The 121,896-nt window shown below is 42.4% G+C and overlaps 15 protein-coding genes across 19 annotated transcripts; 8 read left to right on the top strand and 7 right to left on the bottom strand.

The window, feature by feature from the left end:
* The first annotated feature begins 1,519 nt into the window (after positions 1-1,519).
* LOC143431301 (uncharacterized) lies at positions 1,520-13,370 on the top strand. Its single transcript, XM_076907928.1, has 6 exons — positions 1,520-1,706; positions 2,707-2,833; positions 10,072-10,204; positions 11,579-11,723; positions 11,788-11,951; positions 12,699-13,370. The coding sequence occupies exons 1-6, from the start codon at positions 1,520-1,522 to the stop codon at positions 13,368-13,370; spliced, it is 1,428 nt and encodes a 475-aa protein (XP_076764043.1).
* A 158-nt stretch (positions 13,371-13,528) lies between these two features.
* LOC143431316 (MAPK regulated corepressor interacting protein 2) lies at positions 13,529-16,468 on the bottom strand. 5 transcript variants are annotated; one of them, XM_076907949.1, is made up of 4 exons: positions 16,235-16,468; positions 15,378-15,490; positions 15,173-15,298; positions 14,878-15,103 (listed from the first exon to the last, which is right to left on the bottom strand). In XM_076907949.1, exons 1-4 carry the CDS (start codon positions 16,237-16,239, stop codon positions 15,027-15,029), a joined length of 321 nt encoding a protein of 106 aa, XP_076764064.1. In that variant the 5' UTR covers positions 16,240-16,468; the 3' UTR covers positions 14,878-15,026. The 5 variants fall into 5 exon arrangements, with proteins under 5 accessions (XP_076764063.1, XP_076764062.1, XP_076764064.1 ...); XM_076907951.1 differs by lacking the exon at positions 16,235-16,468 and adding an exon at positions 15,987-16,113; XM_076907950.1 differs by lacking the exon at positions 16,235-16,468 and adding an exon at positions 15,754-15,808.
* Positions 16,469-17,073: 605 nt separating this feature from the next.
* Positions 17,074-27,073, top strand: LOC143431382 (fatty acid synthase-like). Its single transcript, XM_076908079.1, has 20 exons — positions 17,074-17,099; positions 18,498-18,686; positions 18,748-18,998; positions 19,100-19,331; positions 19,438-19,856; positions 19,950-20,243; positions 20,308-20,515; positions 20,581-20,741; positions 20,804-21,121; positions 21,201-21,706; positions 21,778-22,082; positions 22,144-22,542; positions 22,613-23,643; positions 23,720-23,958; positions 24,034-24,727; positions 24,853-25,684; positions 25,765-26,243; positions 26,322-26,564; positions 26,638-26,889; positions 26,960-27,073. Exons 2-20 carry the CDS (start codon positions 18,503-18,505, stop codon positions 27,065-27,067), a joined length of 7,155 nt encoding a protein of 2,384 aa, XP_076764194.1. The 5' UTR covers positions 17,074-17,099; positions 18,498-18,502; the 3' UTR covers positions 27,068-27,073.
* A 649-nt stretch (positions 27,074-27,722) lies between these two features.
* Positions 27,723-30,426, top strand: Nup75 (nuclear pore complex protein Nup75). Its single transcript, XM_076907813.1, has 8 exons — positions 27,723-27,875; positions 27,995-28,421; positions 28,512-28,891; positions 28,977-29,296; positions 29,376-29,593; positions 29,671-29,889; positions 29,976-30,075; positions 30,146-30,426. Exons 1-8 carry the CDS (start codon positions 27,831-27,833, stop codon positions 30,354-30,356), a joined length of 1,920 nt encoding a protein of 639 aa, XP_076763928.1. The 5' UTR covers positions 27,723-27,830; the 3' UTR covers positions 30,357-30,426.
* Positions 30,427-31,981: 1,555 nt separating this feature from the next.
* Lrrk (Leucine-rich repeat kinase) lies at positions 31,982-39,919 on the top strand. The gene is made up of 2 exons (XM_076907895.1): positions 31,982-32,112; positions 32,187-39,919. The coding sequence occupies exon 2, from the start codon at positions 32,195-32,197 to the stop codon at positions 39,578-39,580; it is 7,386 nt and encodes a 2,461-aa protein (XP_076764010.1). The 5' UTR covers positions 31,982-32,112; positions 32,187-32,194; the 3' UTR covers positions 39,581-39,919.
* LOC143431313 (oxidized purine nucleoside triphosphate hydrolase) lies at positions 38,842-42,034 on the bottom strand. The gene is made up of 3 exons (XM_076907944.1): positions 41,689-42,034; positions 40,942-41,087; positions 38,842-40,541 (listed from the first exon to the last, which is right to left on the bottom strand). The coding sequence occupies exons 1-3, from the start codon at positions 41,838-41,840 to the stop codon at positions 40,348-40,350; spliced, it is 492 nt and encodes a 163-aa protein (XP_076764059.1). The 5' UTR covers positions 41,841-42,034; the 3' UTR covers positions 38,842-40,347.
* Positions 42,035-43,269: 1,235 nt separating this feature from the next.
* Positions 43,270-44,425, top strand: Nero (deoxyhypusine hydroxylase nero). The gene is made up of 3 exons (XM_076907870.1): positions 43,270-43,594; positions 43,662-43,982; positions 44,074-44,425. Exons 1-3 carry the CDS (start codon positions 43,315-43,317, stop codon positions 44,382-44,384), a joined length of 912 nt encoding a protein of 303 aa, XP_076763985.1. The 5' UTR covers positions 43,270-43,314; the 3' UTR covers positions 44,385-44,425.
* Positions 44,426-44,632: 207 nt separating this feature from the next.
* On the top strand, positions 44,633-46,072 carry LOC143431184 (uncharacterized). The gene is made up of 5 exons (XM_076907741.1): positions 44,633-44,784; positions 44,857-45,076; positions 45,173-45,352; positions 45,409-45,685; positions 46,062-46,072. The coding sequence occupies exons 1-5, from the start codon at positions 44,633-44,635 to the stop codon at positions 46,070-46,072; spliced, it is 840 nt and encodes a 279-aa protein (XP_076763856.1).
* Positions 46,073-46,383: 311 nt separating this feature from the next.
* LOC143431183 (facilitated trehalose transporter Tret1) lies at positions 46,384-48,252 on the bottom strand (the record flags this gene model as incomplete). The annotated part of the gene is made up of 3 exons (XM_076907739.1): positions 46,384-47,304; positions 47,434-47,879; positions 48,201-48,252. Coding segments are annotated over 3 exons (1,419 nt in total), but the record flags the coding sequence as incomplete, so codon positions are not given.
* Positions 48,253-49,682: 1,430 nt separating this feature from the next.
* Glob1 (globin 1) lies at positions 49,683-51,939 on the top strand. Its single transcript, XM_076907872.1, has 3 exons — positions 49,683-49,884; positions 50,468-50,693; positions 51,007-51,939. Exons 1-3 carry the CDS (start codon positions 49,730-49,732, stop codon positions 51,136-51,138), a joined length of 513 nt encoding a protein of 170 aa, XP_076763987.1. The 5' UTR covers positions 49,683-49,729; the 3' UTR covers positions 51,139-51,939.
* A 3,352-nt stretch (positions 51,940-55,291) lies between these two features.
* LOC143431182 (uncharacterized) lies at positions 55,292-56,690 on the bottom strand. Its single transcript, XM_076907738.1, has 3 exons — positions 56,487-56,690; positions 55,622-55,856; positions 55,292-55,517 (listed from the first exon to the last, which is right to left on the bottom strand). Exons 1-3 carry the CDS (start codon positions 56,686-56,688, stop codon positions 55,292-55,294), a joined length of 663 nt encoding a protein of 220 aa, XP_076763853.1. The 5' UTR covers positions 56,689-56,690.
* Positions 56,691-56,858: 168 nt separating this feature from the next.
* On the bottom strand, positions 56,859-57,870 carry LOC143431181 (uncharacterized). Its single transcript, XM_076907737.1, has 4 exons — positions 57,643-57,870; positions 57,436-57,551; positions 57,213-57,354; positions 56,859-57,134 (listed from the first exon to the last, which is right to left on the bottom strand). Exons 1-4 carry the CDS (start codon positions 57,699-57,701, stop codon positions 56,912-56,914), a joined length of 540 nt encoding a protein of 179 aa, XP_076763852.1. The 5' UTR covers positions 57,702-57,870; the 3' UTR covers positions 56,859-56,911.
* Positions 57,871-58,424: 554 nt separating this feature from the next.
* Positions 58,425-60,694, top strand: LOC143431180 (uncharacterized). The gene is made up of 7 exons (XM_076907735.1): positions 58,425-58,856; positions 58,921-59,152; positions 59,239-59,508; positions 59,581-59,818; positions 59,934-60,239; positions 60,390-60,469; positions 60,537-60,694. Exons 1-7 carry the CDS (start codon positions 58,803-58,805, stop codon positions 60,686-60,688), a joined length of 1,332 nt encoding a protein of 443 aa, XP_076763850.1. The 5' UTR covers positions 58,425-58,802; the 3' UTR covers positions 60,689-60,694.
* Positions 60,695-61,560: 866 nt separating this feature from the next.
* LOC143431202 (uncharacterized) lies at positions 61,561-63,732 on the bottom strand. The gene is made up of 4 exons (XM_076907767.1): positions 62,329-63,732; positions 62,010-62,197; positions 61,856-61,935; positions 61,561-61,772 (listed from the first exon to the last, which is right to left on the bottom strand). The coding sequence occupies exons 1-4, from the start codon at positions 63,670-63,672 to the stop codon at positions 61,591-61,593; spliced, it is 1,794 nt and encodes a 597-aa protein (XP_076763882.1). The 5' UTR covers positions 63,673-63,732; the 3' UTR covers positions 61,561-61,590.
* A 4,618-nt stretch (positions 63,733-68,350) lies between these two features.
* On the bottom strand, positions 68,351-83,916 carry LOC143431312 (uncharacterized). Its single transcript, XM_076907943.1, has 5 exons — positions 83,812-83,916; positions 75,038-75,196; positions 72,580-72,765; positions 71,782-71,918; positions 68,351-68,595 (listed from the first exon to the last, which is right to left on the bottom strand). Exons 2-5 carry the CDS (start codon positions 75,164-75,166, stop codon positions 68,439-68,441), a joined length of 609 nt encoding a protein of 202 aa, XP_076764058.1. The 5' UTR covers positions 75,167-75,196; positions 83,812-83,916; the 3' UTR covers positions 68,351-68,438.
* Positions 83,917-121,896: the final 37,980 nt, after the last annotated feature.

Here is a 121,896-nt window from a genome sequence, read left to right as displayed (position 1 = left end):
AGCGCGTTCGCTCTGGGAATAGTCGATCGATCGCGGTGCGACGAATAAAAAGTTGCGTGAGAGTAAATCCCTGTCGAGAGTAGGAATGCCTCTTATTGGTATCGGGGAACATTTAATTGATTCTAACTGTCCCGATAAAATATTGTTCTACGAACGTGCCACCATGGGGCGGTTTGTCGCGAATAAGCCGTTACGAGCTTCCGTTCTTATCGCGTCGGAGGAAGTACTTTTTCACCTGCTGCGGAACGTAAAAAATTGAATACCACAAAGTCAAATTGAGCAAAAATCTTTCTTTACTCTCGAAGGAATTTCAGAATTCTCCTAATGTTCTGTTCGCGAGGAACCGAGGTACACTTTTTTGGGGGATTTATGATTATAGGCAGACTTCGAAGTATTAAGGCTGCGCGTGTTGGGACAGTGTATCGACTCTCTGTTCTTTTTGCGTTGACCGCCTACACGTAACGGGGCTGCATATTTCATAACGAGAACAAGCCCGAGGACGTCGGTCTGACATAGAAAAATGAGAATGGTGCAGTCATTAGCGTGAAACAGAAAAGATCATTTCCGTCCGCGTTCCGTTGCGTCCGCACGGGATATCACGATAACGATGCCGCCTTCTACTTACTGTCTATCTGTCGAATGCTTCCATTCAATTAACGCCTAGTTTTATTTCAACGCAGAAAATATGCAAGCATCCGTGGCTATATCTATTTACTAAATTTAAATCGGATCACAGAGGGAAAGAATTGACATTTTTTTTTTTTAAGTAAATTAATTAAAAGGATGCACGGCGGGAAAAGATTACTGGCATGTACGAAATTAATTTCTCGATGGGGCTCGTTCATGCAAAATCAAACGAGGCGTACGTACGTGGCCTATAATTGGCGAGGAATCGCGCGCATTCGGCCAGAAGGTTTCTTTCCCAGTTAAATGTTGATCGTCGAACTCCTGTTTGGCTCTTTCTAATCGATTACTCGCGTCAATTGGTCCGGCCGAGCGCCTGCGACCAACTTCGAGATGATATCGGGGACCCCTGCCAGCGAATATGACCGAACCTAAGGCCGGGATGTCAACTCGATCGGAAAATCAAGAGTCGCTGTTTTCCTTGGCCAGCCATTACGTCAAACATTCGCGGTCATTCTACGTTTCTACCCAGAAACCAGATTTCGAATTACTGTATGGACTATCGGTAAGAATGACGGTCATTCTGAATCAATCGAATAATTAATGGAAACATTCCATCAACTTTCTTCATACAAAAGACTTCCTCCTTTTGATTAGAAAAAAAGAAAATGTACGATTGATGCTATAAAAAGTTCTGAATTTAAATGAACCTGTTTCATCTCGTGAGAGAGTAATAAAATTACGCTCGATCGGCGTTGATATATAATTTTTTGGAGCAAGAGATACAGAAATTTTCCTCCTTAAAACAGGGAAGACTTTTACCTTGGGCTTGATAGCCTGAAACTGTTTATACGAGATCGAGATCGGTGACTTAATTAAAGTAATTACAGAGGGGATGGACTCGCGGCGACGGTATCTCGAGATGCAATTGCAAAGAAGGGAATCGGAAGCCTCGGAATTGCGTCGAAACCTCCGTGAACTGGGGACCAAGTTTTTCCAGCTCGAGCGAGCTTTCGAAATCAACTTGCAGTCGCAGGCTCGTCAGGAAGTTGAGTTTAATCGCATGAAACTCGAAAGCGAAGGTAAGTCGAATTCCGCTGTTCGAATCGAACGATTTCTCGCCAACTTTCGAATATTTTCACACCGAAAGCCAAATTAAGGGATGATAATTGATATTAAGTTCGATATTAGGTTCCGATCGATGTCCTACAATTGGCGATTCAGAATTATATCGAGCACGCTATTAATAATTATTCATGGCACTCTTGATTCCAATGACTAGCTAGATAGCACCACTGAATTTCGATTAATCATGGTAGAACGTCCTGTTTAGGTATACGATGCCACTAGAATCACATGATCTAATTGTAGCATCGGAATAATAGTGAGATATAATTAGAGAGATAATTGAATGGAGAAATTCGATCATCCGAAGACTCTATTTTCGACAACGCCGAAGTGTGAGACATAATATCGCCAACTTCAAGATTAAAAAGCTTTATAACGAAAACTTTTCACGTAGAACGTGATCACCATAACTTTGTTATAGAATCGAGTTCGGAGCGAGGGTGCGGGGCGACTGATTGATATTTCGTCCACGTTTTACAACGTCAATTTCCTTAAAAACATCTAAAATTGGAACACTGTACTTTAGTCCCGCTATACCACGAATTTTTAGTCAGATTTACTACTTTCGTCCCTTCGATCGTAAATTTAGAAACTTGGCTGCATAACTCTCGTTACGAGTCTCTACCGATGAACAGCTCCTTTCATAAACACAGCAGTACGAAATAATGGTACGCAATAACGTTTCATAGCGCAGTGCCCGTGTTTGTGGTCAGGCAAAACAAAGTCCTGCGATTTAAAGAAGAAACGAGTGTCTCGAGTCGCGCGTTAGGATCTCAAAATTAAATTTGTTCGATGGAAAGACTCGATGAGGAAACACCCTTGAATTAATTCAAGGAGTAGGGATTTACCCTGGAATAGAATGAACGAATAAAGTGCCGATGGTATTCATAAATTGGGTGATAATAAACAGAATATGGTACGGGAAATTCTAACGCCGAGTTCATTTTCTTCCAGGGCTTCAGAAGCTTAACGACGAGATTGTACGAGCGAGAACAGAACTAAACTCGAGATTAATGAATGCAATAACTGAGCGGGATCATTGGAAAAACGCTTTCCTCCAACAAAGCGAAGTTATTAAAAGGTACGTTACAAGCAATCGCTTGCAAGTTTGAATAATATTTTTTTGCACGTAAAAGTCCATTTCCTGGAAACATTATAAACGTAATTAAACCCGCAAAGGCTATTCGATCGGATAAAAGCACAAAAATCGAATCAAATCGGGCAATTTTTATAATTTCCACTTTAAAACAAGTGAAACTGTTGAAACTTGAAATTATCAGACGGACCCTTTGAACATTTCTATATTTATCTCCATTAAATCCATTGAACATCGTAATTGTATGGACACCTATGGAGTCGAAGACGAATTTCGAGGCTACAGGAGAACAAGATTAATTAGCATTCAACGTATACCCACGTTTCACGCGGCCAGTGAACTCGTTTACTATTAATCTCGATTAGCAGGCGAATCGAGGGAACGTTTTCCATAGACAAAGAAAAAGGATGCGTTTCGAGATATAACCAACAGACACGATCGATCGGGAATTCGCAGAGTAATGCAATTGCAGATTGAACGATATACCTATACAGATATAGCGCAGTGTACGTCCGTGCGAAAAATGCACGTGGCGATGTTTACCCTCGGCCATTTACCCGGCAAATGAGAAAGGCATCGACGACTCGTCAATTTTATTTCGACCCCCCATTGTTGTAGAAGCTTCGAACGGGATTTGACCGTGAATTCTGATTGGGTCACGTAAAATATTTTACGACAGATCGTTCGCAGCTTTCCCCCCATCCATTTTTTTTTCTATCACCACTTCGGCGACGTGTACCGATTCGCCGAATGCGCGGATTTTAATCGAACGAATTTATTATTCTTACCGTCGACTCTCTGATACGACGTGACAGTGATGTTTCATTTATTCGAGGTGTCCTAGGACGAATATTAATCGGGCCAATCGTGCAAAAAGTACATTTGCATGCGTTCCAGATAAAGCAGCCGCGTTTTCGAACTGGTGCAACGAGTTTACTATTAGCGCAATCATGGGAATTTAATAGCTTATTCACGTGACATAGATATAACTGGCGTCGGTTAATTCGCTATTGGACGATTATTATACACCGGCCGCAGCCTCGAGGAAATTGGATATTTCGAATCCGTCTTCTAAATCCACCCTGTAATTGGAATTTCCCGGAAAACGCGATCTCCATTGTGTGCACCTATTGTGCTATTGATCCAGTTGCAAAGTACTATCAGTTAACTCGTCAAACACCATGATTTCTTCTAACACGGGCACGCTGTCTATTTGTTACTCGCTGCTACGCTTTTTAATTGACTGCACATTGTTGATCGAACCATTCGTTCAGCTACAAAGTATCCTTTTCTTAATTAGAAGGGTATCTCCGCTTTTCTTCCATAGCCCAGATGTCTCGTGAAACGCTTAATTATAAACGTACATAATTAGCAACTGTTGCCAACTTTTCAGTCGATGCAACGCTGGCCAGACCCTCTCTCGCGTCCAAACGAATCCATTCGAGATTTCTTAATTAACAAGCTTATTCCAAGGGGCTCGGGTCCAATGGTATAAACTGGGTGTTCCTCCCCTTTCAGGAACGTAGCTACGTAATTTACATGTCGAGGGCGTGCCCGAATTTACAGGATTACTCGCCAGGAAAACGGTAAAGCGATACCAGAGGCGGTCGATCGTTTCCCTCGACCCCTTTTACCTTCTTTGATCGATTTACGTCCCCCTTGGCCGAATCTAGGACGATATACAGCACCATTCGTCCGCGCGTTCTCGCTGTAAATTGTTGTCAATTATCGGTCGAGCCGGGAGAGTTATGCGATCGATCGATGGTCACGATCTAACGGACATGCTGCAGATTTTCAGGACGCTGCGAAACTGGGTCGAGTTGTGATACAGCTTGTAACGAACAGTGTCGCGGAAAGTTGGGGATTAATGAAAGACTTGTAAATTGCATATTCATTACGCGTTAATTGCCGGTTGACGAATCTGACGTGTAGGAGGAATTTGTGGCTGAAGACGGTGGCGAGGCGAGAAATAAAAAGACGAGGGAGCAGTCGGTATGAATATTAATGAGGAACGTTAACCAACGGTACCGCGGTTTTGTTTCACGAGAGGATTTTCATTCTAAAATCATACACCCATGTATGTGGCGTCCATTTCCTCGCCGCAGTGTCTCCATGCGAAATTGAAGGTGCTGAAGAATTATTTGTATAGAGGTTATTTTGCGTGGAAAGCGAGAGAGCGGAATGAAATAACCTTTTGATGCATCCCAATATATCCTGTTTCCATACGCTGAAACATGCCATCGCGAACCTCCTAATTTTTATTGCAATTTTTTATTGAGTCTCTCTTTTATTGTAACTAACAATTTGCGGTACTGTGCAGTCAGTAGATATCACTTCGATCGTTTATAGAGAAACCATCAAAATTTTTGCACACGCCCGATTCATCGTTGGTACTATTTTTCTTTTTTTTCCGATTTGAATAGAATCTGATACTCAAACTTTTGTCCCGCAATTTCAGTACTACAATCAATCACTAGAACGCGAGCCACCGTGTGAAATCGATTGAAAATTAAAGTTGCAAGCACGATGACACCATTTAAGTCCCAAAGCACCTTAATATTAAGGATAACGACCGTAATCAAGAGAAAGTGTAGGGGAGACAGTAGAAAGCCTGGGAAAAATGTGTTTGAACGTGCTCCAGAGGACACGAAATACCGGATAGTCTGCATTACCCAACACTATGTCCCCCATTCGAACGTAATGGCGAGCTTGGAAACAAATTACACGAATCTATCGAGCTATTTCTGTCCTCGACGTAGTCGAGAAACAAATGGCGAACTGTATACACACACGTACGCGTGACCATCGAATTTTCAAGAAAGTACGACCAATTTCTCTCTCTCTCTCTCTCCCTTTCTGATACCCTCGTCTTTTTATTATTTATCCTGTCGATTTGTATGGCATCCTTTCGGGGCGAGTAATCGAGATTTCTCATGCGGAACACCGTAAACCTATTATTCCTGCAAAGAACGCGCGATAAAAACGAATTTTGCGCCGCCATTGAAGAATCCTGTTGTACCTCCGATCGAATCAAAGATTCTTTCCGGCGTCCGTCACACGGAAGAAATGCCTTTCATTGGATCGTAACAAGAAACATAACTACGTTTGATTCGAAACAATAAAATGCGCTGTCACGTGGTCGCGTGGATGAAACTGAAATAAAATCGCACGACCGATGTTCCTCCACGATCAGGGGTGGTCACCATTTCGATTCGCAGCCAGATATTGTTTCGACGTCGCGGAATTAATATAAATTTGGATTTTTTGAAGCACTTTTCCTGAAACAGACCACTCGACTCTTGACCTAGCCCAAAAGCTATCGAATAATAGAAAAAATCTTCCTTAACCCTTTCTAGCCCCTATTAGTCGCCTCTTACGACAAGCAGGGGATACTGCGGGTGTATTCTGATCCCCACCGCGCAGGGATATTTGAAAATATTTGCTCAAACGTCGAAGAACACCTTTCAACGCTGTTAGCATCGAACAGTTCCGCGTAAAGCATCCGCAGACGCAGTGAGCAAGCGATTCACGTTAATCGCTTTTAAGCATTGCACGTAGTCAAAGGGTTAACGCTCGAATTCGATTTGAAACCAGAGAATTAATCCGTGAACGATTTGCATTCGAAACGGGGATTAACATTTCCAATACGTCGACCGTGTGACTATTAAAGTCCCGCGGGGTCACCAGTCGAGATGCACAATCATTTCTCTCGCCTCTCTATTAGCATAAGAGGCGAAAATGCCGTGGACTCGGTGAGATTCGACGGAAAAGCCGGAAGATTTATAGAATCGTTCGCGACGACGGAACTTTAAAAACGACCCTGTAACCTGCTCTCTCTTCCGCCATTGTTCGCGCTACCTTCCACTTTCTTCGGCAGTTTTATTCCCGAAACTTTCCCCGTGTACCTCCTTTGCCCTCTTTCCATCGTTCTTACGCTCGTTTTCCGGCTTGTCTCTCCGAATATATCGCTCCAGAGGCGAGCCCGAAAAAACTTTACGATGTTGTAATTTTTACAGCTCTCGTAGAGACCGGAATAATAAGGCCAGGCAAAGTTATTGAATCGAAAAATTAGCATAATTGCCAGCTTTCGTGATCCAATATTCGAATGCCGCTGTAACCGATCGTCAACGGCAGCTGGAGGAAATATAAGACCGAGCGATGTTTTAAACGGAAATGAAACAGCCAAACATAACGGGCGTATTGTGGAAACAACGTCCGCCACTATTCATCCAGGAACACAATGTTCGCACGTATGAATACACTATCAGCAGCTCTCGCATAGTCGAGTAGATAGTGGCGTTGTTCCATCGTTCATCTCAGTCGCGATAAATTAATTCGATTATCCGTTCTAGCGCGGCTCGCTGCAGGAAAACTCGCACTCGTAACGTTCGCGTGGAAAAGTTAGGGGAGGATGTAACAGTTATACGTTTAACGTATATCGTCGTCGGTTTCGTAAACGACACGACAGGGGGAAACGTGAATTCTGAGCGACTCCGTTTCGACGTTTTCAAATGCAAACGTAAAGGCTACTTTAGACATCTAAATTGAAACAGTTGCAAAGAAAATGAGAATGATCGTTTACATGATAATATTAATTAAAACGACCGAGTTTCGAAGAGCGTCGTTTGCGCTCGATGCTCATTACCGAACTATGATTCCGTCTACCTCCGGCTCCAGCGTTTGACAGAAATCAACGAACATTTCTGCGAAATTGCAAACTAGCTACGGATATGTCAGATTCTTTTTTTTTTAGTGGTACGTGATATTCAACTAGGAACATGACCGACGTCGATATCGATTATATGTTGCTTTCCGTTCGCTAAACGTGGCTATTGTTACGGAAATCCATCTATCGATGAACCAGCCGATCTGGCGGAATGAACGAAACAATAAATGAAATTTAACAAATGGTTCGTCAACTACACGTTTCCGGTTTTACTTCGAATCAAGTCGAGCCGTTGAATTTTCGTACACGACAAATACTATGATCGCTAAAGAGAAAGGTGAACAAAAATTCATCGAAAACCGAGCGATTTTACGCGCCCGGTTTTATTTATTTTTGCTATGAAAAACGTTCTGGAAATTGAAGTTCACCCACTGAAAAAAAACCCTGAGTATAGAATATTCATTGGGAGGCGAGTTTGCAAAAGTTAAACAACTTATACGACTTTTCAATCGTATTCAATCGTCGTTAACTCGCTGCACGAGTGCAAGCGAATCTTTAAAATGTAGGAAGCATCGGTATAATATCACGTTAAAAGGTTCGTATAACGATAAATCGATTGGCATGGGAAACTGCACGTCGACGACAGTCGTATTGGTGAATCGTCACCGATGATAGGTAAATCATCCGATTTTTCCACTGGCAACGTGACAATTGGACCGATATATCACCGTGGATGAAAAACCACATTTATAAAACTGGTTATTCGCGTAAATAATGAAATGAAGCGTGTGAGGGCCACGTAGATTGATATAAACTGTTTACAATCGCTTGTTTAACAAAAAAATATCCATTGAATGAGCAATGGACAATGAAGACCTCTGAATATTATCAAATATTCGTTTTAAACTTTATACCGTTTGAGTTTTAAAACTGGCGAAATTTATACGATACATAATTTTCAATATTTCATGCGAGTTTCAAATAGCATTATGTCATTAGTTGTTAACTTGGATGAACCGTTACATTATTAAACTTTAGCGATTGTCATAAACTGGAATATTTTCATTCGTTTAGCGTCATTGGTCTTTATAGTGTGCACTCGTTAACAGATCTGTTTACTTGTTTTATTCGCTTTTAGTTTTTAAACAAATAAACTGGTAAACACGCGTAACAAGCTAAAGAGGCGGTTAATTGGAATGGTGTAGGCGGATCAGGCGCCCTATTAAGTGATTTTACACATTAGCACTTTCAAATATACTGTACTGTATTGTGTTCAAATGCACTATACTGTGATTAATTCTATAATGAAATTCAGACGTTAAATATCAGATATTGAAACAGGGCCGTCTAGAAAATACGTAAATGCAAAGCGCACAGGAATAATTTGAATGATGATATGAAAAACCTGATGAAATTACACGTCATTAAAGTAATACCGTGTAAAACTTGCTTTTGCAGCGTGTTTTCAAATTACGTCCCTGTCATGTACTCCACTGTTTCAGTTAAAATTAACATGTTTCCGCCGGAATAGGAGTAAAATTGGATTGTTGTTAACGAAATATGAAAACTCCAAGTGATCCCAACGTCATCGGAGTACCGTGAAATGGAAGACGGATATGAATAGCTCGTCGTGTGACCCGCTTCAAACTGCACCCTTTCCATCCGTGACCATTACTGAATCAATTCAATATTTATGGGATTACACGGACAGTTGCAATTACGGTACCTACACGCGTACGCGTACAAATACGAGGGCGTTTGTTCTCTCGCTCGTGGAAAGTACAATCGCGCTGATGAACGCGCTTCCGGTGTTGATTTACAAATTACGGATAAAATCAAATTACTTTCTCGTCGAGACAGAACACGAACACGATGGGACAAAGCGACGATGTAATTGAACAATAATTCATGCTCGATAAGGGCTCGTCCTACGCTAAATTGGAAACCAGATCCATTCTGTGGAACCGGAAGTAATCGAAGACCTTTATGGAACGTTTATTCTGGCCTCAGTAGGCACTAGATATCTTTTTCAGTCATAATTATGAAATATGGACGGACATCATTTTGAAACAACGATGTACAGTCGCTCTAATTAATAGTTGTTTGATGTACACGCATACGACTGTTCACGATTGAACACTGACTGTACCACCTGGCGTTTATTGTAGTACAAATCAGATAGCGGAACTTCCAATGGGTTTAATCGTGAGTATCCCATATCAATGACGTATCGATGGACTATTGGCTAAAGTTCTTCTGTAACAGCAGTAATGCGTTATCGAATCGCAGCGAGCTGATAACCTATCCTCGGAGTTATAACTGAGATTGCAGTGCCCTTTGAATTCTGATACCTGATCGCGACGATCCGATCCGGCAGTTGCGAGCAATCGCGCGTTACGATTCGACGAGAATCGCAATCAAATGTTCGGATTGAAATTGAAGTTTATCCGTGAGAACGTATTCTTTCATTGCAATTTCCCTTCAATATACTAACTCCTAGCTATCATCATTATTATTTGTTATTATCTGCGTAACGATTTAATTGATTTGTTTTCAGGAACAAGAAAGAATTCGACCACGTAGTTGTGCTAGTTAAAAGTGAATGCGAGGGCGTTTTGAAGATAACTCGAGAAACTGCGGAGAAACAATTTCAGGAAATAGCCGGGCTGTACCATGAAGCCAAGGAGAAAGTATTTTAAAAAGGAAACTTTTATTAAAACTTTCATTTCGATTACCGCGAAAATAGATTTTTTTTGACACGAAATGAAGACAAATTCTATGAAATTGTTTGTAGTTAAACAAAATATTTCCCTTCTATAAACAATTTATGCAACGCGAAATTGCTTTTCACGATTGAGTTGGTTTCTATGATTATTTTTAAATACACAGGGTATCCAAATTTTTCTTTCCAGTTTGAACAGTAGTTCAAAAGTTCCGGATGCAATAGCGATGCTACATGCACCGTAAACCAACATCAAAGCAGTTGTTTAATTGATATGCATTCAGTCCGGCGTTGTAGCCGACCTTTTTACAGCCAGTGCATCGTAAAAAAGTGCGCCCTTTGAAACGGCGCCTTTTTGGTACGCGAAATCGAAGTTGTCACCTTTTCGTTGCCTCTTGAATATGCAGTAACCTAGCACGCCTCGAATTTCAACCGGAATATATCTACATCCACGTATAGAGACATTTCTATATCCCTAAACCGCGTTTTTTATTCCTATTAATTTCCTCGCCGTCGATATTGTCGATTAATAAAAATCAATTGTTCCTATTCTGTGTAAAAAAGAAGCAGCAGTAGATGAAATAATCATTTATACGGTCTTAATTAGATATTAAATATTTCTAAGAACGTTTGAAAAAGACCCGATACTCGTTGATTACTTTCCGTTTAAGCGCGCAAGCTGCTCGAGCATCCTTGAAGAGAATCTCCCAGCTGTAAAGAGAATTTTGTTGACAAGAATTTCGGGAAATTTCATAGCATATTTTCTTTCCCGTCGAAAGCGTGTCGGCGGAAGGTCTTTCGTAATTTCTTGTAGGAAGCACGTCAGATGCAATAAACTTAATCTCTGACACAGTTAGAATGGCTATGGAAGGAATTACATTTGAGCATCTATATTATGGACTTAAATAAAACTTGGAACGAGCCTTATAAATAGAATTAGACACTGTACAATTAAAATTAACGCTTATATTAATACTTCGAGTAATAACGAGTTACAAGAACCATTTAAATTTAAAATAAAAACGTCGAAAGCGTAGCGGGCGTTACTAAATTCTGATAGTGCGCCATTATTACAGCAGCGTCATTAACGAACACGGTTTTAATAGGTGTTGCATTAGCGAATACGTTCGCGCGACACGGTTCAGCTCCGAAAAAATTTCTTTTCCACCCCCTCCCGGTCACTTCCCGAAGGAAAACGGAGAAACCTGCAATTTGTTAGCAATTACGGATCTCTCTGAATCGTAGCAATATTCCCAAGCAAAGTTGGAGTGATAACGAGACGAAAAAACGAGAAACGCTAATAACCGTGGCTTAAGATGACTTCGAATTCTCTTTTTAATAGGTGATCCGGCTAGAGGAGCAAATACGAGCGTATCGAGGTTCTGAACGGGAGTATGAAAATCGAAGTTTCCAGCTGGCAAACCTACTTGAAACTTTAAAACGTTTCGACGTGGATGTCGGCTCTGTCTGTCAACTCACGGCGGAAGGTAAGTATTACCCGCCACTTTCAGATTCCGCCGTCTAAATCGAATGTATCCGTTCCCGGAGTAGCTTTGAAGAACTTGACCGAACGGGGAAACTTATACGAAGAGAGCATGAAGAATCTCAGGCATCTCGCCTGGACCATAAAAGACAGAAAGGATGAACCGCAACTGATTTTATTAAGGGAACAGAATTCCGTTCTGAGAGAGGTCGTAAAGAATCTTAAAAGAAAGGTAGAGGATCTTCGATCCCTATTTCAATAGAAACCTCGATACCACGTTATTGGTTACCAAAGAAATGGCAGTTACTTTGGCAGAGATGTATGAATTCTAACAATTTCTTCCTCCAGAACAACGTTTTCCTCTGACACTACTTTTATAACACCAATTTCGTTTAAACAATTATTCCAACTAGTTAGAACAACGAATGAAAATGGTTCAACAATGGAGACCGTAATTTGATTTGTAATTGACACGCTTTTCGAGTAACAATTGGAAAGTAAGATACGTGAAAAGTAGTAATATACATATAATGTAAGATATTTATATAAATGTGAAGCGATCGTTTCTCTCGATATCATTGTTGTTAGTATCTATAAAATTGTGCTGTCGAAAACGGATCTTCGTTCCTTTTTTATGATCCCTTTGCACATAGAATCCCTTTCGACTATAAACTCTCAATACCATAATATCCTATACGATCGTGCATAATCGTAAATAGACGAGAACCGATACAAGGGAAACGTACGAATACCTAATACATTTACCAACATTGATATCGAGGATGTTCTCGATAAAATTTATGGACAAGCATCAATTTTATTTACCTTGTCGCTGGCGATACTTTCTAAATAGACGCTTCAACTATTTCGTAGTTGCCTCTCGCTTGTAACCCACGTCAGATGCTTTCATCAATTATTTTTGCACAAGTAACTCGCGATAACTTGCTTGATTCAATTTCGTGAATCTTTTTTGCAAAAGTTTCAGACGCTCGAGCGAACGAAAGCGAACAGCGACGAATACACACGTTTAGAAATTGAAACAAACTCACGGGACGTTAACAACGATTTACCAATCGAATCGATGGATATCGAGAACACTGATCCAACGATAGGAAATTCGACGAACGCGTTATTTCGCGAAGAAAACAGTAATTACGACAGAAAGGAATACAAAGAACGCGGCGGGATTGAAACGCGCACCAAACATGGCTCCCTAGAGAACGATAATCGAAACGAGCGATTCGATATCGAGAGCGCGATATTCGATAAAGGCGGTAAAGTACTGTGCATCGAATCACATTCAAATGGTGCACGGTACGAAGAATATGTGTTCAAATTATCGATTGACCGGGAAATGAAGATTAAATATCCAGTTTTACTAAATGACAAGGTAAAGGAAGCGGTGTACTTGGAGTTTGTCGATGACGAAGTGGAATACGAAAAGGCACCGTTGGATAGAATGTTAATATTATTTAAAAACATATGCGCAGTCATTAGTATCAAACAAACTGGTATATCGTGCAGTACGCAGACTATGAGAACGAAGACTATTAATAACTCTACGCAAACAGTATTGACCGGATTAAATTCGTTTTCTCGTTTGAACGTCGGTGCCATGGTGAGTGAACAATTTTCTCGATTTCTACTATGAAAACTGCAAGTTCAACGAGTCTGAATTTTCTAAATTCCTCTACTTCTATGTTCTACGGTAAAGTAAAATAAATTTTTTTTATTTTTAATTCATTAATACAACGTAATCATTGTATACTATTCTAGCTAATTCAATTATAAACGCGTAGTCTGTAATGCCTGTATATATTTCGTACAATATGGTTGAAAAACATACACTGATCCCGCCAAAGCGGCTGGTACAAAATGTAAACTTTGATTCTTAACTACAGATGCTTAACAGCGAGAAACGTGCGATAGAAAAGAATCTTTGTAATTTGGAAGAGACCGTAAAGACTTTGAAGTGCAACGCACTAAACCAAGCTAAAACCATATTCGGCAAGAACTTATATTTGATGGGAAATGATGAGATGTTAGAGTGTATCAAAGTGTTATCTCAATAACACTCGAGTATAAGAATTCCTAACGTGCGACAGTATCAAACTAGATCCTGCTGTCATAATTGTAATAATACTCTTGACATTCAGTTAAACATAAAAGAAATACCGGTAGGAGTAATTGGTAAAGATGTCCATGACTTTAGAAAAACGTTGATCGTTATTCTTACTTATTGTTACAAATTTCATAAGATAAATCTTATAGAATAGCTATACACGTATAGATGTACATTACGTACATATATATATATATATGTAATATATATAATAAATGTACATAATTATCTAGATTTAATTATTTTTAAAATCGAATCAACTATCACACTAGTTTCAATGATAAATACATTTTCTTTTCGTCATAGATAAAGGTGCATTCTACTATGTTTTCGTAAGTGAACAGACTCTGTTAAGAGTCGCGAAACTTATTTATGTTCTTTCCCTTTACATTTAATTACGATTTCGTTATACACGTGTGTAAATGGAAAATTTATTAAAAAATGTGAAATGCAATTCGTGGAAAAATACATATATGCATAAACCTTAAATGGTAGTCCTTCAACTTTCCTCCTCGTATAATTCCTTCAATTTAAATATATAGAATTTATACATGATTCGTGTGCTCTTAATTCAGCATTCCGTATCCATGTTTTAATTACAAAGAGATAAAAAGATGAGTTACTCTAAGATTCTCATTAAGTAACAATAAAAATTTAATTCGTAATAAACTATCTCCTATAATTATATTTGCTCTTTCGGCAAATAAAATAAATACTTTTAGCATGCACTATGATCCTTAATTATTTGTTATGTCAGAAACAGCTTAGTTTCACACACACACAATCTTTCATGTAAAATACTTTTCAAAACACGATGAGTAAAAAGGTCCAGGAAGAAGCGACATTATGTTAAAATACAAGATAAAAGGATTAGAGGAATGTCATTTTCATACTAATTCGTATGTTTCCATAACCCTGCCCTTTCCCTTTCTTTCATTTTCATTTTTTTATCACTGCTTTGATTATTTGCTAATACCCAATCTTTGTTATCAAAAAGATTCAAAATTGATTCCTAGATACCTATTCATACCTATGCTATCTTCCTTGCTTCGCTTATATTCGAGTATATAATAAATTGTTTCTAGAATTGGAAAAAACTTTTCTCCGGCAGCTCTGAATTTAACCTTTCTGTTTCTTATGTCTATTTGAGAATGTTCGATTATAGTCAATATGTCGAGCCTGGCACTAGGAATTTGCATTCCTAGTAATACTTTGAACAACACGTTGCCCCCACCATGCTTCAAGGTTAAATGGTTCAAAGTCTGTAGCAAAAAACAAAATATTAATTAATACGGGTAACAAAGAACAGTATCCAAAATACTATTGTATACCTTTAAGTTGCGGGTTTGGTTCTCGTTCTTGATAGTATGTAACGGATGCTCCATTTCTATAATTAGAAGAATTGCTGTGCGGTTGATTATGACACATATCCAACTCTCTCGATACTGTGTTCCATGCTGTAATAATACAAAAGGATGCACTTGAACAAATTTAGTTAGAAGCGGGAAGTGAAAACAATATACATGATACACTTACAATCATAAATGTATTTAATTAAATCGAAATGTTGAGCTACAGTTTCTGATTGATGTCGCGATGGAATCGAAGATTGTCTCTTCCCATTCATCCCTGTGATTTGTGATCTACCGCTATAAAAGATATCCCACAACAATTGTTTAGACAACAATAATAATTAGAACGGATATAAGTAGTCTGTATAGCGAAAATAAATGGGCACCATTTTGTAATACTTAAACACAAAATCCTACCTTTTATATACTATTATTAAACTATTACTTAATATTTGCTGGACATACATACTAAGCTTAATAAACCAATAAGAATATGTCTAAAACGACCACGAAACTTAAGGAAATAATTCATAACACGACAATAATTGATATATTATAACCTATTAGTTTGTAATACACAATATGTAATCTATGTAGTTGTCAGAAGCCACGTATACATGCCTAGAATTCTCATCTATATTTCCGAGAACATTTTTCTCCCGAAGCTTTAATATACGCGTACAGAGTAAGAGCTTGAAACGATGCTGCGTGGAAACTAAATCGTACAAGTGAACTGTGAAATATCGAATGAGTCAGAAAATATGTCAAACGATGAATAATAGGGAAAGCCTACTTTCAAAGAGAAAACGTCAATGGAAAAGATGGCGACTATTGCATGACAGTTAATGCAATGTTTTCTGGTTCCCGCCTGTTTCTCCCTCTCTCTATTCAACGCTGATTCTTCTGCAATTCTTACGAGAACGAAACGACTGGCAGCTTGCCAGAAATAAACGTGAGATTACTCGTCTCGCACGCGACAAATGTACGACATGATAAAGCGTAAACGCGGGAATGAATAAAGTCATATTTGCGATAAGATACCTCATCTTTTTGTCCTACGATGAGCTGCTACGCCAACGGCAATTCGTGTAGACTGCACTTTATGCGATAAGTTTCCTTCGATTGCTATCTACGAGGGTAATTCTAAATACTCGGAGAAAAATAAACAATCGGAAAGCTGTGACGAGAGAGATCATTTGTTTCTCGCAACAGCTGCAGGAAGCTTTCCCCGAGAACTGTCAACACAATGACGACTTGAATACAAACCTCAAATGGTAACGTAGAACCTAAAGTCAATGTACAAACAAGAAACAGGATAGACCTATCACAGACGAGCATCTCATCAGACGACTTATTACCATAGACGAGATGTAGAGTGGAATTATCATCGAATGTATTTTATTGGACTGCATTTCTGTATCCCCAGAGCCCCCGTGTGACGAAACACGAGAATACATTCGATAGTTTGTCTAATCTGTATTTCGTTCGTGCCTGCCTTTCATCTGTGGCAATATGCGCTTCTTCTACATACCATACGATGAAATTTTCCTTTACTTTTTAGAAATGGGATGAGAAAAACGTTTGCGGCTCGTACGGGCCGTGGAGATTACGAAGTGGTACAATTACATGTGTGCCGCGCCGCGATAAAAACGAAATAAACACATGTTTGATGGTTTCGAGGTACGTCCGTAGGCTTCCTTATCGACTGCATACTATTTCCAAGAAAGACCCGCGTACGAATTTTTTTAAGAATAAATGCACTTTCAGCAATGTTCTGTTCTTTGTACACAAATTCGAGAAAATTGATGGCGAATTCACCAGCGATTATAATGTTGCACTTAAACTGTATATATCTTGTATATCGCACCACCTACGTAAACTTTTCACTTTTGTGAATCCTGAAAATGTGGAATATGCTTCTTATTATATAGAAGATGTAATTAAACAATAAACGTACAAGGTAGAAAAGTAGATGTTGACCCACAATCTCAGTTTGAGTAACCGTAGTTGCTTTATATTTATTTTAACCGTCTTCGGTTGCTAAGAGGTTTCTCTGTGATTTTATAGTTGTATATATTCATTTTGTATTGATGCAGATTTTCTGCAGAATGGAATTCACGTGATTGCAGTGCGTCACAAAACTACGACAAGTAGTTATTTTGAAGTTCCTCAATAAATATGTATGGGTCATTTATATGTGGTGAATAGAATGCATATCATCATTATTAATTAGTCGTGCATACTATTGTACATCCGTATACAATATATCACTCTTGCAATCCGTGACAAATTCTACATTTAATCCTTGTACCATCAAATTTATCATTCTGGGTATTTGTTAGCTACTGATTAAGATTAACTATCTTTTTTTCAAAGTTTAACTTATATTTCAAAACTATTTTATACTAAATACAAGTATCTTAAGATTAAATGGTGCATGGATTGAATGAGTTTGTAGAATGAATGTGATGGGGAAGATCTGTCTGATTATATGGAGTTGGTTGGGGTCATCGGGATTGGTTGGACTGCTGGGAGTGGAAATTGTAGGTCAGTGATTAGCAAGACTTTTGGTCTGAAGGTGTGTCGAGGTAGTGAAATGGATAAATGGAAAGGTAGAGGGTGGTAAAAAGCAGGAAGATGCTGAAAAGTACAGGTGAAAGTCCATTGGAAATCTGTTGGAGGTATCCATATGGCTACTGTCTCTTGGGTGATCCTAAGGGTTGAGGAAGTGATGAGATTTATGACACAGTACATGCTATTGAGAGAAGGTGAAGGCTAGAAACCGGAAAGTATGTGTAAAGTCATGTACCATCTAAATTTGGCACCCAGATGGTAGAAAAAACTAAAGACCTTTCTCATAAATCTCATGATGAAATATAGGATGAGTCTTGAAATCAATGACATCGGGAACCAAACAATCCTGATCGATTGATATTTGATGATTACTCTGGATTAAATTTTTATATTACCATAATCTACAATTATATAGAAAGTGATTGTTTTTTACCATATTGTTTATTAATTTATTTACAACATTAATATAGAATCGAAAACAAATTCGCTTGTGAATAATAATGGATAGATTTCAGAAATATCAAAGTATACCGGATATTGCATTGCTTTGCATAAATAGGTGCCACGTAGTACAAGTTTTGCAATTATAAAATTCTACTATCATAAAAAGAACTATAATCCATCAATTGTATGAGAACTGTGTTCCTTGGTTTTTAATAAATTAGAATAGTATTAACCTTTGACTTTCTTAACGTCGTATATAAGGACTAAGTAACACGAAAATTTTTAGCAAATATGTCTGGTAACATGCGAGTAGACTCTACGAGGGTGAATTACGCCAAAACGGAACCTGGGGAGGAGGTGGTGATTACTGGAATCTCCGGTAAATACCCGGAAAGCAAGAATGTGTTGGAGTTAAAGGACAATTTGATGAACAAAGTGGATGTTATCACAGACAATTCTTCGAGATGGAAATTAGGTAATAAAAATTGTAGTTCGAATTGTGTGGAATAGAGATGACGCTCTCTGAATTTGGGCAGAACAATCGGAAGTTCCGAAGGCCGGTGGCAAAGTAGGCGATTTGGATAAATTCGATGCGGCATTTTTCGATATCCATTATAAGCAGGCTCATGTAATGGATCCCATGTTTCGGAAGTTATTAGAATGCGTTTACGAAACCATCCTTGACGCGGGACTAAATCCCATGCACCTCAAAGGGACCAACACGGGTGTTGTAACAGGATGTAGCATCGTCGAGTCGGAAAGTATATGGATATATGAAAAATTACAAGTAACGTCGTTTAGTACAAATCCTAAACCTTTAATAGTCAACTGAACTTTATAATGTACTTTACTGTAGGTACATTTATCTACTCTAAACACGTATTTCAGGCGGATGGTTATGGTATCACTGGATGTAACAAATCTATGATTTCTAATTGGATCTCCCATTTCCTGGATCTCAAGGGTCCATCGTATGGAGTGGATACAGCTTGCAGTACTAGTATGTTCGCGCTGGACCAGGCTTATAGGATGATTCGAATGGGAATGTGCGAAAACGTAATCGTCACTGCCTGCAATCTTTGTCTTCATCCTTCCATATCTGTTCAATTCAATCGTCTCGGTAAAACATTATTCTTTAATCGAATCGATGCATAAGTGTTTGCTTATATCCTGTTAAAAGTACGAAAACTTTCTTATTATATCTAGTGTATTATTTTAAATATCAGGTGTACTATCTCCTGACTGTCGCAGCAAATCCTTTGACGCTAGTGCTAATGGTTATGCCCGTAGCGAGGTGATCAGTGCGATCCTATTGCAGAAGGCAAAGAATGCTAAACGAATTTACGCTCAAGTGGTCTATACGAAAACTAATTGCGACGGTTACAAAGAGCAGGGTATCACATTTCCTGCCGCTAAAATACAGGAAATACTCATGAGCGACCTCTACAAGGAGTGCCACGTATCGCCATATAATGTGGCGTACTTGGAAGCTCATGCTACTGGAACTGCCGTTGGTGATCCCGAAGAGTTGAACAGTATTAATAACGTCTTTTGCAAAGACAGAGGTACTCCTCTTAAGATTGGTTCGATTAGGTCGAACATAGGGCACCCTGAAGCTGCTAGCGGGCTATCATCGGTGGCTAAGGTATTCCATCGACTTTCTTTCAACATGATAAACGGACACCAGAAATAATCATGTTGTTATTTATTACGTAATTGTTACGAATGTATTTTTAAGATAATAATTGCGATGGAAGGTGGCGTGATTCCACCGAATATCAATTTCAAAAGTCCCTTAAGAGGTGTAAAGTGTATGGACGAGGGGAAGGTCCAGGTAATAACAGAGCCAACCCCATGGGAGGGTGGTTACGCAGCGTTAAACTCGTTTGGTTTCGGTGGCGCCAATGCTCACGCTCTGTTAAAATCCCATACGAAAGAGAAAGTAAATAATGGCGCACCTGAGGATGATTTACCCAGACTAGTAACTGTATCTGGTCGCACGCAAGAAGCGATAGAAACTCTTCTCAATCATGTAACTAAATTATTTCTTACGCTATTTATAATTTCATGAAAGTAAGCGATAATTGATTTTTTAGGTAGAAAGTATACCGATCGACGTGGAATATATTCGACTGTTGCACAATATTTACACCGAACATGTACCAGGGTATCTGTATAGAGGATACACGGTACTTGGGTCTAAGGTATCAGAGAAACCACCGAGAGAGATACGAGCTTGTCCAGAAGCTAAGAGACCGGTTTGGTTCGTTTTTGGTGGAATGGGCTCGCAGTGGGTTGATATAGGTATGTATAGGAACTTTAGGATCAATATCTGTTATCACTGTAATCACGACTTGACGACTTAATAGGCGAGGCATTAATGAGATTACCCATCTTTGCTAAGAGCATCCAGAAATGCGATACAGCGTTGAAACCATACGGCCTGAACGTCAGTAATATCATCACAAACAAAGACAAACAAACTTATGATAACAATCTAAATACCTACGTTGCGATCATTGGTATTCAGGTAATATACTCGTAAATCTTTAAAATAGATTTTTATCATTATCACGAGTGATACTTGTACAGATCGGTCTCGTTGACTTATTAACATCAATGGGCATCGAACCGGACAATATAATTGGTCATTCGGCCGGAGAAATTGGCTGTGCGTATGCTGATCGATGCTTCACAGCGGAGCAAACGATACTTACAGCATATTTTAGAGGTTTGGCATTTATGGAGACTAAAACGGTTTTGGGATCCATGGCCGCAGTTGGTTTAGGATACGAGAAGATGAAAGACTTGTGCCCATCGGATATCTGTATTTCTTGTCATAATGGTCCCGATAGTTGTACCATATGCGGCCCAGTTGAGTCTATGAAGAAATTCGTTTCCCAGTTACAGGTCTGTTGTAAATTATAAAATAACAGCTGTAATACGTTGTATGATTCACTCGATTTCTATGAATTTTTAATTATTTTAGGCCAAGAAAATATTTGTAAAAGAAGTGCTACACATTAACACTCCGTATCATAGTCATTACATAGCGGAAGCAGGACCAAAATATTTGAAGTACTTGAAGAGAGTGATTCCCGAGCCAAAGTTAAGGAGCTCAAAGTGGTTAAGCACTGCTATACCTCAGGACCAATGGCACACACAAGCTGCTAAATATTGTTCCGCCGAATACCATACAAGCAACCTGCTGAACACCGTCTACTTTGCGCAAGTGGTTGCAATGATTCCATCCAACGCGGTAACCATAGAACTCACACCTAATGGTCTCCTACAGTCGATTTTGAAAAGGTCTTTAGATCGAAACACAATGAACGTAACACTGTCCCAAGCAGGCCACAAAGATAACTTGCAGTACTTTTTGGAAGCAATTGGAAAATTATACAACGTTGGTCTGCAACCACAGCTCGCAAATATTTACCCGCACGTAGAGTTCCCCGTTAGTCGTGGCACACCCATGATCTCGCCTTACATTAGGTGAATATAATAAAATATGTAATCAATATCGCAAGTTAACTTAGAATTAGCACTCTATCGAATAATTTCAGATGGGACCACTCTAAAAGCTGGTACGTAACAACTAGCAATAAATGTCAAAAGATACTCGGGTCCCAGAAAATAGTTGCAGTAAATCCTATCGATGATGATTATACGTACATGGTTCATCACGTAATTGATGGCAGAAACCTGATACCAGCTACTGGGTATCTCGTTATGGTCTGGGAAATAGTTAGCCAATTGAATGGCAAAAGGTTGGGGGAATTATCAGTGGTTTTTGAAGATGTCAAATTCAAACGTGCAACCACTGTCCCTGAGAAGGATGATGTCGCATTGACAATCACGGTTCATAAGGGTATGTGTTCTTATTTAAAGTTTCACAGAAACACGTTACTCATGTTGTAGTTTATGCTTAGGAACTGGAAAATTCGAAATATCAGAAAAATCTACATCAGTAGTGACAGGAACGGTCCGTCACACAACGAATCCTTCGGAAGAAAGGATCCCAGCCAATTACTTGAAACAAATCGAGGATGAAGAAGTACTAACTGAAAAGGATATTTACAAGGAGCTGAAACTTCGTGGTTACGAGTACACCGGAATGTTTCGCGCCCTGAAAAGTGCCTCGATCATGGCAACGAGCGGGCGTATCGCTTGGCTAAAAAACTGGGCCGCGTTTATGGATAATATGTTGCAGATAAAAATATTAGGCTTAGACACAAGGACTTTGTTCGTTCCAACTTCGATACAAAAATTAGTGATAGACACGACGCTTCATAATAATATAATTCGGAATCTCGACAACGAAAATAATGGTATTATACATTACTACTAGTATAAACAATATAATAACTTATTAACATTATAATAACTTTAATATTACAGAGGTTCCATTTTTTGCGTACAAAGACTACGATACGGTAATAGCTGGAGGAATCGAAATCCGTGGATTAAAGGCCAACAGCATTCAACGCCGAGACCCAATGTCCGCTCCCGTTTTGGAAGAATACAAATTCGTGGCAAATCGCGACAAAGCACAAGTATCGTTAACAGAGATGATCATATTATCGAGTCACCTTGCGTTAGAAAATCACTTAACAACTACTCCAAAAGTTGTCGAGCTTGTCCATCGCGAAGACAAAGTATCCACCGAAGAAACCCTCGCGCCCATTTTTGCGCAAGTACTGAGTGATTTACCAATAATTCGCCCGACAATAATTCTAGCCACAGAAGTAAAACCTGATGAGAAGTTATCGCTCCCCAACGAAATTCAGATAACAGAACCAAATAAATTGTCGAAAGACGGCAGCGTTTTTATAGTAGCTGCCCATAATATATTATCCAACAAAAGAGTAGATGTTCTGAAACAGATACTGTTCGCAACTGTAGATCATGGATTCATTTTACTCCAGGAGAGCGTCATCGATAAAGACACATTTTCCTACATTGAATCGTACGGTCTAAATGTTGTGCTGGAGAAGAGTTTTAATAATCATAGCCTGTTGCTTCTAAAAAAGAAAGTGCAACCACCGCAAAGGACAGAGATCGTATACGCGAACAACAACGAATTCAGCTGGATTGAGAAGGTGAAAAGTATAATGAAGGACAGGAAAGGCAAGGAAGCTAAGGAAACAGTAAGATTGGTCCTAGTCGCAGAAGGAGATATGGAGAATGGTGTTCTAGGTTTAGTTAAGTGCTTGAGACGAGAGCTTTATGGCGACATCGTGAAGACTGTAATTATTCAAGACGGTAATGCCCCCAAGTTTTCATTGGACAATCCCTTCTATTCCAAACAGCTTGACATAGACATATGTTATAATGTCTTGAGACCGAACAAAGTTTGGGGAACGTATAGACATGTGCCTTATCAAAAACTGAACCCAATTCTAGTTCAGCATGGTTACGTCGACGTAATGGTCAGTAAAAATACTTGAATTACTTTACAAAAATTACTGTTCGTTTTTGCAAAAAATTATGAAGATCATTTAATAGATAAAGGGGAATCTGAGTTCCTTGCAGTGGGTGCAAGGTGCGATTCAGCTTGATAGCGTACCAGAAGACAGTTGTCTTGTAAGAGTGGTTTATTCATCTCTGAATTTCAAAGATGTGATGTTGGCCACTGCAAAAATATCGCCAACTAAAATTACCAGAAATACGGATTGCTTGATCGGTTTTGAGTTCAGTGGAATTGATGTCAATGGGCGTCGACTAATGGGATTTGCCGACGGCAAGTAAGAAATCATCTCTTTCCAATGAATCAGTTATGTAGTTATTTTATTAATTTGTTTGCTCGACCATTTTCTCAGGTGCATATCGAACTTGGTTGTTACTAATAAACACAAAGTATGGCCTGTACCCGATGAATGGTCCTTAGAAGATGCAGCAACCGTTCCGACAGCCTACTTCACAGTGCTCTATGCCTTCTTCTACTTTGGGAAATTAAGAAAGGGCGAGAAGGTGTTGATACACGCTGGAAGCGGTGCCGTGGGACAAGCAGCTATTTACTTAGCTCTTGCAGAAGACTGCGAAGTGTTCACTACGGTGGGCACAGATGAAAAACGGAAGTTCATTAGGGAAACTTTCCCCAGTATAGACGACGATCATATCGGAAACTCTCGAGATACTACTTTCGAACAGATGATAATGAAAATGACACACGGGAAAGGAGTAGACATAGTATTGAATTCCTTGGCTGAAGACAAACTTCAGGCATCGATTCGTTGTTTGGGTCGTCGTGGTCGTTTCTTGGAAATTGGTAAATTCGATATGATGGTTAATAATGAAATCAAAATGGAGATATTCCTGAAAGAAGTTTCATTCCACGGAGTCCTTCTGGATACCCTGCTCAGCGATGACACAGCTGATTTTAAGGAGTTGTATGAACTTATGAGTATACGATTGAAGAGGGGAGTTATTAAGCCTCTGAGGCGGCAGTGTTTCGAAAAGAATCAGGTGGAGGAAGCTTTTAGGTTCATGGCAGCGGGGAAACATATTGGAAAGGTAAACTAAAGTTTCCTTCAAATTCGTTATTTGTTATTTGTATATGTTATTTTCCACTCAGTATTTTCCACTTTCCTGGCAGATGTGCCACGATTACAAATCCAATTATATCGATTATTCCGCAGATTCTGATTAAAATAACCGACCAAGAGGCGCCTATGAATACACCAGTTCTTGCTTATCCTCGCTTTTATCCTATAGAAAACAAGAGCTATGTTCTCATAGGAGGTTTAGGAGGATTGGGATTGGAGTTTGCAGATTGGTTAGTTCTACGTGGGGCTAAGAATCTAGTGATGGTGTCCCGAAACGGCGTCAAAACCGGATACCAGAAATTAAAAACCGAATTATGGAAATCATACGGCGTGAAGATTCTAGTAATTTCTAATGTAGACGCGTCGAAAGCAGATGATTGTGAGTTTATTCTGAGATCAGCAGAGAAGCAGGCGCCTGTGGATGGCATCTTTAATCTGGCGGCCATACTGAAAGATTGTCTGATGGAGAACCAAACCGAGAAATCATTCGAGGAGAGTATGAAGCCGAAAGCTAACATCACTAAGCAACTAGACAAGCTCTCTAGGAAGATTTGTCCAAACCTTCGACACTTTGTGGTATTCTCTTCTTTATCGTGTGGAAGAGGAACCCCTGGTCAGACCAATTATGGTATGGGTAATGCTGTGATGGAGAGAATTTGCGAAAGAAGAGCAGAAGAAGGTCTTCCTGGCATGGCCATTCAATGGGGAGTTGTGGGAGATGTTGGCCTTGCTGCAGATTTGATGGAGAACAATCAACAACTGGCGATCGGTGGAACCTTGCCGCAAAGTATATCGTCGTGTTTAGAGGAATTAGACAAGTTCTTGGTTCAGAGCAGGCCAATTATAGCTAGTATGGTAGTCGCGGAGAAACGGCGTGGCACTAATTCCGCTAACAACATCCTTGAAGCAGTAATGAACATTATGAGTAAGTAACTTGAAACACTATTAGGTATTGGTTGGATTGAAGCTGGGAGATTAATTTCTGAAACTGTTCTTCAATGTTAGACATAAAGGATTTGAAGGCAGTGACCCAAAGTTCATCGTTAGCTGAATTAGGTATGGATTCCATGTTAGCCGTGGAAATAATACAGACATTAGAGAGAGACTTTGAGGTTTCAATAACTCCAAAGGACATTAGAAGTATGACAATAGCCAAACTTATAGAAATGTCGGCTAAGGAAATAAAGAAAGAAACGGAACAAGTTGAAACAACAAAAGCAAAGATAGAAAATTTAACTGGTATACAATTATTTATGAAGACCATAAACCTTGTGGCAATAAACAATGAATATTGCGTAGAACTTCCTACGCAATGTAGTGAGAATAAGGATGAAGTATTCTTTATTCCTGGTATAGAGGGAACCTCAGACGCATTTATGCCATTAGCATCAAAATTAAAATTACGTGCTACTTGTTTGCAACTAGGGGTAAATAATTCCAATGCAATGCAGTCCATAGAGGACATGGCTGCATGTCTATTACCAGTATGTATTTTAAACATAAAGCATATTTCTCAATAATTAAAATAAATTTCAGAATAAAAATAAAAATTTCTTTTTCAGCATGTTTTAACAAGGATTAAAAATCGTAAAGATTTCGTGATTGTTGGTTATTCATTCGGATCGCTAATAGCTATAGAGCTAGTAAGGAAATTAGAAAGTTGTGCACTTAAGGGCCAGCTCATCATAATAGATGGATCTCCTAATTATTTAAAAGTTGCAAAGTCGGAACTCTACAAGACATCTACAGAAGATGAATTTCAAAATATGTTACTAACTGGAATAATGAAATTGATTAATATAGAGGTAAACTATCTTTTGATGATTGCACTTATCGCATAAAACTTGACAACTAATTTGCACAAATTTGATTTTGCAGTGTGATATAAATTTGAGGCAATGTACTAATTGGAATGAAAAATTAGATACGTTTATTAAAAATGTACCTGACAAAATGCTCATTTTCTCGCCAGAAAATATGAAAACAATTATATCTCTAATCTATAAGCGCTTAAATTTGTGTGACACATACAACCCTTCTCCCTTGTTGCCTCTAAAAACACCTATCACATTATTGAAACCAACTCTACCAGTTATTCGACTTTCGGATCCAGCTTATGGTTTACGCGAGGTAATAAATCTTAATATTACTAGCTAATTAAGTTGGCTGTTGATATATTCAGACTACTTTTTGTTTCCAGTTAACCGAAGGGAAAGTAATAGTTCATACTATCAATGGAGATCATATATCCATTTTGGAACACAAAAATGTTGCAGCAATTATTAATGGCGAACCTCTCAGTGATTAGGTTTCTCATGTGGTACATAAGGTTACACTAGTAAGTAATTTGTTGACATTATCAACAAATTGCTATTGTAGCATATACTTATTACATATGTACATAAATTACAAAATAAAACGCTTAAACGGAAACACCTAATATTTCCATTATTTATAGTCCTAGAAAGAAGACTCCTGACCATAAGGTTGTGTTGATGAGATTTTTTCATTTCTGTAGAAATCAACGCCTTCGACAGCTTTTAGGTTAAGAGTTCAAAGATATACGTGTATTTAATGGTATATTTTGTCTACAAGTACGCGTCAGTGAAAATCGGTGCGACAGTGTTGATTATTAGTCAATAATATATAGTCATATAACGCAGTATTTCTTACAATAAAGTTTGGACAAGCTTGAAACCCTCGTGCACTCCAACTTGATCGACTACAATCTAATGTAATAGATCACAAATCGAATTAATTAGAGTATTAATGCATACCTGCACTGAGTTTTAACAATTTTAATGCGATGCAACGTTAACCCACGCATCTTCTTGAACTTGTACTAGTATCGAACACCCGAGTCACGTATTTATTAACACACGCGAGCACACGTATCGACAGATATCGTATAATCGAACTCATTGTTCGATATTCTGCAACGTCACCCTTTAGACTTATTAAAGACAACAACAAAGTTGGAATTGCAGGCATAAAACACGAATGTAAAAATTAATGTAAATATTGTTATAAAATAGTATATAATATACTACGTAGAACAGCTCTTTTTTTTTATGGGAATACCTAACATGAACGAAGACGAGGGCCCGCCAAACGTGGTAAGAAATATAAATTCATTTTGCACATGCTTGAAGCTAAAGCTTAACCTATTCCACAAGTTTTCATTCACTTACTTTGTCCGATATCACAATAAAATACAAATATTTTTGCCTTTCAGGATTTACCAAATATTTCTAAGAATGCACGAATTGCTGGAAGTTGGTTGAACAGTAATAGAATTAGTATATACATCGATCAAAGACTGAATAAGAAAAGCCAAGAGAAATATGATCCAACGGTACACATTTTAAGGCCAGAAGTGATCCTATTTTCTCCATCATTGCGCAAATTAGTGAATGAAAGTAATGGAGTGTTTTTGTCCATTCAAAATCTAAAATCTTCATCCAATGATGTGAGATGCGAAATTCTAAAGCATAGCAAACAATACAGGTCTATTTTAAGAGCCTGCATAGAGAGCTTGCACGATATACGTGGAAAAGTTTTGTCCCATAAAAGAGAATCGTTAGAGAACTTTCTAACTATTTTTTATCACATAGAATGTGTGTGGCACCTAACTGAAATTCTTTATATAGATGTAGTACCGGGTAATGTTATTTTAGTATAACTATGTGCTAATAATAAAAAAAGAATACTTAATAAAGAAATACTAAATACTATTATATCTTTAAATTTAGGGGACGTAATATTACCACAATTGTTAGAATGGATCAGATTTCATTTTCCATCTAGAGAACTTATGGCAGTTAAAATATTAGCCCAGAAAACAATTGGTGCCGATTTGGAACATACAAATTATTGGGAAGCAGTAATTGGTTGTGCATTACATGGAAAATTAGATTTAGTGAGAGCTTTATTAACTCTGCATAGTAAAGCGGACCATCCAGCATTTGTAATAGCAGAAAATATTCTTAAAACAATGCCCATATACAATGTGTACGGCGGTTATTCTATCAATGAGTTTACTATGCGCTGGAAACATTGGCAACATGATTTACGTGCAAATCTAGACAATAAAGCTTTTATTACTGACCCTAATTTGGAAGAGATTATGAAGGTATTCGCAATACATTATATACATATATATATGTACAAATGCAACAAAATAATATTATATCACTTATTAAAAACATTTAATACAGTTAATTGTAGGAGAAGAAGAAGTACTATGGAAATTTGCACAGTACACGGACGAATGGTATGAATTATTGGCAGCAGAATTATTCTATACCTCTCCGTGTTGTAAGCAGCCGGAGCTTTCGCATCACGCGAATATTCTTTTCAAAATATGGCTAGCTAATAAACCTTCAGATAATGCTATACGTGCCTTGATGGAGAGTAATTTGCACGTTGTTATTAGAGAAATACAATACATGGGCGATAACGGATGGTTCGCTGCTCATTTGGTGGATTTGTTATACACTTGTGGAAAGCTTAAAATATTAGATAAAGATCAAATAGAGTAACTATAATTCGTGATTCGTATTATAAGTACAATTATTTGTCAAGGAAACACTAAGCAATATTTTATTTTTTAATAGAGTTAGTAGCCAACTTCATGAATCTCTTATACTAGAATACGGTACCACGCTAATGGGGCATCATTCTTTATGGCAATGTGGTGCAAGTTATCTGATACATTGCCCTATTCAAGGCTTAGCCAGACTAGAGTTACTGTTACAATCATTACCAATGGAATCAGAGGCGAGAGTAAATAAGATTCTAGACATAGCACGAGATAATAAGATGGATCACATAGGTTGATATACTATTTTTCAACATTTAAAATTTCAAGTGAGGGATCATAACTGAATTAAAAATTAAAACTTTTTTTAGCTGCTAGCATATGTAAAATTCAAGGAATGAAATCTATAAAACAAGGGAGATTAGGAAATGCACTTGCATGGGCATTAAAGGCCCAAGATAGTGGTTTTGTAACATACATTGCAGATCAGTTTTTGAAACATTATGCGGAACATGGAAAATTAGAATGTCGTGACTTGTTGGAAAATTTAGGTTTTTGTATGATGGCCAGTGATAGACTCACATTCTTAGGTAAATCAATTTCGAAAAATTAAAAATATAAATAGTCGATCGATATCGATTATATGTATTTAATTATCATTGTGCTTTATAATTAGGAAAATATTGCGAATTTCATCAAATGTATGGTATTGGAGAATTTAAAGAGGCTGCAAGTTTACTAGTATCTCTTTTAGTTTCAAATTTAACGCCGAAATAGTAAGTAAAATACAAACATGTTTCATATTTAAATTAAAAAATGCATTTTTGTAGCAAACGTTTGTTTCAGTTTTTGGTCCATACTTTTATTAGATGCTATTCCATTATTAGAAGCCAAAGACGTAATTTTGTCTTCCAGTGATTGCTTTGAATTGTTGCGTTGTGTAGAAGCGCACGGAGACGATCCGAAATTTCAAGATGAAATTGAAATCTTTCGATTAGCCGTTGCTAGAAACCTGGCTCGAGCGTTAAGCCTTGAAGGCTGTCAGGTGGAACATTAGAAAGTTTACTAACAATTTATTATGTAAAAGTTTTCTAATTTTTTAATTAAAAAAATCTTTACGTACATAAACATTAATGTGTTCCATTGAATCATGCTAAAATTCCTCTATGATCATGAATATTAACTTCAAGAAGATTTTAGCATGATATACCTTTGCAGATAAATAAATATTTTTACATATACGATTTTTGTATATAAAAATCAATTTATAATCAATACTTAAATTTTAAATATCATTTTTCCTAATTGTTCCTATTTTTACATCTTATACTGCTATTAATATGTGTATTTTCAGGTATAAGATTCTGGTGTGAATGTGTTTAAAAATATTGAATAGTTCCATAGAAAAATTCATTGGTTTCCATTCATTCGATATTTGGATCAAGGTCTGTTCTCATATACAATTGATCTACACAACGCACAATTAAAGTTAGATAGAAGCCAATTCGCAACAAGTATTTTAAAATAAATACAATGGTGAACAGTGTTTGATTCTCGATAATGCATATAACCTAAATAAAACTTTTTTATATTTTTAAACAATTTTCAGCAATTTATTATTGATGAACATTTCGAAGCTGGAGCAATAGATTGACATAAGATAAATATAACGTTTTTACACAACTGTCTATAGTATAACATAATTCTATATATAGAAAAAGAGATATACAAAGTATAAAATAAAAGTCAGGATTACATACGTATATATATATATGCTTATATATACACGAATTTAATCCTGATTAAACATTATTGGACAATGAAATATTTATTATGTAATATCTGCAATTAAAATTATGCATTACTTACCATAGTTAACCAAAAACATTGCATTACAATTTGTAGCTGTATTGAAAAATTACATGTATATTATTTTACAGTGGTACATTAGAACATAATGGAAAAGAGAAACAAATTTTATATGCAATGGTAATTAAAACTACCTAAGAGGCTCAAATGACAGCAATAATGACACTATTACCGTAACAATACCCTTTGTATGTAAAAAAATCAATTGATGTAAAAGATCGGTAATATCATTACGTAATATCAAAAGTATTACTATTTATTTAAATCGATCCGACGCTACTGATGCATAACATTGCGACCAGAGGTGTGTACATACAGTCGATAAAGCGAACAGTCAAAATGGCGTTTCGCTAAGTGTTATGTTGTTTAGTAGCACACTGGTATCTCGTTCCAACGCTGTTCTATCACTTAAACCATTGCTACAATTGTCAGTGTAAGACGTTTAAATGAGAATTATGGAAAGGAAATTATGCGTGCACATCGTACAGTAAAAATTTCAAACATATCGATTGAACATGATTCTTTCAATCACACTCCGCGTAATGTACGTAATGTTTTGACACCGATACGCGAGTTTCCGATTCGTATACCGAGGTTTAAATCGTAAACAAGATTATTATTTAATATAATGACGAAACGAAGGTGCAAGGTGTCGAATAAATTCGTAAATTATACTTGAAACTTGTAAAATTTGTTTGTATAAAAATTAGTAAACGAATAGTAGAAAGTTTACAAATGTATGTAAACAGTTTCAAGTATTCAACTTCCACTTCAGACACAGTGGATGTAAAATTGATTTCTTGCGCGTTAGATTGCAATGAGTATAAAACGTTTAGCTTCAATCGAATTGAAAATAAAAAATCTTACGCGAAATATCATAAGAGGAGAGAACATCAATATGGATGTGTAATTAAGCTTCAGAGCGATTTATAGACACACGGTTGGTGAGTACTAAAGAGATAATATTCTCACAAGTATTTTAACAGAAGGTACAAAAATATATTGTAAGAATTTACAGTTTACATAATGGAAGATTATACTCCCATCGATGAAGATTTTCCTGGTCGTCTATTACATCAAGCTGCTCTATGGGATAATGCTGAATTGTTGGAGGATCTTTTGAGAGGGGAGCATGCACAGTATATAAATAGTCAAGACTCGTGGGGCAGGACGCCATTGCATGCTGCAGCTATTACTGAAAATTCAAGATGCTTGGATGTGCTGCTGTCTGCAGGAGCCAATCCAAATATACCATGCGGACCAAGAGGTCACTATCGAACACCGTTACATATCTGCGCCGAACATGGTCACAGTTCGAACATTGAGAAACTTCTGAAGTTCAAAGCCAATCTAATGATCCAGGACAATAACGGTCAAAGACCATTGGACGTAGCTGAAAGTGCTAAACAAGATGTTTGTTCAAATTTGCTCAAATTGGCAGCTGAGAAACATGAATTGGCGAAACTTGCAGTGCACGCTTCTTTACGTGCGATTTGCATTCAAGGAGACACCGTCGCGGCTAAGAATATTATTCAAGGGCATACATCCGATTTGCCATGCATTATTAACATGGCACCTAACGGTGCGAACACTTTGCTTTTTATAGCGTGCGAAATGGGCCACAAGGATATAGTTCGGTTGCTTCTAGATCACGGCGCGGATTGTAGAATGCATCCCGTCACTAAGTACTGTCCATTGTATATAGCCTGTTACAATGGAAAAGTAGAAATAGTAGACTTACTTCTGCGACATTTCCCTAAGCAAGTACAATCGTTAACCGTAGAAAAATGGTTACCGATTCACGCAGCAGCCATAAATGGTCATCATTTAGTTATCGATTTGTTATTGAAATTCGAGTATCCACAACACACGTATCAACGATACAAAGACTCATCCGGTGAATTCGAGTACGAGATGCCATTTGATATAAATACTCAAGACGTTACGGGACAGAACGTTCTTTATATATCTAGTATGCTCGGGAACGTTAAAATCGTAGAGTTATTGCTAAATTACAGGGTAAAGGCGAGGAAAATCAAAGAGGAAGATATGAGCGTGGCGCAGCCGCTTCCTCTGTCGAAAAGAAAAATTTCAAGCGGCATACAACGATTGATGTCCAGTTTGAATTTCAGAAGCAAAGCATTTGAAAAGAAAGATGACAATATGATATGTCCATTGAATTTAGATTTATATTGCAACAATGCCAGTGAGACATGTTTGCACGCAGCAGTAAAAGGCAAGCACACAGAAGTAGTTGCCGCTTTGTTATTGGCCGGCGCGGATCCGAATTTGCCTTTAAAAGTTCCTCACGATCAGAGTGATCCAGAAAATAATTATTCCAGCGCGCTAATCATAGCTTGCCAACAGCGCGACATAAAAATCGCCGATCTTTTACTAAAGCACGGTGCTGTGGATAATACGTGCAAAGCAATCAAAATCGCCGCGCAGAATCAAGACGAACCACTAACTGCAAAACTCTTGTCCATAAAAGCTTATCCGGATTCAGAATACAAGATCAACAAAAAAGCTATGACTGAATGCACTCAAACTTCTCACTTCTCTCCGTTATCCACATTCGGAAACGTTACGTATTCGACACTGTTTCCAAATACACCAACGATGATCAATTGGCACGACCAACAGTGTCGTCTTTCTCAGATACGTGCGCAATGGTTGACCGATGCGGTGTTACACGTGAACAAGAAGCTGAGCGCTAAAACTAACGATACGGTGTACTACGCCATCACAAGGATAGATATTTCTCAGAACTCTATCACTTCTGTACCATCTGTTATATTTTACCTACAAAGTCTACGTTACCTTAATATGGCCCAAAATAAAATAGACACTCTAACAGCCGAACCAAAAAGCCCCAAAGACAAACTGTGCCCGGTTTTAGAAGAGATGTATCTTCAATACAATCGACTCGAACAATTGCCAGAATTCATCATGAATTTACCTGCGCTGGAGATAATGGATGTTTCTAATAACAAGTTGCAGTGTCTTCCAGACAATTTGTGGCGGGCGCCAAAGTTGAAAGAGTTAAACGCATCGTTCAATTTGTTGAAGGATTTACCTAGCCAAGTTTCTCAAAACATCTCTAGGAAACCGCAACGAGAAGACTGTCTGAACAACAGCCCGAGTAGTCGAAGTTTAGCCTCGCAGTTGGCCATTTCGCGCGAGGACTCGTTGGAATTCGAATCGTTCACTAAAATAGCGAACGCCCAAATTATCGAGATGGATCGACCTCACGTGTGGACCAAATCCGTTCAAGTGTCGGAGAAGATCTCGGATGACAACGAAGGCGGGGCAAGATCTGTATTGGCGTCCTTAAACTTGGCTCATAACTTATTCAACAGCATTCCAGTGGCTTTACCATGCTTGGCTGTTAATCTGGTGAGACTAAATATGGCTTACAATTCTCTTCGATCTATGAGTCATATCACCTCGTATCCGGCGAGCTTGAAACAATTAGACTTATCGAATAATCAAATCTCCCGTTGGCCAAGCTTACCGCAAGTGGATGGTGCCGACTTGATGGAACAAGCGAACACAGCATGCTATTGCCCCACAACGAACGTGCAGTCTCCTATTGTTCCAGGCAGTAACAGACAAACGGCAACGTCTTTACGCGATGTGGTGCTTATGTCAGTTTGTACCCACAGACGTCATCTGCGCTTGGAGAATTTAAGAACATTGATCCTAGCCAACAATCTGTTGAGCAGAATTCAATTAACATCCGTAGACGACGGAGAGATGCCAAATTTCGAAGAGGAGAGCGTGGACAAGGATACGAAGATCACTTACTCGGGCTCGAAATTGTACCTTCTATTCCCCAACGTCAGCATGCTCGACGTTAGCAATAATAAATTGAAAGAGATTCCGCAGAATATCTACGAACTGAATAATCTATCAGTACTAAACATAAGCGGTAATCCGGACATCACGGAGCTACCACCACAGATGGGATTGCTCTCCCGTTTGTGGAATTTGAATACTCAAGGTTGCAGATTACAGGAACCATTGAAGACGATGATCGAGTCGAAAAAGTATAAGACAATGGACGTAATCGGTTATTTGAAATCAATTTTAGAGGATGCCAAACCGTACGCTCGGATGAAATTAATGATCGTTGGGATTCAAGGTATCGGTAAAACCAGCCTGTTGGAACAACTGCGACAAGAAGGTGAAGTTCCAAATAAGAAGAAGTCGTCGGAACACTGGGCGAAAAGAATGGGTAATAAAAATATCAACGCGAAGACTGCGAGGGGAACAACGATATCCACTGTGGGCGTTGATATCGGCGATTGGATCTACGAGAAGAAAGTGAGGGGCCAGTCATCCCACGGACCAGTTTATTTTAGAACGTGGGACTTTGGCGGACAAAAGGAATACTACGCGACGCATCAATACTTTTTGTCCAAACGGAGTTTGTACTTAGTTGTATGGAGAATCACGGATGGTTTCAAAGGTGTATCTGAAATATTTCAATGGCTGGTAAATATTCAGAGCAGAGCACCAAATTCCCCGGTGATTATCATTGGCACTCATTACGATATATCGTACGAGCATAGCGAGGCTTTACAGCAGTATATTCGCGACAAATTTATAAACGTGGTTGACGCTGAGAAATGTGGTCTGCCGAAAGTGATGGAGACCATAGAAGTGAGCTGTAAAACAAGGCACAACATAAAAATGCTGTGCAATCTGATATACGACGTTGTCTTTAGCTTAAGGTCGCCGGGAAGCAAAGAATTATTACTCGAACAAAAAGTTCCTGCTAGCTATCTTGCCTTGGAAGACGTGGTGATACAACTAGCGCACGATAGGAAGTTATCCGGTGGGGATCCGGTTTTGAAAGCTGACCAGTATTACACCGCAGTAAATAACGAGCTTCAAAAGTTACACAGATCATTTCGGGATCCCGCTGAGCTGCATCAAGCGACGCTTTTTCTCCATGAGAATGGCATTATTTTACATTACGACGACGCCACTCTGAAAGATTTGTACTTCCTCGACCCGCAATGGCTGTGCGACATGTTAGCGCACGTAGTGACGATACGTGAAATTAATCCGTTCGCTAGATCTGGTATAATGAAGTTGGACGACATTCAACACGTCTTCAAGTCTTCTACGATATCGTCTATCGATACTCAAGGATACATTGTTAGCTTATTAAATAAGTTCGAAGTTGCGTTAACTTGGGATTACCGTACTCTGTTGATCCCCTCTTTGTTGCCGACTGAAGAGGACATATTAAGGAACAATCAAGTGATCAAAATTCCGGTAAAGACGCGGGGCTGGCACGTGCGTTCGAAGAAAATCACGTCTCCGATGATAACGTTTCAGAATTCCACCGGAGACAGTAAATCGAGTACGGAGTGTGTGCTCACGTCGAGATCGCAACCGGATTGTTCCGTTACGCGATTGCTTTTAATGTCTTATTTCCCCAGTGGCTTTTGGTCGAGGCTCATAACTAGGATCCTAGCCGACGACGCAATCGTTGAAATAGTGATGTCATTTCTGGCGCCGTTTAAGGATTTTGTCGACGACAATATCTTTACAAGCTTGTTAGATACGCAAGCGGAATGGATACTTTGGCAAACAGGGATAGAGTTAAGATACACTAACATTACTTTATTGCGGCTTAAGGAAGTCAATTACAATTTGAAGAACTCACCGTATGATTATAGACAATTCAAGTTCAAACTGAAGCAGGATGGGATATGGTGTACGGTCGACTTAAAGAATTCGGCGATTTTAGAGATCTGGTTTCCAGTTGATACTTTAGTCATAAAACAACCCATAATGTCGGATTCGACCGAAGATGAACCAATGGGCTACCAGGCGATTGTAGTGGAACCTCGGCCAGAAAGTATGCCACAATTGTTGGCGTTGATAGTCGATCATATTGATATTTTATTGGAAGATTGGTATCCTACATTAGGAACGCGATTTGTACATACATCAGAGGGTAAATTGTTAGTCACGCGACTGATACCGTGTCCACGGTGTCTGCTAAGTAACGGGGAAAACGAGAATGAAATTAGCGATAACGATCGCTTGGCCGAAGATATTCAAAAATATTACATAAATAAAGAACGACAGAGTCAAGATAGTTATAAGTCTGATGGTGATAGTGGCGTAGGGTATGATAGCCTAACATCGAGTAGAATGCCATCTTTAGAAGGCCATCCAGATTTTGTTAAACAAAATACTCATTCCGAGGGTATCTTAGCGTATTCCTGGATGGTCGAAGAATGCATTCTGTCTGCCTATAGTAACAAACCAATTAGCTGCCCTAAACACTCTGACATTCCATTGTCACACGTAGCGCCAGATATTATATTTATGGATCTCGGTGCGAAACACTTGATAAAATCGGAAGATATTAAATTGGGGAAATTGTTAGGTCGAGGAGCGTTTGGATTCGTATTTAAAGGTGTCTGTCGTTTATCAGGAAGTTATCAAAAAGTCGACGTTGCCATCAAGATGTTGCAACCAGTTCCACCAGGTCCGAACTCGAAGCAATCCGCGGTTCTTGCTTACAAAGCTGCTCAAAGTAAATGGGATCGAGATCCTTTACAGTATGCTTGTAAAGCTTATTGTACCGCGAGGCAAGAGCTAAATATTTTGTTGACGCTCAGGCATACAAATATCGTGCCTCTGATTGGAATAGTTGTCAGTCCATTGGCACTAGTATTAGATTTAGCACCGGAAGGGGCGTTGGATAACGTCTTAAAAAATTATAGACGTTCCGGTGCTAAATTAGACCCGTACACATTGCAAGCTATAATTCTTCAAGTGGCAAAAGCTGTCGAATATCTTCATCAGCAGCACGTGATTTATAGAGATTTGAAATCGGAAAATGTTTTAGTTTGGCAGATGCCTTTGCCGTTTCAAGATCATCCTGAACATCCTGTCCACGTTAAAGTAGCTGATTACGGCATATCCAGGCTAACGTTACCAACTGGAGCTAAAGGATTCGGAGGAACGGAAGGATTTATGGCACCAGAAATTATCAAGTACAACGGTGAAGAAGAGTATACTGAAAAAGTTGACTCGTTTTCATTTGGAATGTTTATATACGAATTAATCACCTTGAGGCAACCATTTGAAGGACACGAGGCAGTTAAAGAATGCATATTAGAAGGCGGTAGGCCGCCATTAACTTATAGAGAAACATTTCATCCTTGTTATGCTCTTGATTTAATGGTCATATGTTGGGCTCAAAATCCAAAAGATCGACCTACAGCTAGTCAGATAGTTTCCATTGCATCAGCGCCTGAATTTACACATCTTATAGACGTTATATTATTAACAGAGAGAACCCAAGTAACCGCTATTACCATGACAAATAGAACTATAGAAGAAAATTTAAACGGCGATGAAATTTGGTTCGGACATAACAATGGTGAAGTTGACATGTTGTTAGGAACACAGAAAGGCTGGTTACAGCACGTTAGGATTGAAACTCCTATAATACCATACGCAATGTGCGGAGTGGATGGATATATATGGATTGGTGATGATACTGGACAAGTACACGTTTACCTAGGCAGTAACTTTGGTTGTGTTGCAAGCTATAATCTCGAACTTGATCATAGCATAGAATCGAAGATAGTAGGTTTAATTTATTTGGAACAAATGAAACAGTTTGCGGTAGCGTTGCATAGCGGGAAAACATTTTTATTGTCGAATTCTTTCACACAAATGAAGAAAATAGAAATTGCGACTGATATTCAAGACAATATAAAAACGTACTCGTTAGCAGCTGTTTATAAAAAGAAACGAATATTGGAATTATGGGTTGGCCAGAGTTTCGGTAGAGTTTCAATTTATATTCTAAAGGACAATAGTCTGATAGATACCATACAAGTTTCTCACGTAACTGGAGAGACGGCTGTTAAAAATTTATTTGCTACGTATTTATTAAGCGCCGAGAACTCCGTTTTATCATACACGTACCCTGGTTGTATCGTATATCAATGGGATGTGGACACGAGGCAGATAATAAATAAATTAGATATGTCTAAATTAGTACCTTGCTCAGAGAGTCTGAAATCCATTTCTATAGAGGAAAATTTATCAACAGAAAAGTGCCAAGTAACAGCCCTCGAGGCTTGTAGAAATCAATTGTACATTGGTACTACTTGGGGATGCATTGTAGTCGCTGAATGTAACTCTCTTAGACCAATCACCGTTTTCAGACCTTTCGAAGGTAAAGTGTGTCAAATAATATCATTTAAATCAACAGATGAAAAGAAATTAGTATTGGCAACCGTTGGTCAGGGTTATAGAAGCTTAATTTCTCGATACACGGATTTTCCAATCGATAGCTTAGACGCGGAAGACCTTAAGCATAGTATGTACACTCTGCTATGGAGATCTGAACATTGGTCAGCTGCTTAAACAATAATTTTTTTATAATAACGTAATGCCAAGAGTGCTTTGTGGTGCAAAGATAAAAAGTGATATAACTGGTTGAGAATTCTATACGTCCATAACAGTCTGTAGACTTTAAGCTTTTTATCTTGCTTCATCTTACATCTTTTGAGCCGAAGATAAAATATTTATCCTTTAATCTGTCCAAGCTATACGGTGCTTGATTAAAACATTCTCTGCAAACACTTTGCGGAATGAGCATAACTAATCTAAGCAGGATATTTTTATCTTTCCGTGATGTAATACACAGCATAGTTTTATAATTATAGTTTTATAACTCACAATAAAAGTACTTAGGGTTGTAAAGTAACGATAATTTGATTTTGATAAAAGAAAATGTAGAAAGTGGATTATTGACCTCGCAACGTATTCGGAAAATTGATTTAATGATCTCTGAAATATCACGAAATATCTGTATCTAAGAATAGTAGAGCACGTGTGCTTTTACTCGATGCATAGTTGCAGGTGTACAATTAATGTAGTACCAATGTAACATACATGCATTTGTACACAATACCTGCTTACAAATTTGTCTGAATATAATCTGAGATTAACGAGTGACAAAAAGTGATGGTAATTTCAAGATAGTGTACTACTAAGTAAAATCACAAAATTAGTGTAAAGTTACATTTGATTACAATTACAGTAATGTGAAAGTAATGTTTTTTAATAACTGAGGTTATTAATAAGAATACGTAAAGAAATATGTGAAAATGATGAATAAAACGTGAGTGTTAAGAGAGATGATCTACGGTTGGTAGTTCTTCCACAGTTTCAATGTTGTGCTTAAGAATTAGGTTCTGACCTCGGTACAAAAAGTATCCCTTGAACAATTCTCCTCGTAACATGTAAGGGAACCAATATTTATCATCCGCCCACATTTGTGTGAAAGGTATATCTTTCAAGTTATACCATTTCGGTCGCATTTCTAAACAGAAGAGTACATATATAATTATACTGTATTTATTTTATCTTTAAGTAGGTAACACACACATTAGATATTATGAAAAATCATGTAAGGGATATATTTTTGAACTTTTTCATTTTGCTTGAACATACTTTCCATCTCTTTCGTGTTTCTAAATTGATCTTTACAATTTACACAATTCAAGAAGCAATGACATGCAATCTGATGCTTGTGATTGGACAAAAACTACTGCTACTTGGTTGAAGTAGACAAATATAAAATTACTGCACTATAAATGAAATTGCACATAGTAAATATAAGTATAAATAATTATATATATAATAATTAGTAAGACTGTAAATACTTGATAGTAATGTAATATTAATTTCAGTTAAAATCTCAGTGTTTAAAAATTAAATACCTTCTGATTCTGTTACTTCCCCGGAATACTTGTATGTTTCAAAAACATGAACTTCTAATAGAACTTTATCTCCTTCAAATTCGAATTCCAAAATTCCAGTTTTTTTTAATTCTTGTGCAGATAAGCCACATTCTTCTCTTAATTCACTGTAAAATTACAAGCTAGTAATTTATGTATTTTTAACTTAGGTACTTTTTCTTAATTATTTTTACTAATTACTGTCACAATTTTAATTTATACATATACAATATTCTTTATTTATTTCATTATTTAAAACTGTACCTATATATACAAGGTAATTCATGAGAAATATCTTCTATATATATCATTACCTTTAAATATGAAAATGAATTTAAAAATTAAACATAATACAAGGTTTGATAATTTAATTATTAAGAGTACTAAATTCAAATTGGGATTATGTGATACCGCAAAGTGTGATATGTTGAAATATAGTGAGAAATCATATACATTATTCTATTGTTTTTCATTTTTAAGTACGAAACACTTTAGCATCGAGGTAAATATCTTAAACAGTATGATCATGAATTATCTTGTATATCACTTAATAAAATGATGAAAACTTTTGTTAAAATTCATTGTTATTCAATGTATCGATTATTACAAAATATAAAATATTGTTAAATATAAAATTCCCAACTTATTACTGATATTAATTTTTTTTAGAGACACATTATTAAGACAGTATTTTATATTTAACATACTTATAATATTTAAAATTATTACCGCATGGCTCCTTGAAGAATGGATTCTCCAGGTTCTACTTTACCACCAAACCCATTCCACTTATCTTTCCCAAAACCTCGTTTCTTTAAACCTAATAAAATTTCCGTTGTTTTCCTGACAAAAACTAAAGAAAATATTTTTCTCTTTGACATTTTTAATGTATTTAACTGTTCACCAAAGTTGAATTAGTAATAAAGGGAATTATATATCGTACAGTTTCATGGTTCCATTAACGAACGTTTAAATGTTCTAAGGTTATGCTATACGAAGGGTGTTAAATGTATTGGGGGTACTGCTTTGAATTTTCTACCCTTCAATACTTCTATCTGTTTACTATATTATTACAAATATAATCATAATACCAGTTTTAATATACATCAGTTTTGGTTTGTACAATTTTATTTAGTTTTTTTCAGTGATAGTATTTGTTGATGTATCTGTTATTGTAGGAGATACTGGAGATGACGATTTTGATATATCAAATTTTTCTTGGCCAAAAATCAGTTTATAACTGTTCAATGCTTTCTTATATGGTTCTTCATCTGTGCTATCAGCCTATAATTATTAAAATAAATTGTAGAACAATTACAATTTAAATATCATACAAAACATAGCTGTTGTATTTCTTGTAAAATTATTGAATTTGTATTGTGTATTACCTGTTGCAAAGTTTCATACAAAGTGAGGAATATTTGGGTATGGCTAACTTTGTGGCTTTTCAAATTTACTATTGGTAGAGTCACATCCTTGTGCAGTTTTCTACAAAGTTGCACATTTCAAATAAAAGTTAAAAATACAAGAGATACCATTAGTTGCACATGCATCGGTTTAACGTTAGGAAGCCATTGATATAGGAATACTTATAAAAGCTATATTTACGCTCTTATCTGATCTTCTGGATAAAAAATTGGTCGTATTTCGTTTTCTGATAGTTTTCTATCAAATTGTGGTGGGCACTTTGGAGGAAATGCTTTATATATGTTATACCATAGTGGTATGTTTTCTTCCTTTAATGCACCCCCCCGTATTAGCGATGTTACTCTAAAATTAGTGTAAAAGTTAAAATTATTCAAAGTTATCGAACATTAAATCCTACGTAACTTCGCAGCATATTTACAATGTATACGGGATACATATTATTGCTATAATTTGCATTTCCATTCAAATAATTCTTGTACATTATATATCAATGACAATTGATTTAACCAGGTGTATAACAGTAAACAATTTATAACCTTCTTTATATTAAGAAATGTATTAAATATGTATCAAATAATTTTACCTCTTGAAAATTGTTCCAATTCTTTCTGGTCTACTTTGAGCCATATTTAATACATAAAATTTTAGTTTCTGCAAATTATACTATGATGTACCTATACATACACAATTAGGTAGAATAATAATAATGCTACAATTAGTTCGCCTTCCGTCTGTATAGTCAAATTGCGCATGCGTGACATCATAGGCGATGATGTCAACAGCGTGGACGCGTAACCTCACACGTTCCCGTATAAAACAATAAGTGGACTGTTTAAACGTGCATAAAAATTGAATAAATTTCGGTGGAAGCTAATATATATGTCCCGCTTTAGTTAAATTGCAAAAGTTCATCAAGAATTCAGAAATATGTCACAAGTAAACGAGAATCAGATCTTAGCAATTGGCCGTGTGTTAAATGATCAGAACCGTCCACTGAAGGAAAGATTTCGTGCTTTATTTACCTTGAAAAATATCGGTGGCCCTACAGCTATCGAACAAATTCATAATTGCTTTAAAGATGATTCAGCCCTGTTGAAACACGAGCTTGCTTATTGTCTTGGTCAAATGCAAGACTCACGTGCTATACCAATTCTTATAGAAACATTAAGGGATGTTACACAAGAGCCAATGGTCCGTCACGAAGCAGGTAGTGCACACATTTGCATAATTCTCTATATTTCTTTGCAATGGTGCAAATTATTTTTTTGTAACAGGTGAAGCTTTAGGTGCAATTGGAGATTTTAGTGTAATACCGATATTAGAGGAGTACAGCAAAGACTCTGTACCAGAAGTTGCGGAAACATGTCAACTAGCGCTATGTTTATTGCAATGGCTAAAATCAAATAACGGTTGTACAAATTTACACAAGAGTCCTTACATGTCAATAGATCCAGCGCCGCCAGCTGATATTGTTGATGTTAAGAGGTTGAGAGAGATCCTTTTGGATGAAAATAGTTCTTTATTTGAAAGATATAGGGCTATGTTTTCTTTGAGGAATATATGTACTCCCGAGAGTATTCTTGCTCTTAGTGAGGGTAAATATGAAGCATTTTATATATATATATATAATTCTACGTTGCACAACTTTGGCACTTAAAAAGAGTGGCTTATCTATTACTTAAATAGGTTTGAAAATAGGCAGCGCATTGTTTAAGCATGAAATAGCTTTTGTTCTTGGGCAATTACAAAAAGAAATCGCTGTCCCTCACTTGGAAGCCTCTTTAAAGGATACGGATGAAAATGAAATGGTGCGACACGAGTGTGCGGAAGCGTTAGGTTCCATTGCTACTCCTGATTGTTTTAATATTTTAAATAAATACATAAACGACAGTAAGAGAGTTGTACGAGAGAGTTGCGTGATTGCATTGGATATGTGCGAATATGAGAATAGTTCAGAGTTTCAGTATGCAGATACTTTGGGCAAAGTTGCAGCTTAAGATTATGTTGTTAAAAATAAATAAAAATCTCCAGTATTAAATTATACTTACAATTATTTAAGATAGAAAACGATAAGTGTTATTATTTAATATATGTAAATATTGACTGTATCAAAATTCGTTGATTGTATTATGTTTCGTTGATTGTATTGTCTCTTCGTCATAGAACTAAACATGTTATTCAATTGTATGATTCATATGGATATACCACAAGATATCTGTGTGCTTCAAATTCTTTAAGTTTCATAATGGGGAATATTCTTAATAGATCGATTTCTCTTCCGAAAGTGAAGATAGATCGCGATGAAACTTCAAGTGAAAAATATTTTATGAAAGTAAAGGAGATCTGGCAGATTATGGAACAGAATACTTCGTATTATGGGTTTTCATTTTGCACTGTGTAACTATAAATATTTTTCGTAAGAATTCAGTTGCGAAAATAGATCATCTTAATGTGGCAACGCTCCCATAGAATTTTTAGGAATCATCCGAAATACGTGAAGTACTTCGAAAACGAATCAATACCTGAATTCGTTCAAGAAGCCAAAATTAAAAAGAAATTCTCCATTATATGCGACATCATGTGTGCCTTATTCATAGATTATTACGATAAACCGTCTAAAAGAGATTATATTCTTGGCTACATTGCGATGGTCCACAAAGATTTGGGACTAGCGTCGAAAGATTACGAAGTTTGTTAATTTTATGTTCCCTTACAATAGTGTATGTAATGTAAATTATACATAAAAGGGTGGTTACTTCTATTCCGAACCTTGGAATATTTGCAGAACTTTCTGTCAGATGTTCTAAAAGCGATAATCATTGAGTTACCGCAAATAATGAATGAGGAATACATTTTGGCTCAGTCAACATATTTTAATAATGTAGCCAAGATTTTAGTGAAACTTATGATTGAACTTAATAGAATGATGACGCAAATGATACGTATAGATACAGGAGTAAAGAAAGTATATAGTTCTTGAATAAGTAAGTAGAACAAAATTAAATGTGTGCTTTTTAGTAGTGTTGTACGTGGAACATTGATCCGGAATCGCAGATTATGTATGGCTATCCGGTGAGATATTGGGTGTATAAAAAACGATATTGGGAATATCGAAGGGCTATTTGGACGTCTATAGAGGCAGATACGTTGGCAACTACAACTGAGTTAAACGTAATCAAGACTAAGAAGAGACATTCACGCAAAAGGTCTGCAGAGATGAGGAGATTGAATCGTAGGAGGCAAATAGAGTCGAAAAGAAATATTAGCTCAGATAGCGATGAAGCGAGTCAATTACAAAGTAATTTAAGTAATACACTATATATTAAGAAATATACAACAAAATATTAAGAAATTTCGATCGTGAAATTCAAGATCAGGCGAGAAGCTTCTTTAACGAATCTTAATATAACATTTTGAAACTTTCTGTACAAGCAGAAAGTCAACGTTAGAAATCGTAGAAAGATTATAGAGAATTTCCTTTTCCTACTATTAATTACCATTAATAGGAGGAAGAACAAGAAATGATAACATTAAGCAATCAACGAGAATTTCGTGGCTGTTAGCAAAGGAAAGAATATTTGGAGGAGGGCAATTTGGAAGGAATTATAAATCTAAATTTTCTCCTATGGAAACCATTGAGGAGGTGAAAAATACAATTCTTATATTTGTTTTAGTTATAAACTAAGTGATACTTTGTTACTTTATGCTGATCAGCATAATCGAAAGTAGTTGTAATACTGCTAATACTTCACTATCTAAGGACGGTATGTCATCTTGTTGTGGTATCCGATTCGATAATGGGATAAGAAAACTGTTAACCAGCCTTATTCATTTCTTCTCGTACTATAATTCTCAGTCATTTTGATTCGCAGAATTCATCCATGTGATTTAATTCTACGGTGTCCAGTTGCAGTTCGTAAAGTAGAGCCACGGGAAGAATGCAAGATGAATAACGTGTGAAAATCTGAATAAATAGGTTGCAAATTAATTCGTTTATTACGTTTCACTTTCTTCGTCTTTTGGGATTTCATTATGTGTCAAGTTGTCCGTGCTCAGGGTGATGGGTAAGTTCGGGTTCAAAATTTGCTGGATCTCCGCGAAAGACTTGCGCGACGTTTCCGGCATGACGATGCTCGCAGCGATGGCTATCACGAACTCAATCACGCCGAAGGCGAGTAATACCGAATACACGCCCACAGCATCGGCTAGAAGCTGATAGCATTTCACCACGATTAGACCAAGCACGGAACCGAAAATGTTCGCGATCATAGTCGCATACGATTTGACGTTCAGAGGGAAGATCTCCGAAGAAATGATCGCCGGTATCTGAGCCAGCCCGAAAGAGAAGAAGGCGATATAGAGTAGAGTCGCGGCGAATGGTACATAGTATAAGTTATCGACTTTGATTCCAAGCTTTTTAACTAAAAGAAAGCCCCCGATTACGAAAAGGCAAAGAGAACTGCCGTACGACGCTATCAAGAAAACAGGCTTTCTGCCAAGTTTGTCGACAATAAAGGCAGCCAATATACTTAACACCAAGGACACTCCAGACATTATAAGAAGGGCAGTGTTCTCGCTAAATGATAAACGCATGTTTGCGAACAACTGTATGCTGTAAGACTGAACACCTAAGTATCCGCACAACTGTTGACCCGATAGCAACAGCAGCAGTATCAATAGCGGTTTCCTATGCATTTTCTTGAACACGTCCTTAATACCGCCGCCCTTCTCAGCTTCTATTAATTGCTTCATTTGATTCATCTCGTCCTGGTTGTCCCTCTTACGTCTCAACCATATTAAGGATAACTCGGCAGATGTCTCCCTATTCTTCTTCAAATAATAGTAAGGTGACTCTGGTATCCACACAGCCGTCAAGAGGATCACTATCGATGGTGCTAAACCGATCAATGCCAACATCTACAACATGAGAGAGAAAGAGAGAGAGAGAGAGAGAGAGAGAGAGAGAGAGAGAGAGATAAAGAGAGAGTACAGTGATAGAAATGATTACAGAAAAATTATAGAAGTTCAATAATTGTTGACAATTACCTTTCTGTCCACCAGCGGACCAATGGCGTACATGGCAATTTGACCCAAATTTAAAAACAGAGCTATCATCGCAGACGAAGCCCCTCTGATCCTTTTCTCGACTAATTCTCCGAGGTATATCGGAGCTATGCTGATAGCGGCCCCTACTGATATGCCAGCGACAAATTTTCCCACGAATAATAAAAGCCAGCTTTGTGCGAGGTAAGTGAGTACCCAACTGACGATGAACGGTATGTTCGTTAAATAGAGAGACCATTTTCTGCCGATGTTATCCAACAGCAACGCGGACATAACTGGTCCGAAGCAAGCACCTATTGGTAGTCCGCTAGCTATCCAGCCTCCTTGGTCGCCGGTCAAAGGCACATCGGATTTTGATCCCTTCAGGATAGGCAGAGAAACGGTTACCCAGCCGTAGCAAAGTCCAGCAGAGAATAGTGATAGATTAACTTGAAGAAAAGAAAAGATAAAGCGTTTTAATATATTCATCGAACATGTCCAAACCGTATTAATTGCTTTTATTTTAAAGAGGAATTTTTAGAGGCATTTTCTGTCCAATCGTACTGCACTTCACGACTTGATGCGAGACATCACGTTTCTTCTCGCATGTCTCGAATCGTTAAATAGCTTTTTTTTATGGGAACTGTTTCGTATGCAAACTGTATTTGTGCTGCGCACGTGCACGCAGGAAACTTGTTACGATTTCTAGATGACAAATTTTTTAACATTAGCAGAGAAAAAATTTGTCACATTATTTTAAATGTTCTTACCTATAGTACTTGATATTAGTTGCAAATAGACATTGCATTTCTCTTGCTTGTTTGCACTCCCTTTTGCCACTTTTTCGTCAGCCATCTTCGCTGGATAGTTTGATGGTTTTGATAATTTCCTTTATCTTCTGCAATATGACACAAACAATTTCATTTGACAATTACCAATGTAGAACAGTACGAATTTAATATTTGACTATTCTGGTTTTCGTTATCCTTTCTGTAACGCGGCGCAATCAGGACACATTGTTCTTTTCGTAGGACGTGAATTTTCTGTAGAGCAATTAAAGCGATGTTGCAATCGTACCACCTGACAGGTGCACATCAAGCCTTACTTGTAACAAGGAAGATACTCATCAATCACGCCGCACGTCCTGTTGTAATTGTATGGTTAACGCAGCTAAGATTTATTGTGTCGTCTAAAGAATCTTTAGATATTTGATGGCATTGGATACGTTGTACCTTAAATCTTCTCTTTTCCATTTTTTATTTATACAATTTGACGAGACAGTTCCGAATTTCTTGACTTAAACGAACTTCTTTACAAGTCCTCGCCATCACGTATAAGTATCAGAGAGCATAAATTTCATTTTTCAGTTACTCCGATTAATTTCACTAACGACAGCAACGGGGAGCACAAAAGGATCGAGAAGAATCGTACGCGACAAGCATCCATTCAACGAACCAAACAGCGCGCGATGTATCATCGACACGTTGCAGTCACGTATCGCGCAAGGTTAATGTGTACCTTAAAAACAGCGAGCCTACCATATCTGGATAGTTTCATAAGAATTTACGAACCGGGCACGAATGCAACGATGGCAGAGCAATCTTCATCGCCGACAGAGCAGTTGCTCTTCGTCGTTTAGCGATCGTTAAGTGGCTCCTCCAGCCAGAGGATCGATCGAGCCAGACGAGATCAGCGTTCAAGGTCTACGCGAACGGAGGAAGGTTCAGCGACCAAAAGGTTCGAACAGTCGCATCGACGGGACAGACTCGACGACAGAGTCGGCGATCGTGCAAAGAGGCATAGATCCTTTGATCGTTTAACTAACCGCGTGGCATTAGCGGCGTTGAACAAGCGGGAGGGGGTGGATTTAAAATAGCATTAGATAGGCACTGGCCGTCAGTCGGGCTCGAAGAACGAGTAGTCGTCGCCGAGCCGTGTCAGCGATTGAGCGAATTGAAACGACAGTACGTGGCACGTGACACATCATACAGAATTACGGTAATTGCGGTGAACTCGGATCGACCCGCTCGCGGTTTGATACAACGGCGATCGTGACTCTGATCCAGACGGGTCGATCTCTGCTCGACGACATTGAACGCCCGAAGGCCCCCGTCCGCGCCGCGTTCCGCCTTTCCTTTTCCTTTCCCACCCATCGATCCCTCGTGCACGATGCCGTACAATCGACGCGCGTGCCTTCGCCCGTCACGGAGAGAAGAAAATCATTCTCCTCTTTCTGCGAAGGGTTTCGAGAGGAACGAGAGGAAGAAGAGGATCCGGCCGACGAGCGAGCGACACGGCGATGGGGACGTTTCTCAGCCTGTTCGGATTGTCGTCGAACGACAACAGAATCGACGAGGCCACTGGATTGACGGAGAGGCAGAAGAAATTGGTGCAGAACACGTGGGCTCAGCTTCGGAAGGACGAAGTGGCCACTGGAGTTGCCGTGATGACCGCGTAAGTAACCGTCCTCCGTCTCCAGTCCTCTTATCTTTCGCGCCCAGCATCTTTATCGTGGACATTGCCAAATGCACGATTTATCGCACCAGCTGCATTATTGTCGTGGTTTATTTGCTACGAACTAATATCTTTTATTGATAACCCTAAGGAGAATACAGTGACGCAATGTTTATCTGAATTGAGATTAAAAAATGCCATCGAGATAAACTATCGTCGATGTCGCGCATCATGGTACTCATTTTTTTTCTTTCCATAACACTGATCAGTAATTATTTTTTATCCTGTTACAATGTTTCAACATTATTTAAAATTATTTCTGTCCCTTCCATTTACTTGGATATTTATCGCGATATTCTCTTATCGTATTGTTATTTTAATTTCTTGTTTTTGCGTTTGGTATGCGTGGAGCGACGCTTAAAAAATAGTTCGCAGTGCTCGTGTAATTGTGCGCAAATTAAAATCTATTATTACGACGGATCGACACGTTTGTTTATGTTTGCGTCAATTAGCGAACTGAGATCTCGATCGATCGATCTTCTTTCACGTAGTTACGATCGTAGTAATGAATGATCGGTTGCAGATTTTTTCAAAAATATCCCGATTATCAGCGTTACTTTACCGCCTTCAAGGACACGCCGTTGAACGAACTGAGAAATAATAAACGGTTTCAAGCTCATTGTGCCAGTATAATTGCGGCCTTAAATACTGTTATCGATTCGTTGCACGACCCAGGATTAATGGAGGCGAGCCTAATCGGCTTGGCGGAGAGGCATAAAAAACGCGGCCAAACGAAAGAGGAATTTGAGGTACGAAAGCGAGAGTGGACGACTTACAGAACATGCTGTTAACGATGTTTAAAAGCGAAAGGAACGATCGATTTTTATTACGTTTCAAGAACGATACGGATTAAAGGGTATTGTCGGTTCGAGTATCGAGTCTCTTAACAATAACTGTTAACACACGCTCGCAAGACAAGTACTCCTGTCGCCCGTATCGAGCTTGGAAAAGCAATTAAGTACGATGAACGTTTTCCAAGAGACGAATCGGTCAAGCATTTCGCGAAAGATTGATAAGAACCCCAAGGGTTTTTATCTGGAAACGTGTGCTTTCAATTTTTAGAATCTGAAGCAAGTTATGTTGGACGTTCTTCGTCAGGCATTGGGAAGACAGTACACGCCGGAAGTGGCCGAGGCGTGGAGCAAAACTCTGAACGCTGCGTTCACTAAAATATACGAGGTGTTAGCTTCTTGAAGAACGCACATCGATGTATTCAAACAGACGATCATGTCATTCCGCTTTAATAGTTGTTAAGAATTATACGTTGTATATAATGTGCGCTATTTTACAAAACGTTTGACAAAAAAGAAGACGAATGTGGCCAAGTTTATTTGGCGCAGACCTGTGTAGGCATATACAGAGCGTTGAAAAAAGGTTCTTGTATTTTTTAAGGCCTTGAAACACTGGTTAAGAGAATAAAAAATGTCCGATTAGTATAGGCAATCCTTTCGATGTAAAACGCAAATTTTTGCACTTGCAAATTTCTTCGCAGATAAGACATTGAATGGACGCACACAGAGGTATCGAGATCGTAGTAAGTACATTAGTGGAAGGTTGTCTATACAAGATTATTAGAAGTATCAACAAAGTGTATTACGACTTAAGTGTATTAGTACAAGAATAACACTTACCGTACTGGATAAATATTGAAGATCGTACTACGTCTATATTCATACATATGATCTAATCGTTGTTGATACTAGCAATAATCCTATGCTAATAACCGTGAATCAATATGTTTTTAAATCAATGGCGCGTCGAACGTTCGTGAATGCAAAGTTTGATTTCACATCGAAAGGATTGCTTCTAGAATCTATACTAAATTTGTCGTTTTTGGATTATTATTGGCTAAATTATTCAGTTAATTTGACGCGACGTTCTTCTGACTCTGTATGTGCCATACATTAAAAGTTTTAATGCATATATCGATTAAAATTATATGTTCGTTTATCAGATGGAGATGCGAATAAATTTTTATATCCATTTTTCGTCGTTCCTTGGTCTTCTGTTTTATAGATTTACGATGGAACTTCGATTCGATTGAAAGGTAATCGAGAATGCGGTGCTCGAGAACGGTAATTAAATAAGCGATCCTGCGATAATACTCGAGACGAGGATGACACCAGCACGAGGCGCGTATTATTCGCGATCGAAAGTACTGAATTCCGGAATAAGTAGAGGGGTCAAGTGTCATCTAGATTTCTATAGAAGACTATTCATACGCGAGCGTCGCAGCTCGTGGAAGACGAAGGAGAAACGCTAGAAACTGTGCCAGAGTTTCATGCATTCGAGCAGGATTCAATAGTCGAGCACTTTCAAATTCGAGGCAAGTAGAGCGAATTACAGGACGGTCGAACGAAACATCACCGACGGAGACACGAGAAACGTTAAACTGGTCCATGCGGTGGCTTTTTGCAATCGAACAAGTTCTGTTCGAGAGATGTGTCTTCACGGACGTTCTACTTTAACAGAAACATTGAAACGACACGTGGGGCTGCAGTCTGTACCACAAGAGCGCGGACGCGATGTTGGAATGCGTCTTCTTGTTATTTCCATCACTGATTATTTAAACATTTCCGGAGCAAACTGTGTCGGACTGGCTACCGCAATCTTTTGCCGTCGATCCAGCGGAAAACGTTCAATTTATCCTGAAGCACGGTTACCTTCGGTTCACCCTCCGTTCGGGAGGAATAGAACTTATTTCGAACCAGTAATCATTCGTCCACGTTCTTGTGTTACAGTATTATATGGCGTTAAAACGTTCGTGTTGAAAATAGTTACTCACGTCCAGGAATAGTATTTGGCAATTACACTCGAGGGTATACGTGCACGATCGAAAGCGCGCAAGACAGTTAGCACTGGAAGCCACGATTCGATTCATTTTATAAACTGTTACTCGATAAGAACACTTTTTTAGAACGACAGCGGCAGTTTTCTGTCTCACCTCGCTCGACGTATCGTTTTGAGCAACGCACAACAGGTAGTGAAAATAAAATTATCAGTCTTTTTTTTTTTAAACCTCAATGATATTGTTCGATGTGGCAGCGCGTACTATCTCGCGACATTATCATAGCTATTAGTCGTACTCTAGATGTTACGCACACCTTTTTAAAGTAATAATCTGCTTTTATCTGTAGATATAATTCTTAGATAAGTTGATTGTGAAAATAAAATTATCAGCCTTCCTTTTTTAAACCTCAATGATATTGTTCGATGTGGCAGCGCGTACTATCTCGCGACATTATCATAGCTATTACTCGAATTCTAGATGTTACGCACACCTTTTCAAAGTAATAATCTGCTTTTATCTTAAACGTACTCTGAAGTTCTATTTGCCGACTCTCCAGTCTCTCCTGGGTGTAAATTATCCAACCGAATTAAATAATACAAGTGAAAGTCCTTTAGTGACGCAGGAATTATTCTTTATTGCCTTCTACATGAATTGCTTTGATTAATCTATTACTACACGGCAATTTTCTCTGATAATTAGAGCTATTTCCAGAGTTCCTTATTATTGCATATCTACGCGCGTCTTTTCTCTAAGGCGTCTGTAAACTTCAGTAAATCATCGGAGAGGCATCTTGCTGTACACTTTCTTTATTTGCGAACAATTTATCGAACTGCGCTCACGTTACAAAATTAATGCAACACGTAATATTTCAATAATCATTAGTTGAAAGTTGAAATGACTTGCTGTTCCAAATCCATCCTGTGCGTTACTGAAACTGTTAAACGTGTACTTTGGTCTTGTTTCAGCTTTTATAATACATTATGAAAATATTTCTTCCAGACACATGATAATTATCTATATAGACGTCCGAGTAGATTAATTGTGCAACCTTTATAGCAATGTTTAGTATTACACAAAATTGACAAGATTCTTGATAAACTATACGTATCGATAAGATTACCAATACCCATATCTATATAATAATTAGCGCATCAGCAAGTAGCACTTCAATCGGTCATATTTTGATTTACCAGTCATGGGATTGCAACAAATTTGTTCATGGCATATTTTTATCTCTCGCTACTGTTCTCCAAGGAGTTTAGCAGTGTCAATTGTTTAAATTATGATAAGCCGTCGAGATTGACTTCCTATTAACAGTTAGATTAGTCGCCGACATTGAAATCAAACGATTATCTACGATCGAATCGCTCAATTTGTACACCGAGCAGTGCAATTCCTAGATGAAATAATTTGATATTAATATCGAATATTAATTGATACAGATCATTTAATATCAACCACTTGAGACCGACACTTTATTCATTTTTCGAGTTCCTTTCAGTGATAAATCGGTGTGTATTCAGTGCAGTATCAGCTGTAAACATTTGTCACACGGGTAGTGAATCACCCTGTATACTAATTTTGTATCGGTATTCATTATTTTTAGGGGAACCGTTATATTTTTTATATAAATATGTCTTTGGCTATTCAATTGCATCGATAGATGAAAGAAACACATTATAACTATTTCTATCGTAATTCATTGTATATTTCAGCAGATTTATTTTAATTTATTAGACATTTTATTAGTTTTATTGCAATTTACTGTGTATTTCCTTAGTTTCATTGCAATTTATTGTATATTTTACTAGTTTTATTGTAAATTCTTGTATATTTCCCGCTTTAGAGGTGAGAGAGAGAGAAAGATATATAAGAAAGCAATAGGAGAGAGTGAGACAGTTGATACCGACCCTGCACTGGAACCCCTGGCGCCATCTCTGTAAAAAGTGCTCAAACTGGTCGCTCAGCGGTACCGACAGCGAAGTAAACTACTGAAAACTACTGGCGCCATCTCTTGGAAGAGTTCTAAAACCAGGTCGGTAATCAGTTTCAGTACTTTCCGCAGAGATGTCGCTAGGAGTCCTGGAGTAGAGTAGGTAACATCTGTCTCACTCTCTCCTACAGTTTTCCTATATATCTTTCTCTTTCTTACCTCTAAAGCGCGAGGTATGATGTGTCTGACTCTTCCTATTCAATAAAAATTAAGGAATTTCTTTATTTAATCAGCAGTACTTTAAAAGTCTGTAATTAAGATGAGAGAGAGAGAGAGAGAAGCAGAGAGAAGGAAAGATGCAGAAACGAAGTCTGGAAGGCAATAGATGTGTAATATACGTGTACTAATATTGTTTTTGTTTCAGGTTTTTCCATCGAAGCAAAGACGACTGTGGAACATAGCAATAAACATTGCTTTTTAATTTATATCCGTATCCGTATCGCTGTCTACATGTACGTGACCAGTCGTTTCGCTGCTGCTTTCATAAATGCGTTCCTCTCTCATTTTTCTCTCCTCGATTTCTCGCTTCTCGTCCTCGCATTCCTGTTTTAGCTTTCTGCGGTTCAAGCCAGAAAAAGTTGATCGTGGAATCGATAATAACTAATCGAATAATGATCGTACTTGTATTTCGATTTACGAAAGTGTTGCCTGATCCTGTGCAACACGGTCACGCATATCAATGTGAACAAAGTTCCTATCAGTCCCAGTAAAGTCGCCATGAGAACGACGTCGACTTGCAGCCAGGGATCCTCCTCGTCGTATCGTGCAGGCTCGAGAGTTATCGGATGACTGTGAAATTTGAAGAAGCAAAAAAATGCTAAGCAGTTTAGCTGGACGCTAAATCGAACGTCTTTGGTTCTCCACGGTTTTAAGTAGAACAGCGGCTGACTTACGGTAATTCCGTTTCCTCCTTGCCAAGCTCGTCGAACGCCTTCACCATCGCCCTGTCTAGATCTTTTCCCAATTGCCTGAACGCGGACTTGCCCAGCCAATCTGCCAGATCGTTTCGATTTATCTGCCGCAGTCTGTGAGTCAAAACCTCGTGGGTATTGCCCTTGCCTTCATCCGGAGAACTGTTCCAGTGCAAAAGGTGTCGTATGCAAGGAATATCGTCGTCCACGTTGCGTTCTTGCTCGCAAGATCAAACATTAGATAGTTCATTATTCTAGATAAACATTTATGGCGTTACTATTGCGATTTCAGTGTCACTGAAAGATGTGCATTGGAGGTAAAAGTGTCGAGAGTTTTCGAGAGTTATCTCTCCCTAGAGTGCAGTCAGATTTTTCAAAGATATTCGATAAACAGTCGACTAATCGGCGAACAATACTGTCAAACGATCAAGCTACAAATGAAGTACAGGCGTTAATAAAAGAGAAGCAATGAGAGGCGCCTTAAGCGTTGGATTAGCGGAGAAGACGTACTTAACACTTTTAATGTACAGTATCTTTGGAATCGACAGTTATCTTGATGTAATAAACGCGTAATAATTCTGATACATGTTGTAATCAATTTATTGAGCGATACAACGCGATGAAATGGTTAAACGTATCCCTCAGGGGCCGTGGTCTTGCTTTAAGACCACGGTACGGGCTTTACGACCCCGAGGTACCCGAGTACAGGGTCCAGCCAGGACTCCCAAACGCGTGCATCGTCTTTCAATGATTCGAGGGTGAATTAGTGGTCTCTGAAGCTCGTATAGTAACTCGAAAATGGTTTAGTTTAATTCTCAGTGCCTTTTTACGGGGTTAGTCTATTTACCAGCACCTGCCAAGCTTTTTGGTAGCTCGTAGCTTGTGTAATGAAGCGCTGCAATCAGCCGTCGACACTCGAAAGGATTGAGACGCGCTGCCAAATATTCCAATTCGTTGAAATTAACATCGATCGTGCCGAGGACCTCGTATCGCGATAGAATAACGACGAGGGTTAGACACGTGGACCATTCGCGCCTTGACAGCTCCATCGTTTCGAAATCAAACGCAGAGACTCCTCGCTTTTTCTTTTTGTTTTGTCAGCGAAATGAACTTTGGCGATATTCAGGGACGATCTTTAAGCGGCGTATCCATGCAATCGATAAACGTCGATTGCATTTCTTTTCGTTGGTCAGTGAAAATCCGTTGAGTAGAGAAACGTTTAATGAGAGCTTTATACAGTTCGTTCTTAACTACTACGTTTAATTACAGGTCTCATCTGTGGGGCCTCTTCGTGCTTTTCTTCCGTTTCTTCCTGTAACACTTGTAGCAAGCCGTTGGCTGCGGTTCTTCCGGTTCCCTCGGCGCAGCCACCGTGTTATTTTGCGTAGCTGTGTGCACTAATTCGTACGACGGCGCCCTTTTCCGTTTTACCCGTGGCTTTCGAACGAGATAGCTTCTGGCTATATCCACGTCGTCTTCGATTGGTATGAATTTACTATTGTCACCAACGAATCGAACAATTACCCTCGTCGTCCGATTAATTTGCAAATGGCAATCGCGACAGTTCAATTACCCTTTTTTCTTCTTCCCTCGTATCTTGTTGAACAGATTGAACAGTCTGTTCCTTATGAACAAAGTACAGCAACAGGTTAAAAGTATGGTCGAGGCAAGAACGATTCCTGCGGTTCTCAGTGATACTTTGAAGGTAGTATGTCCTGCGAACGATCACAATAGATTTGGGTAGCATGCGTTCGATTAAGGGGGAATTATCGTGACTGTGACGTGACATTCATTACCGCTGATCTTCTCGATTGCTTCACTTGGGAACTGGCTGTCGGTTGTTTTATGTTCTGGCTGAGAATCTTTCCCTTTCGTTTGGGTCGGTACCGCTGTTGTGACGCCTTCGTAGTCTCTAAGGAATCGTGAAGTCGTAAGAAGGTTCAGAATCACATGATTCGACTGGATTCAGTAGAGTTCGAATTAAATTTCGACGAGCAACTCACTCCGAATCATCAGCCGCTTGGACGTCGCGTATCACTTTTGGCGGCTTCGAGGATTTCATACTAAGCTCAGCCAAACACGCGACCAAGTCACTTCTCCCGATACGCTCGAGGAAATCGTTCAGAATCGGATACGTGTTCCTCGTGACCGTTCTTAATTGGCAGATCCATTTCACGAGTCTCCGGAAACAGCTTTGCTCTCGAGCCAACTTTCGTATCTCTGCTTCCGACAGCGGAGCGACTACAAATTGCGACGGTGTACTTCTTTTTTTTTACGTCTACACGATTTATTCAGGGTAACGTTAAGTAACGAGTACGATCGGCTCACTATGAGAATCTAAAGACACAAGTTTCACGCACTCCTCAGGCTTCAAGTTCGATGCCAACAGCTGGAGTTCTGGCTCGCCCACCTCTGTCACGATCTTTGGAAGTTGGAATGTTTAATTAGCTATAAATTTCACCGATTTACGCGAAGCGAAACGTACCTCGAGAAAGGAAGGGTTAAGATAGAGCAGGAATAGAAGAGGTGCATTTTTTAATACGTTTCTCAAGTTCATCGAGTGTGTCAATGCCTGCACAAGGTTACATGTCTCGGTAGCTTTTAATGTAGATCACTCCATTAAAATCCTGGAACGAATTACACCGATTTTAAAGTAGCCACAACCGGTCAAATCATCGCAGCAGTCTAGAAAATATCCAATTTATTGGTTAAGCTGACGGAAGATGTCAGAGCGTAAGAAACGAAGCGATACCTATATCTGAACGCGTGTAAAAATGAAATTTCATTCAACGAGTCGTTCGATCTGATCGACAAATCCATTTGCCGAACAAAATTAGACAGAATCGAGTTTAATTCGTTTGGTATACGCGAACGAGGACGCAGATGGGACAGACTATCTTTCTCGATATTGATTACATCCAACTTCGCGTTTTCAGTGTATACATCGCGCGAACGTATCATTTAACGTTAGATGGCTCGTGGAAAGAGAGATCAGACTTCGAGGTGATGTTATATTTGGAATAGACAAGATATCGTAGCTGGTTCTGGACGATAAGATTAAAACGACTGCCGGTTATGAATCTGTCAATGATATATCTCCATGTCTGACGAAAAACTGTGATTTACCGATTCGACAGTGAATTTTACACGTGCTCGTTTTAGCATGAGATTTGTATGCTCGATTTACATTTTGATTGCGCTTTTTGCGGAGAACAAGGTGAGCGACTCGCGAGAGAAATCAGTAATCGGATGGTAAAAACGAAGTTTCTTTACGTTCGAAGGAGAAATGTTCGGTACAATGTGTCGGATGGTTAGAGGAGAACGAGCTCGTGCATCTGTCGCAGAAATTAAACTCTCTGGAATGTTTAAAGCTCGTGCAAGCCATATACGAAGTAACTCCTCCGAGAGCGGAACGTAAAGCGAGGAAGCACGAGGTGCTGGCAGGAAATTTAATGTCACCCGCGTCGAAGGAGTGTCTCGTCGATCTTGAAGAGTGGAACAACGACTCTCCAAGTAGAAATCAGTGTCTGATATTAATCGAGACAACTAAATCGATGGGTTAGACGGGTTTTAATAACAAAATAAACTTTCGATAACAGCAGACGCGATTGCGAACGGTAGAGGAACGATGGAAATGACGTTGAGATGGTTGGGACGACCTGATCTAGCAAAGTACGTGCGAGAAAATCGCAGATCGATTAGATCCGTTGAAACGGAGGATTACAATATAGCCGACACGTTAGAATTTCCAGGACACATAGTGTCGAGGAGGCATACCTCGAATAGGGATAAACATTCACGCACTAACGACAAGAAGAAGACCAAGAAGAAGAAGAAGAAGAAGAAGAGGAAAAGTCTTCATCGCGAAGGTTCTAAAGCTGAAAAAGCAATTGTTGCTGCAGCAGCGACTGCACACGGTGCATCGTAAGAATTTTCTTAAGAAATCACACGCATACGAATCTCTGTATTAATTGAATTGATCGGTTTCGTATATTCCAGTCGTAAGAATCATCATAAATTGAAAAAGAAAGAGAATCGCCATCCGAAGAAGACGAATTCCATTCGACAACGATCGATCTGCTGTTCGATTTTGTTCATTCTGTTCTTCATTGTCGTGTGCCTTGTCGTCGTCTACTTTTACAAGCGATATCGTTCGAAGGCACGTGGTACGCGATTCAAGTAATTATCGTAGAGAGAAAAGTGTAATATCAGTATTTCGCTCACTTTAACGCGATTCTCCTCGTCTTATCTTTTCTAATAAATTTCAAAGAGACGATTCTATTTTCTTCCGTAGACACGATTGGAGCGACAGTAAGAAAGACAAGGATACCTTTACCGATTGTTTGGAATGGGACGATGCTGTTTGTTCTTGCTCGGATGTCGAAGGGGGTTGCACAGGAAAATGTGCGATGTGCAGTAAAATTGATCAAAGACACCACATGGCGAGCCATCGAACTGGTTCTGACAATTCTACCAAACAGTTGAGTGGCGTGCGTAAAGTGAAAAAGAAGAAGGAAAGAAAGAAACAGCGGTTTAATTTCCTGCAGAAGGGTTTTCAGAATAAGAAGAAAGAGAAGGATCAGGAAAATCGGGATAGGAAGTGCGTAAAAAGGAAGCATTCTGGTATGATAGAATTTCGAGTTAAGCAAGATGCATCACGATCATTTATGCGATTAATTTCATTTGAAACAACGTGATGCATCTTGCACCGTGGTTATTAGCAATATAGCAGTTTTTTCCATGAATTAAGGAAAACATTGGAGAAAGTAATCGTAAAGAAACGTGAGAAGGATCAGTGCGCGTGTTGTAGATGTTCTTTGAATTATACAGGTACGTATCGCATCGCTTTATTTAAGTGTCTTACTTAATTAGCGAAGTTACTTTTGCATAGACGTAGATAAAACATTACGCGAGAGAAAAGAAGACGAGAAGAGGGCATTGTACAAATGGAAGGTGAAAAGGAAGAAGGGAGATAAAAGATGGAAAAAAGATGAACCGCGAAAAGTAGAGAAACATGCGAACGTATGTTTCAATGAGACGTGTAAATAAATTATTAATTGAACTTGCAATTCGACCGCTTGGACATTGCCTTTAGACAACTTTAACATTATTTTTTATTGTACAACTTAAAAGCACAACATTCGGATGCGTTTCTCAGCGTACAAGAAACGCGTTGGCACAGTAGTTTCTGAGAGTAGTTTCAAATTTTTGCGCCTACGGAGCGTGGCGCGCGTTCGATTATCGAATCTCGATTCGCATTCGAGTCTGGAATGGCGGCACGCGCAGTCTCGAATAGTTTTCGGTCTAGTCGGTGGTCAGTGAGTTTGTTGAGTGATAAACTTTTATTTCATGTGAAAATTGTACAAAATCATTAAGTTGTGTCGTTATTGTTAAGTGGACTACAACATTTGCAACCTGGCTTTGGAATTACAGGGCTAAATGCTATTGACAAGAGGTAAGCAAAAAATCAGTCTACAATCTTCCGACTATATCTAATTACGGTAATATCACAAATACTTTGCAACAAAATAGTTTGTCGAGGTAAACAAAATTACGCACAAAAATGGCAGTGTAATTGCTATTATGTTTAAACAAATATGCGTACGTTATCGTTTATTTAATACTGACTAATTTTAGTTTCCTATAACTAACCAAATGAATTTTGTGATAGATAAAAAAATCACACACACACACATATATATCCCAATTCTCTGGGTTCTTAGTCATTTTACTATCAGCCTTATTTAGAGTCGAAAATAACTAAAATAATAGGACTAACTGGAAAGCATATATACTATTCCTTGTACTTGATTAGTTTAAAACTATTATCCCTGATTGTATATTTAATTCGCTTAGATTAACACCTATGATTATATTTGTACCTTTCAAGACTCTACTTGACAAATTAATAAATTTCAATTGAACCTTGACGTAGCTTTTCCATAAGAGACTTAGGGGTCTTCGAACTGGCCTTCTTCAAAGTCCTTTGTCCAAACTAGAGTTCCATTTCTCAACATTTCCGTAATACGCGTCATAACTCGAGGTGGATGAGAATCTGCCGGGCAATACTCTTGCTGAAACGGCTTATAAAACGTAAACGGAGGATACATTTGTTTTCTCGGTTCTTTGCACTCTGAAAACATAGATTTCCATGCCATGAATATCTGTGTTAGACTAGCTTTCGATGTCCTTATATGTATAATAGAATTTGTTTACCATGAGGATCAAATTCCTCGGCTGAATCATCTGAGGTGTCCCATCGTTCGTTCATTAATTCGTTATACGTTCCACCTGGTCTAAAAGTACAAGAATAACGTTTGCTATTAGAAAGTTTCACGTCTTGAGGAATTTTGATTTCGCTTCAACTTACATCGTGCTGTAAACACCTCCATCCGATGGATTACTTTTAGACCAGCTGGGCGACGTCGACGATGATAATTCTTCGTTGGTCGATAGCTTCGATCTGCATCCGCAGAGGGATTCATAGCCAAACGAGGGAACCGTCCAATAATTTCTCAATACATCTCTCATATCTTCGTAATTAGGAATCCTAGCAGGCTATTAATTTGATTCATTAATACAATCGTTCCCGGATAATCGTTCGAAAATACGCGAAGTCGACTGTTTGACTATTAGACGAAACTTGACTCGCTTTCAGCCACGAAATCATGCTCCTCTCGTGTCCTTACCGATAAACATTTAGTCGAGAAGTAGTTTTGTTCGAGATCCAGCCCTTTCAAACTTGTTAGGTCCGCTATCATTTCCGGTACCGTTTCGAACTCGTTACCGTACAAGTCGAGGTACTCCAAGTTGCACAACGATTTCATGCTGCCAGGCAATTTATTCAAGTTATTATGCCGTATTTTCAATTCTTTCAACGATATCAAATCGCCAATTTTCTCAGGTAGATTTGTAACGCGGTTGCGGTCCATTATTAATCTGCTCAAATTTTTCAAAGAACATATCTCTTCCGGTAAAACGAAGATATTGTTCGAGCTTAAGTTCATGTCAGACAGATTAACGTATCGGTTAATCGTGTTAGGAATTATTACGAGCCCTGTATCGCGCATGTCGATTTGTTTAAGACTGGATGGATTCATCTTCTTCTTGATCGGCATGTGCGGGAGATAATTTTGGTTGTTAACTTTTCCATTTCCAATTACCAGCTGCTCCAGCATTATCATTCCACTGATTATATTTTCAACCTGTTTCTCTCCAAGGTTCGATTGTTTCATCATCAGCTTCTTAATGTACGATGTCCACGGTTTTTGCCGAAAATTGAACTTTTTAAATCTCGTGTCGTTCAGTACTACGGTTTCGAGTTTTGTGTATTTGCCGTTCAGTACCCACAGTGGAAACGATGGGCACATATAATTTCCTTCCGCGTAGAACGATTTTAAATTGGTACTTTTGGGATAAATGTTCAATTCCATATTCGGATTTTGCGAAACCATAAGGATTTGTAAGTTTCTCATTCCTTTAGCAACACAATGTGGAATCTTTTTAAATTTGTTTACGCTGAGGCAACAAACTTCTAATCGATTCAACTTTGCGCATGAAATTGGAAGATCTGTTAATTGATTCCTACTTAGAGATAAAATCTCTAAATTGGATAGATCTCCCAAATTATTTGGAACTTTTTCTATTCGACTGTTGCTGGCCCACAATTTTTTCAGATTAGTTAATTCACAGATCACGCTTGGTAGAATATAAAAATTATTATTGTCTAGATTTAGACAATTCAATGTCTTCAGCATGTTTAGAGAGTTGGGCAACTGCCTGAGATTACATTTGTACAAGTTGAGATCAACCAAATGCGTTAAGTATCCAACGGATATATTAGAAACATGGTTCAACTTGTTGTCTACTACATTTAACTCTTCTATGATCTGATTCCCTGTTATCTGCTCTGTTTGATTGTCAATTTCTTCTGTCGATATCTTATTCAGATCATTTTGTTCAGTTCTACATGTTACAACTTTCAATGACTCGAATTCATTTGATAAATTTTCCAAATCATATTCTTCGGTCATGACTAATAAATAATTTAAGATAAAGTTGACAGGACTTATATTTACTTATATCACAATTGTTTACTAATTTAATGGTAGCTCTCTTCAATAAAAAAATTGCACAAAGTAAGACTAATATAATATTATTTCATATTAATTGTTGACACATTTCGCACAATAGACAGGTACACTTTTGATAAATAAAAAGTTCTACAATAATGCAGTTCTACAATAAATACTTTGATTTTATTGAAAGTAATGTTATTCATTTATTCAAGCACAGTGTCCAATACAAATTTTTGGGATACATATGTATACTGTCAAGTCAAGATTTCTGTAGTTTCTTGAAGAATACGTAAACATTAATTTGGAAAATTTATGGATGAAAAATGCTACACACTTAACAAAATTATAGGTTAGGAACTTTAGGGAACTGGCAGCAAGTAATACACGTACAACATGCCGGCACTTCCGGCTGAATCCTCCATTTTGAATCACCCTTCGAATTTAAATGTTCCTTTCCTTTTAAAAGGATTTTTTCAAAATTGTTCCATGTTATTTTATAAATGAAACCTTGAATTTAAATGTAATATACACAGGTATTTAAAACGTAGCGGTATAGTTGGTAGCGTCACTTTTAATGTTTGAAAAAAGGCTTTGAAATGAGAAGACACTTTTTACGTAAAACAGGGCATGAAGAGGCCAGCTCATTTTATTTAGGAGGCTTATATTTCTGTTTTGTACACAAATGTATACGTATTATGTATATTTAAAGCGCAGTATACAATCTTTAGAAGGTCCTCACTTTTTTTTTATATGGTATTTTATCGATGCGATTGAGTTTACCGTCATTGATGAGATTTACAGATTTCGTTTCAAAGAAAAGAGATACAGATAGATTCAGATTCGTCCCTTTTCGAATCGCTCACAGATTTCCCTTCCACTTTGTACGTATTCGATTCCATAGAACAGTGTCTATTTCCCGTGAACATTTCAACTGTAAGGTGAACACGTGCCGTAAGAAATTGCACCCTGTTATATTCAGAAATTAAGTACCTTAATAACACTAGCGAACGAGACTGTTTCGCTCGAAAGTTCGTTTTCATACCGTGTTATATCGCAACGAGTATGAGCGTGTATTTTACGCGTGTTGAGATGTTAGATGAATAGTGGCTGGTTCGATCGAGGGACGATTCTCGCCGATTCGAATGTTTTCTCTCTAAAAAAAAAACAAAAAAATTCTCCGAGTGTCTATAATTGTACGACAAACTGTAATGCATAATTTGAATCGATCAATGCCTGTTCTGTCTGCTATCGTGTTCTCAATTTTCCCCCTCGCTCGTGAACGTACGTACGCTAGTAAAATTCTTTAACTTCTTATCAGACCCGGACAAAATAGCATTCGGAATAGAAATAGAAAGAGGCGTCGGCTCAGTGAATGATGATAAATTTGTCGCGAATTCGTTTCGCGATAAATACGATGGTCTAATGAAATTTTCTATTACGCAAATACTACTTTCGCTCAGCTCCTTTTATTGTTAAAGATAAATAATATCATGGATCCGTCCTCGTCGTGAGACAAGAGTCCCCACACTGCGTCGACCGACTCGAAATGACAAGAATTGTACTAACGTGACATTAAACTATAGCAATAAAATATCAATAATATTAAAATAATATTAATAATTAATTAATAATAATAATAATACAAATCGTAGAGTAATCATAGCGATAACAGTAATATAGTGCGCGATATAAACTAATATGTGGCATAGGAATATGTTTCTCTTGATATATGCAATTCTGATCGTGAGTATGAATGTGTAAATGGATGGTAAATGTGTATCACCGTTAGCTTCGATCGTTATATTATTATTCCTCCGATAAGAGTACAATAACATTTAAGAACCATGAAAAATATGGCGTGGAACTTCTCCATACTTTCTAACGTTAAATTCGGTTTAAAGATTGCGCGAATGAGAGCTCTTCCTCCGATACTTTTTTTCTCCTTTTCCGACCACCATAAACGCGCGGCAGGAAAGGAATGAGAAAGAAAAAAAAAAGAAACATAAATCGTATCGACAAGTATCCTAAACGAACGATCAACTCCTAAACGTTTCTAATGTCGCGATAATTTAGTTCCGTTTGTTACACGCTAAAAGGAAGTTCACGCATTTGAGACTCATCATTGCAAGACGATACATTTCCGTTTTTCGTCGCGTTATTCGCGTCTATTTCATATTTAATCCTGTGTCTCTACACGAGCGCACAGAAACGCGTGCGCAGAATATGGTCACTTATATAAAACTCTTTCCGTTTAGAAAATATACCTCTATATATAATTCTGCGTATATGTATACATATACATAATATATACTACATAGAAACATAATTCAAGTATATATACACTCTTCTTAATATTTAGTCGTATCTTAATGGTAATTAGTCGCGTGTATGATCGGGAAACCCTTAGTAATGCGGTATGGACGATGAACGTACACGCGTGCGAATGTTTGAGTGAACAGAATAATTCTGGTGATTAAATACGTAAATTCTGCAGTTCTGTTTTCTGTCGGATGAACAACGGAGCGACGGTGTCAATTACTAAGGGTTTTACGCGCATATCACTTTTTTCCACCCTTAAACGGTAATCGTATGTTACATCAGACAGCTGGAAGCTTCTCACGTAAATGCAACACTCGCTTCTTTTCTATGCACAATTTAGGTATCGCGGTGTATGGTCGGAAGGTATCTCTTTAAACGTTTAGAAGAGCTGCTTGCGTTTCGTAGACAGTTAACGAACATGCATGAACGAAAGGAAGACAGTTGGAGAATTTTCGCGATGAAGAGAAATGTAATTTCGATCCGATTCACTCATCCCGCATTATTAAACGCTGAAAGTCTTTAAATATACGTATCTGAGGCCATCCGCTTCCCCATCGGCTCGCGAATTTAAGGCTAGAAAATGAAAATCGTACGTGTCTAGTCCCGTGCATCTGTCGAGAACACGATCGATTAGAAACGCGTGTCCTCTCTTTTACCGAAGAGAGGCGCGCAGAGCTAACCGATCGCACGAAGCTAGTCGAAATCGTGTATCCCGCCTCTCAGCGAGATTTGGTAACTAAAGTCGATGTCTCTGGTCCCCGTTCTCGAGATAATACAGTAAATAATCGTATTACCACGTTCGCGATTAACATCGATCGCATTAACCGCCAACGTGCTAATACATACGTATATATTAATATATAGATATATGTATATAATATGTATATGTCTAAGGTACGCGTTAATTATCGAAGTCCGTCTCCTCAGATACATTTACGACCGCTTATTTCTACTCGATTGAAACGATAAACGGAGCTACTTGCTTTTTCTGCCTGTCATTTTAAACAAATTTTTGTCGGATTTTTACTGTACATGCATCCATGGGAATCGTTTGACAATTCCCCATATTTCAATCGTGAAACTTTTGAGAGCCAAGAAATGAAGAGCAAAGAAATTCATTATCCAGTGGCAGCAGCAGTTATAGTTTTCGTGTCGAACGTTAGCTTCGTAGCTGTGCGCTCCGTTCGAGGTTTGAATCGCGTTGAACGAACCGCATTTTTGTTCCTTTGACCGCGATCACTTCCACCTTTTTTTGTTTTTCGTTTCGTCGTTGCTCCACAACGTAGGACAGCGATCGTCGCCTCGTTCCGTTTCGATCAGTAGACGCCTCCTACCGATTCCAGCCTGACGGAAGTTCCTATCGGGTCCCTGTCCAACTTCGCAGACCGCAGACAATTACCACAAAAAGTGTCGCACGCGGGACGATGCGCAACGAGGTTCTAATACGAAATTCTATCACAGTTTCTTAACACTTTCTTTTTTTTCCCTTCGCCGCGTCGCACTCTGACCGTTCTCACCGTCGTCGATGCGATCCGACCTTTCGGCGTCAACCTCGAGATCCTCCGAAAAACAGCCAACTAACGACGCGGGGCTCTTCCGGTTCCCCTCCATCTCGATCGTATACGTTCGCGAATCGTTCGAACAGTCGCGAATCTCAGCATTCCACGAATGCCTCGAACCGACTCTGTGCCTTCTCGATGTTCTCGTTTCCGTTCGAACACCTTCGCCACGTGGCTCAAACAACGCTCGAAACGCTTGGAGACGGCGATCGACACGTGTGGAATAATGTCAACCAACTCTACATAGACACCCGTGTCGCCTGTAACCGAAAGATCGAGATGTTTCAAGGTAACGGGCCGCGATATCACCGGGGAAAGGAATGAAAAAATTCGCGACAGAGAGGGAAGGGGAAGAAAAACGACAGGAAGAAAGACGAAGCAGAGAATCCTCGAGCCTAACCGGCCGTGGAGTCAGTCTTTATCTTTCTCTCTTTCTCTCTCTCTCTCTCTCTCTCTCTCTCTCTCTCTCTCTCTCTCTCTCTCTGTCAATCTCGCATCTCGTTGGCCTTCGAGAGATCTCCAGAAGTTGACCTTGGACGGATCATTTCGTAAAAGCCGAATTGCATCTTCTTTGATAAATCACGACCGGCTGCTTTTTAAACAGCCAATTTCGACGACGACTGTTCCCGACGATCCTCCGTTGGCTTTCACGTTTCGTCCCTCCGAGGTTCGATAAAGGCATCCATGGCCGTTCTCGCCAATCGCCGAGTGTCAGCGATCGCCGGCTGTTTCTTTCGCGTTCGATCGTCGTTTCGAGATGGCGATCAGTTTTGGCGAGGCTTGCCTTATCGAACGGAGACTCGCCAACGAGGATCGATCAGTTCTGGACGCTTATTAGGACAGCTACGGTATCCTGCGCTCTAAATCTTCGTGGAGCAGACTGTTGTTGTTGGTCTCGTGCATCGATGCCGGGGACGCTTCCTCCGGTTGTTCGCCGCCGCTTAATTCTAATTGTCCTGTGCTGTCGCCGCTGCTCGAGCCACACTCGCCATCGACGAATCTGAAAATTCAATTGTCCCGCGTTATTTTAATTGCTCCCCACTCGTCCCAATCTCTTGCTCGAAACCTGTGTCCGTTTCGAGTTAGGCTCAATTTTTCGTTCAATCGACCGAGATATCACGTTCATGGTCTGTAGAAATTTTTTAACTGGGTATCGTGCGTGCAGCGTGGCTTATCAGGAACAAAGTGGCAAACGTTGTTTTTATTTTCTTGCTCGAGATATAGGGAAATGTTGAGAGCAATGTTTTATGATTCCGTAGGGTTAACGGGGCACCAAGATTATTTTTAAAAAAGCTAATCTCTTTTCGAGATACTAACCACAGGCACCAAGCATTTTGTTGCGAACCAAATTATTTAGCTTCCTTTGAGAGGAATAACTCTTTCTCGCCTATGTCTCGCAGAGAAGCATGTATCATTGTGATAGCTAGTGTTTAAGGAATTATTTTTTGCGAAATAGGATCGTCCGAGCACAAGAAACGACACTTTGAACTTTATTTAAGATTTAGAATGTTATTTTATTTTAATCTCAAGCATTTATTCGTATCACAAAAATATCTTTCCGTTCCTTATTCAACGTACCGTTGATGAAGCTTGTTTTCGTGAAAAAAAACCGACTGTTGGCTTTACTTCAGATAAGTTGAGTTATCGCGATTTATCGCGAAACTTTCGAGCTTCGGTTTGTTAATTATTTTTGGATCTCAAAATTAATTCGATCTGTGCGCGTAGCTTTAAACAGATTGGTAGCTACGCGAAAGTGCATGCGCCAAAAGCATCGAGACGGATCGCGATTCGAGCGTTCGTTATTGAAATCCATTGAAAGATGCGAAATAAAGTTTGCACATGCTCGGCGACCGAGTTTCGATACCGTTTTAATATTTACAGACCCTGCATTCCAAGCTTAATTACTATGATGCAATTAAGCTGACGCGATGCCACTATCTTACACGTTATCACACGATGTTATCTTACAATTTCGACATTCACGTGATTTTTCCGCCGCGCACACCTTTTAGGTTACACTCATCGTCCAATGGGCGAACGAATGATGCGTTGCACAGAGTCATCGACTCTTTGTACGTCAAACTTTTTTTAAATCACATTTGGAATTAAGACAGACGCTTATCTAGTTTAATTAATAAAAACGGAGAGGCTGAAAATGTCAAGTTATCTAGCAACAATCGATTTACTAAAGAAATATATACTTGGATTAAGAAGAGAGCACGACAGAATTCTTTCAAATAGATAAAGATGAAGATTTTCGTTTGAAGTTGTCTACTTATTCAACAGAAGAGAATTTCTTGATCGAAGTAAATGGTCGATTGAATTTATGAAAGTCATTTCCATCGATTCTAACGAGTTGGTCCATCGTTAATGTCTTCCAACTTGGCGAACGTACACGAGATAAACCATTGCTGTCGATCGATGCGTTTCAGTAAATATCTTATCGAGTTTAGAGCAGCATGCAATGTGCGATAATTTACTTCAATATTCTAATTACAAGACCGACTTCTTTGTAAATAAATGTCAGCCGTTTATCTGCTACACAGTTACACGGTTGTTAATTTTATCTGACAAACTGTTTGCAACGGTTAACCACTGGGGCAATTAACTGTACATCGAGGTTACAGAATTTAGTTGAAATGCATGCAAGTAGAAAGAAAAAAAAAGGAAGGATTCGCGAGATTGGTAGAATTTTCCCTTCGATCGATGGAGTTTCGTCGTGGCTCGAAGTCAAGCGAAATTAGTTTGCTTTCAGCGAAAGATAATGCTAGCCAGAGAAGTATTCCGACAGTGGATAAAGCAAAGGTCGCAGATAAAAGCCTCCACTTTCGAATGCCGATTCGATATCGGCGAATGTTAACATTTAATAAATAACAACGTATAATATTCCGTCTGGAGCCATTCGCGTCTCGCGACGGGACGGACGCTTCGATCCGATAAAAATGATATGTAAAAAAATCGCGGACCCGATGTTAACGAAGCCAGTCCCGATTGCAGTATTTTACGCAGAGTTCGACGAACGCAATCGCCGTGAAACGGCGAGATTTGTGGCGACGATTCGTCCTTAGCCACCGCGGAATATAAATGTTCGCGTAACTAATTTAGTTGGTATGCATGCCTTCCCAACGGTATTAACAGTCGCTGGCCGCCGTTAGTTTTGCAATTAGAAAATAACGTTACAGCCGCGGTTATTTATAACCCACGGTGGAATATCGATAGGAGCCACGGGGAATTGTATAAAATCCTCGCTACTCTTGCGAAACCGGCATTTTTCGGATTCACCTGGAAGAACGACGGGAATAAACGCATTGAACGCCGCGAACGATTTATTAGGCGCAGAGTAACTCGAAATTTCAATCGACTGTTTCGTTAAAAATAGTAGCCAAACTTGAAACAAATATTTGGTTAACTTTAGATATTCACCTTGTTGAATCGAGCAAATATTTTTTTTCGCAGCAAAAATTTCTGATGCTCTCCTCTTAATGTACGTAAATGTTTCTTTAGCGAGGTGGCCTAACAAACGATAAATAACGCGGGGCCAGGATATTTGGATATATGTAAGTATGCGAGTGCAACGGACGTGAAAGCATCGAGGCGTTGAAAGAACGGTGAAAATGTGGAAAAAGCGGTGCATCTTCGGCCGTTTAATGCCAATCGGACATTGTACTCTAACTCGGCTGCGTCTACGTGTACGACATTCGAAACACCGGTTGCAAAACTCGATTATTTAGACGATTTCAGACGGAATTCGTAAATTAAAACCGCGCTTTCGCCATCGGATTGAAATGCGTACGTAATCGAACTGGCTCGTCGTAAATTAACGAGCTCTCAAGGCGTGACGAAGATGGTATTTAAATAATTATCATGTTTTTGCATAACACATTAAACACGAGGTGCCTTGTGTTTTACTTTATACCAAAAAGTGCACGCTTCGAGCGGCGGTTCGGAACGCGAAATTTAAACGCCAGCGGAGGAACGATCGTTGCCGATCGATTAACTTTACTGTCAAAGTGCGTGCGTAACGCGAGAGCAACGGAGTTACGCAGCAATTCCGATGCTAACGACGTGCCCCAGAAATCCTCGCTTTATTCTACCCGAGCAGTCACTCGAGTCCCTGTTCCGTTTCATTCACTAACAGAAACCGCGTACACTTGTTTGTTTTAAACGGCTCGATAAATTTACTTACGTGTACGGTTGCTCCTCGCCGCGCATTTCGCATATGACGTTTGTCAGGGCCATTATGTAATTCTTGGCCAGTGTAAGCGTCTCTATTTTGCTGAGTTTCCTTTCCATTTTTACGTGTGGTATCACTTCGCGCAGTTGCTGAAAATGATAACATTGTTACCGATAACGGCGACACTTCAATTACATTTACACATCATCGATCACGTCCGAAAAATTCAATTTATACACTTGAATACGACCTCGCGAGGTTCGTTCTCTCCAAGTTCGCCGTTTCAGCTCGTTTCATTCGTTTCCCTCGAGCCACTCGCGAACATTTCTCCACGAGACGAGTCAACCAGCTTCCACGCGAACTTCGCGACACTGAATTCCTCTACTTCGCAACCCCTTCGCGTCTCCACCCTTAGACATCGTCTCAAATAGTACACGGATCGCCCACGCGTACCTTGCATTCGAGATTGACAACGTCTGCTAAGATATCGCGCTTCTATTATTGCGTTGAACAGGGTATTGTGCGAAGAAAAGTCATTTCACGAATTCGCGAGATACCAAGATCGTGAAAAGAACTGGATTCTCGAAGGGAAGAGGATACGAGGACGTCGAATACGCGTAGCTATCGTGAAAAATGGAGTTGGATATTGCTGTCGTACGTGCACGTTAAAATTTTCAGACAACGCGACAAATGTTCGTCTAGATTAATTTCACCCGGATTTCTAACGCGTCTTCAAAATCTAGGTGATCGAAGTGAGTCGAGGAAAGCTGGTCGCGAATCGTAGCTAGCTTGTAACGCGTGAAAAATTACCTCGAAAGCGTCATTTAGGGAATGCATTCTCATTCTTTCTCTCTCGTTGCTCTCGAGCCTCCTCAGGTTCCTCTCGCGCGCGGAAATGCCACTTTTTCGTCTCCTGGTCGTCGGTGGTCCACGATTTCTTCTTTTCGCCTGCTTCGGGCTCCTCTCGCTGCCGCTGCTGTCGCTCTCCTCGCCCACCTTTTCAATCGTTTCAAAAAAGATCCCTTAAGTTTTCGGCTTGCCACCATTTCTCGACGATTATTTCGCTAGCCGATAAAAAAGCGTGATGTCTCGAGGTTACCAGAGAAAATTAGGGTCAAGACTTTTAAGTAGGCTCGTTGACTTACTTTACAAGAGTACAAGGAAAATCGTGGACTTATCGTGTCCGTGTCTGTGATAGTGTTACGTCGGGAAAATGACGTGCATGAAAAAAAAACTGATTTTATCCGGAATACTCGGTGATCTCTGCGTGCGTCTATTAACAGACGCAGATTACAATGTTTACTTTAGAGAGGCCTCGTTCTGTTCGCGACACAAACGCGATTTTTCATTATGCACGATATAATCGTGGTGTTACGCAACCGATCGTATTCTAATATCCACTAGAAACGCAGGTTTCCCGTAGCATGACAGATAAGATTAACATTGCCACCGATATTTGTAATTCTTTTGTACGTACACCCTCGATGTCTGTCGAGGTAATTAGAATAACGTGGCAATCGTTTCCAGAAAGATGGCGACCGGCGATCTACTTAGGGTTCAGCTATTTCGTTCGTCAACTACTCGTCTTATCTGTCTTTTTTAGAGAGGAGTACCTTGGCGCGAGCGCTTCCGTATATCGATCAATTTATTAAATTGAGGCTGTGGTAATTGTTATCTACAAATCAATCAAAGAGAGATAACACGGAGATACTGCATCATTTTTGTACGATTATACGTGGAAATGAAATTGCTATCGATCGTTGGATACGCGAAGAGTAGAGGAGTAACGATAAAAAAGGTATTACGAATCGCGCGAGGCTACGAATTGTTTTAAATCTACCTCGTTTATTATCTTTGTATACGCGTGCGTATGTAGGATAACTTCTTCTTTGCATTGTTTTCGTATGCAACTCGCGAGTGCACTTCTGTACGCGCACATATCGGTGTTTCTGTTTTCCGTATCTCTACTACAAATTGAACGGCATCAATTATATAGATACTTTCGTCTTCGTCTCGCTGATTCGAACACAGAGCGATTTAATTTGTCACTTACTGTTTACGATTCAGTGTTCAATGCTCTCGTGACAGTGCACACGATTTTTTTCAAAAACAAATACGAGATACTAGTCTGTGAATTTCTTCTCTGCGTTAGGGAAGAAGCAACGTGCTATAAATCCATTTGCATACGTCGCAGCAAATACGCGTACATTTTATCGCAGAGTTTTTCAAAATTCCATCGACTGTTTTTTTGTATAGCGTTACGAACGATCTCTCGGATCGACGAGTGGGATAAATCGCTTCGATCCTCGTGCGCTGTTCAGATTGATTCGAATTTGAGAATTCAAGGTTCAAAATTGGACACTTGGTCGTTGCTTTCATCGTCACACGCTGATGGAAAATCTTAAACACATTAGAAACGGTGTACCTCTGCACTTTATCGTTCGAATTATCAAATGAAACGTCACTCGGCCGTATCTTTTAATGGCTACTTAATTCTTTTCACCCGCGGCAAATATACAACTGTTACTAATTACAAGACTGTTCGAACGAACGTGTGTTTGGTCTACGTGAAATATAATCGAACGCCGATATATCCAGACGAGCTGGCCGGCTTACGATAAATCGACGATAATATACCGGTTATCAATAATTATCTGAAAGAAATCTTGACGCGAAGAAGAGTGTCAATAAGATATTAAGCAGAGCAGGATCTAATGCAAATTGAATAATACAGGTGATTCCGAGCTACGCGTTATTCAAGTCGAGATAAAGAATAGAAGTGATTCTCAATAAGTTCAGTTTCTTCTTTTTCAATTACAGATATTTCTTTCGAACGAAATGAATTCAGATGGAAGTCACTTAGATTGGCGATACGAACAGCGAACGTAGCCGGCAAATATTAACTTAATTCGTTCTATTATTACGCTATGAGTCAAATGTGCGGTTAAGATTATATCCACCGACAGCCTGCTAATCAAAAATACTCCGACTGAGAAGAATATTTACGCGCAATGGTATTTTAATATCCATCGACAAATATAGAATCTCGACGCTCGATATCGTCGAGTTTGTCGATCTTTTTCAGACAAGACGTCCGCGATGGAAGAACGGAAACCCGTGGCACCGGCCAAGGGTTAATCCTCTGCTTACCTCGAACAGCGCGCGAGGGTCAATTTAATTAGGGTCCAATTTATCAGAACTGGACGCGCGTTCCCTGTCACCGCGCGTCGGTGCTTAATTAGATCGAAAATAGAAGAAAAATCCTTACCTCCGCGCCGACGACATGGTGGCGACTGCGTTTCCCGGTAAGCGAGTCGACGGAGGCGTCGTCCAGGTCGATATACATCTCCTGATCGCAGTCTTGATCGCTACCCGATAACCTCTCCAGGCTTCGCATTATCCCGAGGAAAGTTACGCTTTGGACCCCCTGCAATCGCACACGCAGTTGCAACATTAATCCTCGTGGCTCGGGTGGCACGGGAATATTTTAGACACCGCTAATTTCTCGATGAATCATTCATCGCCGATGCCCGCAACGGCTCGCCGTGACCAGCGACTCGGATGCTCCGTTACGTTCCGTTAGCATTTCGTAGAAAGTATCGGGAATGGAATTATAATAATATCGTCCTAGCTAGATAACTCGACGATCGTTGGTCATCGACAGGTTCAATTCCGTTCAGACGACTCGACACGCGCGCACGATGGATGTAGGAAGTGTAAAAAGAGGTAGGAAGTGTTTGGTGTACAAGCAGCTTAATTATCCTCGATCGATCGAAGTGTCTGCTGGCACTTCGCACTTGGGATCGTGTTAACGCGATATCTATTATGGTTTCGCTAACTGTGAATTCCCGCAAGTATAGTCGTGCGTAGACAAGGCGGACGCAGACCTCGACCATTGACGTCAGAGTGGTACCAAACGCTACTCTACGAGAACCACTCGCTTCTTATGAATGGATACGTGTTCGTGGGCTGAAAATAATGCTAAAACTGTTGTAATATTAACGATACACATATTACACGTTCTACATCGTTCTAAATCGTCTCGCATACTGCGAGACGAATCCGTCTGCGAGCGATGAATCCCGTTAATTGATTATTGCCACGGTCGTTGATTTCTAGTGTCAACCAGAGGCAAGTTCGATGAACACCCGACAGTTTGCGCGGGCATTAACGATGCCAAAAGAGAAATTCTAATTTCACGTGGGACATTCGTGGCATTCCGTGCATTTTTGCGCGAGATCGCGGACGTTAACCCGCGATGAGTCGAAGAAAGTTTAGGAAAATCTCGACGCTCGTTGGGGGAATACCGTCGCGGGTAAATAATCGTCTCAGCGGAGAGATAATAAGCCTGGGGAATCTCCCAGAAGTCGACTTGCACGCTTGTATAAACATATCGGACCGGCCAAGAAGCAGTCGCGTGATAATCAAGCCGGGATATCCCGTTTTCCTCAGCTCTACTTGATTCAATGCCAAGAATACTTCGCGCGCAATTGCGTCGAGCTCACTTCTGAGCTTAGCGATTGGACGACTCCGTGTATCGACGTGACGACGTGTCGACAATTATGGGTCGAACATTATCGAGAATCGATAGCATAACCGCGACTTTAACCATTTGCAGTGTCCGCAACTGTTTCCTGTATTTTCTTCTCCCGTTTTCCCGTTCCCGTTCACGATTTTCCTGGTATTTCTGCATCGCGCGGAATAATTCTTGCTCCAAATGGTTACATTTATTATGTCATTGCATATATCTAGAGACTCGGACTTTAACCAGTCAACCGAGAAGCCTGACTCCGTCGATTAAATTAGATTTCAAAATAATAACTCTATCTCTTTGACGATTATCCGCGTGGATTTTTCAAGATTGTATTTCATTGTCTGTTGACGCTTGCACGGGGACATAAAATTGAATGCCCCTCGAGTTAACTCGAGTGTCCACGTTTCTGTCGATTGTGTCCGCACGAGTTAATCCGAGGGTGCCTTTTAAAGGGTTAAATTTTTTGGAAATTCAGTATCATTTGTTCCGTACGACTGAATCAGAGAGACGGTGAAGGTTTTCTCGAGTTCGAATGACTGTGTCTGTTCCTGTAGCTCGTTTGTTAACAATATCGCGAACGAGGGACGTCGATCAGGCCAAACAACGTTTAAGAGACGCGGTGCGTCGTTCAGGTCAAATATAAATAATAGGTATAAGTAGTATGGCGTGGTACGTCGTCCGAGTCGGACGTGTCGTCGCGCGTTCGTACGTGCAGAGATATTTTCTTGAAAAGTACTAAAAATTTATCCTTAAAAATGTCTTGGACGAGAATATTAAGCGTCGACGGGGTCAATCAAAGTTCTGCTACCATCGCAAACAGTGATTCGATAGATACTTTAAATAGTGATAGTGACTGTAGTGACATTTTACTTGCTGTACGAAGATGTTGGAAGCTAATCGTTATCGAAGATGACGAGCACAGTAGTCATCGACAATCAGGTATGGATTTAGAATGGAACGAAGCAAAAGAAATAGGTCTCGAGATTACACCAGCGAAATTAGGAAATAATTCAGCGACGTACACGGCATTTACAATAAATTTTGTGGCGTAGATAACAGACATAAATTTCACGTAAAAACCAGTTCATAGCGCGGAACATTGAGCTCGAGATATTATTATAGTCGAATGGCCCAGTTAAATGGAACCTAATGTATCGTGCAGGTACGTTCAAATATTTTTATGACCCACTGATGACAACGGTTTGTAGTAAATGTACTGTAATTATCGTGGTGTACGTTGCTGAATGATTTTTGGCTCTTTCTCTTAGCCTGTGGATACCGTGTTGCTTCGAACGCTTTAGTTCAACATATACGCACACATGGTCCTTGCTATTCTGTGCAGAAAATTATTTAAAATAATGTGAAAGTAATTGGATGTTCGAGAACGTACCGAGCTGTTTATCGTAATTGTTTCTAACATGGTAGCACGCGCAACGTTCTGCGTTCAGCGATGTAATAAAAATTAACAGAAGGCACCAATTGTTCCCATATAATCTAGTGTAGAGCATAATTGCAGCGGTTGCTCGCGGAACGCGCACTGACACAAGGAACACGGATTCTCGCCAGCAGGAAATGGAATATCGCGAATCCTTTTTCACCGCGAAATATTCCTCGCTCGAGGAAGGTTTGCTCGCGCTACAATGAGAATGGAAAGCAGCTGCCGTTCAGAGAGGAAATTACTTTTTCTGATTGGCTGAAATTTTATTTACGAAAGGATTTCTTCGTTCCATTTGAGAAAATCCATAGGAATTTCAATTTTACGGTCCCCGGATATTTTCGTTGGAATATTTTCAACCGTTCCATGACCTAATTTCTGATAAGCTCGGATATTCCCTTCCTTTCTCTCCTCGCCATAGCGCATCTATGAAATTTCCTGCGGTTTCTCCTTTTTAGAGTCTCTGCAAGCCACGTGCAAGTCATATCACGATTGTACAAGGAATTCCTCGTGTACTGATGATCTCAGAAGATAACAGAATCGGATCAAAAAACGTTTTTGGCTGAACAGTAACACCACCCTTAACGAAATATCCAAAACGACCATCCACAGTTCTCAAACATCATTACACGTGAAAGAGTCAATTAAACTCGACTCGTTCTTACCCTCTACCGGGTGTCCACGATACGAGGGCGTGTACACACTTCAACTGACTGAGTTATCCACTCGACGCCACGGCTCGACTCGCGAGGCGTCTTCGAGCATCCTTCGATATTAATCTTCGTCGTCTCCTCGACGCATCTCCTCGATCAATCGCTGTGCACACCGCTCGACGGAGAGAAAAGCGAAGGGGAATTCCCCCATTGTCCTCGTAGCTCGACGAACGAACCGATCACTTTCCTTTCCTCGTTTCTTTCTGGCCAGAAATCAGATCATCGAGGTCTCGCTGGGATCCATCGACGACGCTCGCGGAGGCGCTCTTTCTCATGGCCGAATGCACGCTCGAAGCTCGCGTATAATGGCGCCTAATGCGAATTGTACATTCCGCGACTTCATTAATGACAGGGACACACATTGACGCATACAGACACCGTGCGTCACGTGGTGGCCATTACACCGTATGCGCACACCGCTGGCCATGTGTTTCGTTGTACGTTGTTACGTTTGCTGGAGTTATCTAAGCCGCGTGTCAAGTCCTTCGTAGTCGGATGTGTGCCTGTACTGTCTATTCATTAGCGACATAATGCGCTGGATTATGTTATTATCCTCGCGCGTGGTGCCGTTCGTGCATGTCTGCGCGGGTGCCAATCAGGAAGCGCCGGATAAAAAAGTAGCGGCCAGACGCGGATGAAAATTCGGCGACCTCGTTAACGACTGCCCCGTTTTTGCCTCGTTCTCGAGCATCTCGCGTCCTCGCTGATGCCACGGTATCACGTTCGCGTGGAAACACCGACATTTCGATACGAGAGATCAACGATAGCTTCCGAGATTGCCATTCCTTCGTCGTGTACCAGCTTCTTGAATGGAAATATTCGAAGTCGCTCGCATCGTCGCCTTGATTTTTCCCTCCATTTGCTCGTTTTATCGTCCCGCATATTTATGAGCGAGTCTTAAATATTTACGAACGATCGCGGAGAACAAATCCGAGCGCGTACACGCGTGTTGCGCTAATCGAAAGAGAAATGTTTCCTGGAATGTTGCCGATGCAATTTCCGATGTTTCACGTTTCCGTTTCTTTTCCGCGTGAAAGCTTCGAGCGAGCGAGCTAGCTAATATTTTTCAACGCTTCTTACAAGATCGCAGAGCGACTAAGCTCGCTAGCGAGCTTCAGTTTTTTGGAGCTTCCAACAACTCGTACAGGCCTTTATTGTTGTTCACGGACACTTTCGTCGATATCCTTGCACGGTCTTGCACAGTTATTTGGACAATTCCTAGCGTCGTAAGTGGAATTTTAGAAAGTAGCTTGTTCACAATGCGAAACTGTTCTGAACAAGACACGCCTGAAGAAACAGCTGTTAAAACGCAAATGCTTCGACTACGCCGTCGAACGTTCTACGAGAACGTTCTCGTACGAGACGTGAAAATTTGGAAGGAATTAAAAATCGGTACATGAATCGACTGTTACATCTGTCGTACGTCGAACACTGTTCTCGATAAACAGTATACTTTCGTAGATTCGAGCAGGTTTTTCGAGCACAAAGGATAAGAAAATGTCACATCCGCTTGTTTCCAGAATTAATTTTTATCTTCCAAATGATCAGTACACTCGATCCTCTGCTGTAAGCGTACGACGAGGTACGAAGTGTTTCGTTTCCTTTTTTTGTAAAGAAAAAAACACGTTGGCGTAAATGCAATTCTGATAACTTAAGAAACGAATTACGAAGATTCGCCATAGAGCAGAGGCGTCCAGCGTTAACTAGCAGTATTGCCAGGATCATAATTATTTCGCGTATGACCCACTTGGTACCATCGAACGAGCCCCAATAAAGGTCCTATCTCTCTCCACGTTTAAATAATAATGTTAATCGCCCGACGCGGACACGGGCGGTTTGAAAAAGAACCGTTCATTCCCGTTTTAACGACACCAGAAATTCCGCGAATCGGATTTTATTCACCGGAGGCAATCGTTCGTGAAAGCGGACGGTCGAGGCGAGCCGTGGCGTGAATTTCAACTTTCGGTCGAATCCACGCGCGCTGCTCCTTCTTCTTGGTCGCGTTTCGACGAATGCTCTTAAAGGAAGCAGAACGCGAGAGATTATTATCAGGCCGTGGCGGTTTCCTGACTACCAGCCAGACGCTCGTTATTATTATGACAGACTGGACACGAAGGCATCGTGTGGCCCTCTCTGAAGCCAACCAAACGCGATCCGCGGCGTCGTTAACACCGCGTCACAGTTTTAATTGTCCTGATCGAGTCGTTTGTTACTTTATACTTGGCGCAGGTTCATCGAAGTTCGCGAGGCTCGATAACGATGCTGTTACGATCGCCAATTCAGATCTACCTGGCTTATCAACGACGCGCGATCAGAGGGAGAGAGGCTTGTAACGATGCCCAATGAATGGGAGTCGTCGAGAGGAATCGAGGGTAAGTGTTATTTTCAAAGTGAATAGCCTCTATAATTTGTATGATACATTCGAATACCTTGGACAGCGACACGACAGAGTCTGAGGGGAGCTTTTCAGGTGTTATTTATTTATAATGTTTTATTCGATTTCCTCGCAGCTGAATCGCGCTAGACATTTTATTGCGACTGCATGAAACGACAATTCGAGGAAAGGAGAGCGACGTGTCGTACGAAACGACGGGAACGTACGAAATAATAAGAGAAAGTGTGTCGATCGAGTAATTATTAAAACGTAGAAAGTTGTTAACGCAACGAAACGGATTCAAATCAGCTGGTTAGTCCATCGATCGAGGCGATAATTCTCAAGGTACTCTATCTAGAGAATTGGAACATGGCAGAAAGGATCTTCGTACGGAGGACTTGATTGAGATCTTCGTTCAATTTAATTTGGCTCGCGGAGTAAGTGGATACAGCCTTCGTGGGTCAGTCAGAGTGTTTCTACCAGTAAAGTTCCTCGTTTCGTCGAATCAAGGTAAACCAATCTTATTATCACAGCAGAGGTATCGAATATTAACCACGAAGATATGTCGACGAATGACACGAGTGCTCAGATCGAAGCCTCGTACTTTTCCAAACTCCGTGCAGATCCCTCGTTAATATAGGCGTTCCTCGCGCGAAATCTTGGGAGAATTTCCAAAAGCAATTCTTCAAACTCAACGCTAATCCCAGGGTGTTTCATCGCGCGATTAGTCTCTCTCTTACACGCGCGTATCACGAAGAGGAGCGAGTACTTTCGCGAACGGTGAATTACGAGAGGGGTCCGACACAGTTCTTGTTTTCGCGTGCGCGGTGTTTCGCTCCTCAGACGCCCCTCGCGGGATCGACATAGGCATGCAAATTCCTGGGGACTAATCTGGGCCAAAAGCCGTTTCCTGTGTTCGTTTTAATGGGCTGCCCGTGTTCCCGTGTCGATAATGCGTCCGCAGGAACGGCACCGTAAACGCGTTTGGAAAAGCTGTTTGACCTAGCACACTTTCTTACGCGCTACCTAGTCGCTCTCGTTTGTACAAACAGCTGGGTTCCCGCGATAACGATAACAATTCCACATAAAAACGATAACGCGCGCTTCTAAATAAGTAACTTTCCTTCCACCTTCTGCTTGTTTTCGCGATAATGCCGCGAACAGGAGAAAAACAATTTTCAACGGTGCGCGCCGGTTTAATTGAATTCATTCCTGCGCGCGACGGATTTTAAGGTGTTAGCAGTTTTACCGTCAGAGAGCTTTGAGTGACGTTCGAATTTAAGTGTATTTTTATGTTATTTCTGCGCGTAAAGTGGCGCGTGGCATTGTAACGCACGATTTAATTTACCGGCCTCTGCGAGCGATGGAATCTAAGCAGAACCGGCTGAGAAAACTCGAGTTTATTGACACGTCGCTGATTGTACTGTGTGCCAAAACACTTGAACGGTAGCAGTTTTATATTCTCGCGAGCTATTAAATTTCGCTAAATATTTTTATCGCTCGCGTTAACACTTTAATCCGCCGGTAGAAATAAAAGCTCAGCCATTATTTTCCGTCAATGATTCATAAAATCTGGATACCGATACCAGGAACACGATGGAAAAGAGAATAAAAAAAAAAAAAAAGAATCGCGAGAATCTCGTGCGATAACTTTAAAAGTAACTTCTCGGACAAGTCCACCAATCACGTTGTATTTTTCAAGGTACGCGTGCACGTATCAACGATAGAAAGAATATTTTGTTGCTCGAACTATCACTCGGAACAACGCGACGCATGTCAAATAAGAAACCATATTTCACGTACCGGGTATAGACAATATAAATTTGGTCGCAATAAATATCTGTCGAATAATTGGAGTGTTTGAACTTGACGAAATAGTTCTGCTCGGTTCTATCTCGTTCCATGTACTTAACAGATATCTACGCAATAAAGTACATATTATTTGAAATCAAACGAGATTAGATTAAAATATATACAATGTATTTGCTCGAGGCAATTCTTTTTTTCACCGCAAACACGCGTACTCTTTTGTGACTCATACGCGCTTTTGTCTGAGCGTCGAACGCAGGTACCCGCGTGTACATATAATAAATCCCGCCGTTCATCTAAGCTGTTTTGTTGGAGAAAGTCGAGCGGATTTACGGGACGGTACAAGGCGACGCGAGCCGATTTTTCGAAACGTTGTACGCGCACCGGAAAACGAGCGTTTTCATCGTGAAACGAAAGTTCGTTCGCTCGGTGGGCCTCGCTTAATTTTAGAAGGAACCAACGCGGAGAGACTGAGAGGCAGTCAGAGCGAAAGAGACGAAGCAACGTTCCAGGGACATCGTCCACAGTGATGAAATCAACTTTATTGCAACTATGTAGATTCGAATCTGGTCGAGTAGTTTGAAATTCGTATAACTCGCGAGCACTTGGGTAAAAGAGATCCGGGACCATTCTCAAATACGTTCTCGCAACTTTCTACGAGTATTACGAATCACAGTGCAAGCTGTGTCTCATCTGGACTCGAACCCATCGCTAGCTGTGTTTCACGAGACTTTGTCAATGAATGATTCGATACATCCGTACGGTGATACGATAATCGCGGTTTTACATTTCATTGTTTTAACACGGTGACAAGCGTGATGCGGGAAGGCGAGCTGGCGACAGTGGACGCTCGGATGGAAAGTGAAACCGATCGAGCGAACAGAACGGACACTGTCCGTCGTCGTTGTTCCACGCGCGGCTTAAACACAGTCGTCGTCGCGTCAGGACGTTCGTTCGTCCGTTTGAAAGAATTCGCGTGCAGACGCGAGCGGAGGCAAGAACCTGTCCGGAGGACTCCTCTTCCCTTCCTTTCGCTTCCGACGACGCGGCGGAAAAATGCGCATCGCTATGCAAATGTAGGTGAACGCACGCGTGCACGGTATTTCTGCGCGATCAGAAGGAACGCGTGGGCATTAAAGGTGAAACGGAACGGATGCGAAACAGGTGCTATATTTACCTTGGATGTCGGCGGTCCTGGGCTGGAGGTGCGCGCGGATTATCTTCGACGCGCGTCCATGGAAGAAACCGGCTCTCTCCTAGGCCGTATCCCAGTAAATCGGCAGGGTTTATCCTTGCGCTTATCCTCCGTCGCGAACCTTGCTAAGTATCGTTACCTCGTGTTACTCCCCCTTTATCCCTGGTGCACGCGAACAATCGACACTTTCCAATTGGCACTGTTACTATTTCTAGCTTTACTTCTATCTCCTCCCTTAAAACCCGCCCCTACAACGACGGTTTCAACACACGACACTATTTCTTCTTTCGCTCCGCCCGGCACAAGCTTTATCCCGTCACTTAGCTCCTGCGTCGAACAAATCCTTTCCTCTCCTACGCCTGTCTCTCGCTGTTCCGAGTTGATCAATACACCGTGCCTCGTATCTTCTTTGGGGGATTCCCAGCTGGACGTCAGCCGTCCGATGAAATTACCTTCGATTGCCGCGCCGGAGGTAGAGAAGGCACTATCTAAGCAACACGTGGAGATTATTTCGTGGCTCACGGGGAGAAAGTCTCGCGTGCTCTCTCGCGAAAGGAAGAAGCCTTCCACGGGAAGTAAAACGCGGACGAAACGACCGAGGATCCAGCGATCTCTTTGTTCGATCTGTTCTCGTTTCACGCGCGAGACGGACCTGTTGCGCGTTCGAACCGCCCGATTTTCGGGAACAAGTTCAGGTGCGCGCGTTCGAGACCGACAATGGGCCATCGTCTGCCTCTCGTTTGTTTCGCAGTGTTTTCGCCGGTGTAACGATCGCTTCGAGGATATTTCCGTGCGAACAGACGCCGCGCGGGAAGAAAGTTTACGCGTCCTACCCTCCTGCGTGTTTCAAACCTCGAGGCGTGCAAAAAACAACCGCTCGAAAAGAGTGATTTCCGATGCTCAGTCTGCCGGTTTGATTACAAACTTGAATATTACTCGTTGGATATAATGAGTCATACCCGATGTATCCGCGAACTTATCCATTATGCGCATACTATTTGATTCTTTATTCTGCCGTATTTCCCGTTGCTTTAATACTGATTTACGCGCAGAGCCAACGCGATCGTTCAATTTTTAACGCATTGTTGCCCCGATGTGCTGAAAATTATAACGGCGCAAGTGAAATAAAAAGAGACACGGATCGTTGTCACATTTCGTATCGTATTATATAATTATATACGCCACTACGATTCTCAGCTTTTGATTCTTCGTTCGAATTGTTACATCGTGTGTACAGCACAGGCTGCTACCTCGCGGATGAATTAAACGAAATCCTTTCGATCTCCTCGCTCGACCCGTGGATGTGAATAATGCATAGACGGCTGGAAGAACGCGTTCACGCGTTGTTATTATTTAATCGAATTCATGAATGGAAGAAGAACCTTCGACGCAGACGATCAAGGAAACGAGTGATACGACTAACGGGATTTTCTTCCTTTCACCCTTCTATTATCGTTTCCTTTCGCTTTTTCCAACCCGTATCGCAGGAATTCGCGCGCGTTTCGCTGTTTCTAATTTATTTTATCGCGCGAGGGACGTGGAACGATCGTTTCGAGCGACGAATTCGCGTCGCGAGGATTCGAGCGATGCTCAGAGGTCGAAAATCCACTGGCATCGCCGTTCCTGCATACCTATGCATATGTATACTGTCTCTCTTTCTGATTTATACTTAGGAAAGGATCCAGGAGGATTCTCGAGGGTCCTCGAAGCCTAGCTTCCGCGCGAGAGATCGGATTTAACGATGACGGTAACGAATTCAACTGGAATCGAAATACGAGTTTAATGGGCAGGTTCACGTTCAGCAACGAACGAGGATGCTCCGTGGAAATTACAGAGCAGATGCAGACAGGGATTTTCTCTTCCAATCGTGGCACTTGTTACTTCTTCTTTCCACGAGTTTATCCAGTTTCGAACTCTTTCTCTCTCTCTCGCCAGAGTTTCTCTCTGGTGATTGGAAATAGGATCGGTTTTGTAATTCTCGAGTCGCGAAGTAACCAGAATCATCGAATATCTTTTGAATGATCAACGATATGATCATCTTCATCGAATTTAAAGACCTTTCAAAGGGAAACTAAATTCGCTTTACTCATCGAACAAACGATAATTTAGAATTTTCCAATCGCTCGGTTGATCGAAAAGAAATTTCTCCAACTCCTCGAAATTCGTCGCTTTCACCATTATCGAGCACGAGACTCGTCTGGACCTGGTCGAATTTCTTTTTCAAACGTCCCGTCCGAAAGTTTCTGGACGAGCGTTCGAAAACGGGGAAAACGTAGGAGCTGATGTCGAACGATAGCTCGCGACACGTGCCTGGAATTTCACGAGCCACCCGGACTGGTTCTCGAGAGGTTGTCCGGTTTTCATGGAACAGTCGACTCGATTGAAACCGCGAGCCTCGTATTCGGGAATACCCTGTTCCTCGCGGCGCGCAACAAGTTGACTCAGAGGTGTGTTTTAAACGCGGATCGCGTTCCCGAGGGCGCGCGTCGAGGCAGCGGAGGCGCAAAAATCCGGCACGCGACGGAAACGGGCGCGGAGCACGAGGCGTGCGATCGTCAGCTCGCGATTTCGCTTCCCATTTCCATCGCGCGATCGGCTTCGAGGTCCTCCGGCGAGCGTTTACGAGGCCACATCCGCGTACGAGTGACCGTGCGCACTCGTGTCCGCGTGCGCGCGTCCCCGCGGCATTAGCGCGAGCAGGCGTCGCTTTCCTCGCGTCTGTCACCATTCGAAAGTCAAAACAAGTCGTGGAAACCGGCTCGAGAAAAGAGCCGTTCCATCTACTCGTACAAGTATGATTCGGGAATCGATCCTATCTCTCGTCTGTCGCCGAATAGATCTGAAATACCATCGTCGATCGAAGGAACGAACCATTCATCTGGGTTTCCTGGCCACCCGGACGCCTAGACGGCACTCGGAACAGAAGAAAGTTACGTGCGCCGATTCCTCCGCGACTCTCACGACCGTTAGTCCAACTAGGGATCGCTGCCAGCCCTGGAGACGATGGTACAAACGAATTCGCGAAAAATACCAGCGAAGTTAAAGAGAAACGCGCGCACCTACACGACGATGCTCGCGTCCAATAAATCGTACACCAGTGAACCCGCGGATCGCGTCGATGACGTACACTCTGTCGTTTCGTCCGCGCGTATCTTCCTGTTACTTCCACCAGCCGTACTCTGTGCGTTGTATACCGTTAATTGTGCTCGATTCGATTTCGTCGAGCTCCGTCACTCGTTAGGGTATTCGTCGCGGGTGGGCAGCGTCGCCCGGGCCAGGCGCGGATGGTTCTCGCTGGCGAACCAAAGTCGCACCCTCCTCGAGGCCTCGACGAAAGGAGCGTCGGAACGATCCCTGGTTAGGAACGCTCGCTCACGGACGGACGGACGGACACTTCACTCTCAGAACTCTCTCCCTCGTTGCTCGATACTGCGGAGGAGGCGGACGCGTCGCGTTGGTGCACCGGCTCGAGAAATCGGGATCGTTTGTGTGCGGTGAGGCCACGCTTGGCACAAGTAGTCTCGGCTGACCGAACGCCCGATCCGGACTGACTATAACTGTAAACCATCACTTGTCGCTGCTAAGCTTGCCCCCACTGGGCGCCGCGAAACGGATCGTTCCCCACCAGACGGCCGCTGCCACGCCGTGCCGCGTCGCGACGCCGCGCCGCGCCGCGCCGCGCCATCATACTCCCGCTCCAAACCAGTTCTCGATGCGCTCCGCCACGTCCACCTTCGTCGGCGGCTCCTCGCCTCGGAAACCTTTCCACCTGCTGCAGCGCCGACACACTGCGCGCCCGCTCCGTTCCAAAGAGAGCAAAACCGGCCCCGCTCTTTCCACCTTGAACCGGCTGAGGCCCCAAAAACCAGCCGCGTCCTCCGCGCGAACGATCTTCCCGTACGCGAGCCCTTCGTCGATTTTATTGCCGAACGGATAACGATTCGATCGATTTTTAGTGTCGACAAGTGTCTCTTTCTCTCTCTTTTTTTTTGTCTTTCGATCTTTCTCTCTGTGCTTTTCCATGAAGGAACGAGCAGTTATCGACGCCCTGCTTATGTAGTTCACTGGAACAGTAAAGAATCGAGTACCGAACTGGTTTGGCGCACGTAGGACTCTGTCGCTCCGCTGTGCGTCGACGTAACTTTTAAATATCAGCAGAGAGAGAAGAAAATAATGAAGCGATCAAAGGCTCAACGAAACGTGAAACGTACGACACTCGCGAAAATATGTTACAAAGCGAGCGTACCGTCTTTGAACTAAGTAATTGCGAGAGTGATTTTCAGCACTTTTGTAAGAGATCGCTATCATGTAGATTATATTGCTGACCAATTAGCTGCAGTCTAATTGATGTGTTAATTAATTAAACAATTCATAGTTGTATCTCGCGTTGGTTGTTTTCGTTCAGGCAATGCAGATCCTCCGCTGCATAAACGGAAACGTTTTATGGTGCGTTAAAGCTTAACTGTAGTTCCCATTGAAGTAGTGCCAGTTCGCGGCTACTCGTAATCGAATAGATACGATCAACAGGTTATCAGCGTCGAACGATTATGGCTGCGTTCCAGGCTCACCAGATTCATATTTCAAAAAAAACAACGATACCAGAATTATTTCTTCCGAGAGTAAATATAGTTTCGAGTCGTAACAAACTGTAAAGAACCGCTCGAAGTCGACTTAGTCGAGTTCGAAGCGACTTTCGATTAAGTAGATTGACTCGTACGAGAACTAGGAACCAAGTTACGCGAGTTCGAGTGCTTGACTAATCCAAACGAGGGTAATATTCAGCGGTGCGTTTCTCATGTTGATGGGAGACTCGGTTCGGAGCATATGCGCGTACAAACGGGATCGTGAGAAGACCGGTGGGAAACGAACAGGTCGACGGGAGGCCGATTTTCGAAACGGTTAAAATAAAGTCGCGCGTTAACGCGCATTCCTCGGCTGTAATTAGTAAAGATAGGCAAATCAGACGGCGCTTTAATCTTGGATCGAGGGTTTGTCAAGAGGCTCGTTAGGAATAATATAGTCTGGGCCGCGTTACGGCTGTTTGTTCCTTTAGCGTTCATTTACGAATGCTCCTCTCTGTAATTTCTCGTATAGCCGACGAGATAACCGTCTTCACCCATTTCCGTGGGCTAAACAATGAGTGCTTGCATCTTCTTGGAAATTCCTATTCGTCGTCGTTGTTCGAAGTTGTTCCACGGAGAATTGAACGTGTCGATTCTCTCGAGGAACAGTCGATCCTGTTCGCGAAAATTGGATTAATTTTATATCGCAAAAATACAAGATGAAAAAGATTCTTGGGCAAAAAAAAAAGAGCAGGAAATTACAGTTTCAGGTTTACTCAGCCTACGAGATGTAGTTCTGGATAGAGAAATTCAGCGATACGATAAGCAATCAGTTTCTGGTTCGCTGGTATTTGATTAATTCTAGAAATACTTTCGATAGAGACTGCATGGAAAAAGGTCGATAAATAATATTGGTAATAATAGGTTGATCAAAGTCGACCGCGTACCTTGTCGATGCCAGTCGACTTTTAATGTTGGCGTAGGTGTTCGCAGGTGAACGTATGAAATTGATAATTGTTAAATGACGTGAATTCTTAACGCGGTCGCGAGCATAACTGGCTCGTGACTGGACTGCCTGATGGTTATTTTTCTGACCAGAATCCGTGTGCGTATAAACGGTACTGAAGGGACGTCGTGCTTGCATTTGCGAATTTCTAGCCTTCTCCGCTTTCAACCCTTCGTTTCTAACGTTGAAAAAAGGTCACGTCACTCGTTAACAGTCCTATTCGAGCTTGTTATTGCCTCTAATTCGCCGATCGTGCAGAATTAATGGAGCAAATCTCGCGTTTACATTTACCCCTCGTTTCAATCATCCGCCTTATCGATTTTATAGAGTAAACAAATTAAATTAACGAATCCATACAACGTGGCCGCTCTAGAAATCGGTACCGCTCGCGGATTGAAATGGATAACCGATGATGAAGTTTTGTTGCCCGTAATCAAGGGCGATCATCCGCGAAACAGACGGTCCGATTGAAATTGCGATGCCAAACGGACGGGACGATCGATCTATAAATACCCGAAGGTCGTAAAACGGCACATAATAACAAGGTCCCGAATTATTCAGCTCTCGAGCGTATAATTAATCGATCGTGCTCGAGGCGGGTCGCGTTGGAAGTCATCGGATCGGTACGATAAGCGAGGGACTTTTCACTTAAGATTTCATTACGATCGCCCAGAGTGCACTTTCGTATCCCTACGTACAACTATTAACACACGTTCACCCTTTGAAATCCACTCTTCGCCTTTTAAATCCTCAGATCTCCGTAGATCCACGCGAACGCTGTGTATTTCCCGCCCTCCTCGAGTCGTTGAACGAACGCATTTTATCGATTCCTACCGAAAGCGATCGTTTCAGCAGGCGTTCCGATCGGCCAAACCCTCGCGCGGGCAGCGTGCCACGGTTCTAACCGGGTGTTAGCAATCGTTCAATCGCGGGAACGATAGCGCGGCTCGAATCCAACGGGACAGCGGGATAAGTAATAAGTTCTTGTTTCGAATGTGCCTGGGTAGAAAAAAGAACGCACGGTGGCGTGCGTTCTATGGGAACGATAAGAGGCAACGGAACTTTTGCACGGCGATCGAGAGACAGCGCGTGCAGACCCGAAGGACGCGTGAAAGTCCTGGCCTGTGGGTCCCCTCGGTCTCTCTGTCGTTCTTATCGACCACGCCACGCCACATTTCACTCGGGCCCTCCGCCTAGACTGGCTATACGGGGTGTTTAACAATCGTCGCTGGGAAATCCAGGTGGTGACAATCCACGATTTAGAGTGGGATCGATATCGTGAACAGTAAAATCGTGTTCGATGCTTGCTTTTCTAGTAATGACTAGGAACAACCGCGAGGTATGCTAATACCTCGTTCAGGCTAGTCGAGTTACTGTCGACTCGAACGAGTTTGTCTTTACTCTCTGTTCGTATGGATCAAGTGATTTCTAGGTGTTGCGTTGATTTTTGTTCGTTTCTCAGGGTTGTAAATTAGCTTGGTACACTTTGAAGCTCGCGTTGCGTTTCTAACGAAGGAACAGTCGAGGGTGTCTTAATTTCACTTGAAATTTGGATGCATACAGGGATCTGGGCGAACGAAATTCTCGATCGACCGTTTCGCGAACACCCCGTATAACAGCACTTAACGCTTTTTACCGAACGACGTGAATCAGATATCTTTTTGCGGCGGCTCACCGTAAAGTCACTTCTAAACGACGCACTGGGCAACGCCTCGCGGCTTTCTGCTCGCCTGTCCATTTCAGGCGTTTCGCTATGTCAATGCAAATGTTCTTCCTGACAATGTAACAAGGAACTGACTCTCTCGCTGGGAAAAGTTCCGCGGTCGGCCAGTTTCGGCCTGGGAAAACGCGTCTGACCTCGAATACGGATAGAAACTGCCTTGTCGTCGATGTAGTTTTCATTTGTCACCCAATGAGAGCGAAGCTTTTCGTTGACTACTGAATCTTCAATTTTTTTTTCATTCCTTACAAACTCACGTGCTCCTTTCATACGTGAAAAGTTCCACAGCATCCACCTTTGACAGCAGAGACATCTCTTCTACCGATCTTCCGCTTAAGAATCGACGATACTTTCCAAGAACCATCTCCGTCGTCCAACGTTTCGACGGCAGTCTGTACTGAACGTTTGTCATTCGCAACGGTCGCGTAATTAGGCGTTTACCCGGCTACTTTCATCGGCAGACATTTTTATTCAACGCGGCGGGCACGACGTTCACGTCGACGGGGACAAAACGGCAGAAGCGGGTGCCCGGTGAAATGGAAAATCATTCTCGTTTTCTTTCGCCTAGTTTCCTTCGCGGTTTTTTCTCTCCTCTCTTTTTTTCGATGAAATACGAGCGACTCGCGAAACCTTAACGATCGTTGCGCAACCCGCGCAATTATCGCGTGCCACGCCTGTCGGCAATTCCTAACTTATACATTTCGTAGCTCGTTGCCTTTTGCCGAGAAAAAAGGGGAACACCGTGGCAAAAAGAAAACACGGCTAATCGTAATAATTACTTCACCCCGTTGTCAGCCACCGTGCTTTTCAGGGCCTCTGTTGGATATATCTGTAACGCGGGACACGTGTTGCCGTGCGGCTGTGTCGAAAATAATTGTATATCATTATCGTATTCATTGATACGTTAATTATTCGGCACAGATGCTCTCGCGTATCCGAGTCGAAGAGTTGACGCGTTAAATACACGTACGAAACCGTCGCGAGTATCTTTCGACAAGTTTTTATAACACCGCGCGTCCGCGTCGCGCGTTTCACTCGTTGCAGATCGTATCGATCGAACGGAACAGATTCGGAAATATTAACGATATGCTGGAATGAAATAAATGACTCGTAAACTGTTGGAGACCTTGGGCAACGATCGCATGAATTTCAAGTCGCTGAAACGCGTTGTCAAATCGATCGTTTCCAGATCCATAAATTCACCGATCTCCTCGACGCGCGATCGACCCAGCCTAAGCTCGCATGCTCTCGCGGGTATTTAAAACAATCGCGTGGAACGGAAACGCGCGTGGAAAGCGGCTCGCGACTCGAAGCGAATTCAAGTATCGCGTCGATATATCACGGTTTTTCTGGCGTCCACGTTTTCTCCGGTTTTTCCGCGGCCGCGTTCTAAACGCTCGCTCCGGGGCGGCTTGTATCTCGTTCAATTATCGACGCATTGAACCGACGCTTTTCGAATTCCTCGCGCCGTTCCTTTTTCCGGGGCTGGCGCGACGCGAGCGTCGCTCGCGTTCGAATTCGTCTAACGAAGACTCCGGCGTGCAAGAACAGGGAACGTAAGAAAACCGATGAAGGGGAGGGGAAGGAGTGAAAGTTCAAGATTAAAAGATTACAGGAATTCTTGGCCGACGGAACCGGCCGGGTACGAGCCGGGCAGATCGTTAAAAAGAGTCACAAAAATGGGGGTACAATCGTTTTTTGATCGTTACGTGAGCATCGTGCGCTCGGAATTCATTTCGAGGAAAGTTTTAACGAACCGCGCCATAAACGGTCGGTGCCGACAGCGCGCCAGCGTTGTTAAATTTACGATATAATTACGTTCACATCGTAACGGCAAGAAGAAGACTGCCAGTAGTACTTCTTCTCTTTCCGGTGGGTGGTATCGTCTGGTCTTCCTTTTACATTTGTCCCCAGCGTGCAAATATCGATTGGCAATTCTCGAGGATCGCCCACGATCGCTTCCTCGGTGAGAGAAATGGAACCAGTTACCATTTGGTAGCATTACGCTAGCAGCACCGATTAGTCGCGACTGGAAGTTAGCAATTAGTTGGTAATCAGCGACAATTTGATATCCTCGCGAACTAGGTAAAATGTTGCACTTCTGGTATTTCTGGTACACGCGAGATCGGTAAAAAAGGAGCACCGTATCGCAAGGGGCCCCGATTTCTCCCCGCTTTCTGTTTACTCTTGCTCCATAAAATGATCGACACGGGGGGGACGTATTATGCGACTACTTAGCGACAGGAATCGGTTACGTAATGAAATAATCGTGGCGCATTTCGTAACCGCGCTTATTAATATCAGCAGAGGAATAATGCGCGGCGGTGCACGCTTGTAAAAGTCGCACAATCGTCGCGCGCGTTGCCGCCGCGACACCCGGGCAATGATACACAACGCGGGTACACGATTGGAAAGTACTCGCCGGTAATAAAGTATTCCATATTCTTTGCCCATTTTTCCTGCCCCTTTTTGTTCCCGTTTCGCGAGCGTACGCGCGGCGCGAGTAAAAGAATCCGCGGCCCTCCGCTCGCAACGCTACCAGCGTTACGTGAAATGTTCGCATAAAATTATCACGGTTCGATTGGAACGAGCGGAGCCAAGAAAGTCGCGTTTCCCCGGTTGTCCAGTTGAATAAATTAAAGGAGGCGTGGTCATCGAGACCCGTTCGTCTCGAATCGGTGACTCACGATAACGTCCAATTATTTTTCTAATCTTTTTCTCCCGTTGCGTTAGACGCTCGATAAAAGTCGACTTTTATCCCTCGCACGGCACGCTCCAAGTGTTATCAATCGGACGAGTACTTTTTCGATCGTCGAACTGTACTGAAAGCGTTTTCAGTTCGAACCGGTTGGGCGCGAGTCGTGAATCGCGGTGACCAAGCGTTTTCGATTTTCTTTTCTATTCGATTGACGCTCGATCGTACCGAATTTGAAGAGATCGTCGTTTAAGGGAACGTTCCAGCGGTTTGTTTCGCTTTTTCCTCCACCCTCCTGGCTTCGTAGACCAGTAAACGCGAAGAGCTTCTCTTTTCCTCTTCCTTTCTCGCAACGGCCGCGCTACGTTCGGGTATCTTGGACTTTTTATCTAAAATAATTAGTGCGTGAAGGCGACTACATTCCAGGAGCGGCTCGTGAACGAAGAAAGTTGCCTGTCAGCGATGGACGCGTGCGTTACACGAGAACGAACAAAAAGACGAAGTGAAATTTCATTTTGGCGCGATCTTAGTCGAGATACCGATCCGTGGTATCGCTGGATCGCTGAAAAGGAAATGGTTCTCGCATATCTTCCACGGAGAACGTCCCGCCGATTTGCATCTTTCGTGTAGCTCAGATTTTTAAATGGAACATTGCGTTCGAAAATGAATCGCGTCGGTTTCGTTTCGGAAATCCTGCGTCCTTTGCATTTATTTCGTCAGCTAGAGCGAGCCTAAATTTCTGCGATGCGTCACGCGAAAAGAAAGGGAAAGCAGCTGTCTCGTCCTGATTTACATGCAACAGAAAGTCATTGTCGCGCTCGATTCGAAGCTATGAGCCATCGTCGAACGCGGAGGACTTCCGGTTTTCAACGTCCCCCATTCTCTCGCGCTCCAAGCGTACCCCCCATCCAATCGTATCGAGGAATTGAAACTTGTTTCACTCATTTATTCTCATACTTCATATTTACTTTTTAATATACACTAGAAGAACGTAATCAAGTTTTTTACCAAGCATAAATTACTAACCATCTCTATTAACTCATCGGCTAATTAAAATAGATTCTACATCGACGAGTTATCAGTTTTTTTTGCCCATCTCTGGTGCTCCTTAGAAGTCGATAACAGAGTCTAAACAATTTAATGATCCTATATCTCGCATAAAAACGTATAGTCGCTAATAAACATGATTGCTTCGAATATGTCGAGAAAAAACAACCTACACTTTTCTGCATGACAAATCGATACGCGTTATTCCTGACAAGACAAACGATACTTTGTCGAACTCCAATTGAATTTAAAGAGAGCACCGCGATAAACACTCGTCGTCAAACTCGATCCAACGAAGTTATACTATTACGTGGTCCATTAGAAGCAAATCTTGAAAGCGTCGAACCGTACTCGACGACTACTCGTTCCTATCTAGCACGGTCACGAAACATCTGCGTCTACAAAACACTGTCGCCTCTTTTCTACGCGCTAGTCACAGCTCTAATCGGAGTGTGATCGTCACAGGTTCATCAAGGTGGGCTGCATACTAATCGTGGCCGTCGAAGAAGACACGCATGGCGCCCGTGACGAAATCGTTTCGGAGGACCGATCAGAGTAGCAGTCAGAGCCGCGGGTAAGCTGTTCGAAAGCACGACGACACGCGTGGGAATGAGTTTCCTGGGCCCCGTTCTACGTGATTATCGGTACCGAGCTGCGCGAACGATGCGTTCTCGCCTGTCCTCGTGCAGGTGCTTTCCTGGCGATGGCTTCGAACGGTTCGCGAGACGCGTGGAAATGCAGCGCGTCTATTTTGAAGCTTCGAGACGAGTTACGCTTGTCAAGCGTACGATAAGATAGCTATATACACACGTGGGTGTCGATTGTTTGGATAAAATGACGCTCTTTACTTGCACCACGTTGGGATGCAAATCGGAAAGAAGTACGTGGAGTCTCTTTGCAAACAAGACCGCTCGTTTCTCATATATTTGCTTAACTCGCGTGAATTGCACTTGCATTTCGTATTTGTCGACTCAGCGCCTCGAGAAGGAAGCGTTCGAGTTCCGCCATCGTCGCGTCTAACGTTGAGACCTTGGCAAAATCTGCGTTAACTCGAGCAAGACAATCGCGAGGACGGCTGAACGAAGTCGAAGATAAGGAGGATAAGAAGAGAGCCCATCAGATAAGGTTGTTCAAACTCCGACGACGTGTAAAGAGTTAAATGGCCATTTAGGACAACGCTCCGGCTTCTGACCGGTCTCGACTCGAGCGATAATCACATTCGAAACGCGTCCGCGCGCTTTTAACCAAATTCTTAACGGGCGACCGCTAAGACAACCGTTTCACGCTGAACGGTGACGAAATTGCCTAGTGAACGCTCGAGAATGCCTACCTCTCGTCCAAGATTACGCGCGAACTGTTACAATCGGCCACGAAAATATTTTCGTACAGTTATCAAGACGAATCGGAAGTTCAATAACAATTTTGCGAAATTTCGATAACGATCGCAACGTGGAACGTCGTCGAGATCGGGACCAAAATGGCCGCCTAGACGAAGAAGGATGCACGTCTTAAGAATATCGAAGATCGATGATATGGTTCTGTGTCGCGTGCATTAATAGATGGTGATCCAGCAGTTAGAAAGGGTTAGGAACTCGATTATCGAACGACATCACGGTCCTCTCTTGGTCTCTAAAATCATCCGTAGGAATCTATTAAGGTTCCTTGACCTTTGGAACCGGTTCCGTCCTAAATTGGAGAACTCGGGACGTCCGAGAGACGGCTATTTAAATCGTCTTCTCTTTTTCTTCCTCTCAAGGGGCTTCGCTTTTTACGATCGATTCGTTCCGTTCATTCTGAAATCCAACAGACCCTTCGCGCTTCTTGCTCGCCACTGATTTAACGAGCTTTTTCCGGTTCTAAACTTTTGGCATACGAGAACAGATATTTTCTTCCCTTTTTCCCCTCGTTTTTCATTCGATCTCGTAAGAATTAATTGTTGACCGAACGTGTCGCGTTCGAGTATGCACGGCAGTTTCGACAGTCGATGTACAAGTGGCGGCTGTGTCTTAAATACCCTGCAACAATGAGGTAATACGTTAAGCGGCTGTCAATTGAATGTTCGGGCGTTTACGAAATAATTGCACGGCTCACGTAACCGTTTTCATCGGGGTTTATTTAACTAAACGGGGCACTAGGAACACGCGAGCGGTCGTTAACTTATAAGATAATAATGGGTCGAACACTTATCTGGTTACACGGAGCCCCGCGTTAGCGAAAAGGAAATCGTGTCATTAGCAGAGCACGGCTCTTCCCCAGAGTTTTTAGTCGGTGCTCCACTCGTTTCATAAATCACTGGCCAGATGAATATCGGTAATTATCAGAAGCGATACTTCATCGTTATGCAACGCTCGGCTCTGTCCGACCGCTCCGCGGGCGAATAATCGGTACCGCCGTTTTAATTTGCAACGGCGCGCGGTTTCAGCAACTCGAAGCTAGTTTTCAGCCAGTTTCCCCGTTATCGATAAGCTTCTGTTCGCGTTTCTCCTTTTTCCGCGCTGATTTCCGTCGTCTCGCGATCGTAACTAATCGCCAGCCACCGATGGAAATCTATTAATCACCGTCGTCCCGCTTGTGCCAAAATCGCGAACGCGCAGATTCACTCTTTCAACCAGGAAACGAGGCGAGCACGCTCGTTTCCTTGTTCCTAATCTCATGCTGCAACGATGGAACGGTTTATATAATTAAATTGAACGGCTGGCGAAATTGGTTGCGTCACGTGACGTTAAATACACCAGGATCAGCCTTTAAATTCCGTTCACTTCGCAAGCCGCGACACACGATGATTGATATTAAAATTTGGTGGGAACGCGGTGGGAACGGATACATTTTTGATCATCGAACGATGTAATACAATCGACCCGAGGGTTCGTGCGGGTTCACGATGGAACGAAGGACGCGGGGTTCAATCGTACATAGCCGCACGCCAGGTTATCGCGTATCATTCGTACTCTTGTAATACGAAAACTGCATGTCGAATGTAACGCGCGCAAATTGTAATTCAATCGTTCGGTTTCGACTTGTGGCCGGTTGCCAAGATAAGATCGTGTTCGTTCGAGCCTCTGTGTTACAATATTGTCAAAGGTACCCTCCGTCCAGTGGGACGAGTGTCTATTCCGTCTCGTCGACTTTCCATTGCATTTTACTTTTTACCGTTACCGTCGTGTCTCTGTCATTGCTGGCCGTTTCTCGTTCGAATTTTATACATCGCGGACAAATTCTCCGTTGCTTCTCGATTGAGAACGACACTGACGATCCCAACGTGGAGAAAATAGATGCATGAAGTATAAGGAAGGACCATCGAAATACCCCAACGATCCACCGCAATTTTTTCATTGACACGATTATTTCTAACTCACCTTTTTCGCGGTTCAATTTCTCCCCAATACCGGTTCCTCCTTTCACCGTATTCAGCCACGTCGCAGGATGCATCGAGATCGATCAGCGAACTTCTCGGCCGCGTACCAGTCCGCGATTGTTCGAGTTACAGCTCTCGACTTACCAGGAACACGATTCGAGGGGAAACACAATCGCGTTAAGACGATTAGACCCGTAGTTCGCAGGTGCATCCCGGTATCGAAAGTTGTAAATCTCTCTCTCTGTCTCTCCCTCTCGCTGGTATTATTCTCTAGCCTCCCTTTTCGCTGCTCCAGCGGCGTGTTCTACTTTCGTCTCGATTCGATGGCCTTCGAGAGATACCTCGTCGATACGTATCGTTCCTAGCCGGTAAACAATATTTCTCCGGCTGAAAAATGATGTTTATTCAATTGGTCCTCGACAGCGGCGGTGTCCGCCGGCGAGAAGAACGAGTTCCGGCTGCGATGGAGCGCGGGAGCGAGAGAGAGGCGGCGCGATGCTCAGGGAGACTTCAATGCCTGGCACAGGAGACGCGAACGCTCGAACGGAAGTCCCGCTCGCGCGGAGTCATTTGCATGAAATCCGCTCGCTCGCGATCGCGCGTTTCTGTAGTCATATTTTGCCGATTAAAACGAACGCGGCCAGCGGAACTGGGTCGCTACCAGGTTTCAAGGATACTCGCAACGGAAGAGGCCTCATTCCGGACGCTTCGCTGGCGTTTACGGATTCTATGGCATTCCTTCGTCCGTGCTTGCGTATGCATTGAGAAATGATTCTCGATATATTTACCAAACACTTTGCGAACGCTTCGAATATGCATACCACGCGACTTCTTTTTCGATTCGAATTGGAGCGATGTTTCACTTGTTTTAATCGTCAGGGAGGGTTCGAGCTGGCAGAAGAGCGATTCGGAAAATATTTCTGTTATCGCAACTGCGCGACATTTGGATCTCGTTTTTCGCGTTGACCAAGAACCAGGAAGCGACGCTTCGTTGCATAATTTAATAGCTTCCGCGAGACGACGAAAGAGCAGCGACGGTGAGACCGTACCGGAGACCGCGGTTATCGTTATTACAAACAAATTATTGGGCATGCGAGTGCATTGTTCTAAAGCCACGGAGGAGAAAAGAGGATAATTCAGGTATATACGTGCCCCGTCGCCGTCTCCCTTTTGTTCGCAAGGCTCGATCCCATAGGTACGGTGTGTGAAAAAAGAGATAAATAAATAAAACTGTGCCTGGCGTCGAAATCGGGGCCTCCTCGCGATTAAACCGACTTTCTCCTCGCCGCGCGTAATTGCTAATAACACCGGTAATAAATTGATAGACCGCCGCCGCGTTTCCGCGGTGCCGATCCTGTTCTTTCCCCCGCCCCTCCCCCTTTTTTTTTCATTTCCGAGCGTCGTAAATCATGGTATCGAAAGTAAATTGATTGCTGGGTAATTTCTGTAGGTTAGAAAATTGCTCGTGTTTATGAAACGCGTTCGCAGCAGCGGGCTGAACGAGAAATTTCATCTTTTTACCGCGAGGGAGCATTATTAACGAGCTACTTTCGCTTTTGCTCTTTGTCTATATTTATTAGAACAGTATTCGCAGGCTGGTGTGTAACGCGTCAGACGTCACCGATTTTTTTCTTTTCCTCAACGCAACAAAAGTACAGAAGCGACGCTCCCCCACTGTCCGTGCCTAAAAACGTCAGATTTTTGTTCCGCTCTGTTTTCCCGTTATTTTCCACTCCAGAAGCCAGATTCTGACGAACTTGTTGCGACATCGGCGACTCTCGAGTTCCGTTCCCAATAAAAATCAAGAATATTTCGTGTACCATTCATTAATTTCGTTTCAAAATTGTTTATTTTCACGATTTCACATTAGAAGCATCGTTCCTCACAAAATTTGCAAATGGCTCGCCACGTCTGGATAGAAAAGGAACCAATTTTCCATCATTCTCAATGAAAGGATCGTCCTGTTTTATCGAAACGAGCTCGTGCTCGGAATTCGCCATCGCGCATTAGTATTGGACCTGGTTTCCGTCGATCAATCGTCACAGCGGATCGTTTTATCCTGGTGGCAGCCAGATCACGGTATAACGGCACGGGCAGAGACATTCCTGGCCGAGTGAATCAGTCTTCTTGGCCGATTGTGCTGTCCATAGCCGATGGTCACGCATCAGTTCGGTCAAGGCCCTTTCTCCTTCTTTTTTTATCCACCACCTCGTCGGTTTCCCCTCGCCACGATCGCGTTCCACCTCTATGGCCAGCCTCCTTCACCTTCCGTTATTTACGCTCTTTAATTATGTATTGTCCAGCGTAATCGGTCGAGATCTGGCCTGCTCGTGTCGCTCGCGTCCCCGTGTCCCGCGAGCCGAGTCTGATTAACGATCCAAGGCGGGGTTCGAGGCGATTTTCCGGCTGACTCGCCTATCAGATCGTCCCGCGAACTTTTCTCCTTTTTTCGTTTCTCGCGAGCCAAATCTGCGTCGAGCGCGAACGTAACAGGAAGCGATTAAACTTTATTCACCCCCTTCGATCGTTAGAGAGCTATATATAGATTCGTACCAATCATCGCTGTGCGCTACGATGCTGTACATTGCTGCGTTGAAAAATGAAAAAAGAATGAGATTCATGAATGGAGATTTTTTGTGGAGTAAGTAATTGGAAACTTTTTGATCGATAGTGTACGTATAATTATTAGTCTGGGGTCTGAGGATAACGATGAAATGAGTGACAGCAGGCTTTGGCGCTTGATTAATATTCCTTCCCTCTTTGCATCGCTAATAATCTAGCGAGTGACTAGCGATTTAGAAAAGTGGTCTCGTTTCATATTTAAGGCAGTGGTGGCAGCGGTCTCGCTAGGTTTTTTCAGCGAAAAAAGAGCGGCTCGTCCAGCCGGAGGAAGTGAAAGCGTTCGTTCGATGGTTCATAAATAGAAACACTGGACGCGGCAGTATAAACAGACTATTCATCATAACGTGGAATAAAAAAAGATGCGCGTGCTTTATGAGAAAGGAATTTATCATCGCACGACGATTACACGCGCGGCTCTGGCTTTCTTTCCTTTATGTAACACCTAAGTGCGCCACGAGACGCCTCAACTGCAGTTTCGAGTGTATCGATTTGACAAATGGCCGTCGGAGTACCTCGTGTTGAACCAGCAAAGTGACAAATGAGATACGCGTTCCGTTTTTTTAATTACAAAGGCCTACACGAATTTCGATATCGCGCACAAAAGCTTCGACCGTGTCCACGTCAACCATTCGTTCCCGTCTGCCCGACTAGATATCGAATTAATGGATTTTTAAAGCCGATAAATCACTCGGATGATGAATGTTTCTATTTTCGAACTCCGTTTTCGAGCTGACTGAAAAGAGGAAAAAAAAAGAGACATCGAGTAACTTTTTAAAAGAATTTGATTCGAAGAATTGAAATTAAAAAATGAAGTATGCTTTAATTGAAACTAATATTTGCTTTATTTCAGAGAGACAGCTTCCGTTACGAATCAAAATGGCCAACGATGGAAGTAACCTGAGCGACGACGAACGCAGCAGCGCTAGAAAGTCCAATCGTCGTCGCCATCCGTTCATATTTAAAGAACGAGACCAATCTGAGGCATCAAAGGCGGATCGCACGACGGAGAGAGTCGGTCAAGGCCTCTCGTCCCTTTTCCTCCTTTCCCATGCTTCACCTCTTCCTCCTTCCATGCCTGTTCGGTCAACCTCCTTCACCTTTCATGGTCTGTGTCGTCTAATTGCGTATTGTCTAACGGGCCAAGACCCCGCCGTTCTCATTGTCCTCCTACGACGAGGGGCAATCGGCGATGAACGCTGGCATCGTTACGGTAATACCTGACGTAACGTTACGTCACTGGTTAACACCGTGAACGAGGTTTTAGTGGCCGTCCCGTTGCCGCGCGGCGGAAGTCGACGAACTTTTCTCGCCTCGAAGGAAACCGACCTCTCGTCCTTGGAATATTTGCACCTCAGTCGTTGACTCCTCTTCACGGTGTCACCACGCCGCGTCCGTTCCATCTGCGACGACTGCGAGAAGTGTTTGCGCGCCACTCGATTCAGCTTCGAGTACGCGTGGTAATTAATTAATCGACGCATCATTCAGTTGAATTTTCGCGGCACTGTGTCACGGTGGTGGTCGACGATGGAATGCAGGAGTTCAAGCAAAGTGTATTCGAGTACAGAGCTATCTGGGAGTATGTGCTTCTCGTAGTTGATAGGTGACAGTGTTTAGTGAAGTTTTTAAGTCGAGTGTTTTAGCGTGACGTGAATTCTTGATCGATCAATCCGTGTGACAGTCGAAGGATCAGTGATCAGCTGGACGTTTGGTCGGACGCGATGAATCCTCGAGTTGGTTAAAATAGAATATGACACAACGACTAATAAATTAAATGTTTTCAGCCGACAGACGAAGCAGCTTCGCAAGTTTCCTAATAGTTTTGCCCGAGGGGTGCGCACAATGGAGCCAGAAGAAGAATACGCGCTCAGTTCCGTCACCCGTCCATTAGTCCTTTGTCAGCTGAGCGGATCACGCGAACAGGAGCGACGCAGATGCATTTCGTTGCGGCGGAGACAATGCGGCCGTTGCATCAGAAACGAACGAACGCCGATTACACCTGTAATGATCTTCGACGAACAGCGATGTCGAAAGGCTCCTCTCGCGCGGCGTGACGTGTCCGATGTGATTTCTCTCTAACCGCGCACAGCCCACCGTGAGAGCCGTGAAAAATTCCCGAGGAAATGCGTACGACTAAAACGCTCAGCCGCGAGGATTTGTTTTACGCTCGTTAGGGCGGAAAACCGTGGTCACTCGCCGGGAAAACTGGCCTTCTTTGACGTTTCAATCCGCGTCAGAACGAGAGTTTGCGCGCTTCTGACTGGATCAGAGAGAAGAGATTCATTTTCTTACCGATAATCGTATAATTGATTCACTGGTTGGACGGAATCGTTAATAACTTTTTTACATCGCCTCCAAAAACTCGCTACGATCCAACCAAGTTAATCAATTATTATCACCGGTGGCAAAAGTGAATAAGATTTCACGGTTAGCAAAAAATGGGCTGCGATCACGGCTAAACCAGTGGGACCAATAAGGTGACACATTTTAGTCGCTTAAAATTAATGGTTTCTCTCTGACTCAGGGTTTCTCAGGATAGATGAAAGGTTCGATGAAATTTTGCTGTGATTCAACGCGAAAGGAACGAATGCGATTTGGGTGACGCTGGTCCGCTGGGTGAGAAATAAAATGGGAGCCAGGGAGAAAAATTAGCTCCATCGTGAGCCGCGATTGCGAAAGCAGGAAATTATTACCGCCTGGTAAAATGCCACGTCGGTCTCCGGACAGGCATCAAGATTATTTCTCTCTGACAGCGTGCGGTATGACGATTCGACAGGACGGAACGAGACCGTGGATACGGAAAGCTATCGGATTATCGACGCCACGAAATTGCGTTTCAATTAGCAAAATGATTAACGAGCAAGTCGTACGTACGCCGTGCGATTCGCAATTATTTAGCGCGTTAACGATCCTAGTGATCGATTATCGCGCAAAAACCGATAATTTATATTCAATTTAACACGTCGATGCCCTCCTCCGTGGGCATTTCCGCGCGAAACTTTTCATCCGCTTTACGCGGCTCCGTTTCACCGTCGATGATTTCACGATCCTAATCGCGAACGAGCCTCTTACTCGGTCTCGTCTCGCTCCTCATCCGCTCTAATTGCACTATTTTTCCGCTCTATTCACGCACTCGTCTGCTTTTCTTTCCTCTCCTCGCTCGATCCACGCGAAGTTAATAGCGCACTCTCGTCTGCTAATGATTAGCGTTACCTCTGCTTGTTAATCGTCGATACCCACCCCTTAAGTGGCACCTACGTATCATCGAGAGGGTCTTTGATCGCCGGTCTTGCTCCACGGACGATTCATTAAGCGATAACGATTGAAACTGGAGCTGGAAAAGCTTACGCGCTCTGTTCCAGCCTCCTCTGAGTGTCTTCTCTTATTCGAGAGGTTGCTTCTTCATTTTTATCTCAACGTCTGAACGGCTGATAGAGCACGGAAGATGCTGCGTCACGTTTCAACGGCTCGTGAAAGTCGTCATTAGCATTTCATTCACGTTCTTGCCCCGTAGTGTATTTTTTTTCTACCCTCGCGAGTCTGTAATTAGGTTTTTTGTTAATGAAAGTCGTTGCTCAATATTCCGCGGCTCTCTTTCTCCGCGGTCGCGACTACTCGCGGCGATGGGTGTTTCATAAGACGCCGCGAAACGAATCGGTCGGCTCGCTCGTGTTCCACGTTCCGAAATAAATTAGGGAAATGGATTATCGTTGCTCGAAACGTCATATTACAGGTATTTAGAGCGAGTGGCGAGCGTTCTCGTGGCTGAGAATTTTATGGACGTATGCTAAACAATTTCATACATAATTCAATGGATGCTTATCATCGAGCTACGCGAATACGCTGATATATCGTGCGCGAGAAAGAGAGAGAGAGAGAGAGATGCAAATTCGCCAGTTCAGAGGCGATAAAAATAATTTCATAACACGTACGCGTATCAGGGATTATCAATTTGTTTTTCGAAGATTCGCCGCGCGTTTAATAGAATCGTGCACGCTTCTCTGATACACAAGCGTCGCCTCGAATGGCCTGCTACAAAGATAGTTTAGAAAGCGAATTCTTCTCGACTGGGTTTTTTGTTCGACTTCCCTTCCTCCTCCGCGCTACTTGTTACCCGGGCCTCGACGTTCTTCCTCTCTCCCTCTTTTTCTCTCCATCCCCTCCCCCCAACCTCCGCGTTGTTTCTTAATAAAACAGCATAACCTTTCGTTACATTCGACTTGATGGCAAAGCGATTAATCGGAGAAACTATTTTCAAAGAAGTGCATGACTGCGCACGAGAGATTTCATGCCGCAATTTGCGGCCAGAGCCGATCGATGGACGCAACCAGGGACTTATACCCATTGTCGGACCCTCGAGGGTTTCTATGAATCATGGAAAATGTCGAGAAACTTGTATATTAGATTTAACGTCTTTCCTGTGCAATTAACCATCGGGATATTGGTCACCCGAGGCCGTAGGCTCCGTTGGAATGTTAAAAATCGCCAACTGAGAAAGATAAAACGCTCTTCGTTTTTAGCCACGTCCACGAAGTCCCAACGCTGTTCAATATCGATCCTGAAGACGGAAACCAGCCTCAGAGAGCGCGTCTCGCACTTGTCCAGGATCAGGCGCGGACAGCTTTTAATTAGCAATCGAATCCCCGAAGGCGATCAACTTTTTCGAGGCTACGGATCGCGTTGCGCAAGATACCATTTCCTAGGGACCAGGCGGAGAACGAGAGTACGAAGAAAGGAAAAAAAACAAGAAAACAAGGTGGATCCGAGGGAATGCGAAGGCAGTGCCAGCCGGGAACTCGGTCGAGGCGCGTCGCGAGTGCAATCCATTCGCGTTGGGATACAATAGACAATTCCTAAATGGGCGTCTCGGCGTTGCGCGGCGGGGAAGAGGCGCGGAGCCGTTTTGGAGGAGGCGCATTGTTGCACTCTCACGGAGTTCAGCGCGCGGCACCCGAGCAGGTCGACGAAGGCGAAGATAATGGACTTGGTGCCCGCAGCGTTCCTTTGACTCGGCTGGAATTTAACTCAAAACGTTAACTCGTCGGTACACACCTACTTTCTGCATTCTAACGTTCCACGCGGTCGTCCTCGTGCATCTGCATACACGCGTCCCGATGCACCGGAGCAGGCACGCGTCCTCGCGATCCCACAACGGTTTCTTTCGGTGCGATCACCGCTGTGATTCATTTCGTGCGAATTTTATTGCTGGACGAAGACTGGATGGTCGACGACAGAGTCTTGGTCGGTTGACTTCCTAAATGTTTGACGATCGTTGCTTCTGTCGTACGCGACTCTTAATCTAGTAGCCTCGCAAGGGGATGACTTATTCAGCCAGCAAGCTGAAATGTAATTGAATCGTTAGCCGGCAATTTAGTCAATCAAACAGCCATCGAATTCGATTCGAAGCGCGCCAAGAACCGTCCAATAAATACATCATTTCTATTCCCCGTGCTCGCGGGAGGTGCAGCATAAATTACCAGTCGAACGATAAAGAGGCCTGAGCTGTTCAATTTCGATAACATCGAAAAAGTATCTCCCGCATCTGGCTCATTAAATTACCTTCCCCAGCGGCGTGATTAAGGGAACACTTCTCGAGCAGTCAATCAAATTAACGCACGCACCCATCAGAGAGACACGAAGATAACGTCTCGGTGGAAATTCTTTGGTTACTAACAGCCACTGGCAGCGATATCTCAACTCTGGTATTCATTGAAACGCATCGGTACGGTTTGCTGCTTCCACTCGAAAGTGTGCGAGCATAAAAGTCACCGGTAATTTAAGAGCTCGACGGGTGTTACACGCATTCTTTCATCCCGTGGAACGTTTAGCCACCGCGGAACGACCGGCGACTGGTTTTCTAAATACCACTGAAACGTTCCACGCCACGGTTACACTGTTCCACCCTTATCTAACGCGCAGATCGCCGATAAGAGAGAAAGATCGGCATCGATCCCTGGCTCGAGTCAATTTGTTTGTCTCGGGCAATTAACGACCGGCTGGAAAAATAAACGGACCCTGATAAGCTCCCTGGTACCGGAAGGCCCTAAACTGGCCGCGACTGAGCGCGCGTACGCCTCGTTATTTATGGTCCTGCTAATGTCGCCGGTTTCCAGCCGACACTTGGAGGCGAGCCTGCTAATTATCGAACAGGTTTCGGGACCGTTTCGATTTTTCATCGCTCTCATCCACTGGTTTCCTCTTCGCCTACGAGAATGGCCTTTGGATAGCGAAGAGGAGATCCGGCGCCAGTGGCGCGATCAATAATTACGCGAACGGAATCGAAGCGCGCCTGATTAAGACGCTTTTGGAGATAAGCGATCTTAAGGGAGATCATATATTACAGCACGCTCTGATGAGAGTTGGTGCATTAGTATAATATTTTAGCTGCCGTTAGGGTTTGGCGAACGAAGTTGGTCGGTCCCTCGTCTCGATGCTCGAGCTTTTTTGCCTTTTCATTCTCTGTTGCAATTATTCTCCCTTTTTCCAATCAGGTTGTGCTTTTCTTAGCGAATACAGTGTTTGCTTAGACCTTCGATCGTATAAAAAAGATCGCATGAAAATCTCTGCGAGGAATTACGATTTTCCGTTCGTTTCTTGAGCTCCAAAGAACCTTCTCAGCTTCAACTATTTTTCGATACGTTTCTTTGTCAATGTTGGGTATGGAGAAAATTCTTGCAGCGCCCAGGGGAACGCGATTTTCCTACCGATTCGCGCAACCGTTCGCGCGCAAGAAAAAGTGGTCGCTGTCGCTAATTAAGCGGGTTGTCGCTCGGGTAGCCGCGTGGACGCTTATCGTCGCGCCACCGATATCTTTCGCGAGCGGATCTAGCGGGTACAGTTATGTAAATTGCGCGTAATTTGCGGTGCACGACGATGAAAAGTCCGCGAACGGGCGCATCGGTATCCGCGGCGGATATACGCGACCGCGCGTGCACGTGCAGGTGCACGTGCACGGATTCCAGCGCGTAGGATCGCTTTTCTTTTTGATCCGATCGAGATCTCGCCGGGTAACGGGACTCTGGGACTATAGGCCTCTGCGAGCGTTTGCCGGCCTTCTTTCATAAATCACCAGGGTAATGCGTTTTAATTTATCGATCGGCCCGTGTCGAAATCGAAACCTGTCCGGCGCTGGTTGAAATATCCGCGCTGGAAAAACCCGCGGATCGTTCCTTTAACGGCGGCTCACGTAGGAAGATGATGCCCTTATTTGGACGCATCTAGCCGCGGAACGTGGCATTAAACAGCCGAGATCCTATAATTCTTATCAGAAAGTTCACGACGAATACATTTCTCTCTCGTCTCTGAGAGATACGTGCGCTGTCATTATCGTTATGGGATACCTGTGCTCTTGGTTGCTGGTCTCCGTGATGTAACGCTTAAAAATCGTTACAAAAGTGTTTCTACGCGCGCCAAACTTTCGATCGGCAATGTACTCGCAGGCCACGAACGGCGCGCGGTCGTTTTTCATTCTGTCGGGCTCGGCCAATCGGCGGCCACCTTTTTTCCTCGCGTTTCCAATTCGAACGAGATCATTTTCCCTCTCGATTCTATCTGGATCGAGCCTCGATTCGCGGCGCGCGTCGAGCTTTCGTCTACCGTGGTACCAAAATGGCGGACGGTGTAGGCGAACGAGGCAGAGGTCGGATCGATCGCGTCGACCGACGAGCTCGTGAGAAAGCCACGGATCAACGACGTATCGTGGCGTACACACGCGAGCGCGTGCAATGTATAATGCAACGTATAATTAGGCGAATTGCCGGAACTGACGCGAGATGTCCTGGCACGGGTACAAGCGCGCTCGCCAACCTGAAAACTAGCTACGACTTCCACTTTCGGGTTCGACATCTTCGAGCAACCTTCTCGACAATTTCTGACAACCATTTCCACACAGATTTTCTCGATGTTGATATTCGACCCTTATACGAGGGTGCTGCTAGAGGTTCCAAGCCTAAATGAGAGCGTACTGATAGAGTAGCGCGTCTGACCATGATCTTCCTCGTCTCTCGATCTACTTACGATCGTCTTAGATCCACGAAACTGCATATCTGCATTGGCAGACGAACAAGTAAAGCAGTGAGCGCTACTCTTCCGCATTTAGATCATAACCTTTTCAATCTTCGCGCGTACATCGTCTAATTTCTAAGAGTACCAAGTACAAACCTGGTTGATTACGATTTATCCGTCTATATATAATATATTCAAGCACTTCGCACGGAGTACCCGCAGGACGTACAGTCGTAGAAACGTCGAATACCGTTTCGTACACGTGTTATTTTCATTAAACGTGTATAGCCGCAGCGTGCGCGCGAGCAAACGCCGACCCTCCTCGACACCTCCGCGATACGCTATAAAATATAATCCGGCCGAGGTAACTTTATCATCCGCGCGTAGCCATAAATCTCCCGGCGCTGAATTAATTTTCCGTCTCGCGCGCCGCGGGCCGGGTTCGAGCCGGGTTGAGCAATCGGACGATTAAACGTAAACGCGTGCTAATGCATTGTATTTAGAGAATCGGCGTCTGGGCGCCCGTCGCGGATAATAAACTGGTAATGGGTTAATCGCGCGGGTCAACGGCGCTCGTCGAAGTATCCGCGATTGGAAACGCGCGCGCGTTACGTTCGCGCCAGGCGAAATCGATAAGCTATCGCCAGTTGGATGTGATCGGTGTCGAGGCTGGTTGTCGTTGGACAATGTCGCCATTATTTTTCGATCAGTATCGCCTGGCTCTTGTCCGCGACGTCCGTTGTATCGCCTTTATCTGCGAGCGATTAAAATCGATCGCCGTTCACGCGTTGTACCGCAGGACTTTTCTAAACGCGCTGGAACAGGTGTCGAGCTTTCGCGTCTCGCTTCGAAGCTTCTTCGTTGGCCTCTGCGTCTACCAGAGTCGAAGTTGTCGCGTGAAATTCGAGAATCGATGAACACGTTACTCGGGGAATTTTAATCGACGCTGTTTTAGTTTGTTAAATTGAGAGATATCGAGGAGTTTCTTGGAAAGCGTACAATCGACAGATCGCACGGCGTTTTGGCTAAGGAGAGTAATCGAGGGACGATTTTATTCAGGACGAGAGGCACGCACTTGGCTCCGTACGAGGGAATAATGACTGGTTACCCGGCACGGCTGACCGCAAAACGATCGTGATCGAAAACCGCGAATATCTCCAGCGATCCTTAATTTTCGTGAAAGCGACCTGGGCCCCGTGTCCACGGACGAAACGTGCCTGCACGCGAGCAGGCCGTTCGCGATTCGCAGGCTGTCGTTTCTTATCTCGATCGCGGTTTCGAAATCTCCCTCGAACGCTGGTTATCGCCGCGTACCTTCGACGAAGGGTACGCAAAGGTACGCCTCGCCAATTATTCGCCACCGCGTACATAATTCATACACCGATCTCTCGCTAATTTCGTACGATTCCCTCGCATCCGACAAAGAATGTAACCAACTCGCAACTCTTCAACCCGTTCGATTCTCCGTCCTCTTCGTAGCCTCGAATTAACAAAAATAAGTCACGATCGAGGTTACGTGCTATCGCGAGACTTTCGATGCGCAGTTTAATTAAAATAAAATTGATTTATCGAGGGAAGAGGACGTGACGAGTATCCGAGTGAACGATGCGAAAAGAAAGCGCGGTTTTACGGACGAGAGGGAAGAGCCTGGCGCTCTGGAGGCCATTTTGGACCGGTCCTCGGCGCACGGTCATCCGGAAGGTGAACGACACCATCGAATAAGGTTCTCTGACTCGCCCCTCGAGGGCTACGGTCCTTCTGCCGGCACTTATACCGATTCCCTCGCTAAAAACCGAGCGGCTGCCTCACGGCGATCCGTTAATCGATCTCGCTCCCTTCGAAATGCCCAAACAGGAGGAGACAGTGTCTGCTGGAGAGAGAAGGAAGCCCTGTGCGGTGGGCGATCGCGCGCGAGGGGGGCAGCAGAGGAGCAAAAAGAGAGGCGGAAAAAGGAGGAACAGGAACACGATAACGACGCGATGCTCGAGATTGTCCCGATCGATCTTGCCCCGACTGGTTTTAAGCTATCCCAGATGATTGATAGTACGTACCGTTTGAATTTTGTTACGCTACCAACGGCTGCCGGTGGATTAGAAACTAGGAAGCGCTAATTTTCAGACCGGAGAGAGATCTGATTCGAGTCGTTCTTTCGTCGACGTTGACGTAACCGGTGTAGCGGTATCGATATGTTCGGATTTAACGAGAGCACGGGTTTCGGCTCGTAGATCACTCTTGGGGGGCAATTTGTTACTGTTGCGAAACCGTAGAGATGGGATTCGCTGCTCCATATCTCGCTGTTACTGGTTTGCGTATCTTCCGTATCGCTGCTACGTACTCGGATCCGCGTTTCGCAACGATTGGGATCTCGAGATTCGTGGCTGGTTCGAAGCCTTTTCACCGTCCGCCATTCGCAGTCGAAGATAGCCCCATAAAAAAAATCAGAAACAAAAGCTCTGGCACGGATTTCGTTTGATATCTTGCCGGAAACGAGCGACGACTCTGTCCGCGTGCAATATCTTGATTACGCGCGAGTGACTTTTTAGTCTATCGTTTTGTCTGACTTGGAAAGGAGCGTCTAATAACACGACTGTCGAACCAGTCGATACGCCACGAGGGATCAACCAGTTGCTCGTTGCGGCAATCACTCGACATATCGTTATCTCGTTTAAATATTAAACGGCACAGGAGTTATCATTCAGCATGGTTGCGACACGAGTCGCCCATCGGCGAGAAGAAGATTTTCCCATCGTGAGTGGGAGCGTCGTCGCCGTGGCAAAGGTCTCCGCCATCCTGTCGGGCAAGGACGATACACTCGATCGATTCACCCGATCGAAAGGTTCTTCCCTTGTACGTCGATAAGCTGATGCGCCTCAGGTGTACACGACGGACCTTTTTATGGAGAATTCCGCTTGGATTCCGCGAAATGCCTGTAATTATAATATGAACATTCGCGTCTGGCACAGAATCTACACGCCACCACTCGTTTAATTATTGTCTCGACGATCGTTAAAGTCGATGACCGCTGCTCTGACAATTTTTATTAACCGCTAGTTTACATAGTCGCGGTTAGAAGCAACGCGGAAAATGCGACGCGTATCCACTCGCGAGGACTCGAAAGACGCACTCCTGCGTATCCACTCGTCCACGAGGATACTTTTCTGTCGCCCGTGCGTCGCGACAGAATCGCGGACGACACGTTTTACGATAATGAAAGCCGCGCCAAGGCAGCCACTAATCACCGGTTACTCAGCCGCTTATTAATCCTGCGATAAATAACACGCAGCTGTGGAAAGCTGCGAGCGGGAGGGTCTCGAATCAGGCTAATGACAATCGCGATTAGAATTCTCGCGCGCGTCGGATGAGCTTCTGCTTATCCAAATGCTTGGCGTATCGTCGCACATCCCGATTTATCGTTCGAAAAAAAGAGCGATCGGTAGAAAGAACGGCGAGACAAACGCGATCGAGTTATTCGAACCGTGGTATCGGCCAGGGGGAGATCGGATCGTTCGATAGCATACAAATGCAATCTCTTAACGGAACACCGACCGCCTGAAAATCGCCCGTTGATCGCCCGTTTCGTATTGGCGGAACGTTGAATATTAACGCGCGGGGATGAATATTAATTACCCTCGATACGATCCAGCCTTCCGCCAGCGACCAAAGCGTTGTCGCTGCGCGCTGACATTGGTGCCTTCGTGGGTTTCGATAACTAAATCGAGTCGATCGCTCGCAAACTGGATCCTACTTTTGTCTCGTTTCCATTATTCGTCGCGTGGAACTCTATGCGAGTAGCACAGTGGTTCCACTGTAATATAAATTGATTAACGTGCTGCTGTAGACAAGTGACAAGCATTCTGCGAGCTGGTAAATTTCTTTTGCCAGTAGATCTCGATCGGAAAAATGTGCGAGTTGCATCGATACTGGCGTGTCAGATCGCATCTGTTCACGCTCGTATTTTCTGACTAGGAGCAGGTATTTTTACTAATCACCTGGTTGCAACTACATTTTATCCCGTGTTTCGAGAGGCAAACGAATAGGAACGAACAGAATCGAAAACGATGCCGTCCGGGCAACGCCTCCAGCGTTCGCTGAAAAATCGCTCGACAAAAATGATCTGTCACGTTGATTACATTAACCGTTGACATCCCGTCAAACAGGTTGACAAGCTGTTGAGGTTGTTTCGATCCCGCGCGGGACAGTGTGGCAACCGGGGATTGTATCGCGATTTTTAATCTTTAATATGGAAATGGAACAATTATGCATCACAAATTTGATTTTAGAAAGTACGCACTTTGCGCGGACGACGTAAGCGCGTGCAGGTCCGAGAAGCTAAGTTTCGATCCGCTCCTGCAGCCGGTGCAGCGAACTCGTCGCGACAGACTCGTTTCGCTTCTTTCCTTTTTTTTTTCTGTAACATCGAAATACACTTTCTTTCGCGTTTACTGGCAAAATACTGAATCGTTGCACTATTATTCAACGCAGACCTTAGAAAGTTCAACATTTTCAAGTCTCCTTAGAACTAAAAAAAAAAGAAATAGCATCAGTGTTTCAATATATCATCCTTAAGAACGCGACTGTCCCTTCGTCGCGTTTTCATATCGTAACCCGTTAAAAGTACTTGGAAAAATCTCAGCGAGTTCTCCACATTGTCTGGCTAATTGCGCAAGGGAGAAAGAGATCGTAAATTTATCAACCGTTGACGTCATTAGCCTGGAACAAACGGTTCCGAGCAGGAACGCGCCCAAGACGCGGTGGGACACGCATGCGTGGATATGTGCGAAACTGGACCATCGACCCGGATGTCTTGGTCCTGGAGGGCGTTCACGCGTCTTCCCGCCCTTCGCGTCCGCCACGTTTTTCACGGATCCATCGATCGCCCTCTCCACCTTCTTTAATCAACCGTACACAAGCTTTAATTACGGCTGGCAAGGTGGGACCGTCGATCGTACGGTTCGTTGCGCGTGTATCTCTATAATCATCGAAGTTATTACTTTTGTCACTGTTTTATTATCGTTATTGCGGTCATTACTCATATGCAAATGCGCGAGCCAGTCCACGTTTCAGTTTACCAGCGAAATGTATCGTACACCTCGCGGTGGGTGGAATTGGAGCGTTGCAGGGTTGGCAAAAACGCGGCGGGGTTAAACAGAACAGATCTGCGTTATTAATCGAACGTTTACTCGAACGATCTGAAGCTTTTCTAATCGCCAACGCACGATCTAATTTCAAGCACGATTTTTACGAAATCTCAATAGGGTTGTCTGTGAGAAGTCCTGCACTTTCGTCTCGCTTCCAAATCTACCCGCGAGAGTTGTAAATCTGTCAGGTCGACGACCAGCGGCTATGATGGATCACCGCAACGATTTCTCAATCGAGTCCTCGAAGCCTTTTCGAGGCACATCATCGCGCGCTGTCCTTGCGCGCGAAGCGATTTCGACTCTTGAAACTTGATAGTGCCATTAAAAGCGCATAAACTCTGACGTTTTCATCTGCATACTCTAAAAGAGATCTTACCCGTAAGACGGAAAAAGTGGCGGAAAGCAAGCAATCTTCTTCGCGAGAAGACGTCGCTTCTTTTAAACTCGACTTGGCTGCAAAAAAAGACCTCGACGCGCGCTCGGATGTACCTTCAACATTAAAATATCTGAAAAATGGACTGCTCGCTGATACCAGTCACACGTACAACGAAGCCAGCCAGTTCTCACGCGCATTTTATCGCTGAAAATGTATCAATCATCGCGAGGGACGCGGAGGTACGAGCGCGGATAGACGCGCGTAGACAGCCTGCAGTCCGAATTGCTCTCACATTCCCGGCTGACATTCAAGGCTGTTATACGCACGGCGTTCTCTATCGGTGAAAAAAGGAAGAAAAAAAATGAAAAAACAGGCCGACAATAAATCGATACGTATCGGAGAATAATAGAGGGTGGAGAGGCCGTCAATAATAAGCGGTCGCAACGCGTGCTGCGAAAACACGAAGAACGTGTCCGCGTAAATAGCGCGGAATAGCAACGCGCACGTGAAAGATAACGCGAGCGCCATTCTTTTCCCTCTTTCTTTATTACCGGTCATTTCAGCGATAATTAATCGCGCGCACGGGCGACGGAAACAAATGGCCGCGCGAGCTTGCGGGGGAAAACGAACGTGGACGCCCTGGTGACGCACGGAAGTGCCGTTGTCGGAGGGTCGAGTGAAGTTTCAACGTTTTTTCGTACTCCAAATAGCGTCCTTTGACACAAATCGGCCAAGGCCAGCGCGTTGGGATAATTGCAACTATCTGCCTCGATAAGATGTAGTAGGTCAGGATAATTGTCGCAAATAGTCGGTTTAGCAGTGATGCAATGATTCAATGCCAAGGAGATACGATAAAATTGATAAAGCATAAATACGCGAGTGTAGCCTTCGAGCGGGACAGTGTCGCGAAAAGAGTAGCATGGCGTACCTTAACGAGAAACGAGTAAAATAAATGGTCAAACGGAAACGATCGCTGAAATTTTATAGCTCGCGTATCCGCGCGTGCGATCAGAGGGGCCTCGAGAGTCGCGGTAAACCGGGTAATTAATGGGCTTATTTTTTATTTGAGCTTCGTTACGCAATTGCAAACGCGTTACCGTTTCGCGTACTGTTTCCGGATCGCGGCGAGAGTGTTCCACGCGAAATTAACGCCGCCGTTATTCCTCGATCGCGATTGGCGATGCGAGGAGGACACTTGTTGAAAAGAAGTCGCAGCCTTGGCGTCTTTTACGTAAAACCGTGGAACAATACGCGTTACGTTAGGTCGGACAACTGCGAGTACAATAACCGCTGGCACACAAGCGAATAGAGTTCTCAGGAGTCTTCGAGAGCGGTGATACTGTTAGAATTTCTGCTCGCAGCTGTTAACGTCACGCTGTGGGGAGTCAGTGATATTTTCAATTGAGACGCCACGGTTGTCTCTCGTGATCGCAATTGTTTCTTCGTTTAAGAGTAATCGTTAATTCGTGGACAAATAATTCAGAGGAAACGCAAACTTGTCGTTGATAATCGACTCTATTCTCATCGCGAGTGATCCTAATTACATTCCACAATCTCCGTCCTTCTTAATTTCCCTGCAATCGAGAAAATCGTAGATCACACGAAATGGCAAAGCGCGAAACGAGCAACTCTATACGTTTAATTCGCGTCACCCGATAGTATTAGTCGCATTTTCCATCGCCAGTAGTCCCTGGCCGCCTCGTAAAACGAAGAACATAATCCGAGAGAGACGTATCGCGCTACAGAAAAGTACGGTATCGCTTTACATAACGATTATGTTAATTACCGATTTTATGCCCCTAATTTTTCTAGTTTCGCCTTGATAACGAACAGAGCCGCGCGCGTATAAATCGAAAGTGGAACCGACTCGCGGGGCAATTAGACGGGACGCGTGATCGCGGCGTCGGGTGTGCAGTTTCAGGAAATGTCATTGAACGTTACGAAGGGTGCGCAGGGAGAGAACGCTTCGTTAGACGCGGCGATCTTTGCGATATTTAATCTCGTACGCGAGGCATATAATTGCTACTTTCTAACGTAAGACCGCGATTAAAACCACAGCCGCAATGTGTTCACCTTCCCTCGCCTCGAGTCAGCTGTATGTATCCTCGATAACTCTATTCGAGTTATCGAGCTTTTCTCTGAAGCTCGAGCGACTTTCACGGAACGAGACCTCGATTTCTCTGTCTGACATGAAACGTTTTCGAGCCACCAATTTCTTTCTCGTTTATTCCAATTTTAGTGGCATTTTACGCGAGCACGTCGATCGAGTAGTGACGCTGGAGCCTGTACGGTTCAACGACGCGACGAACGCAGCTATCATTGGACAGAGAAAGGAATCGCCCTTCACTCGAGCACAGTTTTATCTAACCACACCGCGATACGAGTGCGACTTGCTCTTCGAAAGCCGTGGCACGTCTTCGAAGAAAGTAACGCCAACATTCGCCAAGAGAATCGAAAGCAAAAGCGTAGTCAGGTTCTCCATCAGGTTCGCCACCCTCCCACGGCTAATCGTTTGGTCCCATTTCACCACGGAGCGACGTCGTTCGAGGACGATTTACAGACGACGATGCTAAGGATTTTCGCCAGGAGTAATAGTAGCAGTAGTAATAGTAGCAGGGGGGAAAAGCCGGATATTACGTCGACCAGCGTTTTCACTGCGAGGGGAACAGTCCGCCCACGGAACGCGCGTGACAGCGAGCGAGTCCGCTCGTGTGTGGGAGCAACGCGTGATTGTGGAGAATGCCGGAGCAGGGCGTGGTGAGGCTGGTGGTTAAACTATCCTCGACAAGGCCGCGTGTGTTCCGGCTGCGGATAGTCGACGACGAGTACAGCTGATCGTACAACGTCTGATACGGAAGATGCAGTAGTTGCAAGAAGCTAGAAAGCAGTGCATCGACGCTTGCGCTCGTTCGAATTCGATCTTTTATTTTTAATACACTGAATTATCTTTCCAAATATGCTAGCAGCTGGTATGGTGGCCACAGAGAAGGCGGATGATAATAGTTCTCAAATTATCCTGTTCGCGTCCCTGAAAAGAGGTAATTCGCAACGAGAGAAGGCGTTTCACGTAGCGCGAAACGAGTTGCAGTTAGCGATTCGTTGATAGGCAGATCTTTTTTTTCTTCCCCTCCTCCTTTAGGTCAGCCGCGTAATTGCACAAGTGGCAAATTATAGATTTTACGACGGCGACCAGTTCCCTCTGGCCGGATATGGATATCGTTGTTTCTGATTCGAAGGGGAGAGAACCTTTCGCGTAGAGCCGCGATGCCAATTTTTCCGGTCGTTTCTTAATCGGGGATAAGTGGACCGTTGCAGTTCGCTGCTCGGGTAAAAGTGATCCGTGGGATACTTTTCAGTTTTCCTTGGGATCGATGCGATCGGATAGGTGAAGGTTTCTCTTCCGCCAAGGTTGAACGCAACAAACGGTTGGCCGTTTCGTTATCGATACCGGTATATCCATTTCTGAATCGCGATGCCTCGTGTCGCGTCGACGCGAGCGCGAGCGCGTGACATTGGGTTCATTGGTTGACTGTCCGCGACGAATGTCACACGCTTGGCGTCGGTTCTCGAGCAATTTTATATCGATTTTTGGAGTTGGCGCTTCGCAACAGCGATGCAAACGTTCCTCGACGACGAGGCGCGAAGGCTCGCGTTCACGCGCGCTCGAGATCGGTTCGCGTGGGAGTAGAAAAGAACGGTTGCGCCTTGGAGAAGTAAAATCGCAGCGGTCGATCGTCCACGGAAGCCGCGTTTAGCCCACTTTTCACCATTAATCCGCGAACCGATTATCCGCCCACGGCGCGTGGCCGCGCGATCACGGTTAGCCGAGGCTGATCCGTGGCAGCCAGGTAGTAAAACGAAATCTTCGACAACATTTATCACCATCGTAAGATATTAGGATCGTAGTTTGGAGCAGACTATAAAACTAGACGCGTAAACCTAGTATATCTCGATCAGTTTTTGCATTCAATGAAACAAGATCGAAGACAAGCGATTATCGATTTCTCTGCTCGCGTCTTTGGACCTTTTGATACATTTCCAAAAATCTCCAGGCCACTCGCGTAGAACCCAGCGTTCTCTCTGTCCGCGAGATCAGAAAAACCGAGTAGGAATTACGTATTGCTGTTTGTTTGGTTCAGGCTATAAAATTAGTCGTGCGAACTTGGTATATCTCGATCAGATTTTGCATTCGATGAAACAAGATCGAAGACAAGGGATCATCGATTTTTCTGCTCGCGTCTTTGGACCTTTTGATTCATTTCCAAAAATTCCAGGCCACTCGCGTAAAGTCCAGCGTTCTCTTTGTCCGCGAGATCAGAAACACCGAGTGGACATTACGTATTCCCGTCTCCTCTCGCGTACAGCGTATACACGGCCGGCAAAAACGAGGGACTGTCGGCGCGCGTGCGGTTGCGTGCTTGGTCTCGGTTTGCCGGGGAATGCCAGCGCAGGGCGTGGTAAGGAGCCGGTGGTCAACTTTCCTCGGCAAGGCCGTACGTGTTCTGGCACCAGCGAGGGCTGTCGAGCTCCCGCTCGCGACGCGTTGCGTCCTTTCCGCTCCAACCCGTTGCTCCGCTCTGCGTCCGCGTTTTACGCTGCGATCCGAGGAGAAAGTGGGAAAAGGTCGAGCGAGTTACAAAATTGTAACGCTATTACCGCAATAACCAGGAACGCGCTCGCTCTCTCGAGCGAGCCGCGCGAGCGATGGACGCTCGATTCGTTCGAAAATTGCGATAGCCTGGAAAACCCTTGCCCAACACTTTCGATCGGGCCATCGATTACTACCCGCCCCTGAGCCGCGGCGGTGGTAATTAACAGGATTCGTATCGAGGCTCTTCGTGGGTGATGGTTGCGATTCTGTAGCTGCGCTTGTTCGGTTATTTCAAAGGGAGAACTAAAGAGAGAGAGAGAAGAGAGACATTGGATACGTTGGGTGGGATTTAATGTTGTTTAATGTTGTTTTAATAAGGTTGCGTGGCAGATACGAAGATGGATGGTTCGACTGTTTTAAGTTCAGCGAGTGTTCCGTGTATCATATGCAGGCACGTCGTCTGTTCTCTGATGGGCTTGATTCGGGAGATAGGATATTTCGCGCGAGCGATCGGAATTAATTAGCCGCCTCGTTGGACGTTGAAGATGTCTTTGTAACGTTTCAATCATTTTCTCCAGGCGTATCAGCTAAAGTATACAGAATTATCGCCTCCTCTTTGGTTGTTTGATCGAAATAAAGGAACCAGAAGACGTCGAGACTCCGCACGAAAGGACGTGACGCGATTGGTCCGAGAATTCGAGCGATCGCGCAAGCGGAGGAGGCTGAAAAGGATCGGGATGATGAAACGGAATACGTGCTCGCGGAGGCTCGATCTCGCGCGGCTACGGAATTGCCACGTTCGGGATTAAATGGCAAAGGGGTACACGGCTAGGCACGGAGAGCAGGCTGATTGTGAGTCAGCATCGGGCACGGTGATTACAACGGCATGTAATTGCACCGCGGCTCGTTTAACATCGCCGTCGCCGCGATGGTGTCAACTCTGCCTGTTCAATAAGCGCCTACAAACCTATATCGCAGCGAGCGGAGGATGCGTCGCGAATAGTTGCTCGATGTCGCGGAACAAACGCGCGAGAGGCGCATTTGGTTAATTTTTCTGTTCTTCAATCCTCGAACTTTTATTTCGTCCACTTCTCGCGTTTCTTCTAGCGTAAAAGAAGGTGGTTTACGAATTTTTTCACCGTTTCTGTTTCCCCTTTTGGCGCAGCGTGTACACGGTCTTTCGAGTATGTTAATTTCGCGATATCGAGAGTGTGGGAAGCAATGTCTTCTGGTAACCGAGTCGAAACGCACTCAGAGCGAAGTCTATCCAATCTCTGGATTAGCATAAATCGTAAATTCTACTATTTTAATTAGACGCAATCGGAATTTTTAATACGAATAAATCACCGCTAGAAGTTCGATTTTTCTTAGAAATATTCAGACCTCTCATCCGGTTTTCTGGTATCTCTCGACTATCGCTGGAACGATCACTCCTTTCGATACCTTTGGCGATAGAGCGTGCTACGAATATCGCGTTATCCGCGTCATTTCCATTAGACGTACAAGAACAGGTACTCTGCTACAATCAGTGACGAAACTGGCGAAATTTATAGCCATTCGACAATTACTTAATCCTTCGACAAAGTCCATCGTCGCGTCGATGAAAGTTTGCTCAAAACCGTGCGATTCCCTGAATGGCCTTTCGTCACGATTTCCACGCGTGTCCTCAAGGCATCTCTCGCGTGCGCGTCGAAACAATTATCGCGTTCGATTATTTCATTTCCAAACGAGAGGGCCCGTCCAGCGTTCGCCAGGGAACGCTTGGGACCACTCGACGACGCGTCCCGCGTATCAACGCAAGGAACAGCCGCTGGAGACACGCGCGAAATTCATTTCCAACGCGCGCGATGCCCGGCAGGAGTTATTGGCGATTGAAACTTCACCAGTCGTCGGCCACCGTGACACCTAACCGCAATTTCCACCGAGCTACGTGCGCCTTTGACACGGCAAAAAGGGGGAAAAGGAATGTCCCACCGCGGGATGTTTCACGAGGTGCACCGCGTGCAATCGACGATGCTCGAGGAGGAGTTGCGCAACGTTCTCGTGCGCCATCGGTTCTTCCACGCGACGGTGCGATGCTCGACGCGACTTTTGGGACCATTTTCAGAGTCCCCTTGCAAGCTTCCAAACAGTTTTGCTGGCTTTTTCAGTCTTATTCTCCAAAAGATTCGAGTTTGCCCTTTCTGTTTCACCGAGGACGCGTTCCTGTGAACTTGCAGGCATAATGCACCTCGCGTACGTCATTTTTTGGTCCTTCGAGCAGGTTTTCGACTGGTTTCTTGGGATAATCGTGTGCTGGGTGGTGCCTATCTTAGTTTATCAGACGTGACGTTCAATTATTTTCATTTTTATCCACTCTCAGTCGTTCCAGTGATTACGTAGATACATTGGTCGCGCTTAAAATCGAATTTCCGCTATTCCTCGATTCGTCTGACTGTGCGAAAAGAAAGTAATCGTGGCTAAGAGTAATCTAAAAGTATCGTATCTGATATCAAGCGCCTTCATTATTAGTTGAAATCGCTACCAGCCGATTAATCGAAGTCGTCTAATCGCTTTATCCGTCTTCAAATATAAAATCTTTTTTATTTCGAACGCAGGCACGTGCGACGATAAAGACACGTTCGATCGTCCAGCCGAGATCCCCTCGACGAAAGTCGTAGGAAAAAAAGGTATATTCGAGGCTGCTCGACGTTTGATAAACCTTAACGGGAGACATTTTACGGGGCTACGCGATGGCTCGTAAATTATCGTAACGTGATTGTTCTGTAATCGACTCGAATCGCAGAAACTGAACGCTGTACTTAGAGGTGAAGGAAAAACGAAGCACAACCGAGCTATCAGGCCCCTCCTAAAGGATTACATTGTAAATAAAGAACGACTAACAGCCGCCTCCGACGATAAAACGCTTTCTTTATTATACCGGCATTGTCGCCTTGCAGCCGCGTAAAGGTTAA

This window comes from Xylocopa sonorina, chromosome 17 (genome assembly GCF_050948175.1).
Source record: "Xylocopa sonorina isolate GNS202 chromosome 17, iyXylSono1_principal, whole genome shotgun sequence".
Classification (NCBI taxonomy): Eukaryota; Metazoa; Arthropoda; class Insecta; order Hymenoptera; family Apidae; genus Xylocopa; species Xylocopa sonorina.
Note: the sequence above shows the minus strand (reverse complement) of the source record. Positions and strands in the feature narration are given on the sequence as shown.

Bases quoted from the DNA above. Each gene is read 5' to 3' on its own strand.
- LOC143431301 (XM_076907928.1), top strand. From the start codon at position 1,520: ATGGACTCGCGGCGACGGTATCTCGAGATGCAATTGCAAAGAAGGGAA. The intron at 2,834-10,071 runs GTACGTTACAAG...ATTTGTTTTCAG, and splicing joins CAAAGCGAAGTTATTAAAAG to GAACAAGAAAGAATTCGACC. The intron at 11,952-12,698 runs GTAGAGGATCTT...TTTTTGCAAAAG, and splicing joins TAAAGAATCTTAAAAGAAAG to TTTCAGACGCTCGAGCGAAC.
- LOC143431316 (XM_076907947.1), bottom strand. The intron at 15,104-15,172 runs GTATACAATAGT...TTTTTGCTACAG, and splicing joins ACCAAACCCGCAACTTAAAG to ACTTTGAACCATTTAACCTT.
- LOC143431382 (XM_076908079.1), top strand. From the start codon at position 18,503: ATGTCTGGTAACATGCGAGTAGACTCTACGAGGGTGAATTACGCCAAA. The intron at 19,332-19,437 runs GTAAAACATTAT...TTTAAATATCAG, and splicing joins TGTTCAATTCAATCGTCTCG to GTGTACTATCTCCTGACTGT. The intron at 23,959-24,033 runs GTAAGAAATCAT...CCATTTTCTCAG, and splicing joins ATGGGATTTGCCGACGGCAA to GTGCATATCGAACTTGGTTG.
- Nup75 (XM_076907813.1), top strand. From the start codon at position 27,831: ATGGGAATACCTAACATGAACGAAGACGAGGGCCCGCCAAACGTG. The intron at 29,890-29,975 runs GTAAATCAATTT...CTTTATAATTAG, and splicing joins TGATAGACTCACATTCTTAG to GAAAATATTGCGAATTTCAT. The intron at 30,076-30,145 runs GTAAGTAAAATA...CGTTTGTTTCAG, and splicing joins TCAAATTTAACGCCGAAATA to TTTTTGGTCCATACTTTTAT.
- Lrrk (XM_076907895.1), top strand. From the start codon at position 32,195: ATGGAAGATTATACTCCCATCGATGAAGATTTTCCTGGTCGTCTATTA.
- LOC143431313 (XM_076907944.1), bottom strand. From the start codon at position 41,840: ATGTCAAAGAGAAAAATATTTTCTTTAGTTTTTGTCAGGAAAACAACG. The intron at 41,088-41,688 runs GTAATAATTTTA...GTAATTTTACAG, and splicing joins ATTCTTCAAGGAGCCATGCG to TGAATTAAGAGAAGAATGTG. The intron at 40,542-40,941 runs GTATTTAATTTT...TCTTCTGTTTAG, and splicing joins GGAAGTAACAGAATCAGAAG to AAATGCGACCGAAATGGTAT.
- Nero (XM_076907870.1), top strand. From the start codon at position 43,315: ATGTCACAAGTAAACGAGAATCAGATCTTAGCAATTGGCCGTGTGTTA. The intron at 43,595-43,661 runs GTAGTGCACACA...TTTTTGTAACAG, and splicing joins AATGGTCCGTCACGAAGCAG to GTGAAGCTTTAGGTGCAATT. The intron at 43,983-44,073 runs GTAAATATGAAG...TTACTTAAATAG, and splicing joins TATTCTTGCTCTTAGTGAGG to GTTTGAAAATAGGCAGCGCA.
- LOC143431184 (XM_076907741.1), top strand. From the start codon at position 44,633: ATGGGGAATATTCTTAATAGATCGATTTCTCTTCCGAAAGTGAAGATA. The intron at 44,785-44,856 runs GTAACTATAAAT...ACGCTCCCATAG, and splicing joins GGGTTTTCATTTTGCACTGT to AATTTTTAGGAATCATCCGA. The intron at 45,077-45,172 runs GTTTGTTAATTT...GAATATTTGCAG, and splicing joins TAGCGTCGAAAGATTACGAA to AACTTTCTGTCAGATGTTCT.
- Glob1 (XM_076907872.1), top strand. From the start codon at position 49,730: ATGGGGACGTTTCTCAGCCTGTTCGGATTGTCGTCGAACGACAACAGA. The intron at 49,885-50,467 runs GTAAGTAACCGT...GATCGGTTGCAG, and splicing joins GGAGTTGCCGTGATGACCGC to ATTTTTTCAAAAATATCCCG. The intron at 50,694-51,006 runs GTACGAAAGCGA...TTCAATTTTTAG, and splicing joins AAACGAAAGAGGAATTTGAG to AATCTGAAGCAAGTTATGTT.
- LOC143431182 (XM_076907738.1), bottom strand. From the start codon at position 56,688: ATGGAGCTGTCAAGGCGCGAATGGTCCACGTGTCTAACCCTCGTCGTT. The intron at 55,857-56,486 runs GTAAATAGACTA...CTTGCGAGCAAG, and splicing joins AAAAAGCTTGGCAGGTGCTG to AACGCAACGTGGACGACGAT. The intron at 55,518-55,621 runs GTAAGTCAGCCG...CAAATTTCACAG, and splicing joins AAGGAGGAAACGGAATTACC to TCATCCGATAACTCTCGAGC.
- LOC143431181 (XM_076907737.1), bottom strand. From the start codon at position 57,701: ATGAAATCCTCGAAGCCGCCAAAAGTGATACGCGACGTCCAAGCGGCT. The intron at 57,355-57,435 runs GTAATGAATGTC...GATCGTTCGCAG, and splicing joins AGCAATCGAGAAGATCAGCG to GACATACTACCTTCAAAGTA. The intron at 57,135-57,212 runs GTAATTGAACTG...TGGTGACAATAG, and splicing joins CGAGGGAAGAAGAAAAAAGG to TAAATTCATACCAATCGAAG.
- LOC143431180 (XM_076907735.1), top strand. From the start codon at position 58,803: ATGAGATTTGTATGCTCGATTTACATTTTGATTGCGCTTTTTGCGGAG. The intron at 59,509-59,580 runs GTTCTAAAGCTG...AATTTTCTTAAG, and splicing joins GAAAAGTCTTCATCGCGAAG to AAATCACACGCATACGAATC. The intron at 60,240-60,389 runs GTGCGTAAAAAG...CCATGAATTAAG, and splicing joins CAGGAAAATCGGGATAGGAA to GAAAACATTGGAGAAAGTAA.
- LOC143431202 (XM_076907767.1), bottom strand. From the start codon at position 63,672: ATGACCGAAGAATATGATTTGGAAAATTTATCAAATGAATTCGAGTCA. The intron at 61,936-62,009 runs GTAAGTTGAAGC...TTGTACTTTTAG, and splicing joins GGAGGTGTTTACAGCACGAT to ACCAGGTGGAACGTATAACG. The intron at 61,773-61,855 runs GTAAACAAATTC...CTATGTTTTCAG, and splicing joins CGAGGAATTTGATCCTCATG to AGTGCAAAGAACCGAGAAAA.
- LOC143431312 (XM_076907943.1), bottom strand. From the start codon at position 75,166: ATGCGAAGCCTGGAGAGGTTATCGGGTAGCGATCAAGACTGCGATCAG. The intron at 72,766-75,037 runs GTAAGGATTTTT...ACGATTGAAAAG, and splicing joins ACCATGTCGTCGGCGCGGAG to GTGGGCGAGGAGAGCGACAG. The intron at 68,596-71,781 runs GTAAGTAAATTT...TTGAATTTTCAG, and splicing joins GGCGAGGAGCAACCGTACAC to ATTCGTCGATGGCGAGTGTG.